Source organism: Capra hircus, chromosome 19 (assembly GCF_001704415.2).
Source record: "Capra hircus breed San Clemente chromosome 19, ASM170441v1, whole genome shotgun sequence".
In the NCBI taxonomy this organism is placed as follows: domain Eukaryota; kingdom Metazoa; phylum Chordata; class Mammalia; order Artiodactyla; family Bovidae; genus Capra; species Capra hircus.
In genome coordinates this window covers 9,133,763-9,277,941 of record NC_030826.1, presented here as the reverse complement: position 1 = coordinate 9,277,941, position 144,179 = coordinate 9,133,763, and the positions used below count along the sequence as shown (strand labels likewise).

Below are 144,179 nucleotides of genomic sequence, written 5' to 3'. Positions count from 1 at the left end.
CTCTTTGTGACCCTGTCAGGCTCTTTTGTCCATGGGATTTTCCAGCTGAGAATACAGGAATGCGTTGCTATTTTTCCCCCAGGGGATCTTGCCCACCCAGGAATCAAACAAGGGTCTCCTGCATTGCAGGTGGATTCTTTACCAGCTGAGCTAAGTGGCTTGATGTATGTGGCATCAAGTAGCAGTGAAGTGAACGTTAATCTTGCTTCTTTTCTGATTTTTACCTCTGGTAGAAAAAGAGGATTAATGTTTATTTCTGACTGCTCTGTTGTTCTCTTAGGTCAGTTTGAAATCTGGATTTTTGAGGCTGTTGAAATCCTCATAAGTAGCCATTTTTCTCTCCAGCACAGTCAAAATTTGGGACTTCTATACTGTTTTAGGGGGCTTTTCTGTTAATCCTTTGTACTTCAGAAAGTTAAATTGAACAGATTGGTTTCTTCTTTATTACCTAAGGAATGCTACATCTGGATTGAATGTGGGTATTTCTAAAGGTCCCCAACCAGTGCCTTTGAGAACCTGTTCTGTTGCTGAAAACTACAGTGTGTCTGCAGGCAACCAACTCCTGTATATGCTGCTGATTCACTGAATTTCATTTTCAGGATATGGTATATTCTGGTTCTGCCTAGTTTCCCAATGTAGCTATTTAGATTTCTAGTGACCTTCACACTCGTGCTTACCTGTCTTGCAGAAGCAGTTCCTGCTGCTTCTCTCCTAGAACAGATCTTGTCCATCTGTATTTAGTCCCTTCCTGACCCTTAGCAATGGGACAGGGTAATTTACAGTGTCTCCAGGGGCCTGATACATAAAAATATGATTTCTCACTTGGCTTCTAAGTTTAAGTACTCACCTGGTAATTAACAATAGTCACTTGAGTTCTGGAGCCTTTGTTTGAAAGGGAACATGAGAGACACAAAGTACATATATTTTGCAGCATGTTTTAAAAATTTGTATCAAAATAACACATATATTTCAAATAGTTCTTTTAGGTTTTTTATTTTTAAATTTATTTTTATTATTTAAAATTTTTATTTATTTGTTTTTGGTTGTGGTGGGTCTTCATTGCTGCACTGGGGCTTTCTCTAGTTGCTGCCAGACGGGCTACTCTTCACTGCAGTGCGAGGGCTTCCCATTGGTGGATTCTTAGCCTCTGTACCACCAGGAAATCCAGTCCTTTTAGGTTTCTAAACTGAGTTCTGCTTCTTCGCGTTCTCCAGGTCCCCTTCAAAGGGAGACACTTTCCACTCTAAAAACAACTAAAATTTTATTCTTGTGACATTTATGAACCTCTTTGTTTCTAAACTAGTGTGCAGGATATTATTCTGTAATGCAGGGGTCTCTCCTTCCCTGGACCTACAGAAGGAGGTGAGCAAGCAAAGCTTCATTTGCCCGCTCCCTATTGCTCTCATTACCGCCTGAACCATCCCCACACAACCCAGCAATCTCCCCAACCCCGGTCTGTGTAAAAATTTTCTTCCATGAAACCAGTCCCTGGTATCAAAAAGGTTGTGGGCCTCTGCTTTAATGCATCCATTCTTTTTTTATTTTCCAACTAGTACCGAGTGGCCAAAATGTGTTCTGATGTTATTATTACTTAATGTAATACATTGTAACTGTGCAGTTGGGAAAACGATTTCTTTTTTTTTTTTTAATTAAACTTTTTATTTTGTATTATAGTATGGCCAGGTAACAATTTTTTTTTAATTTATTTTAATTGGAGGCTAATTACTTTACAGTATAGTAGTGAGTTTTGCCATACATTGACATGAATCAGCCATGGGTGTACACGGTGTGTCCCCCATCCTGAACCTCCCTCCCACCTCCCTCCCCATCCCATCCCTCAGGGTCATCCCAGTGCACCAGCCCTGAGCACCCTGTCTCATGCATCAAACATGGACTGGCGATCTGTTTCACATGTAATATACATGCTTCAATGCTATTTTTGACATTGTCTATGTTTGATAATGGTAAATAAAGATTTAGATCTCTTGCACCACCATTTCTTCTCTATTTTTCCTAATATAGTTTAAAAACCATTTGGTTAAATCAGTATTCAGTTTATATTATTCTTAGGCAAACATTATTCTTCAGCAAGCATTGTCATTGAATATCATTGTTTCCTTTAATTTTATTGTTCTTCTGGTTAGTTTTTTTTTTTTTTTTTTCTTTTCCTTCTTTTTCTTTTCTGTTTCAAGGCATGCAGGATCTTAGTTCTGCCACCTGGGATTGAACCCATGTCCCCTGCCGTGGAAGCACAGAGTCCTAACCACTGGACGGCAGTGGTGGTGGTGGATTAGTTACTATGTCGTGTCCACCTTTTGCGACCTTGTGGACTATAGCTTGCCAGGCTTCTCTGTCCATGGGATTTTCCAGACGAGAATATTGGAGTGGGTTGCCATTATAGCCTCTTGTTTTCCACAAGGCCAATCATATCAAATAATCTTATTAGTTTAAATGTTGTTTTGTTTTGTTTTTCCTGGAGGTCTATCTACTTCTGTTTTTCCTCTACCTAAACCCATTGTTCTTTCAGACTGCTGCATAGGTGAAATAGTTTAAATGGGTATCAAATTCTACTGGTTGGAGTTAAAATTTTCTTCATGATTTCAAAGGCATCACTTTTTGACTTAAAACCTCTGGAAGCTATTGAGAAGAATTTCTGATTCTTTACACTATTTATGTGATATGTGTGACTGATCTTTTCATTCTTAGAAAAAATGAATTATCTCTTTATTTTCATTTTTCTGTAATTTCCTAATTTTGTGCCTTAGTGTATCTTACAGCCATTCATTGTATGGGGCACTTAATGAAAGCCGTTTCGACCTTTAGAAAGCCTTTCTGTGTTGGGAAATTGTCTTGAATTTTTTCTTTGGTGATTTCCTCCCCTTGGTTTTTAATTTTTCAAAAACTTTCCATATTGGATATTAGAGCTCCTACAGTGGTCCTCTGATTAGGAAAAAAAATGTATCTGTTTTATATACATATATGTATATAAAATATATATATTCATCTTTTTTGCTGAACCTGTGTATTCAGTTTTTTATTTCTTCAATCATATCTTTAGGACCTCTTTTTTCTTTTGTTCTAAGTTTCTGCTTTGTATAGCTTCTTTTTCCTATGTTTTTTTCCTCTGGCTGTGCTGGGTCTTTGTTGCTTTGCACGGGCTTTCTCTAGTTGTGGTGAGCCGGGGCTGCTCCGCCTCGTGGCGCTCTGGTTTCTCATTGCAGCAGCTTCTCTCGTGGAGCACGGGCTCTAGGGCACTCAGGCTCAGTGGTTGCGGCCCATGGACTGTAGTTGCTCCAAGGCGTGTGAGATCTTGCCAGGCCAGGGGCTGAACCTGTGTCCCCTGCGCTGGCAGGTGGATTGGTATCCACTGGGCCCCTAGGGAAGTCCAGCATGGCTTCTGATACTTGTTTTTCTGATGCAAAATCTTCTTTTATATCTCTGAAGATTTTAATGATTATTTTTTATTTTCTTTTTAAGTTTTCTTCTTTTTGCATAGCCTGTCTCCGCCATATTGTCTTCCTTTGGTTGGTTGACTGAGCTGCTGTTACAATTGTCTCCTCATGTTAACAAATAGGGGGCTGGCTGGAAGCTCTGAGTGCCAAGGTGAGGCTGTATGGTCTCTCTGCTTCCCTGCAGAGTGATCTCCCTACACCTTTTTAGGGGACGCCCATGTCAACATCTTTGGGACTTTCTTCTAGGGTGTTTACATTTCTCAGAGGAACCTTTCAGTATCCTGGAAGGTAAAGGCTTAGTTACCAGTGTTCTGGAAACCAAATGAAGGATGAGAGGGAGGAGGTGTCAGCATTCTGCCTTTGGAATGCATATGTACATCCTCTTTTCAGCAACTGTTTGAACTTTTACCTGAGTTTCAAGACTTCTCCAGAGAGCCTCAGATGTACCTTCTTCCATTATCACCACTCTGAATAGTGCCAATGTGGGCTGGTTATCCAGCAGCATGTGAGAGAGAAGTCTGGCCATCTCTTCTGAAACAGCTTTCCATCAGCTTGGTTTATCTCCATTTCACCTAGCTCTAGAGGCTCTGATACTGTTAAATCTGGAGTGTTTTGAGTATTGAGTATTTTGCAGTCTCAACTGGGTATTCTGCAGTATCAATTGGGTTAGTTTTCAGCTTTATCTAGAACTGGCTTAAGAGTTGGGGGTTCCTGGTCTAGTTCAGTTATTTCTCATTTGTAACTGTCAAAAATATGCTGCATTGCAGATGGATTCTTTACCATCTGAGCCACGAGGGGAGCCCCTTAACTTCGCTAGAGTATGAAAACAATCTGTGTGCTTTTATATTTCCCCTTTAAAAAAAAAAAAAGAAAACATATCAGAACCTAAGCTGATCCATTGGGTTGCAAAGAACGACTGAGTGACTAACTGAACTGAAGGCTGATCCATTCAAAATTGTCATTTCAGACCTGAAACCAAAAAGCTCCTAGAAAAAAAACATAGGCAGAACACCCTTTGGCATAAATCATAGCGATGTTTTTAAGATCTGACTCCTAAGGCAAAAGAAACAAAAGCAAGAATAAATAAATGGGACCTAACTAAGCTTACAGACTTCTGCACAGCAAAGGAAACCATCAGCTATTAAAACAAAAAGACAACCTAATGAATAGGAGAAAGTATTTACAAATAATGTGACTGATAAGAGGTTAGTATCCAAAATATATATTAGCAGCTCATATAACTCATATCAAAAAACAAACCCAATTTAAAAATGAGCAGACGACCTGAATAGATTTTTCCGAGGAAGATGACACAGATCAGCTCAATGTTGCTAATCATCAGAGAAATGCAGATCAAAATCACAGTGATTTTCACAGCTGTCAGAATGGTTATCATCAAAAAGACTACAAATAACAAATGTTGGGGAGAATGTGGAGAAAAGGGAACCCTTGGACACCTTTAATGAGAATGTAAATTGGTGCATCCACTGTGGAAGATAGAGGGTCCTCAAAACATTAAAAATAGAACTACTATATGATAGAGCAATTCCATTCCTCAGTGTATATCCAAAGAAAATGAAAACACTAATTCAAAAAGATAGCATGCACCCCAATGTTCATAACAGCATTATTTACAGTAGCTAATATATAGAAGCAGCTTAAGTGTCTATCAACAGATGATGGATAAAGATTTATATATTTGTATCTATATAGATATAGGTATATACACACACAATGGAATATTAATGAAACATAAAAAAGAATGACAGTCTGCAATTTGCAACAACGTAGATAGACCTAGAGTATACAATGCTAGAGAAGTAAATCCAATGGAGAAGGACAAATACTCTGTTATCACTTATATGTGGAATCTGAAAAAATAAACTAGTGTATATAACAAAAAGGAAGCAGACTCACAGACACAGAGAAAAAAACTAGTGGTTACCAGTGGGAGAGGGAAGGAGGGAGGGGCAAGATAGGTATAGATGCGAGTACAAATTCATACGTATAAAATAAATAAGGATAAATTGTACGGCACAGGGGCAATATAGCCACTGTTTTGTAATAATCTTTATTGTTGGGCTTCCCTGATAGCTCAGCTGGTGAAGAATCCACCTGCAATGCAGGAGACCCCAGTTCTATTCCTGGGTCGGGAAGATCCCCTGGAGAAGGCTTGGGCTACCCTCTCCGGTATTCTTGGGCTTCCTTCGTGGCTCAGCTGATAAAGAATCTGCCTCCAATGCGGGAGACCTGGGTTCAATGCCTGGTTGGGAAGATCCCATGGAGAAGGGAAAGGCTACCCACTCCAGTATTCTGGCCTAGAGAATTCCATGGACTGTATAGTCCACGGGTCACAAAAAAGTCAGACACAACTGAATGACTTCCACTTTCCTTTTTGTTGTTCAGTCACTCAGTCGTGTCTGACTCTTTACGACCCCATGGATTGCAGAACCACAGGCTTCCCTGTCCATCACCAACTCCTGGAGCCTGTTCAGACTCATGTCCGTTGAGTCAGTGGTGCCATCCAGCCACCTCATCCTGTGTCATCTCCTTGTCCTCCTCTCCTCAATCTTTCCCAGCATCAGGGTCTTTTCTAATGAGTCAGTTCTTTGCATCAGGTGGCCAAAGTAGTGGAGTTTCAGCTTCAGCATCCGTCCTTCTAATGAATATTCAGGACTGATTTCCTTTAGGATTCACTGGTTGGATCTCCTTGCTTTCCAAGGGACTCTCAAGAGTCTTCTCCAGCACCACAGTTCAAAGGCATCAATTCTTCGGCACTCAGCCTTTTTTATTGTCCTGCTCCCACATCCGTACATGACTATTGGAAAAACCATAGCTTTGACTACATGGACCTTTGTAGGCAAAGTAATGTCTCTCTTTTCAATATGCTGTTTAGGTTTGTCATAACTTTTCTTCCAAGGAGCAAGCATCTTTTCATTTCATAGCTGCAGTCACCGCCCACAGTGATTTTGGAGTCCAAGAAACTGGAATATAATCTATAAAAATATTGAATCACTGTGTTGTACACCTGAAATTAATATAATACTATAAAGCACCTATTTGTTGTTGTTCAGTCACTAAGTTCTGGCCAACTCTTTGCAACCCCATGGACAGCAGCATGCCAGGCCTCCCTGATCCTCACTATCTCCTGGAGCTTGCCCAAGTTCATGTCCATTGACTCCATGATGTTATCCAACCCTCTCATCCTCTACTGGCCTCTTCTCCTTTTGTCTTCAGTCTTTCCCAGCATCAGGGTCTTTTCCAGTGAGTTAGTTGCATGCATCAGGTGGCTAAAGTACTGGAGCTTCAGATTTACTGTCAGTCCTTCCAATGAATCTTCAGGGTTGATCTCCTTCTTGCAGTCCAAGGGACCCTCAAGAGTCTTCTCCAACACCACAGTTTAAAAGCATCAATTCGTCAGCGCTCAGCCTTTATAGTCCAACTCTCACAGCCGTACATGAGCACTGGAAAAACCATAGCTCTGACTAGACAGACCTTTGACGGCAACGTGATGTCTCTGCTTTTTAATACATTGTCTAGGTTGGTCATAGCTTTTCTTCCAAGGAGCAGGCGTCTTTTAATTTGGTGACTGCAGTCACCATCTGTGTGATTTTGGAGCCCAAAAAAACAAACTCTGTTACTCTTTCCATTTTTTACCCCCATCTATTTGCCATGAAGTGGTGGGACTGGATGCCATGATCTTAGTTTTTTGAATGTTGAGTTTTAAGCCAGCTTTTTAATTTTATCACCTTCATCACCTTAAATTCCTCTTTGCTTCCTGACGTTAGGGTGGTGTCATCTGCATATCTGAGGTTGTTGATATTTCTCCTGGCAATCTTGATTCCAGATTGAGCTTCATTCAGCCTGGCATTTCGAATGATGTACTCTGCGTACACGTACAGATGGTAAAGAATCTGCCTTCAATGTGGGAGACCCAGGTTCGATTCCTGGGTTGGGAAGATCTCCCGGAAAAGGGAATGGCAACCCACTCCAGTATTCTTGCCTGGAGAATCCTTCTGGACAGAGAAGCCTAGCGAGTTACAGTCCATGGGATCACTAAGAGTCAGACATGACTGAGTGACTAATACCACCACTCTGCACAGAAATTAAATAGGCACGGTGACAATATACAGTCTTGACATATTCCTCTCCCAGTTTACAACCAGTCTGTTGTTCCATGTCTGGTTCTAACTGTTGCTTCTTGACCTGAATACAGGTTTCTCAGGAGGCAGGTAGGTGGTCTGGTATTCCCATCTCTTTAAGAATTTTCCACAGCTTGTGATCCACACAAAGGCTTTAGCGTAGTCTATGAAAAAGAAATTGATGGTTTTCTGGAATTCCCTTGCTTTTCCTATGATCCACCGGATGTTGCTAGTTTGATCTCTGGTTCCCCTGCCTTTTCCAAATTCAGCTTGTGCCTCTGGAAGTTCTTGGTTCATGTACTGTTAAGGCCTAGCTTGAAGGATTTTGAGCATTATCTTGCTAGCATGTAAAATGACTGCAGTTGTGCAGTAGTTTGAATATTCTTTGGCCTTGCCCTTCTTTGGGACTGGAATGAAAGCTGGACTTTTCTTTCTTTGGGATTAGAATGAAAAACTGACCTTGTTTATCATTGTTGTCCAGTTGCTAAGTCCCATCTGACTCTCTGCAGCATGCCAGGCTTCCCTGTCCCTATCTCCTGCAGTTTGCTGAGACTCATGACCCTTGAATCGATGATGCATCATGTGGTGTCTTCTCCAGCACCACAGTTCAAAAGCATCAATTTTTCAGCCCTCAGCCTTCTTTCTGGGTCTTACTTATGCTGCTGCTGCTGCTAAGTCGCTTCAGTCGTGTCCGACTCTATGCAGCCCCATAGACGGCAGCCCAGCAGGTTCCCCCGTCCCTGGGATTCTCCAGGCAGGAACACTGGAGTGGGTTGCCATTTCCTTCTCCAATGCAGGAAAATGAAAAGTGAAAGTGAAGTCGCTCAGTTGTGTCTGACTCTTAGGGACTCCATGGACTGCAGCCCTCCAGGCTCCTCCGTCCATGGGATTTTCCAGGCAAGAGTACTGGACTTACTTAGGTCTCCTTTTATTACGATTTTTTCCGTTATGTTAGTCCTTCTCCTCCTGTGCTTTTCACTGGCTGGTCACCAGAATAAAGAGGGCCAGGATTTTCTTTTTTATTTTTTTTCCACTTTGGATTTTCTAGCTCCAAAGAAAATGCCTTGAAAACAGTAAAAGAAGGCTCAATAAGAGGATGTTGGATGAGTGAATACTGTGATTATAGTGTAGGATGGATAGCCTAGTCTTATTTTTTTCTTTAAAGTTAAAAATATATCATAGTTTGTGTCTAGACATTTATGACTTAATTTTTAAAGCCTTCAAGATTTAACACCACATTGCAAATAAGCTTTACTTCAGTAAAATTTTTTAAAGGGCGGGGAGGGGGGATGAAATGGTAATAAATGAATAAACCACAGGGGTGGGGGAGAGGAAATTTTTTTATCAGCATAAAATACATATTTACAATGATTTTTTTCCTTTGGACTCTTCAGTTTTCCCAAAGGCTGAATGGTAACTTTTAAAATCAAAACTTCTTTCCCAAAACATGTTTTTCTGTTTTGACTCTTGTTTTCCTATCTTTTAAATTCAAGGTCACATGGGAGCTTGTAATTTCATTATGTAAATGAAAGATTGTATGAGTTTAAAACTTACTTTTAGGATGACATCCCTACTTTAAAGGGCTTCCTGGGTGGTGCTAGTGGTAAAGAACCTGCCTGCCAATGCAGGAGACATAAGAGACCCAGGTTCGATCCCTGGGTCGGGAAGATCCCCTGGAGAGGGCAGAGGAGCCTGAGGGTCCACAGGGTCGCAAAGACTTGCACACGACTGACGCGACTGAACATGCACGTACGCATCCTCCTTTAAAAATCAAATGTGCTACTGTTTAAAGGAGTGGTGCTACTTTACTTGGAGAAGTAAATGCAAGAACAGGTATTTTGGGAAGTGAGAAATAAACGCGGATGGGTAGGCCAGGTATGGTGATTACCGAGTTCATGCAGTGAAAAGCCCAGGTCACGCAGCTGTGTCTGTGAAGAGATCGCGAGTGGCTTTCGAAGTCTGCAGCTCGTCGCCCGGCTCTCCCGAGTGGCGGTCTGTTGCAGCAGAGCCCTCCCTTTGGCCGCGGTCAGTGGGGAGTCTAGTCCGGAAGGCGCTCTGCCGTTCCCGCTCCCTGCAGTGTGTGGTTACCACTCACTCTCGCTTGTCTGGAGTCTGCTCTCGGCTGTTATGCTGGAGAGATGGCGGGCCATTCAGGTACCCAGCAGCCCAGGCCGTGGGTGTGGCTGCCCTGCCTCTGCTGGGGCTGAGACGTAAAGGTATGAAATGATGATGTGGAAGCAACCTATAGAACGGGCCCCGCTGAATAGTTGTTATTTGCTGTTTTGTTGCTAAGTCATGTCTGACTGTTTTTGCGACCCCAGGGACTATAGCCCGCCAGGCTCCCCTGTCCATGAGATTTGTCAGGCAAGAATACTGGCATGGGTTGCCTTTTCCTTCTCCAGGGGACCTTCCCAACCCAGGGATCGAACCCATTTCTCCTGCACTGGCAGGTGGATTCTTTACCACCGAGGCACCGGGGAGACATCTGGGAGGTGGGATCAGGTTTTGAAGAAAGAGCATGCACGCTGAGAAATACAACAGTCAAGGACTGGGCTTTGCAGAATTGCCCCAATTAGGGAATAAGAGAGGAGAACAAACCTTCCTGAAGAAAAGCTGGAGAAAGAGCAGAGGTGAGCACTTTCAAAATCAGTAGGCAGTAGTGACCTTGAAAAAAAGGCAGTCATTTTCTGCTTTTGATGGAGGAGGGGGAAATGGCAAGAAAAGAAGTATAATATGTGTTGGCCCCATTAATTCCTCATGGATGGAGTGAAGGCCAAGGTGATCAGTTTGAAGACTGCTTCAAATTAAGCGATCAGTATATCTTGGAAACTCCCCTTGGTCCCACGGCTTGAGAATACCTTCCTTTGTCTCACAGACCACATCACATTGCTGCTGCTGCTGCTAAGTCGCTTCAGTCGTGTCCGACTCTGTGCGACCCCATAGACGGCAGCCCACCAGGCTCCCCCGTCCCTGGGATTCTCCAGGCAAGAACACTGGAGTGGGTTGCCATTTGCTTCTCCAGTGCAGGAAAGTGCAAAGTGAAAGTGAAGTTGCTCAGTCGTGTCTGACTCTTAGTGACCCCATGGACTGCTCCTGTGTGACCCCACCAGGCTCCTGTGTCCATGGGATTTTCCAGGCAAGAGTCTGGAGTGGGGTGCCATTGCCTTCTCCACCACATCACATTGAGAGGATCCTAATCTTTTGTTCTCCTAGGTTCTCTGATGCCAAAGAGACTGTAACTTTTGGAGGATTTTCCAGTTTTGCTCTGGGGAGATGAATACTCCCAGTTTTTCTAACCTGGTGTTCTCTACAGGTTATTAGCCCCTAACTGTAATGAGGGTTTGACCCTTGAAAATGTGAGGGGCAGGGGCACCAACCCTCCATGCAGTCAAAAATCTGTGTATAACTTATAGTTGGCTCTCTGTATCTGCAGTTCTTCTGTGTCCACACCCTCAGGTCCTGTAGTACTGTGGTACTTATTTATGGAAAAAAATCCACCTATAAGTGAACCCCATGTTGATCAAGGGTCAACTGTGTATCAGTCTATAAACCACTGAGTGTAGAGGTTAAGCGCATGAACTCACTAGTTCTGCTACTGTTCAACTGGGTGGTTTTAGGTAAATTAGTTAACTGTCTTCTGCCTCATTTTCATCTCTAAAGTGGACAATAATAGTGCCAACTGCCTATAGAAAGAAAAGTGCACAGTGTAAGCACTGTGAGTTAAATTTGCACCAGGGTCTTACTGAGGGCTATAGCCAAGGAAGCAGCTTCTCAGTAGCTCTGAGAAACTGCTCTGAAGAGTCAAGAGAGAGGCTAGTTTATGTTTTTTGGTGGGGAATGCAGTCAAGTAGGCATCTTGGTAAAGGATTACTGCTGGTTTACAAAGAACAGATATCACAAATTAATGACTTCAGGGCTTTTCTCTGTATGGGAAGACAGCAAGAAGCTGGGTTTATTAAAATTCTTCCTGAGATACACCTATCTCAGGGCCTGTTTGCCCAAAGCACAGAGTATCCTCTTGCTGTCTTAATTTCCTAGGTCCTGAGCACAGAGTGCTTCATCCTTTTATCGCCTCAATCTCTTCTGATACACAGAGTGCACTGTTGGTCAGTGACTGCAGCAGGTTAATACATCCTTGTAGAATTCACTGATGAGCAAAAGACTCTCTGCTCTCTTTTGTTTGTACAGCCTACACAGTAATTGTTGAGCATTAAATGAGATAATATCTGTAAAGCCACAGAATAGTGTCTTAACAGGTAGGAGCTCCTCCATAAATGTGATGTTAAACCAATGAATTATTTTTTTGTTTGTTTGTTTTATTTTTTAATTTATTTATTTTAATTGGAGGTTAATTACTGAGTAAACCAATGAATTCTTAACTCTTAAGATCCAGGGAAGAAAAATAAGAGAATACTGCAGGGGGACTGTGGAATTGAAAAAAGTTTATTTTCTCGATAAGGGACACTTGTATATGTTTGAAAGGAGAGGTGCTAGAGCCAGGTCAGCGGAAAGGGCTAAGATCCTAGAGGAGGGAATTGGGAGCGAACGTGGAATGAGGGGCTTCCAAGGTGGTGCTAGTGGTAAAGAACCCGCCTGCCAATGCAGGAGACGTAAGAGATGCAGGTTTGATCCCTGGGTGGGGAAGACCCCTCTCGATCCCCTGGAGGATGGCACGGCAACACTCAGATCTCATAGCCAAACACTGGTTCAGTAGATGATGTTGATGCTTTCACTTTGAGAAACACTGGTGGGAAAAGCATTCATTTGTGCTTTTGAAATAAAGGAGAAGCTAAATTGGTCTCACTCCTATAAAAAGAATGGGTGTGATTGGATTAGGATTGTGGTTCTCAATTCTGTAAAACCTTAGGGTCCCTTTTTATAACAAATAGTAATATTTCCTTTACTGTTCATAGTATATTCATGGAAAATATGAATATTCAAGATGTTCCTAGAAATGTAATTTATGTAAGTTCTCCCACAATTGATATAAATGTTCTAACTGTAATATAAAGGAGACAAAATATTATAATAAAGTGTTTTAATATGCAAATACTTGGCCTGGCTACCAAGGAAACCGAAATGTCCCCACATACTTTCAAAATCACCCCTTGAGAGCAGTGGCATAGTCACTGAGAAGCACTGATTTAGGTGGAGGTTTAAATCATGAGGGTAGAGGGGACTGAAAAGATGTGTATAAGAAGAATGCCAAATAGCAGTGAAGATGTGACTGCAGTTCGCATGAATTTGGGCTAGGAGGATCACAACTTCCTCCAGCAGTGCTGGGGAGACCAAGAGTAGGATCTGGGACCACATGCAGGAAGTGTGCTCTGCTGAAGCAGGAGGAAGATGAGATGGTTGAGAGGCTAGTGGGTCACATGGTATCTAGAGTCTGAAGAATCTAGAGACCTGAAAGGTCAGACTCGCCTCTGTCAATAAGTAGTCAGGAGGCAAGAGAAACTTACCTTGGTTCAAAACATAAAATGCTGGGAGAATAGAATAGCAACAAAACAGGATATATATATATATACACACATATGTATATATATAAAACAGAGATGAGGAGAAAGGAAAAATCCAGAGGGCAACGGTAGGGATGGACTCCGTCTACTCCCTGAGGATTCTGCCCATTCTGAGAGGCGGATGGGGGATGTGAACAGAGCAGGGGCAGGAGATAAAGCCTGGGTGAGGCCTGCGCTCAGTGAGGGATCTCACTAGCTGTTTCCTCTTCATTCTGCACAAACCGATTCTGAGAGGAGAAGCTTATCTCGAATCGTGCAGCTTGAACACCGGAGTCCAACCTCAAGCCCGTAGCCAAGATATTCTCGAGTCGGATGCCCGGCTCCTCTCCCTGATCTGGTCTGAAGCGTTGGGAGCCAGGCAAGGATGAAGTCGACTGACGACTGAACAACTCTTCCGCGTGGGTGTGCCCCATGGGACTCCACACTGGGAGATCGGAGACCTTCAGTTAGCCTGCCTTGGGACGCGGTGGGTTTCTGTCGGGAAAGGATCCGGGCGCGGCGAGTTGTTGGAGGAAGCGGCCGGCAGGGGGCGCGGTGGTGTAGGCACAGGGATGGCTCAGGGCGTTTGGAACGGCGTTCCCCGGAAATACGGGATCTATTAACAATACTAAAATATAGTTCGAAACTATGTTTATTTGGATGGCTAAGATAAAGGTCAATTGGAATCGTTTCAGGAGTGACCCAGACCTTAATATAGTGGTGTGCGCAGCAGCGGGTAGTGCCAAGGTCAGCCTCGGGGAAGATAACCAGGGTCGGGTGGTTTTCCCGGGGCGAGGCTCATCCATTGCACCCTAGATGAGCTGACCCCAGCGATTTCCCCAGATGTGGATAACTCGGTTGCGTAATTTGTGGTAGTGGGGGACTGCGTTGGTGCTTTCCCCTGTCCTCTTTGTATCTTAAAGACAAATCGCTCAAGATGTTTTCTAGAAGGGGTCTAGTGGCTCATCTCTAATGCTGAAGGGGTTATCACATAAGGTAGGTGGGTGGTGGTGAGTACAATACACAGACGTAGTGAAATAGAGATCTTAAATACTAAACCACTATGGAACGTACTTCTGCCAGGTACAGGCTTTTTGGGTTTTGTCAGGATTATTTATTTAACTTCAGCTGTCTGAGCTTTAGGACCTGAGTTTACCTGAATGGTTTTGAACGTTTTTAGTTTTGGAGTGTTACAATATCTCAATTTTTTTTAGGCTGGTTATATTTTGCAGTTATATACCATTTTGGGTGTATGGGGATAAGAAAAGCATGTTATTAAAACTATTTTCAGTTCTTTTAGCCTTTTATATGTGGTTACCAAAACCTGTAAAATTACATGTTGTTCACATTATATTCTGTTGGCCATCATTTCTCCCTTATTTTGAAAAAGTCTCCAGGAGGCCTTGCTGTATTACTTCTATAACATGCTTCCCCTTCCTGGAATGCCCAGCCTTCCCTCATCAATCTTTGACACTCAGCTCTCACTTGTTGTAGCTGCCTGGGATCCACCCAAACTGCCACAGAATCTAAGATGGACTGAAACATTACTCTCAGTACTGAAGGCACAGTGCTGCATAAGGTGCTTCTTTTAAAATCAGAAGAAAAAAAGATGAATTTTTAGGTGGAAGAAAATGTATATAACAATGTAATCTTTTTATATTAATACATTTTTCATGGAGGAAGGGTCCACAAAGACAAAGGTGTATAGGATCCTTCGGTCATAATGTGGTCCTTAACCCTTTGATTGGTGCTCATTACTTTTTTCCTCTAATTCTTGCAGGTCTATTTCCTCTACAGTTTGTGATCTTATTTATTACAGGGAGACTCTATCTCCACATGATTACCCTTAGTATCTCCAATGCCTTAGGCTAGTTGCTGGCACCTTAAGTTTAGGTGGCTGTAAGTGACTAGTTTCATATGAGTAACAGCTTGAGACTGAGAAGGCGATGGCACCCCACTCCAGTACTCTTGCCTGGAAAATCCCACGGACAGAGGAGCCTGGTAGGCTGCTGTCCATGGGGTCGCACAGAGTCGGACACGACTGAAGCGACTTAGCAGCAGCAGCAGTAGCAACCTGAGAACAGGTTTTTGTTTTTTTTTCATTATGAGTAGCACTCATAGAAACTCATGGATACTTTGTGAATGTTGAAAATACTGGAACAGGCAATGTGGTCATCAGGAATGAAGTTCCCATGAGGATTTATTGTATAACACAGGGAGCTCTCCTCAATACTCTGTAATGGCCTATGTGGGAAAATAATCTTAAGAAGAGTGGATCTATGTATATGTATTACGGATTCACTTTGCTGTACAGTAGAAGCTAATACAACATTATACGTCAACTATACGCCAATAAAAAATTTTTTTAAAAGAAAAAGACTTCCTCAGCATAGCAAGAACAGCCTTAGAATGTCTGTGAAAGCATACCTTGGGGGGACACAGTCATAGAGGACTCAGCGCTGTGGCCAGCCTGGCATTCATGGAAACAGCAATACCATGGACAGCAAACCATCTGGAATGAAATTAGAATGGTAGATCAGTAATGAAATTATATAACTGAGGTGGGCTGGGTCACACTTTGTGGATGACAGTATCTAGCAGGTGGCTAAGTAGAGTGACTGTGGTTTATACTGCAGAGCCCTGTGGATGGGAAATGTAAAACCAGGGCCAGTGTTACATCCGAAGTGCCTCAGAATGGGTTTGGCTCCCCGAAACATAGGGTGTGTGTGTACAGAGTGTCTATAGAGTTGCTCAGGCTGGTAATAGACATTTAGATTCCGTTGTCAGCACCATGGACTTCTTAACCGTCAGACCTGCTCAGTGAGCTTATATAACAAAAGGCAGCTTTCAGAAATTACTGCCACACATTATATTTCTGAACACACTCTCTCCTTGACTCCCATGAGGCAAAGATATGAGTGGAAATTCAGAGATGGGGTGAGACCCACAGACTGAGCGCCATGTCTGTTGGGACAGAACGTCTTAGTTGGCAGAGGCAACCATGGTCTGAGAGAGGTGGGTGTGTGCTGGTGCTGCCCCTCTCCAGGAGTGCAGGAGCTCCAAACACCGGCTCTGCGGAGGGGCGGGCTGCGCCTCTCCACCCTGGCTTATCTGGGGCCTTGACGTAGTTGGTCACGAGCTGTTTTATTCTGTGTATCAATATATTAATATGTGTATATATATACACACACATATGGACATATATTCACTATAATTACTATTATTGTTGTTCAGTTGCCCAGTCATGTCCAACTCTTTGCGACCCCGTGGACTGCAGCACCAGGCTTCCCTGTCCTTCACCAGCTCCCGGAGCTTGCTCAAACTCATGTCCGTTGAGTCTGCGATGCCATCTAACCATTTCATCCTCTGTTGTCCCCTTCTTCTAGCCTCAGTCTTTCTCAGCATCAGAGTCTTTTCCAGTGAGTCAGCTCTTTGAATCAGGTGGCCAGAGTACTGGCTTCAGCATCTCACTTCAATGAATACTCAGGGTTGATTTCCTTTAGGATTGATTGGTTTGATCTTGCAGTCCAAGGGACTCTCAAGAGTCTTCTCCAACACCACAGTTGAAAAGCATTAATTCTTTGGTGCTCAGGCTTCTTTATGGTCCAACTTTCACATCCATACATGACTACTGGAGAAACCATAGCTTTGACTATACAGACCTTTGTAGGCAAAGTAATGTCTCTGCTTTTAAATACACGGTCTATGTTTGTCATAGCTTTGCTTCCAAGGAGCAAGCATCTTTTAATTTCACGGCTGCAGTTAGCATCTGCAGTGATTTTGGAGCACAAGAAAATAAAGTCTATCATTGTTTCCATTGTTTCCCCATCTGTTTGCCATTAAAGATGGGACCAGATACCATAATCTTAGTTTTTTGAATGTTGAGTTTTAAGCCAGTTTTTTTCACTTTACCTCTATCACCTTCATCAAGAGGCTCTTTCGTTCCTCTTTGATTCCTGACATTAGGGTGGTGTCATCTGCATATCTGAGGTTGTTGATACTTCTCCTGGCAATCTTGATTCCAGCTTGGGCTTCATTCAGCCTGGCATTTCGAATGATGTACTCTGCATAGAAGTTAAATAGGCAGAGTGACAATACACAATCTTGACATACTCTTCTAATTTTGAACCAGTCTGTTGTTCTATGTCTGGTTCTAACTGCTGCTTCTTGAGCTGCATATGAGTTTCTCAGGAGGCAGGTAAGTTGGTCTGATATTCCATCTTTTAAAGAATTTTCCACAGTTTATTTTGATCCACACAGTCAAAGGCTTTAACATAGTCAGTGAAGAAGAAGTAGATGTTTCTCTGGAATTCCCTTGCTTTTTCTATAGTCTCGTGGATGTTGGCAATTTGATCTCTGGTTCCTCTGCCTTTTCTAAATCCAGCTTGAACATGGAAGTTCTGGTTCATGTATTGTTGAAGCCTAGCTTAGAGAATTTTGAGCATTACTTTGCTAGCGTGTGAAATGAGTACAATCGTGCGGTAGTTTGAACATTCTTTAGCATTACCTTTCTTTGGGATTGGAATGAAAACTGACCTTTTCCAGTCCTGTGCCACTGCTGAGTTTTCCAAATTTGCTGGCATGTTGAATGCACTAATAATTATCATTGTTTTGAGAGGGTAAAATCAAGCACAGATACCTAAAATATGGTAAAATCACAATTTGAACCTAAGAGTATCTGATACTAAAGCCTGTGTTTAGAACTAAATATGGTGCCACATATTTCTTATAGTGGTTCCACCAGGACTTGGTCTTCTCATTATGAAGAAAAAAGAGTCTAACAATATTATTGAAAGTCTGCCCCCTGTATTTCACAACCTGTTACACCGATATCATTTCAGTGCACTTCTTTACAGTACTTTTCCTTAAGGATATACATTTTTACAAAATTGCAGTCATGGTATACATACCATTTCCTATCTTTTTTTCCTCTTAACCTTTTGTCTTTCATGTTGTTCACTATAATATAATGTGCCTTTCATGTTCTTACTATTGTATATTTAATACTCCACTTCCCTGCTGCTTTGATTCTAGAATTTGGGGGTGATTTTGATTTTTTGTAATTATATAATAAATACCATGTGCACAGGACACTGTCTTTCTCTTACTTTCTACAGTTAAATGACATTTCCTGATCAAAATGTACGAACATACTTTGGGCAATAGATGTATATAATTAGGGTTAAAGTTTCCCTGAGCCACCAGGGAAACCCAATATTATAGTCATGTTTCAGAATATGTAGGAAAAACACATTAATCCATTCTTGTGTGTTATACTAACATATGTTGCTTTGCATTTTGATGCATTTGCTTTAAGCATCTTAAATGCTTTTCTGTATTTTCCTGATTACCTACAGGGGAAATTTTATCACTATTGTAATAAATAAAAATACCCTCCCAAAATACAAAACAAAGCACTTTTAAAATCATACAGACTAAGAGGAAAATAACTGCCAAGAGGTTGCAAAATATGCCACTCCCAACTGTGTCACTGTGGCATAAGGATTATTTTTAAGCCCAAAGCACTAAAAAACAGCAAATATGTAAGAAGAGTGGTCTGGCCTCCCTTTCTAACACAGGGGAAAGAAATATTCCAGAGAAGAGGGATAACGCCCAGAGATTTCTGCACAAACAAGTCTTGTTAAAATCATTATCTTTTTTAACCTCTGCATGTATGCTACGTGCTTCTCCACAATTGTCTCTCTCTTGTTCAACTTAATATAAAAACATTTAGGTTTCCACTTCTTTAGGTCTTCATTTCCTTATGAGGGCTCTTGTGTCAGATAAACTTCAGTTAAATAAAAGTATGGTTGTGTCCTGTTAAACTGTGTATTCCAATGTAATTTTCAGGCTGGGCCAGAGACTCTAATAGAATAGAGGAAAAGGTTTGCCTCCCGCGCACTACTAAACCCTTAACACTATTTTCAGTTGCTGCAGAGTTGTTTTGCCCAGAGCGCCTAGCCAGCGAGGGTAGAAAGAAAAACACAGTGCCTTGTCAATTTTCGCTGTCTAAAAAGAACAGGGGAGCTCTCGCTTTGTTACTCAATCCAGGCCAGATGCTGCTTGCCTTTGCGCTGAGAACTGCAAGACTTGAATCTTGTAGACGTCGTATTTGTGACCCCAACGACACGGACGCCTGTCCAGGAGAGCAGTTGGGTGGGGTGGCAAGGCTGGAGGTCGCATTTGACGCGCATTCTCTTCAGCTCTCACAGAAACCCTGTAAGGCAGGCATGCAGTATTATTCCCACTTTACACTTTGGGGAAACGGTGATTGAGAGAGACTTGCGGGTATCACCTAGTTACAGAGTGGAGCGGCGATTCAGACTCAGCAACCGATCCTGCGACCCTCTTCCTGTGAGGCCCGCGCCCCCGCCGTGCCCTGCTCTGCCTTCCGCACGCTGCTCGGACTCCACACCCGTAACGAAGCTCCACCGAATTTTTCGTCTGTCTGTGAAGACGAAGAATTGAAAAATCTCAGCTACACTTGGTCTTTGGGGTCGGCGCCAGGCAGAGCTAGAACGAACTAGACGCTTGTCCAAAAGCCGTGACGTCAAATGACAAGGGACAAGAGGTGGGGATATGTAGATGAGGGGAGCGTTGGCTGCTGGCTGGATTTCGTTTTTCCCCGGGTAGAATTTCCCCTGAACATCCAAAGGATGTATCTTGGTCACTGTCAAATAAATAATCCTTCAGGTTCCCATCGAAGGCCGAAATAGCTTGGAATATAATTGACCATAACTCTGTTGTGTGCTGAGTCCGAGGGTGACGTCCCAGACTAAGCTTACAACTCATACTTACCTGGCAGGGGAGATACCATGATCACGAAGGTGGTTTTCCCAGGGCGAGGCTCATCCATTGCACTCCGGATGTGCTGACCCCTGCGATTTCCCCAAATGTGGGAAACTCGACTGCATAATTTGTGGTAGTGGGGGACTGCGTTCGCGCTTTCCCCTGGCGTGGTTTGTGCAAGGAAAGACATAGATGCTAGTTTTGGAGCTCTGGTAACTTTCATGTTTTTGTGGTCGTTCTCGGGTTTATGAGGCAGAAGCAATAAGCAATTTTCTTGCAATGTGGAGAGTCTGGTTTGGACTTCTTTTGTGTGTTAGCTGGTGAAGGGTTTCTTTGTAATGCAGGAGACCTGCATTTGATCCCTGGTTTGGGAAATTCTCTTGAAAAGGGATAGGTTACTCCATTCTAACTCTGGCCTGGAGAATTTGGGTCGAAAGAGTTGGACACGACTGAGTGACTTTCACTTCATTTGGAAGCAAGGCAGCAGCCGATTTCTAGTATCAACTGAGGAATATGTGTATAGACAAGTCTGCTGGGCTAATCCATGCACTTTCAAAGAGTTCAAGTCAGCTTCTGGTGTAAAGAATTTGCCAGCAATGCGGAAGGACCTTGGTTCAGTTCCTGGACTGGGAAGATCCTCTGGAGAAGGAAAAAGACTGCTGCTAAGTCACTTCAGTCGTATCTGACTCTGCTCGACCCCATAGACGGCAGTCCACCAGGCTCCCCCGTCCCTGGGATTCTCCAGGCAAGAATTACCTTCTCCAATGCATGAAAGTGAAAAGTGAAAGTAAAGTTGCTCAGTTGCGTCCGACTCTTAGCGACCCCATGGACTGCAGCCCACCAGGCTTCTCCGTCCATGGGATTTTCCAGGCAAGAGTACTGGAGTGGGGTGCCATTGCCTTCTCCAGGAAAAAGGCTACCCACTCCTGTATTCTGGCCTGGAGTATTCCATCAACTGTATAGCTCATGGGGTCACAGAGTCAAACACAACTGAATGAATTTTTTAAAAATGGTTTAAAAGTAAACTTTCACTATTCTAAGAATGAAATGAGCTGTTTTCTTTATTCTGTGGGAAAGACTGTAGGAGGCTATTTCTATACATTCTGGCCTTATGGTCCTCTTTCTGTGTTTTCAAAACCAGTAATTTTTCATCTGCTGACATCAACCTTCCATCCACCACCTTTTTAAATTTTTTCCAGATGAGAAAGCTCCTTTTATTAGGGTGGAAATGGTGCACCAAACTAGTCCCTGACAAAAATACTTAGATCTTCAAGATATGGAGATGATACTTAACTATAATGATCAAAATGATCACATGGATCACAGCCTTGTGTAAATCAGTGAAGCTATGAGACATGCTCTGGCCACACAAGATGGCCAGGTCATGGTGGAGAGTTATGCCAAAACGTGGTCCACTGAGGAAAGGAATGGCAAACTCCTTCAGCCTTCTTGCCTTGAGAACCCCATGAACAGTATGAAAAGGCAAAAAGATAGGACACTGAAAGATGAACTCCCCAGGTTGGTAGGTGCCCAATATGCTACTGGGGAAGAGTGGAGAAATAGCTCCAGAAGGAATGAAAAGGCTAAGCCACAAAATTAAAAGACACACTCCTTGGAAGAAAAGTTGTGACAAACCTATACAGCGTATTTAAGAGCAGAGACATCACTTTGCTGACAAAGTTCAGTATAGTCAAAGCTATGGGTTTTCCAGTAGTTATATGTGGATATGAGAGTTGGACCATAAAGAAAGCTGAGCGCCGAAAAATTGATGCTTTCAGACTGTGGTGCTGGAGAAGACTCTTGAGAGTCCCTTGGACAGCAAAGAAATCAAACCAGTGGATACTAAAGGAAATCAACTCTGAGAATTCATTGGAAGGACTGATGGTGAAGCTGAAGCCCCAGTCCTTTGGCCACCTGATGCAAAGAACTGACTCATTAGAAAAGACCCTGATGCTGGGAAAGATTGAAGGCGGGAGGAGAAGGGGACGACAGAGGATGAGATGGTTGGATGGCATCACCAACTCAATGGATGTGAGTTTGAGCAATTTCTGGGAGATAGTGAAGGACAGGGAAGCCTGGCATGCTGCAGTCCATGGAGTCGGTGCCTTAGCGACTGAACAAGAGCTGACTTCTCCCACTTAGTCAAGTTCAGAGCAAGGTCTGGGCAGAGTAAGTCCCTGAGGAACTTGTGACAAGGCGAGACCCGGACCAGTAGATGGAAACCAAGAAAAGAGCCCCCACCCATGAGAACCAGCTGCAGCAGGGCCCCGAATCTAGACCCCTGGAAGAGAGGCTCCAGTTTTCCAGAGGAGGACTAGGGAACAAGAGGAGGGGGAACTGAAGGAGGTGGCAGCGAATAACAATTTGTTTGTTTAAAAAAAAAAACACCTACCAACATCACACTAGTGGGTCTGACATCCCCTTTAATCATAAGTTGCTAAATTTACAACATCAATAAAAACACAAGGAAAATAAATACATTGGCTTTATCATATTGGAAGTGGTGTGAACGGTAGGGCGTGGGCAGGCCGGCGGGCAGGCGAGCAGCAGCCAGCACAGGAGGCGTCTGAGTGGGGCCGTGAGTTTCAAGGGTCCTCGTCCCAGTCGTCCCAGTCCTGGCTGTAGATCCGTGGGATCTTGCACGGGGACGCCCAGCTCTCGGCCTCGAGGTTCGCTTGCTGCTGGTCTTTCTTCTCGGCGGCATTTTTTTTGTCCCGTTGCTGTTGTAGGTAGCGCAAGAGAATGTTTGTTTTTTCTGTCAAAATTATCTGTTCAGACGGGTACTCCTGAGTGGGCAGGTAGACTGGTGGACGTCGGTTCGAGGCTTTGCAGAGACAGTTGGCATGGAAGCTACTAAAATTGCTTTTGTTGTAGACAGGCAGCCCTTTCAAGAAATTAGCCATCTTCTGTTTCCTTCGTCTCTGTCACCGTCGTCGCTGTTGTTGCCGCCGCCACCACAGCTGCCTTCTTAACTGCCTCCTGCCTCCTGCTTCCTCTTTATAAGGGCCCTTGATTACATTAGGCGCACCTGGATAATTCGGACTGTTCCCGCCCCACCCAGTCTCAAAGCTCATCGCCTCCCTACAATCTCTTCTGTCACAAAGGTGGGTCACATTCCCGGCCCCGGGGATTAGGCCCCGAGCGCCTCCGTGGCCGTCAGTCAGCCTATCGCGAGGCCCTGGTACAGTCGGCGCTACGGAGTGACGTCACTAAGGTGCGCGGAGTATGTAAATGAGCTCGGCGTCGGCTGGCCCTGTTCAGCATGTACTATGAAGCGTTTGTATTATTTTGCAAATATTGCGGTACTGGCAACGTGCTTTTCAGGCCTTTATAGTTGGGAGAAGCCGTTATTTCGTAAGTGAGGGTGTAGAGTTGCGGTGAAGAGAGTGACCGTAAGTGCGAAGAGTTTGGAACATGAGGCTGAGTCGGCAGGCAGGGCGAGCTAACTCATACTTACCTGGCAGGGGAGATACCATGATCACGAAGGTAGTTTTCCCAGGGCGAGGCTTATCCATTGCACTCCGGATGTGCTGACCCCTGTGATTTCCCCAAATGTGGGAAACTCGACTGCATAATTTGTGGTAGTGGGGGACTGCGTTCGCGCTTTCCCCTGACATATGTGGGTTTAATAGGAGAAGTCATGTGGTTTATAGGAAGTGTTAGAGACATAGTATAGGGAAGGTTAATGGTATTCCATCCTAATGCTCCTTGCGTGGAGAAGCTTCAAAGGGTGTAGTCGACTCTAAGTCAGACACGACTAAGTGACTTCACTTTAACGCACTGGAGGAAAGAAGTGGCAACCCGGTCTAGTGTTCTTATCTGGAACAGTCTCAGGCACGGGAGAGCTTGGAGGGTTGCTGTATTTGGGGCCGTACAGAGTCAGAGGCGACGGAAGTGATTTAGCAGTAGAGGTCTAGTAAGCCTGTGCATCTATGTGATTAAGATTACGTATGGGGTCGGAGAAGGCAGTGGTACTCTAGTACTCTTGCCTGGGAAAATACCAGAGACGGTAGAATCTGGTGGGCTGCTGTTTGTGAGGTCTCACAGAGGTCGGTTACAATTGAAGTGACTTAGCAGCAGCAGATATGGAGTAGTGACTCCATGTACTATAATCAGTGGGGTTTTTCAGGCGAGTTTACTGGATGGGTAGCATTTATCATTTTCCAGGGGATTTTCCAAATCCAGATATCCTGTATTGCAGGTGGATTCTTTACCAATTGAGCTACTAAAGAAAGCCCAAGAATACTGAAGTGGGTAGTCTATTTTTTCTCCAGCAGATCTTCCGAGCCCAGGAGTCCAACCAGGGTCTCTCCTCATTGGGGGCAGATTCTTTCCGTCTGAGCCACCAGGGCAACTCGAAATGCGTTTAATTGTTGGGTTCAGTTCAGTCGCTCAGTCGTGTCCGACTCTTTGCGACCCCATGAATCGCAGCACGCCAGGCCTCCCTGTCCATCACCAACTCTCAGAGTTCACTCAAACTCACGTCCATCGAGTCCGTGATGCCATCCAGCCATCTCATCCTCTGTCGTCCCCTTCTCCTCCTGCCCCCAATCCCTCCCAGCATCAGAGTCTTTTCCAATGAGTCAACTCTTCGCATGAGGTGGCCGAAGTATTGGAATTTCAGCTTTAGCATCAGTCTTGGTGGCTCAGAGGTTAAAGCGTCTGCCTCCAATTCAGGAGACCAGGGTTCGATCCCTGGTTCGGGAAGATTCCCTGGAGAAGGAAATGGCAACTCACTGTAGTATTCTTGCCTGGAGAATCTCATGGACAGAGGAGCCTGGTAGGCTACAGTCCGTGGGGTCGCAAAGAATCGGACAGGACTGAGCTGAGCGACTTCACTTTCACTTTCCGAAAGAACACCCAGGACTGATCTCCTTTAGGATGGACTGGTTGGATCTCCTTGCAGTCCAAGGGACTCTCAAGAGTCTTCTCTTGAGTCTTACTGGGTTAGTCGGCCAAATTTACAGTACTGAAATGTTCGTTTAGCTGCAGTTTTCAGGGGGAATTACCGATTAAGTAGTTGCAGGAGCTGGTTGGTTAAAAATATGCTTTAGTAATGTTCAGAACCGTTTTAAACGCTATTACTCTACAATGGTATTCTTTTAAAAAAAGAGAATCTCTGAGGGTGACTGGAAAAGAATTCTAAAAGGAGGTAAACTGAAAAGTACATAGGAAGTGGAAGTTAGCATAAACATGATTAACAGTCGATGCTTAATTTTGGCAGCTTTAGGAAACGTATGAAACAAGCAGGTCTGAAGATTTGAGTATTTTAAGTCAAAATGTCATATATTGGTGTAAATGCAAATAAATAAAATTTTTTAAAGGTCAACGTTAAAATCACTTTTAAAATAGTTATTTTTGCCAGCACTGGGTCTTAGTTACTGCTGGAGGTTTTTCTCTAGTTGGGGAAATGGGGGCCACTTTGTTGCAGTGGGAGGGTTTCTTGTAGAGTGTGGGCTCAGTAGTTGTTGCCCAGGGACCTAGTTGCCCCAAGGCATGTGAAATCGTCCCAGACCAGGGATCCAACCCAGGTTCTGTGCATTGATAGGTGGATTCTTGACCACTGGACCATCAGGGACATTCTAAAATGACTATTATTTAAAGAACAAAACAAGAATTAAGTATTGATGAAGATCTGGAAAAATTGGGACCCTTTTTCACTGCTGGTGGTGATGTGAAATGGTGCAGTTACCATTCTAGTGTGCATAGGTTCTAGTGTGCATAACAGCAGCTAACAACTATAGACAGTTCCTTGGTTCCAGGCAGAGTTCTAAGCACTTTACAGAGTACTCCCATTTATAGATGAGGAAATTGAGGCCCATGAAAGGTTAAATAATTTCTTCAAGGTCACACAGGGAAGTGACACAGCCAGGTTGAGAACTTCAGAGTCTGAACTCTGAACCCAATCCACAGACTGTCTACCCTCTACATAAATGTCTGCATTTGTATACTGTTTGTTCTTTTTTGGACAAGAGTTATTGTGGTGCAGAATTTTTAAAATATTTATTTGTATTTATTTTGGCTGCACTGGGTCTTATTTGCAACATGCGGGATCTTCTGGTCTTGGCATGTGAGATCTAGTTCTCCTACCAGGGATTAAACCTGGGCACCCTGCATTGGGAGTGCCAAGTCTTAGCCACTTGACCCCCAAAGAAGTCCCCTAACTTTTCAAAGTGAATGCCCTCCTGGGAATTCCCTGGTAGTTCAGCAGTTAGGACTTCGCACTTTCACTGCCAAGAGTTCGAGTTCAATCCGTGGTCCAGGAAATAGGATCCCATAAGCCTCAAGGCCAAAACAAAACACAAACTCACAAGTTAATACTCTCCTAATGGTCTTGATGATGCAATAAATGTGTATTTCTAATTCTACTTCTTGGTATCATCACTTTTTCACTCCCTGCTGCTGCTGCTAAGTCGCTTCACGCGTGTCTGACTCTGTGTGACCCCATAGACTGCAGCCCACCAGGCTCCCCCATCCCTGGGATTCTCAAGGCAAGAACACTGCAGTAGGTTGCCATTGCCTTCTCCATTTTCACTCCCAGGAATTGACAAAAATATTGAGTTCTTCAATGTCAACAGTAACATTGAGAATAAAATTTAATCTTTTAGAATTTATTTTAATTTATTTAATTTTGGCCATGCCTCATGGCACCCCACTCCAGTACTCTTGCCTGGAAAATCTCATGGACAGAGGAGCCTGTAGGCTGCAGTCCATGGGGTCACTGAGAGTCAGACATGACTGAGCAACTTCACTTTGACTTTTCACTTTCATGCATCGGAGAAGGAAATGGCAATCCACTCCAGTGTTCTTGCCTAGAGAATCCCAGAGATGGGGGAGCCTGGTGGGCTGCCGTCTTTGGGGTCACACAGAGTCGGACACGACTGAAGTGACTTAGCAGCAGCAGCAGCAAGGTATGCAGGATTTTAGTTCCCCGACCAGAGATCAAACCCAGATCCCCCGCTTCAGGAGCTCGGGGTCTTTGTCCCCCAATCCTATTCATTATAAATGAAAATGGACAAGAAGTGAAAGAAATGTGAAAGAATTGAACGTTTTTCCTTGCATTTCTGGTTCAGTTAGAAATAAGTATGTTGCTTTCTTTTGAAACAGGATGTCTCGGGCTGTTCACCTTCCAGTCCCCTGTCCTGTTCAGCTTGGTTCCTTAAGAAATGACTCCTTGGAAGCACAGCTTCATGAGTATGTCAAACAGGGGAACTATGTGAAAGTGAAGAAGATTCTTAAGAAAGGTAGGCATCATATTAAAATAGCACATGCAACTTGATTCACATTACTGAATAGCATTGGAAGGAAAACCAGGTACATCATAAGACTATGAATTCTTGGGGGAATTGGAAGTTAAATTTAGAGATGAGCTGTTCTCTACCAGTGCAGTTGGCTTGCTCAACAGAGGTCGTAAATCGCTGGAGGCTGTTATGTTATGTTTTGTTTTGTGCTAAGAAACCATGAAGTCTTCCGTTCTTTAGGCCCCTAAAGGTTTCACCTCAGGCCCCAGCCACCCACTTTAGATTCTGCCGGTTTCTCTTTTCTCCTTCAAATCTACCCCATCTACTGAGTCTTCTGAGGTTTGTGGTGGAGTGAGAAGGCCAGTTTTCATGGCTCTCTTCTTCCTTGCTCCTTACACAGGCACTTGATATTTTGTTTTCAAGGTGTTTCTGTTTATTTTGTTTTATAATCGGTGTATAATGGCTTTACAGTGTTGTGTTAGTTTCTGCTGTGTACAACAATGTGAATCAGCTATGAGTAAACATATATTCCTTCCCTCTTGAGCCTCCTTCCCACCCCAACCCCCTCCTACGTCTCTAGGTCATCACAGCGCGAGGAGCTGAGCTCCCTGTGTTGCAGAGCTGTTCTCCCACTAGGTATTTTATGCATGGTAGTGTATATATGTGGAGAAGGCAGTGGCACCCCACTCCAGTACGCTCGCCTGGAAAATCTCATGGACGGAGGAGCCTGGAAGGCTGTAGTCCTTGGGGTCACTGAGGGTCGGACACGACTGAGCGACTTCCCTTTCACTTTTCACTTTCATGCATTGGAGAAGGAAATGGCAACCCACTCCAGTGTTCTTGCCTGGAGAATCCCAGGGACGGGGGAGCCTGGTGGGCTGCTGTCTATGGGGTCGCACAGAGTCGGACACGACTGAAGCGACTTAGCAGCAGCAGCAGCAGCAGCAGCAGTGTATATATGTGTCCATGCTGCTCAATTCATTTCACCCTCTCTTTCCCCTGGTTTGTCCAAAAGTTTGTTCTCTGCTTCTTCATCTGAGTTCCTGCCAGCAAATAGGCTCATCTGTGCCATTTTTCCAGATTCCATATGGATATATATATATGCGCTTGATTTTTTCTTTCTGATTTGCATCACTCTGTATGACAGACTCTAGGTCCATCCATGCCACTACAAATGACCCAGTTATTTTCAAGGTGTTTTGTTTTTGTTTTGCTGTTGGGCAGACAGAAACAACAAACATAGCTCAGGCAATCTTCGAAAGAACAAACACACAGAAAATCATACTCAGACGAAAACTCTGTTGGTATTTGCTCCTGATCTAGAGATCCAGACCTGCTTTTTCAAGAGTAACCAGAAGTAACCAGTATTAAAAAGAAGGCTTAGAAAGTTTCTCTCAGCTGGTTTATGGAGCAGTCAAGGTGACCTAATTTTTCTACAGTGTTTCTCCTTTTGCCTCAACAGTATTCCTGACAACTTCCAGAAGGGTAGCACCCATTTTTTAAGGACTCAACTATCTCCAAAATACTTCTCTCAAAAAATTCTCAAGTGTTTCCATGTACCATCCCTAGAATCTGTAGATAAAGTGGCTGGTGGTAAACTAAATTTATTTAAAAGCTTCTGTTTTTTACCCCCTCCAAAATTGTTCATTTTACTTCATGACAGATCTGTGTGTGTTTTAATATGAAAATTGATGTTCAAGATGGGCATGCTATGACTTCTAGTGTCTGTCTATCCATATCCTCCAACATGAGAAGCAGAGTTCTGTGACATTTTTTAATCTGTCTCCTAGACATCTCCTGAGTGTTCTGTATCTTCATATTCTTTTTTTTTTAAACTTTTTTTTTTTTGGAGGTATAGTTAATGTGGGTTTCCCAGGTAGCACTAATGGTAGAGAACCTGCCTAACAATGCAGGACATGTAAGAGATCCACATCTCTTTGGTCCCTGGGTCGGGAAGATGCCCTGGAGGAGGGCACGGCAACCCACTCCAGTGTTCTTGCCTGGAGAATCCCCATGGACAGAGGAACCTGGTGGGCTACAGTCCATAGGGTCACAGAGTCGGACACAATCAAAGTGACTTAGCACGCATAGTTAATGTACAGTCTGTAAGTTTCAAGTGTACAACATAGTGATTTACAATTTTTAAATGTTATACTCTACTCCAGTTATAGTTACCATAAGCTATTGGCTATATTCCCTGTGTTGTATAACATATCCTTGTAGCTTATTTATTTTATCCATGTAGTTTGTACCTCTTAATTCCCTCCCCCATTCTACCCCTCCCCCTTCCCTCTCCTCACCAGTAACCACTAGTTTGTTCTCTGTGAGTCTCTGTGAGTCTCTGTCAGATTTACTTGTTTGTTTTTTAGCTTCCACATATAAGTGATATCATACTTGTCTTTCTCTGTCTGACTTCTTAATGCATCTTCAAATTCTTCATATTAAACTAGAGCAGGCAGTGAGGTTGAGAGGTATAACTGGATACAAAGCAGGACCTCATCTGTGCCTGGCAATTTTGTCTAAAGCCTCAGAGTGAAAAACAGGGAGTGATAAATATCCCCACGATCTAAAGCAACACTTCTTAGGAGATGGCCAAAATGATCTTGGACCTTCAACTCCATTACCCACCTCAGGCTATCTAAGAGAAGGTGATGGGGCAGTGGTGTGAGTGTCAGAGGAAAAGACTGTTCCAAAGGCATTCACAGGAAACCAAGTAAGAGGCCCTTCAGGTGAACCTCCTGGAGAGAATTCTGGTACCGGGAGCTGGGAGCCTATGGCTCAGCCTGGTGAACAGTAGAAACATGCCAGCCGACCCCAGCTGCCACTAAGGTGGCATGAATTGAGCCTGACATGTTACCTGGAATTTAGAGATCAAGAGGACTGCCATCTGCCTCCTACCTGGAGCAGCGCTTGATGGCCGAATGAGCACGAGAGACCAGCAGTTGGAGTAGCCGTACTTTCATCAGCTGTGGGATAGTTAGACTCTGGAGGGTAGCTGAGCATCTGAAGGGACCTCAGCTATGAAGGAAGGGAGAATTCCAATGGAGAGGCTGGAGCTATAGCAAGAAATCAGCAGAAATGTAAATCAGAACTACAATGAGGTATAACTTCACACTGGTCAGAATAGCCATCATCAAAAAGTCTACAAACAATAAACGCAGAAGAGGGTATGGTGAAAAGGGAGCCCTCCTGTATTGTTGGTGGGAATGTAAATTGGTACAACCATACGGAGAATAATAGGGTGGTTTAGAAAACTAAAAATACAACTGCCATTGTTGTTGTTTAGTCGCTATGTCATATTCAACTCTTTTGTGACCCCATAGACTGTAGCCTGCCAGGCTCCTCTGTCCATGGGATTTCCCAGGCAAGAATACTGGAGTGGGTTCCCGTTTCCTTCTCCAGGGGACCTTTCTGACCCAGGGATTGAACCCGCATCTCCCACTTGGCAGGCAGATTCTTTACCACTGAGCTACCTGGGCAGAACTACCATATGACCCACCAATCCCAGTCCTGGGTATATATCCAGAGAAAACTCACTTAAAAAAGATACATGTACCCTGGTGATCATAACAGCACTATTTACAATAGCCAACACATGGAAGCAACCTAAATGTCCATTGAGAGGTGAATGGATAAAGATGATATAGTACTTACATATAATGGAATATTACTCAGCCATAAAAAGAATGAAATAGTGCCGCTTGCAGCAGCATGGATGGACCTAGAGATTATCACACTAAGTGAAGCAAGTCAGACAGAGAAAGACAGATACCATATGATATCACTTACATGTAGAATCTAAAAAAAAATGATACAAATGAACTTAACTTACAAAACAGAGTCACTGATACAGAACTTACGGTTACCAGTGGGGAAAGGGATTGGAGGGATAAATTGGGAGACTGGGATTGACATGCACACTGCTATATATATATATATATATATATATATATATATATATATATATATATAATAAGAAGAACAGGGAACTCTACTCAATACCTGTAATGTCCTTTATGGGAAAACAATCTAAAAAAAAAAGGGTGATATATGTGAAATTAAAAAGATGCTTGCTCCTTGGAAGGCAAGCTATGACAAACCTAGACAGCATATAAAAAGCAGAGACCTCATTTTGCCAACAAAAGTCTGTATAGTCAAAGCTATGGTTTTTCCAATAGTCATATATGGATGTGAGATTTGGACCATATAGAAGACTGATTGCTGAAGAACTGATACTTCTGAATTATGGTGCTGGAGAAGACTCTTGAGAGTCTCTTCAACTGCAAAGAAACCAAACCAGTCAATCCTAAAGGAAATCAGTCCTGAATATTCAGTGGAAGGACTGATGCTGAAGCTGAAGCTGCAATACTTCGGCTACCTGATGCAAAGAGCCGACTCATTGGAAAGACCCTGATGCTGGAAAAGATTGAGGGCAGGAGGAGAAGTGGGTGATGGAGAATGAGATGATTGGATGGCATCACCGACTCAATGGACATGAGTTTCAGCAAACTCCAGGAGATAGTGAAGGACAGGGAAGCCCATTATGCTTTGATCCATGAGGTCACATGGACTTAGTGACTGAACAACATGTATGTGGATAACTGATTCACTTTGCTGTACAGCAGAAGCTAACACAACATTGTACATCAACTATACTCCAATAAAAATAAAAAACAAAAAGTCAGGAGAAGAGCGCAGTGGCCTGCATTAGGGCAGTATGTAGTAAGGTGGAGATCCCTGAAGGACCCACTAACCTCTCCCACAAAAGAGCAGGCATTAGGACAAAGCCAGAGGCCAGAAAGAGCATCAGCTAAGTACAAAGGCCTTCGCCCCTTGTCATCTCATTGGTCCTCTCCCTACTTCAGCTCTGGAGTTGTCAGAAACAGCTTTGAGTTAAGAAGAGTGGAAGAACAAGGAAGAAGTTTTGATTTCAAAGGATAGAACAACTTATTGCCTGAAATGAATCTGTGCTTAGAGTGCCTCAAAGGGACTAAAAGAGTGTGGTATCTACCTGAGGTGCCTCTCAGGAGAGGGGAAGAGAGCACTAACTGACAGGGTGTCCTGGAGGGCAGCAAAGGAGAAAAACTGTTTCCTGACGGTATCCTACTTAGTTCGTCCCATTCAGAAGACCAGATACTACAGAGTATGAGTTCTAAAACCCAATGGATGAGTTCCAGAACCTCAGCCCAGACCTTATTCATTTTTTTTAAGAATTTTTGTGTGTGTGGACCACTTTGAAAATCTTTATAGAATTTGTTATATATTGCTTCTGTTTTGTGTTTTGGTTTTTTGCCCACAAGGCAGGCATATGGGATCGTAGGTCCCCGACCAGGGTTCAAACCCACACCCCCTGCATCGGAAGACAGAGTCTCAACCACTCACCACCAAGGAAGTCCCTCATTCCTCATGTTTTTAATTATATGTATAGTAATTGAGACTTGGGATTAGAGCAGCCAAGAAAAAATGTACAGTCCTGGCTTCCACGAATATAATCCAGCAGGAGACAGAGACATGAGATAGTAATTCAAGTCCTGAGACGGGCAGCGGGTGAAGGAAGCACAAGTGTATTTCAGCCTCCTGTCTGGGAGGCAGTCAAAGGAAAATTCTTAGAGAAAGTGATATTTAGACTCAGACCCTAAAGAAGAAAAGTTGAAGTGAGAGAAGTAAAAGGTGAAAGTTGGAAGCAAGGGAGGATTAAAGTGATGCAGAGCTCAGAGGATGGGAAAGTGTGTGCATGATTTGAGCTAGAGAAGAAGGCAGAGTGGCGGGAGAGAGTGGCACGGGGTGAAGTTGTCAAGGTAAGCTGCAGCTCGAGGAGGCTTCATGGGCTGTTGGAAGGATTTTGGTAATAGGTGCATCCGTATTTAGGATTGTTACATCTTCCTGGTGAATTGACCGTATTATCATTATGAGATGTCTCTCCTTATCTCTGGTAATATTTGTTGTCTTGAGGTCTAATTTTTCTGATATTAATACAGCCACTTTAAGCTCCTTATGCTTACAGCTGATAAAATATCTTTATAGAGTTAAAATATGTCTTCTGTAGAGTGCATTGAGTTGAGACTTGTATTTTAAAATGCATTCTGATACTCTATGCCTTTTAATTGGAGTGTTTAGTCCATTAACATTTAATGTAATTATCGATATGGTTTATTACAAAGAACACAATTCAGGAACAGCCAGGTGGAAGAGGTGCATAGGGCAAGGCATGGGGTGTGTGTGTGTGTGTGTGTGTGAGTGTGTGAGTGCTTGGAGCTTCCATGTCTTCTTTGAGTATACCACCCTTCCAGCACTTCAATCTGTTTACCAACCTGGAAGTTCTCCAAACATAATCAGTTAGGGTTTTATGAAGGTTTCATTATTCAGGCATGATTGATTCAACCACTGGTGATAGATCTCAGTCTTCAGCCCCTCTCTCCTGCTGGAGGTGGGACAAGATTTGAAGTGGAGGGCTGTGGCAGAGCTGAAAATCGTGGTCTTTCTCATGACCAGCCCCATACTGAAGCTGTCTCAGAACCCCTCAGCCAAGAGTCATTTCAGCAGCATACCAAGGACACTTGTCATTCCTAATGCTAAGGACATTCCGAGGATTTTAGGAGCTCTTGTGCCAAGTATCTGAGAGTAGGTTGCTATGTTCTAAACGATTGCTCTAGCTGCAGAAGGCTATGACGTATTTAAGTGGAGGGAAAAAAAAGAGTAGGATGTGGCTTCCCCAGTGACTCAGTGGTAAAGAATCCGCCTGCCAAAGCAGGAGACCCAGGTTCAATCCTTGATCCAGGAAGATTCCACATGCTGCAGGGCAGCTAAGACTGTGCGCCACAACTGTTGAGCCTGTGCTCTGGAGCCCAGGAGCCACAGTTACGGAGCCTGTGTGCCCTAGAGCCTGTGCTCCACAAGAGAAGCCACTGCAACGAGGAGCTTGCACACCGCGACGAAGAGTAGCTCCTGTTTGCCACAACTGGAAGAAAGCCTGCGCAGCACAGAAGGCCCAGCACAGCCAAAAATAACAATAAATACATAAATGAATAAATAAGATTAAAAAAAGAGAAAGGAGTAGGATGACTTGTTTTTTGGTTTGAGCAACTGGGTTGAATGTGGTATCCCTGCCTGTAAGAGGAGTAGGTGTGGGAAGAAAGCTTTTGGGAGTCAGTCTAGGCCACCTGAGTTAGACACCTGAGATTTAGGCAAGTGGTGTGTCAAATCGAAGCGGAGTATATGAGCCCGCAGCCCAGAATAGACCTGTCTGCAAATCCATGCGGAAACCAAGGATGATCTAGAGAAGATGGCCAAGAACCGTGCTGGTAGGAACCTCACTCTCTTATAGACAGGTTGCCCTTATTGGAGCAGGAGTAGAGAAAAAGGGAGGGGAAAACCAGGCGGTTTGCAATAGTTATGTCAGTAACCAGGTTGAGGGAAAGAATGATACATACATTGATTCATCATTCATTCAGTAGTATGCATTTGCTGGGCAGCTACAGTGGCTGGCAACCAGCTGGAGATGCAGAGAGCAATATGACCTGCTTCCTGCTTTTAAAGACCTCACAGTTGAGTAGGGGAAGTAAATGCATTTATAACCCAGAGAGCTATGTACACAAAGCACAGTGTGGTCACTCTTAGCTGGGAAGCTGAAAGGAGGCATCCAGGAGAGATGAGAAGAACTGAGAATCTGCTCATAGGAGGCCAAGATTGGCATGCATAGCAAGAAGTCCCCAGAAAGGTTGGAGGAGCAGAGAACAGATACGGAAGGGCTGAGACGAGAGACAAGGGGCTCCTGTGTGAAAGTGACTGGAAGGGACCTTAAAACTCTTTAAGACTTAAGGAACTGCTCAACTAGAGGTGATAGGATGAGATGAAATGATAGTCACCTTATTCATGTCACTGTGATGCAATGGAAAAATGTGGTTGATTCAGGAAACCACGGACTGCCTGTTCACAGAGCACTGTGCTTTCTGGCATGCTGGAAAACCTGGGGCAGAAACGTCTATACAGCAGGAAGTTAACTGACAGTTCCACAGCATCTTGGGTAAGGTGTGTTCTTTGAGGAGATGCTGGGACTAACTTTTGCCACAAGTAAATGGTTGGCTTCCTCTGAGATGTGGAAGCCAGGAAGATCAGTCATTGACGACCAAAGTTTGAGATGGTGTATGTAATGCTTTCTTAGAGAAATGAACTTGACTGGAGCTCAGACCGCCTGATGAAGACACCGTGGTTTTTCAGAAAGAACGGGGCTTGATCAAGTGCCACATGTACCTAGTAGCACCTGTGGTTCCCTTGAGGAGCTTTGTGACAGGTGCTCCAGCCAGCCTGTGTGAGAATGGGGACATAACCACACCCTTTCCCTTTAGAGGAGGAAGTGAGACCATGGGTTAAAATGCCTGTCGTGGAGAAGACGTTCATAAACCACATGGGTGCCTTTGTTATTATGCAGGAGTAGACTAGTTCTCTGTGTCTTTTTTCCTCCCTCCTCGCCCCCACCTCTCTCCTTTGTCCTCTCAGACAAAGGAAATCTGGCCTCTTCAAGCAGGCGGACTTCAGCAGGCAGAGGTGGTCCACGCGGACCCGTGGCAGGAAGCGTGTGCTCGACCTGCAGAGGGCTGCGGGGCTCGGGATGCGGTGGCTGGGGCGACGGCGGGCTGGAGTAGGAGTCGGAAGCGGCCGCCTGTGATTGGGTGCCAGGAAGCCGTATGCTAATGAGGCGTCCTGCGGCTTCGACGTGTTTCTGGGCTATTTCCGAGCGAATATGATATTTAGAAGTTTGCCGTTTTACCAAGTTACGGGATGGAATATGGAAAAATGTTTGTGAGGCGGCGAGGGGAGCGACACAAATGTGGCCGTCACTAAAAAGTGAGCGGCTCCCGCAGACCCAGCCGTGGCTGGGGGTAGAGGTTAAGACTATACTTTCAGGGATCATTTCTATAGTTCATGACTAGAGAAGTTTCTCTGATCGTGTAGAGCACCCGAAACCACGAGGAGGAGACGCAGCGTTTTCTTCTGAGCGTGAAGTAGGCGTTTGGTGCTGTTTGCGCAGCAGCCATCTGCCGTTGATGATCGTTCTTTTCTCCCGTTATGGGAGAATAAGAGGGAGAAAATGCCGTCTGAGTGGTTTCTTTGTTTCTATTTTATGTTGTGAAAAGTGAGATTTAAGGTTAGCTTTTTAGTTATCTAGAGGAATAAGTTTGGAGAGTTACTGATGTACAGGGAGGTCTAGCTTGATGCGATTTATGGGGTCGCAAAGAGTCAGTCACCATCTGCAATGATTTTGGAGCCCAAAAGTATAAAGTCTGATACTGTTTCTACGTTTCCCCATCTATTTCCCATGAAGTGATGGGACCGGATGCTATGATCTTCGTTTTCTGAATGTTGAGTGTGAAGCCAACCTTTTCACTCTCCTCTTTCACTTTCATCAAGAAGCTTTTTAGCTCCTCTTCATTTTCTGCTATAAGGGTGGTGTCATCTGCATATCTAAGGTTCACCTAATGACTCCCCGGGTCATTAGGTGCCCAATATGCTACTGGAGATCACTGAAGAAATAACTCCAGAAAGAATGAAGGGATGGAGCCAAAGCAAAAACAATACCCAGTTGTGGATGTGACTGGTGATAGAAGAAAGATCTGGTGCTGTAAAGAGCAATATTGCATAGGAACCTGAAATGTCAGGTCCATGAATCAAGGCAAATTGGAAGTGGTCAAACAAGAGATGGCAAGGGTGAACGTTGACATTCTAGGAATCAGCGAACTAAAACGCACTGGAATGGGTGAATTTAACTCAGACGACCATTATATCTAGTACTGTGGGCAGGAATCCCTCAGAAGAAATGGAGTAGCCATCATGGTCAACAAAAGTCCGAACTGCAGTACTTGGATGCAATCTCAAAAACGACAGAACACTCTCTGTTCGTCTCCAAGGCAAACCATTCAGTATCACAGTTATCCAAGTCTGTGCCCCAACCAGTAAAGCTGAAGAAACTGAAGTTGAACGGTTTTATGAAGACCTGCAAGACCTTTTTAGAACTAACACCCAAAAAAGATGTCCTTTTCATTATAGGGGACTGGAATGCAAAAGTAGGAAGTCAAGAAACACCTAGAGTAACAGGCAAATTTGGCCTTGGAATGCGGAATGAAGCAGGGCAAAGACTAATAGAGTTTTGCCAAGAAAATGCACTGGTCATAGCAAACACCCTCTTCCAACAACACAAGAGAAGACTCTACACATGGACATCACCAGATGGTCAACACCGAAATCAGACTGATTATATTCTTTGCAGCCAAAGATGGAGAAGCTCTATACAGTCAACAAAAACAAGACTAGGAGCTGACTGTGGCTCAGATCATGAACTCCTTATTACCAAATTCAGACTCAAATTGGAGAAAGCAGGGAAAACCGCCAGACCATTCAGGTATGACCTAAATCAAATCCCTTATGATTATAGAGTGGAAGTGAAAAATAGATTTAAGGGCATAGATCTGATAGAGAGAGTGCCTGATGAACTATGGAGTGAGGTTTGTGACATTGTACAGGAGACAGGGATCAAGACCATCCCCATGGAAAAGAAATGCAAAAAAGCAACATGGCTGTCTGGGGAGGCCTTAGAAATAGCTCTGAAAAGAAGAGAAGCGAAAAGCAAAGGAGAAAAGGAAAGATATAAGCATCTGAATGCAGAGTTCCAGAGAATAGCAAGAAGAGATAAGAAAGCCTTCTTCAGTGATCAATGCAAAGAATTAGAGGAAAACAACAGAATGGGATAGACTAGAGATCTCTTCAAGAAAATTAGAGATACCAAGGGAACGTTTCATGCAAAGATGGGCTCGATAAAGGACAGAGAGATGGTATGGACCTAACAGAAGCAGAAGATATTAAGAAGAGGTGGCAAGAATACATGGAAGAACTGTACAAAAAAGATCTTCATGACCCAGATAATCATGATGATGTGATCACTAATCTAGACCCAGACATGTTGGAAAGTGAAGTCAAGTGGGCCTCAGAAAGCATCACTACAAACAAAGCTAGTGGAGGTGATGGAATTCCAGTTGAGCTGTTTCAAATCCTGAAAGATGATGCTGTGAAAGGGCTGTACTCAATATGCCAGCAAGTTTGGAAAACTCAGCAGTGGCCACAGGACTGGAAAAGGTCAGTTTTCATTCCAATCCCAAAGAAAGGCAATGCCAAAGAATGCTCAAAGTACCGCACAATTGCACTCATCTCACATGCTAGTAAAGTAATGCTCAAAATTCTCCAAGCCAGGCTTCAGCAATACGTGAACCGTGAACTTCCAGATGTTCAAGCTGGTTTTAGAAAAGGCAGAGGAACCAGAGATCAAATTGCCAACATCCGCTGGATCGTGGAAAAACCAAGAGAGTTCCAGAAAAACATCTATTTCTGCTTTCTTGACTATGCCAAAGCCTTTGACTGTGTAGATCACAAGAAACTGTGGAAAATTCTGAAAGAGATGGGAATACCAGACCACCTAACCTGCCTCTTGAGAAATCTGTATGCAGGTCAGGAAGCAACAGTTAGAACTGGACATGGAACAACAGACTGGTTCCAAATAGGATAAGGATTACGTCAAGGCTGTGTATTGTCACCCTGCTTATTTAACTTCTATGCAGAGTACATCATGAGAAACGCTGGACTGGAAGAAACACAAGCTGGAATCAAGATTGCCGGGAGAAATAGCAATAACCTCAGATATGCAGATGACACCACCCTTATGGCAGAAAGTGAAGAGGAGCTAAAAAGCCTCTTGATGAAAGTGAAAGAGGAGAGCGAAAAAGTTGGCTTAAAGCTCAACATTCAGAAAACGAAGATCATAGCATCCGGTCCCATCACTTCATGGGAAATAGATGGAGAAACAGTAGAAACAGTGTCAGACTTTAATTTTTTGGGCTGCAAAATCACTGCAGATGGTGACTGCAGCCATGAAATTAAAAGACGCTTACTCTTTGGAAGAAAAGTTATGACCAACCTAGATAGTATATTCAAAAGCAGAGACATTACTTTGCCGACTAAGGTCTGTCTAGTCAAGGCTATGGTTTTTCCCATGGTCATGTATGGATGTGAGAGTTGGACTGTGAAGAAGGCAGAGCGCCGAAGAATTGATGCTTTTGAACTGTGGTGTTGGAGAAGACTCTTGAGAGTCCCTTGGACTGCAAGGAGATCGAACCAGTCCATTCTGAAGGAGATCAGCCCTGGGATTTCTTTGGAAGGAATGATGCTGAAGCTGAAACTCCACTACTTTGGCCACCTCATGCGAAGAGTTGACTCATTGGAAAAGACTCTGATGCTGGGAGGGATTGGGGTCAGGAGGAGAAGGGGACGACAGAGGATGAGATGGCTGGATGGCATCACAGACTCGATGGACGTGAGTCTGAGTGAACTCTGGGTGTTGGTGATGGACAGGGAGGCCTGGCGTGCTGCGATTCATGGGGTCGCAACGAGTCGGACACGACTGCGCGACTGAACTGAACTGGAGTCAGACAAGCCTGAGCGACTGAGCTGGAGTATATACCATTGAGGTTTAGGCCTCAATTCTGGTTTGAGGAAGTAACCTTTCTCAGCATCACCATGTTTCCTAAGAGTCAATTTTTTATATAAGCTGACCAAACTATTGGAGTTTCAGTTTCAGCATCATTCCTTCCAATGAATATTCAGGACTGATCTGCTTTAGCATGGATTGGTTGGATCTTCTTGCAGTCCAAGGGACTCTCAACAGTCTCCTCCAACAACACAGTTCAAAAGCCACAATTCTTCGGTGCTTAGCTTTCTTTATAGTCCAACTCTCACATCCAATCATACATGACTACTGGAAAAACCATAGGTTTTATTTAGTCTCGTCCAATTCTTTGCTACCTCATGGGCTGCATGTAGTGTGCTAGTCTCTATCCATAGGGATTCTCCAGGCAAGAGTACCGGAGTAGGTAGCTGTTGCTCTTTTCCAGGGGATCTTTCCAAGCCAAGGATTGAGCCCACGTCTCCCATGTTGCAGGTATATATTTTTATTGTCTGAGGCATGAGGGAAAGCCGCACAGTGCACACCCCTCCCAAAAAAAGAATCTGCCTTTATATGAGAAATGTTACTATCTGTACAAAGTGTGCAGCTGCTGTGACCCCTAAAGGAAATAAGTCCTGAATATTCATTAGCAGGACTGATGTTCAAACTGAAATTCCAGTACTCTGGCCACTTGGTGAGAACTGACTCATTGGAAAAGACCCTGATGCTGGAAAAGATTGAAGGCAGGAGTAGAAGAGGATGACAGAGAATGAGATGGTTGGATGGCATCACCGACTCAATGGATGTGAGTTTGAGTAAACTCGGGGACAGGGAGGCCTGGCGTGCTGCAGTGCCTGGGGTCACCAACAACCAGACACGACTGAGCAACTGAACTGACTGCCATGACCCCAGCAGAGGTTCTGGGATTAAAGCAATTGTGTTTTAAGAGATTTCTCTAGGTTGTTACTGGAAAGTTTCTGTGTGGAGTCGTCAAAGGCCACAAGGAGGCAGGTTTTTTTCCAGAATGTGAAGTCAGCTTTTCATGTTGCATTTGTAACTACCTTTTTGCCTTTGATGACTCTTCTTTTCCCCTGAAGGAGTAAGAGGCAGGGAACACTGTCTGTGATTTTTCCAATGAAATGAGAGGGGAGTTTCTGTGATGCAGTTTTGAGTTTTTGTTTTCTGATTGGATTTACAGGTCATGAGCTCCTTCACACATTAGGGGTGGCCCAAGGGTATTAAGGGCTTCCCTCACAGCTCAGTTGGTAAAGAATCTGCCTGCAATGCAGAAGATATCAGTTCGATTCCCGATTCCTGGGTTGAGAAGATCTGCTGGAGAAGGGATAGGCTACCCACACTAGTGTTTTGGACTGTATAATCCATGGGGTCCCAAAGTGTCAAGACAGGATTGACTTTCACTTTCAAGGGTATTAAAACAAAGTTACTTTCCTTCCTGTACTCTCCTGTCAGTCAAGTCACTCTTCTGAAACATGTAGGCAGACATCGCTTCCTGTCCTCTATAGTGATTTCTTTCTCTGTATCTCAGTCTAAGGGGGGGCTTAGGATTTATAGGACTTTAGTCCAGAGGAGGAATGAAAGAAGGCAGAATTTGGCCAAAGCATGGTGGACAGAAAGCTAAGGGCAGCTATTGAAGGAGAGTGACTGCATCTGCTGTGCATTTTAGGGTCACTCTAAAAGCTCTGTGGCAGTTATACTTTTCGAGAGGGGTGAGTTTGCACAGAGGAACCTGGCAGGCTACAGTCCATGGAGTCAGAGTAAGACATGACTTAGTGCCTAAACAACAGCAGTGAGGGCCAGTTAGGCACCTGCTACACTCATCTGCCTGGGAGAAGGTGAAGTGATGATAAAGAGATCTGTGAGATACGTAAGTGGTAAGGTTGGCGGGAATTGGGGTTGATTTGTTGACAAAATTCAACTAACAAGAAGAAGGGGAAAAGAATGGGAGTTTTATTTGAGGATTAACCTGAGAAGCAGACTCTCAGAAAGCTGTTAGAAGTTGAAGACAGTCATACACATTTTCCAAAGAATTGTACATCAAAATGACATACTGATATTTTACATAAAGTTCACCAAGGAACCAGGTAGTCCCAGTGAAGTTGTACAAAGTATGCAGCAAGTCACCATGCCCTCCTACAGAGGTGAGAAAGAATGATATTCCTTTAAGAAACCCCATTGCTAGTGTCAAAAGAAAGAAAGAAAAAAATTTATGGTTGACCAGCACTCGCGTCTTTGAGGGACTCTGATTAATGTGCAGTGATCCACACTGCATTTGATGGAGGAAGCCCAAACAAACACACAGAATTTTAGGTTTAATTTTTTCATGTTCTGCTTTGACATATAAAACATAAATTTTATTTCATCAGGATCACTGAAGACATGAGTGAGGAGAGCTGTCAAGGATAACTGTCGGGTCTTCTGACTTGATCAAATGTGTGGATAATGATTCCTTGTGTTAATAGGGGGAATGGAGGAGGAACTGAATTAGGTAGAGCAATGGGGTGGGCAGTGATGACAGAGTTCAGTTGGGGCAGGTTTAGGAGAAATTTCTGACCTTCAGCAAATGAATGGCAAAGGAGTTAGAACTCCCACAGCAGACCCTGAAGAAGCAGACTCCACAGGCCTTGGCCTTACCTAGAAAATCCTCAGACGTTGGCCTGCCTGCCCTCCCCTCTTCCTCCTACCCTGTGTTCTCTAGCTGTCTTCCTGTTGCTGGAACACACAACCTTGTTCCTTTCTTTGGGTCATTGTATTCATTGTTTTCTCCACTTAAATGCAGCCTCCAAAAAGAGGCCTTTCCTGAGCACCTAAGTCTGAAGTGGCCGTCAAATCCCTGTCTGTTTGAACTCTTATCCTCTGCACGCCTCATCATCTCATCCTCTCAGGTGATTGTTGTCACCTCTCTCCCCTACCAGAGTGTAAGCTTTCTGTGAGAGTAGGGACCTCTGTTTGCCCAGTACCTAGAGTAATGTTTAGCACATAGAAAACAAAGCTGGGTGAAACCTATCAGCTCTGCTATTAACAGACCTCAACAAGTTACCTAATCTTTCTGTGCCTCAGTCCCCCTGTCTGTAAAAATGGGATGATATTTGTATAATCACTTAAAATGATGACTGGTGGCTGGCAAGCTGGTGCAAATACTAGGTAGCATTTTTATAGTCTCACTCTTTCTAATTGGGATGCTGGAGAAGACTCTTGAGAGTCCCTTAAACTGCAAAGAGACAAAACCAGTCAATCCTAAAGGAAATCATCCCTGAATATTCATTGGAAGGACTGATGCTGAAGCTGAAGCTCGAATACTTTGGCCACCTGATGTGAAGAGCCAACTCATTGGAAAGACCCTGATGCTGGGAAAGATTGAAGGCAGAAGGAGAAGGGGGTGACGGAGGATGAGATGGTTGGATGGTATCACAGACTCAATGGACAAGAGTTTGAGCAAAGTCAGAGAGAAAGTGAAGGACAGGGAAGCCCGAGGTGCTGCAGTCCATGGGGTCGCAAAGTGTCAGACATGACTTAACGACTGAAGGATAACAACAGTTCATAGTTAGCACTCATTATTTGGGGAGGGAAGAAGGATGTCAATGCAACAACTAGCTTTGTTTTAAAAACTGATAAACTGTGAACTGATAGTGCAATCTTATGGCAAAACCCCCAAAGTGGGTTCTGTTTTCCAGCTCTGGCTTGAATGCAGCCGATAAGGTTGAGTAATCAGTGGAATCAGCTAGGTTCTCAGGAGCAAAGGCAGAGACCCGCCCTTTCCTTTACCGCTTTCAGGGGCAGGGCAGCTTTAGTCTATCTGTGCAGCAAATGCCTCCTGGGCTTTAAAGACTGGGGTTGTGATTGGCTGTCACTCTGTATTATGTAAATTAAGTTTGATTTTTAAAAACTGTTAAATTACATTTTCAGTGGAAATGTTCAAATGAATTAATAAGTGACAACATTTGAAAGCTTATTGCAAGAGCTCTTCCTGTTTTTTTCCCGGTAGAAGAAAAAAATGGCAAAATGGTGGGGAAACGGTTGCCCTCAGTGAAAAGTCCACAGCTAGCACAGGCCCGGCAGCGGCAGGGGGTGGAGGTTAAGACTATACTTTCAGGGATCATTTCTATAGTTCGTTACTAGAGAAGTTTCTCTGATCGTGTAGAGCACCCGAAACCACGAGGAGGAGGTGCAGTGTTCTCTCCTGAGCGTGAAGCCGGTCCTTGGCGTTGTTTCTGCAGCTGCCATTGGCCATTGATGACCGTTCTTCTCTTCCTTTGGGAGAGTAAGAGGGAGAGGACACCGTCTGAGTGGTTTCACTTACAATTGATGTTTTCCTAAGGGAAGTATATCATTTGTAGTGTTTGTTGTTCTATTCAGTCATTTTATTCATGTTTTAAATACCATGTCAGTGGCCTTTGTCACAGCACTGGAGGGTTTACCTTTTATAGCTTTGTGTGAGCTGACTCATTCCAGTCATATTTGTCTGTGTGTAACCTGACAGGTTTCTCTATCATGGGTTCCCTAGGGCAAATACACTGAAATGGGTTGCCATCTTCTCCAGGGTATTTTTCTCCAGCCAGGGATTGAGCCCGCGTCTCTTTTTGGTCTTTACCACGATCGCCATTATTAGTCAGCGTTAAACCTCTTTTACTCTCATTGCTATTAAATCTATGTAGTTGTTCCATGAGTTTCTCTTTATGGATCTATAGTGGCCAAGCTTTCATTGTAAGCCAGCCTAAATTAGTTCTCGGTCCTCTTTAAATATTGGGAGCAGTGAGAGGAGCTGTTTATGCTCTGGAATATGCCTTGGTCTGTTATTTACTAGTTGTGGGTTCCTGGGAAGTTCCTTGACCCCAACCTGTCTCTCTATGTAAATGTAATACAAATAGCATCAACACACAGAGCTGTCATTAAGGGTGAAATTAGATAAAGCAAGGTGAACACTCCTTTTCCCCTTTGTGAGAATGCCCCTCCTTTAAATGAGTAATCCCTCTTTCTCCAGTCTTTGCTGTAGCAGCACCACCCACTGAATTGTTCAGGTGCAAACCAACATGTCAATCTCTGAAACCTCTTTCCCTGACACCCCACCCCTCCTCCTGCAGCAAGCCCACCAGTGAGTCCCATCCTACCAACTGAATTTCCAGAGCAGCCCCGGTTTCTCCTTCTTCCTTGCAAGCTACCATGATCTCTCCTTCAGACACCTTGCTTGCAGTGGCCTCGGAACTGGTCTTCACAGCTTCCAGCCTTTCAATGGCATCCCCCACACTCAAAATCCAGACTCCCCGGGAGTTGGGCTTGCCTAGACAATCCTCAGACATCGGCCTGCCCGCGCTTCCTCCTGCCCTGTGTTCTCTAGCTGTCTTCCAGTTGCTGGCACACACAGCCTTGTTCCTTTCTTTGGGTCATTGTATTCATTGTTTTCCCCACTTAAATGCAGCCTCCAAAAAGAGGCCTTCCCTGAGCACCCAAATCTGAAGTGGCCGTCAAATCCCTCTCTGAACTCTTATCATCCTCTGCATGCCTCCTCATCTCATCATCTGGGTAATTGTTGTCACCTCTCTCCCCCAGCAGGGTATAAGCTTTTTGTGAGAGTAGGGACCTCTGTTTGCCCAGTACCTAGAGTAATGTTTAGCACCTAGAAAGCCAAACCGGGATGATGGTTAAGGTGACACCTACCAGCTCTGCTATCGACAGACCTCAGGCCTTTCTGTGCCTTAGTTCCCCCATCCATAAAAATGGGATGATTGTACTTGTATTGGTCTCATAGTTAAAGCAGTTAAAATGATGAATGGAGGCTGGCAAACTCACAATAAATAGTAGCTAGTATTGTCATAGTTGGCACTCAGGCATTTTTTCGGGAGAAGAAATGATGTCAAAGGCAGCAGTCAGCTTTATTTTAAAAATTCAGAAAGTGTGAACAGGTAGTGCAATCCTATGGCAAAACCCCAAAGGTTCTGTTTTCCAGGGCTGGTTGTCAGCCACCCAGTCCCCGTCTCTGCTTTAGTCATGGTCACCTCTTATGAGAGTTTGAAACTCTAACTTCTTCCACAGCCTTGAATGCAGCCGCTAAGATTAAGTAATCAGTGGAATCAGCTAGGTTCTCAGGAGCAAAGGCAGAGACCCGCCCTTTCCTTTCAGGGGCGGGGCAGCTTTAGTGATTTTGTGCAGCAAATGCCTCCTGGGCTTTAAAGACTGGGGTTGTGATTGGCTGTCACTCTGTATTATGTAAATTAAGTTTAATTTTAAAAAACTGTTAAATTACATTTTCAGTGAAAATGTTCAAATGAATTAATAAGTGACAACATTTGAAAGCTTATTGCAAGAGCTCTTCCTGTTTTTTTCCCAGTAGAAGAAAAAATGGCAAAGTGGTGGGGAAACGGTTGCCCTCAGTGAAAAGTTCACAGCTAGCACAGGCCTGGTAGCGGCAGGGGGTGGAGGTTAAGACTATACTTTCAGGGATCATTTCTATAGTTTGTTACTAGAGAAGTTTCTCTGATCGTGTAGAGCACCCGAAACCACGAGGAGGAGATGCAGTGTTCTCTCCTGAGCGTGAAGCCGGCCCTTGGTGTTGCTTCTGCAGCTGCCATTGGCCATTGATGACCGTTCTTCTCTTCTTTTGGAAGAGTAAGAGGGAGAGGACACCGTCTGAGTGGTTTTGTTTATAATTGATTTGCCAAAAGTAGCATACTGTCACTTTTGTACAACAAAACTAGTTTTGTTGATTTCTGTTTTAAATGTTTGTGAAGTGGGTTTTAAAGTTCTTTTCTTTATTATCAGTTTGGTCTTATTCCCTTGTGTTGTTGGATGAGTCCTTTCTCTGTCCACTGTGTTCTCTTGGCAAAATTCTATTAGCCTTTGCCCTCTGTACTCTGGCCAAATTTGCCTGTTAACTATAGAAAAGGACATTTTTTTTTGAGTGTTAATTCTAGGCGGTCCTGTAGGTCTTCATAGAACCTTTTAACTTTAGCTTCTTCAGTATTACTAGTTGGGGGCATAGACTTACTTGGATTACTGTGATATTGAATGATTTGTCTTGGAAATAAACAGATCATTCTGTTGTTTTTGAGATTGCATCCATGCACTGCATTTTGGACTGTTTTGTTGATTATGATGGCTACTCCATTTCTTCTAAGGGATTCTAGCCCACAGTAGTAGATATAATGATCATCTGAGTTAAATTCCCCCATTCCAGTCCATTTTATTTTGCTGATCTTAAAGTGTCAACGTTCACTTTTGCCATCTCCTGTCTGATCACTTCCAATTTGCCTTGATTCATGGACCTGACTACCCAGGTTCCTAGGCAATATTGCTCCTTATAGCATCGGACCTTGATTCCATCACCAGTCACATCCACAACTGTGTGTTGGACACATGGACATCACCAGATGGTCAACACCGACATCAGATTGATTATATTCTTTGCAGTCAGCGATGGAGAAGCTCTCTACAGTTGACAAAAACAAGACTGGGTGCTGACTGTGGCTCAGATCATGATTACTTATTGCCAAATTCAGACTTAAGTTGAAGAAAGTAGGGAAAATCACTAGACCATTCAGATATGACCTAAATCAAGTCCCTAACAATTATACAGTGGCAGTGAGATATAGATTTAAGGGACTAGATCTGATAGAGTGACTGGTGAACTATAGATGGAGGTTTGTGACATTGTACAGGAGACAGGAAACAAGACCATCCCCAAGAAAAAGAAATGCAAAAAAGCAAAATGGCTGTCTGAGGAGGCCTTAAAATAGCTGTGCAAAGAGGAGAAGCCTAAAGCAAAGGAGAAAAGGAAAGATGTACCCATTTGAATGCAGAGTTCTAAAGAAACAATAGAATGGGAAAGACTAGAATAGAATGGGAAAGACTAGAGATCTCCTCAAGAAAATTAGAGATACCAAGGGAACATTTCATGCAAAGATGGGCTTAATAAAGGACAGAAATGGTATGGACCTAACAGAAGCAGAAGATAGTAAGAAGAGGTGGCAAGAATACACAGAAGAACTGTACAAAAAAGATTTTCATGACCCAGATAATCACGATGGTGTGATCACTCACCTAGAGCCAGACATCGTGGAATGTGAAGTCAAGTGGGCTAATGAAGGTGACGGAATTCCAGCTGAGCTATTTCAAATCCTAAAAGATGATGCTGTAAAAGTGCTGCACTCAATATGCCAGCAAATGTGGAAAAGTCAGCAGTGGCCACAGGACTGGCAAAGGTCAGTTTTCATTCCAATTCCCAAGGAAAGACAATGCCAAAGAATGCTCAAACAACCGCACAATTGCACCCATCTCAAATGCTAGCAAAGTAACGCTCAAAATTGTCCACGCCAGGCTTCAGCAGTTATGTGAACCATGAAATTTCAGATGTTCAAGCTGGTTTGGAAAACGCAGAGGAACCAGAGATCAAATTGCCAACATCTGCTGGATCATCAAAAAAAAAGAGAGTTCCAGAAAAACATCTATTTCTGCTTTACTGACTATGCCAAAGCCTTTGACTGTGTGGATCACAATAAACTGTGGAAAATTCCTAAAGTGATGGAAATACCAGACCACTTGGCCTGTGTCCTGAGAAATATGTATGCAGGTCAGGAAGCAACAGTTAGAACGGGACATGGAACAACAGACTGGTTCCAAATAGGAAAAGGAGTACGTCAAGGCTGTATATTGTCACCCTGCTTATTTAAGTTATATGCAGAGTATATCATGAGAAACGCTGGGCTGGATGAAGCACAATTTGGAATCAAGATTGCCGGGAGAAATATCAATAACCTCAGATATGCAGATGACACCACCCTTATGGCAGAAAGTAAAGAAGAACTAAAGAGCCTCTTGATGAAAGTGAAAGAGGAGAGTGAAAAAGTTGGCTTAAAGCTCAACATTCAGAAAACGAAGATCATGGCATCTGGTCCCATCACTTCATGGCAAATAGATGGAGAAACAGTGGAAACAGTGGCAGACTTTATATTTTGAGCTCCTAAATCCCTGCAGATGGTGACTGCAGCCATGGAATAAAGACACTTGTTCATAGGAAGAAAAGTTATGACCAACTTAGCATATTAAAAAGCTGAGACATTACTTTGCCAACAAAGGTCTGTCTAGTCAAGGCTATGGTTTTTCCAGTAGTCATGTATGGATGTGAGAGTTGGACTATAAAGAAAGCTGAGCACCAAAGAATTGATGCTTTTGAACTGTGGTGTTAGAGAAGACTGTTGAGAGTCCCTTGGACTGCAAGGAGATCCAACCAGTCCATCCTAAAGGAAATCAGTCCTTGAATGTTAATTGGAAGGACTGATGTTGAAGCTGAAACTCCAGTACTTTGGCCACCTGATGCGAAGAGCTGACTGTTGGAAAAGAACTTGGTGCTGGGAAATATTGAAGGCTAGAGGAGAAGGGGACAAGAGAGGATGAGATGGTTGGATGGCATCACCGACTAAACTCCGGGAGTTGGTGATGGACAGGGAGGCCTGGCGTGCTGCAGTCCATGGGGTCACAAAGAGTCAGACACTACTGAACAACTGAAATGAACTGAACTGAGTCTTATTCTCTGGGGTTTTTAAGCGTGTTAGTTTTTGTTTCTGAATGTTTTTATGTTTTCTTTGAAGGAGGAGAATGTTTTGTGAGTGGTTTCTGCATATATTTAAGCAGGTGTATTTTTCTTTACTTTTTTTTATTTTGCTAGTCTCCTTTCCTGTTAATAGTTTTTCAGTGCTTTCTTTCATAGTATTTTTAAAGGTGATTTGTTGATTTCTGGCAGGTAAGCCATTCCTCCCCCCTACCCCCGACAAAGATGGTTTGTTCTCTTTCCCTCTCAGTATTATGATTTTTTTCTTTTATAATTATGTTGGCTTCAGTTCAGTTGCTCAGCTGTGTCCCACTCTTTGCGACTGCAGCATACCAGGCTTCCCTGTTCATCACCAACTCCTGGAGCTTGCTCAAACTCATATCCATTGAGTTGGTGATGCCATCCAACCATCTTGTCCTCTGTCATCCTCTTCTCCTCCTGCCTTCAATCTTTCCCAGCATCAGGGTCTTTTCCAATGAGTTGGTTCTTCCCATCAGGTGGTCAAAGTATTGGAATTTCAGCTTCATCATCAGTCCTTCCAATGAACATTCAAGGACTGATTTCCTTTAGGATGGACTGGTTGGATCTCCTTGCAGTCCAAGGGACTCTCAACAGTCTTCTCCAACACCACAGTTCAAAAGCATCAATTCTTTGGTGCTCAGCTTTCTATATAGTCCAACTCTCAAATGCATACATGACTACTGGAAAAAACATAGCTTTGACTAGACAGACCTTTGTTGGCAAAGTAATGTCTCTGCTTTTTAATATGCTGTCTAGGTTGGTCATAGCTTTTCTTCCAAGGAATAAGCATCTTTTAATTTCATGGCTATAGTCACCATCTGCAGTGATTTTAGAGCCCAAGAAAATAAAAGTCTCTTACTGATTCCATCATTTCCCCATCTATTTGCTGTGGAGTAATGGGTGAAAGTGAAAGTGGTGTCTGACTCTTTGAGATCCTTCTCCAGACCAGAATGCTGGAGTGGGTAGTCTTTCCCTTCTCCAGGGGATGTTCCCAACCCAGGGATAGAGCCCAGGTCTCCCAAGTTGCAGGCAGATTCTATCAGGGAAGCCAAAGTGATGAGACCAGATGGCATAATCTTAGTATTTTGAATGTTGAGTTTTAAGCCAACTTTTTCACTCTGCTCTTTCACTTTCATTAAGAGGCTCTTTAGTTCTTTTTCGCTTTCTGCCAAAAGGGTGGTGTCATCTGCATATCTGAGGTTATTGGTATGTTTTCTGGCAGTCTTGATTCCAGCTTGTGCTTCATCCAGCCCGGCATTTCTCATGATGTATTCTGTATATAAGTTAAATAAGCAAGGTGACAATATACAGCTTTGACGTACTCCTTTCCCAATTTGGAACCAGTCTGTTGTTCCATGTCCAGTTCTAACTGTTGCTTCTTGACCTGCATACAGATTTCTCAGGAGGCACGTCAGGTAGTCTGGTATTCCCATCTCTTTCAGAATTTTCCACAGTTTGTGGTGATCCACACAGTCAAAGGCTTTGGCATAGTCAATAAAGCACAAGTAGATATTTTTTCTGGAACCCTCTTGCTTTTTATGATGATCCAACAGATGTTGGCAATTTGATCTCTGGTTCCTCTGCTTTTTCTAAATCCAGCTTGAACATCTGGAAGTTCACAGTTCATGTACTGTTGAAGCCTGGCTTGGAGAATTTTGAGGATTACTTTGCTGGAGTGTGAGAGGAGTGCAATTGTGCAGTAGTTTGAGCATTCTTTGGCATTGCCTTTCTTTGGGATTGGAATGAAAACTGACCTTTTCCAGTCCTGTGGCCACTGCTGAGTTTTCCAAATTTGCTGTCATATTGAATACAGCACCTTTACAGCATCAGGTTAGAATTTTCAATCACTCAGCTGGAATTCCATCACCTCCACTAGCTTTGTGCATACTGATGCTTCCTAAGGCCCACTTGACTTTACACTCCAGGATGTCTGGCTCTAGATGAGTGATCACACCATCGTAATTATCTGAGTCATGAAGATCTTTTTTGTATAGTTCTTCTGTGTATTTTTGCCACCTCTTCTTACTATCTTCTGCTTCTGTTAGGTCCATACCATTTCTGTCTTTCACCGTGTCCATCTTTACATGAATGTTCCCTTAGTGTCTCTAATTTTCTTGAAGAGAGCTCTAATCTTTCCCATTCTATTCTTTTCCTCTATTTCTTTGCACTGATCACTGAGGAAGGCTTTCTTATCTCTCCTTGCTATCCTTTGGAACTCTCCATTCAGATGGATATATCTTTCTTTTTCTCCTTTGCCTTTCGCTTCTCTTCTTTTCTCAGCTATTTGTAAGGTCTCCTCAGACAACCATTTTGCCTTTTTGCATTTCTTTTTCTTGGGGACGGCTTGATCACTGCCTCCTGTACACTGTCGTGAACCTCCATCCACAGTTCTTTAAGCACTCTGTCTATCAGATTTTAATCCCCTGAATCTATTTGTCACTTCCACAGTATAATCACCTGTTGGTTAACTAAATGCAGTTTAAAATATCCTCCACCAAAGTATCCTGTGTTTTCCTTTTAGATTAGGCTAGGAACATGCCTTAGGAATGGCTTCCTGAATGGCTAAGTGGGTAAAGAATCCACCTGCAATGAGGGAGACCTGGGTTCGATCCCTGGGTTGGGAAGATCCCCTGGAGAAGGGAATGGCTACCCATGCCAGTATTCTGGCCTGGAGAATTCCATGGACAGAGAAGCCTTGCAGTCTACAGTCCATGAGGTCCGTGAGGTCGCAAAGAGTCAGACACAACTGAGGGACTTTCATTAGTTGTTTTAAGATGGTTTGTTCTTTCTCCCCCTCAGTGGTATGACTTTTTCTTTTATTATTATGTTGGTTTAACTAAATGCAATTTAAAATCAGCCAAGGAAAAATAAACAGCCAGTCTAAGATAGACTTCCCGGGCTGTTCAGTGGTTAAGGCTTGAAACTTCCACTCCAGGGGGCCTGGGTTCAGTCCCTGGTCAGGAAACTAAGATCCCACATGTCTCCAAGTGCAGCCAAAAAAAATTTTTTTTTCAATCTTAAGAAAGAAATGGACAATTTTATTCGCGCCATCCTGAGGATTATAACCCATGAGACAGTCTCTCAGAAAGTTCTGAGGACTGTTCTGCTATTAGAGGTCAGAGCACAGTTACAGAAGTTTTTGAGACAAAGGATTATACCTCCGATTAACACGCTGACAGTTTATATAGTCCAGCAAGGTGAATTGTGGGTCGTCATGACCCCTTACAGGATTGAGAAAAGGACGCCTAACAAGTTACCTTACTGGTGCCAGGAGGAAATCAATTTTTTTTAGGGGGGAGGTACATAGGAATTCTTGTGTCAAAGGCAATCTATTAACGTATAATACGGATACATAATGCACGCTAAAGGGGAAGGTAGTGGCTCAAATGGCAGGGAATATTTGGTACACTTTTCTTGTTCTGTCTTAAAAGTAATTTTTTTTCATCACCAATATGTATTGCTCATATCTACATTCAGGTGAGTAACCAGCAGAGGTTCTAAAAGTAAGAGTGAAATCAAAATTCAGGATTTTAGAAGGTTAAAAATCACAGTGATAAATAACCTCATCCACAGATGCTTGGTGTCATATTTATAAGGTTAGAAAACTAATTTGATACATCCCAGCACACCTTGGTCTTATAGGAGTCAGGAAGTAGTAGTGTTAGTGTTTTTTAGAGACAGAAGATAAGAGCTTCAGATTAAGTATTGATTTGTAATAGGCTAAGAATGTGAAGTCTTAGTTCCTTGAAGAAAAAATAAAAACTCTTAAAGAGTATTCAGATCTTTAAAAGCTGTATATAAAACAGCATTTTGAAAATGCATTTATATGTTATTTCTGAAAAGAGAAGAATGTGGAAAAAATGCCACCATCAATAAAATGTGGGAGACTGCAGCAAGGTAAGGGGCTGGAGATACAGTGGTAAACAAGGCCTGAATCTGTTACTGAACTCAGGTCTGGCAGCCAGCTGCTTGAAAATCAGTGCTCAAGAGGCAGGTGTTGGTAGAAATGGAAAACATTGCTTTTAATCAGAATGCCAGCAATCTGGGGAGAAGTTGGACTCACACTCCTGAAAACCAGCTCCTAAGGTTCTGCTAAGCCATGAAAGTTTTTAACAGGGAAAAGGGAAATAATCTCAGTTAGTCATTAGAGATGGGGGGTCAGAGTCATCATCATTATCCCCCCTGCTTGCAGGCTTGTTGGCTTCTTGTTGTTTTTGTTTAGATGCTATCTTGTTTACACAGTTTGTTCCATACAGTTTGTTTGAAGATTACTGAAGGGGAAACTGGGGAAAAGATCTGGCCACCTGTTAATTACTTATTCTTCATTTCTACATCTTTGATATACAGAGAGAACCAACAGGTTAGGCAAGGTATTGTGTGATCGAAAGTTACGGAAGGGGGAAAAACAAAAGATTTCAAGGTGTGCTTGGGCCAGGAGATGAGTGGAGTGTGGGGACGTCTAGTTTAAAGTTACTTGCTGTATAGCTCTGCTAATGTGACAAGACAAAGAGGACCTCCTGCAAAGAGCTCCTGCAAAGAGCTGCCAAAAGGTGCTCACTCTTTCTGCTTTAAACACCTCATAGTTGAGAAGGGAGAAGTAAATGCATTTATAATACAGTAGGTAGAGGCACTTACAAAGGTAATTAGGGATACAAAACAGTGTGGTCACTGTTAGCCGGGAGGCTGAGGGGAAGCATCCAGAGGTAAGGAGAGCTGAGAATCTGCTTGAAGGAAGCCAAGGGTTGGCATGGAATGTGAGGAGTCCCCAGAAAGGTTGGCGGGAAGGAGAACAGATACAGAAGGGCTGAGACCAGAGACAAGGGGCTCTTGTGTGAAAGTGACTGGAAGGGACCTTAAAACTCTTTAAGACTTAAGGAACTGCTCAACTAGAGGTGATAGGATGAGATGAAATGATAGTCACCTTGTTCATGTCACTGTGATGCAATGGAGAAATGTGGCTGATTCAGGAAACCACGGACTGCCTGTTCACAGAGCACTGTGCTTTCTGGCATGCTGGAAAACCTGGGGCAGAAACGTCTATACAGCAGGAAGTTAAGTGACAGTTCCACAGCATCTTGGGTAAGGTGTGTTCTTTGAGGAGATGCTGGGACTAACTTTTGCCACAAGTAAATGGTTGGCTTCCTCTGAGATGTGGAAGCCAGGAAGATCAGTCATTGACGACCAAAGTTTGAGATGGTGTATGTAATGCTTTCTTAGAGAAATGAACTTGACTGGAGCTCAGACCGCCTGATGAAGACACCGTGGTTTTTCAGAAAGAACAGGGCTTGATCAAGTGCCACATGTACCTAGTAGCACCTGTGGTTCCCTTGAGGAGCTTTGTGACAGGTGCTCCAGCCAGCCTGTGTGAGAATGGGGACATAACCACACCCTTTCCCTTTAGAGGAGGAAGTGAGACCATGGGTTAAAATGCCTGTCGTGGAGAAGACGTTCATAAACCACATGGGTGCCTTTGTTATTATGCAGGAGTAGACTAGTTCTCTGTCTTTTTTCCTCCCTCCTCGCCCCCACCTCTCTTTCAAGACAAAGGAAATCTGGCCTCTTCAAGCAGGCGGACTTCAGCAGGCAGAGGCGGTCCACGCGGACCCGTGGCAGGAAGCGTGTGCTCGGCCTGCAGAGGGCTGCGGGGCTCGGGATGCGGTGGCTGGGGCGACGGCGGGCTGGAGTAGGAGTCGGAAGCGGCCGCCTGTGATTGGGTGCCAGGAAGCCGTATGCTAATGAGGCGTCCTGCGGCTTCGACGTGTTTCTGGGCTATTTCCGAGCGAATATGATATTTAGAAGTTTGCCGTTTTACCAAGTTACGGGATGGAATATGGAAAAATGTTTGTGAGGCGGCGAGGGGAGCGACACAAATGTGGCCGTCACTAAAAAGTGAGCGGCTCCCGCAGACCCAGCCGTGGCTGGGGGTAGAGGTTAAGACTATACTTTCAGGGATCATTTCTATAGTTCGTGACTAGAGAAGTTTCTCTGATCGTGTAGAGCACCCGAAACCACGAGGAGGAGACGCAGCGTTTTCTTCTGAGCGTGAAGTAGGTGTTTGGTGCTGTTTGCGCAGTTGCCATCTGCCGTTGATGATCGTTCTTTTCTCCCGTTTGGGAGAGTAAGAGGGAGAAAACGCCGTCTGAGTGGTTTCGTTTCTATTTGATGTTCTGAAAAGTGAGATTTCTGTGACTTTGGTAGTCTTAACTATATGAGATTCCTTTTTAATTCTGTTATGGTACTATAGTTGAAATAGGCTTGGCTCCGTCTTTGTTCGGAAAGTGTAGGACATGGCACGCGAATTCCGCCAAGTTTACTAATTGCGCATTTAGTCTTTGCAGTCAATGTTCAGGTCTGTGGCACTCAGCTTTGTTAGTAGTCGAATTCTCACATCCATATGTGACTACTGGAAAAACTCTTTTTCGGACTGGCTATACTTTTGTTGGCAAAGTTGTCTTTGTTTTCAATAATTATGTCTAGGTTTGTTATAGTTTTTGTTTTTTTTTTTCAAAGAGTAAAAGTGTCTTATTTTCATAACTGTACTCACCATTTGCACTGTTCTTGGAGCCCAAGAAAGTAAAGTCTATCGTTTCCACTGTTTTCCCATCTATTTGCCGTGAAGTGATGGGACCGGATGCCATGATCTTAGTTTTCTGAATGTTGAGTTTTAAGCCAGCTTTCACTCTCTCCTTTTTCACTTCGTCAAGAGGCGCTTTAGTTCCTCTTTGCTTTCTGCGATAAGCGTGGTGTTATCTGTGTATCTGAGATTGTTGATCTTGGCAATCTTGATTCTAGCTTGAACTTCATTCAGCCCACCGTTTTTCATGATGTACTCTGCATGTAAGCTAAATAAGCATGGTGACAATATACACCCTTCACATACTCTTTTCACAATTTTGAACCAATCTGTTGTTCCATGTCTGGTTCTAACTTGCTTCTTGACCTGCATACAGATTTCCTGGGAGGCAGGTCAGGTGGTCTGTTATTCCCATCTCTTCAAGAATTTTCCAGTTTGTTGTGATCCTTAGCATAGTCAGTTAAGCAGATGTAAATGTTTTTCTCGAATTCTCTTGCTTTTTCTATGATCCAACGGATGTTAGCAATTTGACCTCTGGTTCTTCTGCTTTTTCTAAATCCAGCTTGAACATCTGGAAGTTCTCAGTTCATGTACTGTTGAAGCGTGGCTTGGAGAATTTTGAGCGTTACTTTGCTAGAGTATGAGAGGAGTGCAATTATGCAGTAGTTTGAACATTCTTTGACATTGCCTTTCTTTGGGATTGGAATGAAAACTGACCTTTTTCAGTTCTGTGGCCATGGCTGAGTTTTCCAAATTTGCTGTTATATTGATTGCAGCAATTTAAGAGCGTCATTTTTTAAGATTTGAAATACCTCAGCTGGAATCCCATCACCTCCACTAGCTTTGTTCGTAGTGATGCTTCCTAGGCCCACTTGACTTTGCACTCCAGGATGTCTGGCTCTAGATTAGTGATCACACCATCGTTATCTGTGTCATGAAGATCTTTTTTGTATAGTTCTTCTGTGTATTCTTGCCACCTCTTCTTACTATCTTCTGCTTCTGTTAGGTCCATACCACTTCTGTCCTTTATTGTGCCCATCTTTGCATGAAATGTTCCCTTGGCATCTCTAGTTTTCTTGAAGAGATCTCTAATCTTCCCCATTCTATCATTTTCCTCTGTTTCTTTGCACTGATCGCTGAGGAAGGCTTTCTTATCTCTCTGTCCTTTGGAACTCTGCATTCAGATGGATCTATCTTTCCTTTCTCCTTTGCCTTTCACTTCTCTTCTTTTCTCAGCTATTTGTAAGCCCTCCTCAGACAACCATTTTGCCCTTTTGCATTTCTTTTTCTTGGGGATGGTCTTGATCACTGCCTCCTGTACACTGTCATGAACCTCCATCCATAGTTCTTCAGGCACTCTATCAGATTCTAATGCCCTGAATCTATTTGTCACTTCCACCCTATTACTGGGAGGGATTTGATTTAGATCATACCTGAATGGTCTAGTAGTTTTCTGTAGTTTCTTCAGTTTAAATCTGAATTTGGCAATAAGGAGTTCATGATCTTAAGCGCTCTCTTAAGATTACTATTTTCAGTTTTACGTGCTAGTGTAGCAGCGGGGTCATTCATCATGAAACTCATTTTTTGTTTTTTTAAACATATATGTGTCATATATATATGCAGTATATTTATATGTGTGTGTGTGTGTGTGTGAGGTCGCTTCAGTGTTTGAATGTGACCCTGTGGGTTGTAACCCTCCAGGTTTCTCTGTCCATGGGGTTTTCCAGGCAAGAGCATTGGAGTGGGTTGCCATGCTCTCTTCCAGGGGATTTTCCCGAGCCAGGGATCAACCACATCTCTTACATCTCCTTCACAGGCAGGCGGATTCGTTACCACTGTCGCTGTTCATTAATGCTGCTGCTGCTGAGTCGCTTCAGTTGTGTCCAACTCTGTGCGACCCCAGAGACGGCAGCCCACCAGGCTCCCCTGTCCCTGGGATTCTCCAGGCAAGCACACTGGAGTAGGCTGCCATTTCCTTCTCCAGTGCCTGAAAGTGAAAAGTGAAAGTGAAATCGCTTAGTCGTGTCCGACTCTTAGCGACCCCATGGACTGCAGCCTACCAAGCTCCTCCATCCATGGAATTTTCCAGGCAAGAGTACTGGAGTGGGGTGCCATTGCCTTCTCCGGTTCATTAATGTTAAACCTCTTTTATTCTCTGTTACTATTCCTCATCCTCTGGGGTCTGGAAGGATTTTCATAGCTGTACTTTTAAAAAAACTTTTATCTGTACCTTTTCAAGAGATTGTTGAACCTTCAAAATTAATCCTTTAATCCTGTTAATCGCATATCCCTTTTCTCACATTTTCATTTATTTCATCAAGGATATTTGGTTGATTGTATTTGCTTCTTCAAAAGTTTTGATTACTTTTATTTTACATAAACTTCCATTTCCTCTACTTTTAGGGTTATTTTGAAGATTAAATGGTGTGATCCATGTACATGGCCTGGAAGTACCGTAGAAGTAGTACTGTAGAAATACTATTAAAGTGCTACAGAAATAGTAGTTTCCTAATGAACAAGGGAAACCACATTTAAGTAATTTCTTTTGTTTTGTTAGGAGGTGAGGTACATAATCTTTCTTACTTACCTGACAGCTTTTCTTTGCTCTTCTTACCCGTGTCCGACTCTTTGGACCTTCGTGGCCAGCGGCCTGCCCAGGCTGCTCTGTGCTCTGCTCTCTCCTGGAGTTTGCTCAGATTCATGTCCATTGAGCCAGTGATGCTCTCTGACCATCTCATCTTCTGCCTCCCTCTTCTCCTTTTGCGTACGGTCTTTACCAGCATCAAGGTCTTTTCCAGTGAGTCGGCTCTTCCCATTACGTGGCCAGAGAATAGAAACTTCAGCTTCATCGTCACTCCTTCTAATCAATAGTTAAAGTTGATTTCCTTTAGGATTGACTGGTTTGGTCTCCTTGCAGTCCCAGGGACTCTCAAGAGTTATCTCCAACACCACAGATTGAAAGCCTTTATTCCTCGGGCCTCAGCCTTCTTTATGGTCTAACTCTCCCATCCGTACATGACTGCTGGAAACACCATAGCTTTGACTTGGACAGTATGAAAAGGAGGCCAGGTAGGCAGTGCTTAAAAGGCCCAAACCCCTTGGTGCTCTGGGATAAACCCTGTGCCTTTCTCCACCACAGCCTGTGTGTCAGTAGATTGGTTTTGCTGCATGTGGACCCAAGTTTGGTTTGGTACTAACAGTTTGAAAATCATTTATATGGTATTTCTGAAATAAGAGGAATGTTGGAAAATGCTGCCATCCATAAAAAGTGTGTGGCTGCCATGGACCCAATGGGGGTTGCCAAGTTAAAGTCAAGACTGGTTTTAGGAGTTTATTATTTCTATAATTTGCTGTTACTAGAGGTGTTTCTGTGTGGAGTCCTCAAAATATGAAATCCACGAGAAGGTCCGTTCTCTTCTGAGTGTCAAGTCAGCTCTTGGTGCTGCTAATTGCCATTTGCCTCTGATGACTATTCATTTCCTCGGGAGGAGTATGAGGAAAGGGACTCTTTCTGAGTGGTTTTGTCCCCTGTTACTGTCCCAGAAGGTAGATGAATATTTGCCATTAGGGGCTGTTTTCTATATTTTTTTTTCTTCACATGTTCAAATTGCACAATACTTTTTAACCTATGTAACAGATGTTGTGGTTTTTCCCCTACCTAACTTTTGTGTAAGCTGTGGTTTTTCTTTTGACCACACTGTGCGGCCTATGGGATCTTAGTTCCCTGACCAGGGATGGAACCCACACTGCCTGCAGTGGCAGTGTGGAGTCCTAACCACTGGACCACCAGGGACGTCCTAAACTGTAATTTTTCTTTGAAATGAAGGAAAGTTTGTCTGATGCAGTTTGGTGTTTTAGTTTCCTGATTGAATTTATAGGTATTATGATTTGAGGGTTTATTTTCATGCTTGGGGTGGGCCGACCAAGGGTAGTGAAACAGTTACTTTCCCCTTCTCTACTCTCCTGTTAGCCAGGTCACTCTTTCCTGACACATGTAGACAGACATCCCTTCCTGATATTTATGGTGATTTATTTCTCCATATCTCAGTTCAAGGTAAGGAAATAGGACATGTGTGTGAATACTAACTCACTTCAGTCCTGTCTGACCCTTTGTGACGCTATGGACCGTAGCCTGCCAGGCTCCTGTGTCCTTGGGATTCTCTAGGCAGGAACACTGGAGGCAGTTGCAGTTTTCTCCTCCAGGGGGATCATCCAACCCAACCCCTCGTTTCTGATGTCTCCTGCATTGGCAGTCAGGTTCTTGGCCACTAGTGCCACCTGGGAAGCCCACAGGACTTTAGCCCAGAAGAGGAATGACAGAAGGCAGAGTTTGGCAAAAGGTGGTGGACAGAAAACTAAAGGTAGTGGGCACTGTTGAAAGAGAGTGACATCAGCTGTACATTTGAAGGTCACTCTAAAAGCTATGTGGCGGGAGTCCCCTGGTGGACCCGTGGTTAAGAACCCACCTGCCAATGTAGGGGACACAGATCCCACCCTTGCTCTGGGAAGACGCCACATGCCGCAGAGCAGTTAAGGTCTGTGTGCTCTGCAGCCTGCGTTCTTCGTGGGGAGAAGGAGAAGCCTGCACACCGCAAGGAAGAATAGCCGCTGCTCATTGCAACTACAGAAAGCCCCCATGCTGTGAAGAAGACCCGCACAGTCCAAAATGAAATGAATAAATAAATTAATAAAAATAAATAAAAGCTGTGTTGTGATTATACTTCTGGGGAGGGGTGGGGTGCCAAGTGTGAGGACCAGTGAAACACATACTGCATTCCTCTCCCTGGAAGATGATGGTAGGGATGCTAGAGAAAGATGAGATCTGAAAGAGATGTTAAGCGGTAAGGTTGACAGGACTTGGGGGTTGGTTTGTTGATGAAACTTCAATTCAATGTCAAGAAGAAACAAAACTTATATTTTAACCAGTCTGAAGGTTATAACTTGAGAAGCAGATTCTCAGAAAGCAATTAGAAGGTAAAGTCACAATTACCTACCTTCTTCAAAGAATCGTACATCAAAATGACATACTGAGGGCTTCTCTGGTGGTACAGTGTACAGCGTTGGCAGGAGACACAGGTTCCATCCCTTGTCCAGGAAGATGCCTCATGCCAAGGGCAACTAAATCCTGTGTGCCACAACCAGTGAATTCCGCACCTCCATCCCCCGCAGAGTCCATGCTCCGAAACAAGAGACGATGAAGAGTAGACCCCACTCACTACATCTCAAGACCCTGAGCACAGCAACTAATAACCAGCCAAAAATAAATAAAATTTTAAATGATTTTTTTAAAGTAAATATTAATATTTTACATAAAGTTCACCGAAGAACAGGTAGTCCAGGTGAACCTGTACAAAGTAAGCAGTAAGTGACCAGCCTCTGCTACAGAGATGAGCAAGAATACGATTCTTTCAAGAAGTCTCGTTGCAGGTGTTAGAAGGAAAAACATTATGGTTTTTTGCAACCTCCACAGAGCAACTAAGCCCAAGTGCTCTAGAGCCCGAGCTCTGCATCAAGAAAGAGAAACCTAAAAACCTAAGCACTGCAGCGAAGAGTAGCCCTGCTTGTTGACGTGGTTTTCTCCACTTAAAAGCAACCTCTGAAGAGAGGCCTTCCCTGAGCACCCAAGTCTGAAGTGGCCGTCAAATCCCTCTCTGAACTCTTATCATCCTCTGCATGCCTCATCATCTCATCCTCTGGGTAATTGTTGTCACCTCTCTCCCCTACCAGGGTGTAAGCTTTTTGTGAGAGTAGGGACCTCTGTTTGCCCAGTACCTAGAGTAATGTTTAGCACCTAGAAAGCCAAACCGGGATGATGGTTAAGGTGACACCTACCAGCTCTGCTATCGACAGACCTCAGGCCTTTCTGTGCCTTAGTTCCCCCATCCATAAAAATGGGATGATTGTACTTGTATTGGTCTCATAGTTAAAGCAGTTAAAATGATGAATGGAGGCTGGCAAACTCACAATAAATAGTAGCTAGTATTGTCATAGTTGGCACTCAGGCATTTTTTCGGGAGAAGAAATGATGTCAAAGGCAGCAGTCAGCTTTATTTTAAAAATTCAGAAAGTGTGAACAGGTAGTGCAATCCTATGGCAAAACCCCAAAGGTTCTGTTTTCCAGGGCTGGTTGTCAGCCATCCAGTCCCCGTCTCTGCCTCAGTCATGGTGACTTATGAGAGTTGGAAAGTCTGAGTTGAACAGGCTTGAATGCAGCCGCTGAGATTGAGTAATCAGTGGAATCAGCTAGGTTCTCAAGAGCAAAGACAGAGACCCGCCCTTTCCTTTACAGCTTTCAGGGGCAGGGCGGCTTTAGTCAATCTGTGCAGCAAATGCCTCCTGGGCTTTAAAGACTGGGGTTGTGATTGGCTGTCACTCTCTATTATGTAAATTAAGTTTGATTTTTAAAAACAGTTAAATTACATTTTCAGTGAAAATGTTCAAATGAGTTGATAAGTGACAACATTTGAAAGCTGTATTATTGCAAGAGCTCTTCCTGGTTTTTTCCCAGTAGAAGAAAAAAATGGTAGTGGTGGGGAAACGGTTGCCCTCAGTGAAAAGTCCACAGCTAGCACAGGCCTGGCAGCGGCAGGGGGCAGAGGTTAAGACTATACTTTCAGGGATCATTTCTATAGTTCGTTACTAGAGAAGTTTCTCTGATCGTGTAGAGCACCCGAAGCCACGAGGAGGAGACGCAGTGTTCTCTCCTGAGCGTGAAGCCGGCCCTTGGTGTTGCTTCTGCAGCTGCCACTGGCCATTGATGACCGTTCTTCTCTTCCTTTGGGAGAGTGAGAGGGAGAGGACACCATCTGAGTGGTTTCACTTACAATTGACTTTTTCCAAAAAAAAGTGAGTCATTTGTAGTGTTTCTTATTCTATTTTAGTTCTCTAACATATATCTATATGTTTCAATGAGATGTACTTTATTTGCCTCCCTTTAGTTCAGTCAGTAAAGAATCTGCCTGCAATGAAGGAGACCTGGGTTTGATTCCTCGGTAGGAAAGATCCTCCGGAGAAAGAAATGGCAACCCACTCCAGTATTCTTGCCTGGGGAATTCTGTGGACAAAGGAGCCTGCCAGGCTACAGTCTACGGGGTCCCAAGAGCTGGACACAACTTAGCGACTAAACCACCACCACCTTATTGCCAGTGGCCTTTGTCACAGCACTGGAGGGTTTACCTTTTATAGCTTTGTGTGAGCTGAGTCATTCCAGTCATATTTGTCTGTGTGTAACCTGACAGGTTTCTCTATCATGGGTTCCCTAGGCAAATACACTGAAATGGGTTGCCATCTTCTTCTCCAGGGTATTTTTCTCCAGCCAGGGATTGAATCCGCGTCTCTGTTTGGTCTTTACCACTATCACCATTATTAGTCAGCGTTAAACCTCTTTTACTCTCATTGCTATTAAATCTATGTAGTTGTTCCATGAGTTTCTCTTTATGGATCTATAGTGGCCAAGCTTTCATTGTAAGCCTAAATTAGTTCTCGGTCCTCTTTAAATATTGGGAGCAGTGAGAGGAGCCGTTTATGCTCTGGAATATGCCTTGGTCTGTTATTTACTAGTTGTGGGTTCCTGGGAAGTTCCTTGACCCCAACCGGTCTCTCTATGTAAATGTAATACAAATAGCATCAACACACAGAGCTGTCATTAAGGGTGAAATTAGATAAAGCAAGGTGAACACTCCTTTTCCCCTTTGTGAGAATGCCCCTCCTTTAAATGAGTAATCCCTCTTTCTCCAGTCTTTGCTGTAGCAGCACCACCCACTGAATTGTTCAGGTGCAAACCAACATGTCAATCTCTGAAACCTCTTTCCCTGACACCCCACCTCTCCTCCTGCAGCAAGCCCACCAGTGAGTCCCATCCTACCAACTGAATTTCCAGAGCAGCCCCGGTTTCTCCTTCTTCCTTGCAAGCTACCATGATCTCTCCTTCAGACACCTTGCTTGCAGTGGCCTCGGAACTGGTCTTCACAGCTTCCAGCCTTTCAATGGCATCCCCCACACTCAAAATCCAGACTCCCCGGGAGTTGGGCTTGCCTAGACAATCCTCAGACATCGGCCTGCCCGCGCTTCCTCCTGCCCTGTGTTCTCTAGCTGTCTTCCAGTTGCTGGCACACACAGCCTTGTTCCTTTCTTTGGGTCATTGTATTCATTGTTTTCCCCACTTAAATGCAGCCTCCAAAAAGAGGCCTTCCCTGAGCACCCAAATCTGAAGTGGCCGTCAAATCCCTCTCTGAACTCTTATCATCCTCTGCATGCCTCCTCATCTCATCCTCTGGGTAATTGTTGTCACCTCTCTCCCCCAGCAGGGTGTAAGCTTTTTGTGAGAGTAGGGACCTCTGTTTGCCCAGTACCTAGAGTAATGTTTAGCACCTAGAAAGCCAAACCGGGATGATGGTTAAGGTGACACCTACCAGCTCTGCTATTGACAGACCTCAGGCCTTTCTGTGCCTTAGTTCCCCCATCCATAAAAATGGGATGATTGTACTTGTATTGGTCTCATAGTTAAAGCAGTTAAAATGATGAATGGAGGCTGGCAAACTCACAATAAATAGTAGCTAGTATTGTCATAGTTGGCACTCAGGCATTTTTTCGGGAGAAGAAATGATGTCAAAGGCAGCAGTCAGCTTTATTTTAAAAATTCAGAAAGTGTGAACAGGTAGTGCAATCCTATGGCAAAACCCCAAAGGTTCTGTTTTCCAGGGCTGGTTGTCAGCCATCCAGTCCCCGTCTCTGCCTCAGTCATGGTGACTTATGAGAGTTGGAAAGTCTGAGTTGAACAGGCTTGAATGCAGCCGCTGAGATTGAGTAATCAGTGGAATCAGCTAGGTTCTCAAGAGCAAAGACAGAGACCCGCCCTTTCCTTTACAGCTTTCAGGGGCAGGGCGGCTTTAGTCAATCTGTGCAGCAAATGCCTCCTGGGCTTTAAAGACGGGGGTTGTGATTGGCTGTCACTCTGTATTATGTAAATTAAGTTTGATTTTTAAAAGCTGTTAAATTGCATTGTCAGTGAAAATGTTCAAATGAGTTGATAAGTGACAACATTTGAAAGCTGTATTATTGCAAGAGCTCTTCCTGTTTTTTTCCCAGTAGAGGAAAAAATGGCAAAGTGGTGGGGAAATGGTTGCCCTCAGTGAAAAGTCCACAGCTAGCACAGGCCTGGTAGCGGCAGGGAATGGAGGTTAAGACTATACTTTCAGGGATCATTTCTATAGTTTGTTACTAGAGAAGTTTCTCTGATCGTGTAGAGCACCCGAAACCATGAGGAGGAGACGCAGTGTTCTCTCCTGAGCGTGAAGCTGGCCCTTGGTGTTGTTTCTGCAGCTGCCACTGGCCATTGATGACCGTTCTTCTCTTCTTTTGGGAGAGTAAGAGAGACAGGACACCATCTGAGTGGTTTTGTTTATAATTGTTTTATTATGTTAGATGTTGTTTATTTTTTGGCTTTATTTGCAGTCATTAGAGCTATAATTTCTGTGTTTGATTGTGTTATATTTTCTCTGAGAGGATACTTGTGAGTGGTTCCCTTCAGTTCAGTCAGTCAGCTGTGTCTGACTCTGGAATTCCATGGATTGTAGCACACTGGGCTTCCCAGTCCATTATCAACTCCCCACAGCTTGTTCAAACTGAAGTCCATTGAGCCATCTCATTCTCTTGTCCCCTTTTTCTCCTGCCTTCAAACTTCCCCAGCATCTGAGTCTTTTCCAATGAGTCAGTTTTCTGCATCAGATTGGAGTTTCAGCATCAGTTCTTCCAATGAATATTCAGGACTGATTTCTTTTAGGATCGACTGGTTGGATCTCCTTGAAGTCTAAGGGACCCTCAAGAGTTTTCTCCAACACCACAGTTCAAAAGCATCAATTCTTTGGCACTCAGCTTTATTTTTAGTTCAACTCTCACATCCATACATGACTACTGGAAAACCTGTACCTTTGACTAGATGGGCCTTTGTTGGCAAAGTAATGTCTCTACATTACTAATATGCTGTCCAGGTTGGACATAGCTCTTCTTCCAAGGAGCAAGTGTCTTATAATTCCATGGCTGCCATCACCATCTGCAGTAATTTAGGAGGCCCCCCAACCAAAAAAAAAATCTCTTACTGTTCCCATTGTTTCCCCATATGTGGACTCTGGAGATCCTTTGGAGAAGGAAATGGCAATCCATTCCACTACTATCGCCTGGAAAATCCCATGGACAGAAGAGCCTGGTAGGCTACAGTCCATGGGGTCACAAAGAGTTGGACATGACTAAGCGACTTCATTTTTAATGGACTTCCCTGGTGGCTCAGATGGTAAAGTGTTGTCTATAATGCGTGAGACCCGAGTTCGATCCCTGGGTTCAAAGGGAAGATCCTTTGGAGAAGGAAATGGCAATCCACTCCAGTACTATTGCCTAGAAAATCCCATGAACAGAGGAGCCTGGTAGGCTACAGTCCATGGGGTCCCAAAGAGTTGGACACGACTGAGTGACTTCATTTTTAATTTTCCCCATATGTGGTTTCCATACATATGTTCTTAATGTGGTTAAGTAGATTTTTCTGCTAGTGTCTTGTTTTTTGGTTTTCATTTCATATATTTCTTGGAGGTGAAGTTTGTCTATCTAGCAACTGAGCCTGTTTTTCTCCCACTTGTTCAATGGGTACTGAAGTATCCTTCATTTGATTTTTTTGAGTGAAGGGCTTTTGTGGTTCTGAGGTAAAGGATAAGCTTGCAATGCAGGCGGGTTCGATCCACAGGTGGGGAAGATCCCCTGGAGGACTTGGCAACCCACTCCAGGATTCTTGCCTGGGAACTGCCATGGACAGAGGAGACTGGTGGGCTACAGTCTGTAGGGTTGCAAAGAGTCAGACACGACTGAAGTCACTGAACATTTCCCACGGGCTGCAGGGAAATACATAGCAGTCTGGGCTTTGATACTCAATTAGCTGACACACCAATATTGTTATGTATAATAGGATAGGAAATTGCTTGGAAAATGGATTCAAAGTAGCTTTAAACTTAATTTTGATATATCCTTAGTTGTTTTAAGATGGTTTCTTTGCCCCCTCAGTGTTGATTTTTTCTTTTATTAGGTTAGTTTAACTAAGTGCAGTTTAAAATCAGCCTTTTTAGTATAGTATGCTGATCTTTTTATTTTCTTCATCTAAATATTTCTCTTTTGAACCTCCCTTTTAAATTATTTCAGGCTAATAGATCGTATATTTTTCCTGACATCTATCTTCGAAAGCTACTCTAGCTTTATGCTGGGGCTGTTAATACTTTACACTTGTCATTGCTCCCTGAGCTAGAGAGATCAGCAAAATCTCTTAATTCTACTGAATATTATATATTGTTCTCTTTAGGTAAAAGCAGGCTTAATTTCCTGTTAGAGGTAGTAATGCCTTTTGAAAACTGCCCTTATTTAAGTACTCATATTCAGGGAATTCCCTGGTAGAGATGGTTGGATGGCATCACTGATTCAATGGACATGAGTTTGAGCAAACTCCCGCAGGAGTGGTGAAGGACAGGGAAGCCTGGGGTTGCAAAGAGTCAGACACGACTGAGTGACTGAACAGCAACAACCACTGGTTAGGACTCCACGTTGCCACTGCCAAGGGTTCAATCCCTAGTTGGGGAACTAAGATCCCACAAGTCAAGTGGTGCAGCCAAGAAAAGAAGAGGAGAGATAAACAGTGAGAAATAAAGTATTTCCTGTCATATAAGTAAACAAGGATGTCACAGTCATCAGCAATCGCAGCCCCCACAGATGTGAGCTGTGAGCCCTGAGGAAACTCAGGAAGAACATCTGCCATCCGTTGAGCACTGTCAGACCGCAGCCACTCCCCATGGTGAGCTTTGAGGAGGCTCAGAACTGCAGCCACTCCCCATGGTGAGCTTTGAGGAGGCTCAGAACTGAGACTGCTGGCCCCCGTTCGCTGAGTATCAAAGGAGTGTTTCCGTGAGCCCAAACTCTTGCCTCATCCATAGACAAGCACTAAATTCCTTCACTTGAGATACCTGGTTTTCTTTAATTAAGAATAATCTTTTGACATTCAGACTACCTGCCCTTTGTTGCAACACTTCTATAGAACCTGGCTCCTCCCCTAGCCTCCTCAGAGCAGTTCTCTCAGGGTCACTTGAGATGCTATCTCCCAGGCTTGGAAGGCCTAAAATTTCCCACCACATAAAACAACTCTCCACTTTGAGGTTGTGAATATTTTTTTAAATCCATAGCAACAGCATATATTCAGCCAATTCAATTTTCATACTAGTAAGTTAAGCCAGTTTCCCCTTGCAGTTTCACTTACCCTGGTCCCTGTGCTTAAATTTTTAATGATTACTTTTGTCCTATTTTCACTTTTCACTTGAGTTCATGGCTTTAAGAAATCACTTGTCAGGAAATATCTGGAACATGCTTTCTTGGGTGATTATTTTTAAAACGTATTTTTCTGTTAAAAAAAAAATTGTTTTTGTTTTTTTTTTTTGGATGCTGCACAGCCTGCAGGATCTTAATTACCTGACCAAAGACTGAACCCGTGCTCCTCGCGGTGGAAGCATGGACTCCTAACCACTGGACCAACAGGGAAGTCCCTGTTAAAAATGTTTTTATTATAAAAATTGGGACTTCCCTGTTGGTCCAGTTGGCGTAGGGACTTCCCTGTTGGTGTAGGGAGCCCAGGTTCTATCCCTGGTCAGGGAACTAGATCCCACATGCCACTACTCAGAGTTCAGATGCCTCAGCTAAAGATTCCATGTGCTGCGACAAAGACCTATTGTGGGTGCATACTCAGTCAGTCGGTCATGACCAACTCTTTTCAGCCCCCTGGACTGTACCCCGCCAGGTTCCTCTGTCCATGGAATTTTCCAGGTGAGAAATACTGGAGTGGGTTGCCGTTTCTTCCTCCAGGGGATCCTCCCTACCCAGGGATCAAACCTAAAGTGTCTTGCACCTCCTACATTGGTAGGCAGATTCTTTACCACTGTCCTACCTGGGAAGCTCCTGGTGCAACCAAATAAATAAATATTAAAGAAAAAATGTTTTTATTGGGAAGCCCTGGTGGTGCAGTGGTAAAGAATCCTCCTGGTAATGTAGGAGACTCAAGAGATGAGGGTTTGATCCCTGGGATGGAAAGATCCCCTGGAGAAGGAAATGGCAACCCACTCCAGTAGTCTTGCCTGGAGAATCGCATGGCCAAAGGAGCCTGGTGAGCTATAGTCCATGGGGTGGCAAAGATTCAGACAGAGCTGAGCACACATTCCTAGTGCTTTGACAAAGCTGGGATGTCCTTCAGTCTTCTATTACAAAAAATAAGTTATTTTAACCAGTGGAATCAAAGATATACAAATATAGTCTAAAATTGCTAATCTGCCTTTATGAAATTGGTATCACACTGTAACGTTCTGTAAGTTGCTTTTCTCATTTTTTTGAAATTCATATATTTATATTTTAAGAAACAGGAAAAGACAACAAAATCATTCAAAATCACTATCAGCAGAAATTCAGAGCCGTCTCTGATGGTGTTTGTTTTGCCTTGTTTTGTTCTTAATGCTTAAGAAAGTAGTAGTGGATAAAAAAGTAGTAAGTTGATACTGTAAGTTTATTCATTTGGTTGTTCATTTAACAAACATGATCAAATGGACTTTATATCGGAGCAAACAATAAAGGAGTGAACAAATAGCAGTTAGTTTAGTGTGTGTGTGTGTGAAGGATAGAGTATGTACAAGATGTTTTAGGAAGTAAGCACTGAAAGGCAAATTGGACCAGACTCTAGAATGCCATAAATTCCAGGCTAAAGAGCTTCTCCTGAAATGCAGTGGGGCCCCATAATCCTTGCCGCTCGTGTCTTCAGCCTGCCTTTTGTCTGTGGAAAACCTGTGTGACCTAGTGTGTGTGTGGGGGTCCAGCTGCTCGCTGCTCAAAAGCCAGTAAATAGGCCAGGTTGGTGGAAAGAAAAAATTGCTTTATTTCAGATGCCAGCAACTTGGAGGGTGGTGGACATCTAAAAGCACCTGTATCACTTGCACAAAATAGATTATCATTTGAAAAACTTTATATATTCATTTTTGGCTGTGCTGAGTTTTTGTTGCTGTGGCTGAGATTCCTCTAGTTGCGGCGAGCAGGGGGCACCTCTCTAGTTGCGGTGTTAAGGTTTCTCATTGTGTTGACTTTTCTTATGGCGGAGCACCAGTGCAGTAGTTGTGGTGCAGGGACTTAGTTGCCCTGCAGCATGTGGGATCTTCCCAAACCAGGGACCCAACTTGTGTCCCCTGCATTGGCAGGCAGATTCTTAACCATTGGACCACCAAAGAAGTCCAAAACGGATTACTTTTTAAGCTTAAATCCCATTACTGGTTTAAAAAGTGTTGGAATTTTAATTTTTAATATTTATAGTTCAGTTCAGTTCAGTCGCTCAGTCATGTCTAGCTCTTTTTGACCCCATGAATCGCAGCACACCAGGCCTCCGTGTCCATCACCAACTCCTGGAGTTCACTCAGACTCACGTCCATCGAGTCAGTGATGCCATCCAGCCATCTCATCCTCTGTCATCCCCTTCTCCTCCTGCCCCCAATCCCTCCCAGCATCAAAGTCTTTTCCAATGAGTCAACTCTTTGCATGAGGTGGCCAAAGTACTGGAGTTGAAGTAGGTGTTATTTGCTAAACTCTGTTAGATACTTCAAATCCATCATTTTAGCTCATATCCACTCATTGATTGAACCCCCTAATGTTGCCTGCTTGCTTAGATTTTTGCTTTTCCCATTTAATAGTACATTTTGTCTATCTGTATTCTAACTGATAGAGATCTAATTCATTTTAGTCAACTGCTTTATATTTTATTATGTTTTATCATAATTTATTCAACTGTGCCTGTACTGGTAGATATTAAGATTTCTTTATTGGCTGTTTGTTTTACTAGAAACAATGCTTTGATAGAGTACTTTGTAATAAAATTTTATATAATGGGTTTTTAATACTCAAAGTGGGATTTCTGGGTCAAATTTTTAATATATTTTGCTACATTGCTTTCCAAAGGCATTGTAACTGTTCACACTTCCAGTTGCATTTAGGAAAGTGTCCTGTGTTCCCACCTCTTCTGCAGCACTGAATATTTTCTCATTTTTCAATTTTTTTTCAAGCTTTAGAGGAAGTTTATTCTTCTTCCCACTGTTTCAACTCAGACTTCATGTTGTATTGGTTTATTGAATATTCCAGAGTAGGGTGAAATGTCCATCGTTTCCAACATTCCTGGCAGAACAGCTTGTGCAAAGGAACGTGATAAGTACGAGGGGCTGGGAGACTACAGTCCACAGGGTTGCACAGAGCTGGACACGACTGAAGTGACTTAGCACACATGCACACACATGGTTCATTATGGCTGAAGTGAGGGGGGATTTGGTGCAAAATAAGGCTGGATAGACTCGTGTGGGCCAGACCCTATGGGACTTGGTAAACTGTTTAGAGAAAGGCTATCTTTAGCCCAAGAGTTGGGAAGTAACGCTGGACTAAAAAAAATGCACAACGTGAGAGTTAGGAGTCAAGTTTTATTTGGAGTAATATGAGGACTGCAGCCTGGGAGACAGGATTTCAGATAGCTGAGAAACTGTTCCATAGAGGTAGGGGGAAAGGTCAGTATATACGTGATTTTGGTAAAGGGAGGGTACATTCAATCAAGCACATTTTTTTCCTTAGAAAGTTTCTGCTGCTCTCGTGAAGCTTCTGCAAGTCACGAGAAAGTGGTGTCACCATGAAGGATTTTAGTGCTTTCCTAACTATGAGGAGATACAAGAATTGGGCTCATAAAGTGAGCTCCTAGAATATCTAACTGTCTGAGGACCTGTCCTGCCAGTTTTCTCCAAGCACAGAGTGCCTCATTTCTGCTCTCCGCCTCGAACTCCTTCAGGGTGTGCTGAAGATCAGCAGCATATAATTTAAACCTTGTAGAGGTAGGTAGCAAGCACCCATGGCAAGCGCCAGATTGTAGCTGACACTACCAAAGCTCTAAGCAGGGGAATGACGTACTGTTCTGCTTATTTAAACGCAATTTTTATCTACATAAAAATGCCTTGGTTTGGAAAAAAAAAATCCCGAACAATATTTTTATTTTGGCCTTTTGATCATAGCATAAAGCGGTTTGCAAATTTAATAGGTTTTGGCTTCAATGTGTTCCTTCCACCATCCACTTGGTCCTCTAGTGAAAGGCCTCCTTGCTTCGGCCGCCAATCTCAAAAGAGGCGGAAGGCTGTCTGCCGCGCAGTCTGTAGTCGTCAGCTTTTTACGTAATCCTGATGCTGCAGGCCTGCCGGGACAAACGGGGAGGGGTTGGAAATAACTGGCGTGTGATTGGCTGCTTAAAAACCGTATGTTAATTAAGTAGCAACTAGAAATGTCCTCTGAACCGGTGAGAGTGTTCCAAAAGCTTTGTTAGTCTTTGGTAATGCAACGATTCTTTAGACAACACATGCCACATGCCAGTGTATATTTTGAAAGAAAAATGCGTTTAAAAAAAAAAACAAACTCACCATCAGTACAATATGTGTGCCTTTTGTACACTTCCTGAACACCAGCAGTGTGTTACTAAGACTATACTTTCAGGGATCATTTCTATAGTTCGTTACTAGAGAAGTTTCTCTGAACGTGTAGAGCACCCGAAACCACGAGGACGAGATAAAGCGTTCTCTCCTGAGCGTGAAGTCGGCTTTTGGTGTTGCTTTTGCAACTGCCGCTAGCCATTGATGATCGTTCTTCTCTTCCTTTCGGAGGTGAAGAGGGAGAGAACGTAATCTGAGTGGTTTCAGGTATTCTTTTAAATGGTGTTATACAAGTAGCTTTTAAGTGTTCTACTTGGAACACTTGATTTTTTTCATTATTAGTTACTATTGGTATTACTCGTGGAGTAGTGTGGTCTTTGTAGTTGTGGTTCTGAACCACGACTACCGCGGTCAGAAAGGTCTTTTTTTCTTTGGAGTAGGAGTGATTCAGTTCAGTTGTTTAGTTGTGTCCTACACGCCTAGCTTTCCTATCCATTGCTAATTAATACACCCAAACATCTTTCCATCGAGTTGATGATATCATCCAACCGTTTCATTCTTTGTCGTCTGCTTTTCTCCTGCCTTTAATCTAAAGCGTCGGGGTCTTTTTCTAAGTCAGTTCTTTGCATCAAGTGGCCAAAGTATTGGAGTTTTAGCTTCAGCGTCAGTCCTTCCAAAGAATATTCAGGACGGGTTTTCTTTAGGATGGACTGGTTGGATCTCCTTGCAGTCCAAGGGGCTCTCGAGAGTTTTCTCCAACACCACAATTCAAAAACATCAATTCTTCGGTGCTCAGCTTTCATTATAGCCCACTTCTCACATCCATACATGATTACAGGGAAAACCATAGCTTTGACTAGATGGACCTTTCTTTGTTGGCAAAGTAATGCCTCTGCTTTTCAGCAAGCTGTCTAGGTTGGTCATAACTTTCCCAAGGAACAAGCGTCTTAATTTTATGGCTGCAGTCACCATCTACAGTGATTTTGAGGATACTGACAAGTTTCAGTCCTTTGGGTCACAAACAGACACGACTGGGTGACTTTTAAACATTTTTCACTTACGTTACTATCAGTAATGAGGGCTTTCATTTTTCACTTTAATTTAAAAATACTGTATAAAGGAATTTTAATTTTTCTCTTGTATTTGCATTAATCCTGATACTTGTTTTGCAGGAATTTATGTTGATGCAGTTAACTCCTTGGGCCAGACAGCCCTTTTCATTGCAGCATTATTAGGCCTTACAAAATTAGTTGATGTCCTGGTGGATTATGGAGCAGATCCAAATCAGTAAGTATAATAAGAGCACTATCTAGAAAATACGCACTAAAGATGAAGTGTTTGGAAACTAACAAGATAGTAAAAGAAGCTTTACTAATTTATGTTGATGAACTACATTTGTACACTTATATTGAAACATGCTTTATTTTATTGTATTGGTTGCACAGCTTGCAGTATCTTAGTCCCCTGACCAGGAATTAAACCCAGGCCCCCAGTGGAAAGTTAGAGTCCTAACCACTAGAGTGCTGTGGCTAGGATGGTAAAGCAGCTGCCTGCAATTTGGGGAACCTGGGTTTGATCTCTGGGTTGGGAAGATCCCCTGGAGAAGGAAATGGCAACCCACTCCAGTACTCTTGCCTGGAAAATCCCATGGCTTGGAAAACCCCATGGATGGAGGAGCCTGATAAACTACAGTCTTTGGGGTCGCAAAGAGACACTACTGATCGATTTCTCTAAAAGTCTCTTTAAAAACCCACTAGACCACCAGGGAATTTTAAACTGTTAATAGTTTTCTGAGCAGTTTTACTAGACCCTATGAAATAAGTGAACCTCACTATTCATTAATTAATTTAGTCATTAACAAGTACTGCTTGTATAGTTCCATCCATATTATTGTTTGTATTTAAAAGCACTTTAACGTACCCCACAGCTAAGTTCTTAATCAGTGATACTTGGCATTGCTTTGTCAGGATGACATTTGTAGTTGTGATTTAGAAGAATTTGAGTAATGGTCCAAATTTTAATATGAAAGAGCAAACACACTGTAATGAGGTAGCTAAAAGTGAACATTTCTTCTGTCCCTGTAGGACTTTTTGCTTTACCCAGGGCCTTCCAAGGTAACAGGCAAAAGCAGATATTTTTACAGTTTCCATTAAAAAGAACTGGAAACAAATTTTGAGTATTTACATGATTCCAGCTAATTTTCACAGAAATGCCAGAATATGTACAATCATGTCATAAAATAGCTTTCGTATCTAATAGAGAGAGGCCCTGCTGCTGCTAAGTCGCTTCAGTCATGTCCGACTCTGTGCGACCCCATAGACGGCAGCCCACCAGGCTCCCCTGTCCCTGGGATTCTCCAGGCAAGAACACTGGAGTGGGATGCCATTTCCTTCTCCAATGCATGAAAGTGAAAAGTGAAAGTCAAGTCGCTCAGTCGTGTCTGACTCTTAGCGACCCCGTGGACTGCAGCCCACCAGGCTCCTCCGTCCATGGGATTTTCCAGGCAAGAGTACTGGAGTGGGTTGCCATTGCCTTCTCCAAGGAGGCCCTACTTAATGTATTTTTTTTTTTTAAGTACTGATTTTGGAAGTTTGTTGTTGTTGTTATAAGATTGTTTACTTAGAGGGGGAAAAAATGGAAGCCTGGAGAAGTATAAGGGGAAAACTAGTCAGTATGAGAATTCTGTAACCCAAAGATAACATAATGAACATTTTGCTTTGTTTGCTTCCAGAATTTTTCTGGACTCATATACACTCTGTCTCTACTGTATCAAAACTCACAAATAGCCCTGCCTGCAGTTCTTCAGTAAAAATAAGTAAATAAAAAAATAAAATTATAATAATAAAAAAGCAAAAGAAAAATAATCTTTAATACTCCTGATTAGGGGACTGACCCCCCAGAAAGTTTAAATGGCTGGTCCATAATGGTGCATTGTGTTAATGACAAGTATGAGACCAGTAGCACCTGAAGAATTCAGAAATTCCCTTTTTAGAAATCTCCATCATAAGAGGAGGAGGTGGGAAAGGACAATATCAGGAGGAGGAAGGTAGGCCCCTTAGCTTTTAATTTTGTGATAGAAACACTTTCATGTACTTTAAAAATATCTTCCATCAAGGTGAAAGGAAATTTCTGGGGGGAGAATGTATTCCTAAGAGCTCCGTGGAAATGCTGTGATGGCTTGGGCTTATTGAGGTCACAGAGTCAGATGCCTGCAGGATTAAGTGGGTTCAGTGGGTACAGGCTCTGTCTAAGTAGCATCTGATGCAACTGGGCAGAAAAGGGAAGCCATGAAGGCCAGATTTTCCAAGAGACTAAAAATCCCAACTTTTATTGTGAAATCCCCAAAGTGTTAAATATTGTCTATTACTTTAAAGTCTTGTTTAAAAAGACTATATGGACCAAATAAAATATGCCTCTGGGTTGCCAAATCAGTCTGTGGGCCTCCAATTTTCAGCCTCTAGGATAAATTAACAAAGCAACACATTTTGATACCACTTGAACCTGGATTCTCTTGTATGGTTCATTGGGCATAAGAAATACTATTCCTTTCTTCCTTAGCATTCATGAGAAATAAAAAATAATATCTTCTCTCTTCCTACCCAGCTCTCTTACTCTTTATGGGAAGAATGATTAGAAAGCTGTAAAACATTATATACAAATTTATTTTTAAAGCAAGGAGAATGTTACAGTTCACATAGTACAGTGTGCTGGACTGCTCATCAGAGCTAAGAATAGGAGAGAACTCACAATGAGACAGTCCACTGCCTCACTGGCATCCCCTGGGGAACTTGTAAAAAGTACACATTCCTGAGCACCATGCTTGCAGATTCTGATTCAGTATGCTGTGTAGTCTGATATCTGTATTTTTGACAAATATCCCAATGACTTATTAAATAAATTATGGTATGTCTGTATATTGGAATACTGTGCAACTATTAAAAAGGAATTGAGGTGGCTTGTATGTTTTCATATTGATATATTGTTAAAAGAAAAAATTTAAATGCATAACAGTTAATATAGCATTCTTGGTTTGTTTTTTTTGGCCATGTTATATGGTTTGTGGGATCTTAATTACCTGGCTGGAGATTGAACCCAGGCTCTCAGCAGTGGTGAAAGTGCCAAGTCCTAACCACTGGACCACCAGGGAATTCCCAGTATAGCATATTCTTATTCCTACTTGTACGTGCATAAAAGATTTCTGGAAGGATACAAAAACTGGTAACAGTAGTTGCCTCTAGGCAAGAGAATTGTGGGTCTGGAATTGGGAGACTTTCTTCTTATCTTCTTCTTTTCCTCTTCCTTTTTTTATTATTATTTTTAAAATTTCTTCTCCTTTCTTTTCCCCTTCCTTCTCCCATTTTTGTTTCTTTTTAAATTAAAGAGAGCAAGCTCTGGAACTTCCCTAGTGGTTCAGACTCCATGCAGGGAGCTCAAGTTTGATCCCTTGGTTGGGAAACTTACAATCTTGCATGCTGCTTGGCATGGCCAAAAAAAAAAAAAAGCAAGCTCTGTAGGTGATCCTGATGTGCAACCATGTTTGGAAACCACAGCTGCATATCATATCTTCACATCTCATGAAGGATGTCCCTTCATGTCTCAGATAGTTTATTGGCTTTGGTTAAATTTTTCTGAGTTGTAGGTGCTGGACCACATTGCTGATGCCAAGGTTTGTGGGCCTCTACCGTAGCACTTGGGAGATAGAGACATTCTCACATGAGATGATCTCTGGTTAGGCTGTGCTTCACCAGCCTGACCACGTGGCACTAAAGACATGAAGGCTTCAGGGCAGCCAGCGTCAGGGGACAGCGGAGACAGAACACTGGGTTTTGAACCAGATCCATGCCTGGGTGTGAATCTTGGCTTTGCCCTTTTTGTTTCCTCATCTGTAAATTGAGGAATAATACTCCTTGAACGGTGGTGGTGAAGATGGGAGTGTTAACGGTGTTACTGGTATGTCACTAATGGTGTTAATACAGTTCTCCTATTACCAAAGGTTGCCTTTGCAGTAAGGGAGTCCTGTGTTATCCATGGAAGGGGAGGGGTGTTTCCATGGACACTCATTGTACCCCTCCCCTCCTCCAGCCGCTGCTTTGATGGGAGCACTCCTGTCCATGCAGCAGCATTTTCAGGCAACCAGTGGATCCTCAGCAAACTGCTGGATGCAGGGGGGGATCTTCGACTCCACGACGAGAAGGGTCGAAACCCACAGACCTGGGCTCTGGCATCAGGGAAGGAGCGCAGCACCGTGGTAAGGGTGGGCCTGCTCTGCAGACGTGCCTGTGACACAGCGCAGGGCCAGAGGCTGGTCTGGGGACAGCACAGGGCTTGCAGTGGCCTTGCCATCAGCACTGGGCACACACAGCTGGGATGAAGCAAGTTAACCAACTGTAAAACCTAGGTCAGTTTTTCTGGTCATCCAGTCAGTGGGGAGAGAGGACAAATGTGATTTTGTCTGACCCTTAACTAGCACTTACCCTGCATCAGATGTTCTGAATTAAACTAGTTAAATATTAACTCATTTAATCTTTACAACAACTCTCGGGTAGGTCCTATTATTGTCTCCATTTTACAGATGGGGAAACGGAAGTGCATTGACATTAAGTAACTTGTCTGTAGCCACATGCTGGCAGGCATGATATATTTTAATGAGGGCTAAATAATCTAACAAATGGAAAGAATAAAAGACTTGCAGTGCTGGGCACATGGAGGGAAGGGGGAGATGGGCAGAGTCCCCTCCCTCTGGTTCTCCTGCTCATTAGCAACTGGGCCTTGGAAACAAGTTAAAATAATACTCCTTCCTCAGTTTCGTCATCTGTTGAATGAAGGATTTGGAGGAAATTATCGTCAAATAAACTCCCTGAAAATGGAATAATCTCATTCCATATCTTTAGTCAATCTCTTGGCCCCTTCCCTTGCCAGAGATTTCCCTGTGGGGGGCTCCTGTCTCCTCAGACCATTCTGGGCCCACTGAAAGCCAGGCTCGCTGTTAGCCGTGTGGGGTTGACCGTCCCTGCCGTCTGTTGCAGATGGTGGAGTTCATGCAGCGCTGTGCTGCGCACATGCAGGCTGTCATCCAGGGCTTCTCTGACCTCCTGAAGAAGATTGACTCCCCTCAGCGGCTCATTAGTGGCGTGCCCCGGTTTGGGGGCCTCATGCCGGGGTGAGTGCTGCCTCAAGCAGACTTGGATGTTCTGCATCACCCAGCCTTCCCTGTGGGAGCCCTGCAACCTGGGCCACCTTGGTCCCCCCACACTAGTTCTTCCAGCACCTGCCCACCCAAAGGGGTGAGCGTCGAGGGAGAGGATGTGGCCTCAAATCCATCAGTGTGCCAACCACTCCTGCTCCCTGCTTCCAGGAATGTCTGGGGAAATGAGTTCTGGGCTCCAGTGGGAAGCACCATATGGTTAGGAGGGAAGGAAGGAACTTTTCTGGTCTAGGCTGCCCAGCAGAAAACCCTTTCTCAGCAGAACAGCTGGCTAGCTTTTTTTTTGGTCACCTCAGAACCGTGGAAAGCATGTTCCTTTATTTCTAAGGTTGCAGATGACTGCAAATGCTTAATATAAGTTTCCTCAGGCTGTTTGAAGCTGGCCTGAGACTTGCTGCCACCTGGGTGGGCAACCTCCCCAGCCTCCAATCACAGCTGCTGGAGGTGGGCTCCATCCAGGCTTCTCCTCATGCTCAGGAGAGTTATTTTAAGTTTTCTGGGCCTTATTGACTTAGGATTTATATGTGGAAAATTGTGTCCCTTGTGATTTTCTCTGATGGCATCTTTTCCTGTTATCGGGGTGGCTGGACTTGTCACACTCTTCACAGGCTCCTCCATCTCATTCTATGCACATCAAGTCCTGGTTTTCTTCTCATGACCTGGATGCTTCTCATGAGAGAGAAGTTCATGATTCCCTTAAGGACCAGTTACTCCTAACTGCTCCTCTTGCTGGTACTCTTGCCCATCTTGGTTCTTTACTCAGCGTGGAGAATGACCTCTTAAAAATGAAAACTGAATTGTGCCACTCACTACTAAAAACCCTTTTAGGGTCTTCCCAGGGCTATCAGCGACTTCACTTTCACTTCTCACTTTCATGCATTGGAGAAGGAAATGGCAACCCACTCCAGTGTTCTTGCCTGGAGAATCCCAGGGACGGAGGAGCCTGGTGGGCTGCCGTCTGTGGGGTCGCACAGAGCCGGACACGACTGAAGCGACTTAGCAGCAGCAGTAGCAGGGCTATCAGGTTTAAGCGCCTGAATCCCTCATCCGGCCTTGGAGCCCCTACTTGGTTCAGGTCTTCCACCTCCTCTCCTGCCAGAGTTAGGATCTTGGCAGACCAAATTTCTTCTATCAGAGCCGAAGCCTAGTCCCTGCTGCTGTTCTGTGACATCAGGCCAGCAGGTTTCCCCTTCCTGGCTCCATTTTTTCCCGTCTGTAAAAAGAAAAAGTTGGACAAGATACTCTTTATGGTTCGTTCCAACTTTGACCATCTGTATTCGTTATCTGTGGCACTAAGCCCAAACTTTGTGACTTCAAACAACAGTAAATATCTCACACGGTTTCTGTAGGTCAGGAATCAGGGAGTGGCTTAGCTGGGTGGTTCTGGCTCAGGACATCTCACGACGATGTGGTCAGGAGGCAGCGTGGGCTGCAGCGTTCTGGGACTGGAGGGTCCAGTTCCAAGATAGTGGCTCGCATGGCTGGCAGACTAGTGCTGGGTGTTGTCGCCCCCATGAGGCTGCTGGAGCATCCTCCCAACACGGCAGCTGGCCTTCTCCAGAGCAAGGGCTGCAGGAGAAATCAGGGCAGAAATCCTGGGGGCCTAGCTTTGGAACTCACACCACTTGGTCATTTCCGCAGTATCCTGCTGGATTAACAGGTCAGCCCTCTCTGACCTGCGAATCGCTACACAAGGGCATGGACACCAGGAAATGGGTATCACGGGGGTCCTTTCAGATGGCTGGCTGTAAGTAGTAACAACGAAACCAGCTGCACATGCTGATAGCTTGGTTCAGCACTGTCCTCTGGGTATGGTTCCTCCTTACTTTCCCCTCCTCTTTTCAATATTTAGAAACCCTAACGGCTCTCCTAACCGACTACTTAAGGCTGGAGTCATTTCTGCCCAAAATATCTACAGCTTTGGCTTTGGAAAGGTAAGAGGTTGCCACCAGCAGCCACTGTTTGCGGGACTCACTCGGGAATTCCCTGGCCCGGCTCTGGCCTCGGGCCCCATGATTTCGTCCAACACAGCCTCCCACGTCCTCCCCAGAGTGTTTTCTTCTTTACTGCTTTTGCAGGACAAGTACCCCTCCGTGTTTCTGTCCTTACTGGAAAATGATGAAAGCCCCAGAGAGTTCTTTTCAATGACTCTGGGCTAGATTTGGGGAGTTTTAGGAACTGAGCCTTTAATTCCCAGTGAAGGCCCCAGACAAGTTCTGTGGGGGCCTCAAGGGTCCCTTGAGGCCTGGTGCTTCCTGTAGGCGTCTGACCTTTCTCTCTGAGCCTCAGTTTCCTCACCGGCAAGAGGGAAAGAGTATCACAACCTTGCAGCGTTTCTTGGAAGATTAAAGATAATAAAAAGAATTACACCCAGTCCATAGGGGTATCCAGGAAATTGGTAAATAGCACCTACCTTTATTTTTAGCTAGCTGACAAGATTCTGGAGGTAGTTGTTTCTCCCTTTTCTCCCACTATTTGAAACTGTGCTTTGCTTTCAGTTTTATCTCACAGGAGGCACACAGCTGGCCTATCTAGGATCTCTTCCAGTAATTGGAGAAAAGGAAGTGATTCAAGCTGACGATGAGCCCACCTTCTCTTTCTTCAGCGGCCCCTACATGGTCATGACCAAGTAAGCGGGAGCTGGCCAGTGGAAGTCGGATTTAGTCCCACAGGAAGAATGGACTTTGTGTGACTTCCCTGTGTGGGGAGGGTTTCTGCCTGAACACAGGGACATACTGAAATACAAATGTCTCCATCAGGGTTTCTCAATCTGGATGCCAGTGACATTCTTGTTCCCCTGGGCTGTTGGGGGTGGTCCTGTGCACCGTAGGCTGTTTGGGAGTGTCCCTGGTTTCTCCTCACTGGATTCCAGTAGCAGCTCTGCCGGCACCCCCAACCCCCTGCATTTATGACTGCGACAACCAGAATGCGTACAGACGAGCCGGACGGCCCCTTGTTGAGAACAGCTGCTCTGAAAGATTACTTACATCAGTGTTTCAGCCTCTCTGCTCTCTAGAGTGAGAGGCAGCATAGTGGTGACTAGCCTCTGATACAGGTCAAAGGGCACTGAAGCCCCGCAGGCATTGGCTAATGGCTCTCACCAGCTGATGCAGCAGAGGTGGCAGTAATAGGATCAGACTCTGATGAAGTCCCTGGGGTGGGCTCAGTCTCCAGCGACCAGCGTCCTACAGGATCACCTGAGTTGTCCTGTCCAAGGTCTCTTGTCCCCCGTGGACCTGGCTGCTGCTGCCCTGCTTGGCAGTCACCCCCGTCTGAGAAGGCCTCTGCAGATCCGCACAGCTCTGCATCTCGTGCAAACGTGCTTCTTGTTTTCCTGCCCGAGCCCCCGATTTGTCACGTCCTCTCTTCTTCCGTCCACCTTGTGTCCCTCCCCAGACCAGCCTCCCAACTGGCCTCTCATTCTCCAGACACCCCGGCCCACCACTCCCCACACAGCTGGTGCCCTGGTCTTTCTAACATGCAAACCTGATCAAGTCACTCCCTCCCTTAAATCCCTCAGTGATTCTCTGCCACCTGTACTAAGTCCCCGAAGTGCTTTAGGCCCTGGGGGTAGGAGCGGGGAGGACACAACATTGCAGGGGCAGGGCGTGGGGTGGGGAGGGAGCTGTACAGAACCTGTGTAAACACTGTTCCCTGATCACGTGTCTGCAGAGTGGCTGTTCACCCCCTCCTGCTCACACCCCTCCTGCTCACTCCCTCTCCTGCCCCGGCAGCCTGGTGTGGAACGGGAGCAGGGTCACGGTGAAGGAGCTGCACCTCTCCACCCACCCGCACTGCAGCAGGCTGCGCCTGGCCGACTTGTTAATCGCCGAGCAAGAGCACAGCAGGCAAGAAAAACCCAAGAGCGTCTCAGACCCAGGTTCAGGGCTATGCAGGGCTGTACCTGAGGGTGGAGACCAGCCTCTTTAGTCTTAGCATTTCCTCCTGGTGGGTTGATTTGACTTCCCAGGGCTGCCAAGAAGGAGAAAGAAGCATTCTTGAAAAGCCTGGGTGCTGGGGATGGTGGTAGTGAGAGGCTCAATTCTGTCTGCTAATAGACTCCCTGCATGTCTCTGAGGTCCGGCCTCAGGCCTGGCTGGCTCATCTGCAGCCCTCAAGGCCCACCGTCAGGACCGCGTGTGCTGTCTCTCCTTGGAAGACATGCCCACACGTCTCAGTACCCTAGGTTCCCTGTGGCTCAGGGTCAGTCCTGCGGGTCCTTCATGTCTTGCTGGGGCAGGAGCTTCATCCTCGGCTGCATACCAGTGTGCTGAGGCCTTGGAATAGTCCTGGCTCATCAATTTCACTCAGCTCCTATAAAGCCAAGCGCTTCGTTTTGGGGAAGTCAGCCTGAAGGGACTCAAGGAGGCTGGACAGGCTCGTGACGTGGATTCTGATGTGAGGCTGGGTGGGACGTGTGACCTTGGGCCTGACCTCTCCCTGGCCTTTGCTTCTTGATCTCTATGAGTGTAACTGTAATGGCACCTTTCCTATAGCTAGTTGTTAGGATCAAGGTGATGTATGTCGAGTCCCTTTCTCAGTAGCTGTTAGTGACATTGTCATCGATGACCCTAAGCCTTCAGGTTCTGATCAGTGAAAAGCCGAGAATTCCATCAACAGAGAACTCAACCCCTACCCCATCCCACTTTCTTAGCAAAACATTGTGTGTAAATAGAATTTGTGTGGAATGTGTTCAGGGAGCCCAGAAGAAAGGAAAGCACCCATCGTTTCATCCTGTCCTCTTTGCCTCTGCAGCAAGTTGCGGCACCCCCACCTGCTGCAGCTGATGGCTGTGTGCCTGTCCCCGGACCTGGAGAAGACCCGCCTCGTGTACGAGCGCGTCACGGTGGGCACGCTGTTCAGTGTCCTCCACGAACGGGTGAATGCCTGTTTCCCCGCATTTTCCCCTTGCTGCCTTTCCCCGCCACTCCAGCTCTCCTTTCCCTTTCTCTCTCTTCTTTTACCCCAGGAGCAGAGTTCCCATTTGTGCACGCATAGAAGAGAAATCTCCTAATTCTTTACTCTGAGGGGGGCTGTGTAATGCACCGTTTAAAGCTAATCAGCACATTGGAACTAGTGTGATTTTATTATTGTTAGTCTGGCTTTTTTAATCACACATCTGAGAGCTCAGTAGACCCAGAAAACACACAGCCACACTTGTAGCTCACAGTAACCAAACAGTCTCTGGCCTTGTTTCCTGGCATTTTCCCTTGTGCCCTAACGCAGGGGCCCTCAGCCTCCTAGAGCCTGATGGTCTAAGATGGCGCTGATGTAATAATAATAGAGATAAAGGGCGCAATAAATGTGACGTGCTTGAAGCATCTGGATACTTTACCTCCCCCGCCCCCATTTTGTGGAAAAATTGTCTTCCACAAAACTGGTCCCTGGTGCCAGAAAGGTTGGGGACCGCTGCCCTCTGGGACCTTTATATGCAAGGCCTTGTCTGTCTCTTCCTACTTTTCAGCTTTCCTGGTGGAGGGTATGGGACACACAGACTCCGTGGGAGCTTGCTTTGGCCTGAAATGTGACTTCCAAAAGGTCCTGATAGATTGGTTTTTCTTTCTCCATGGCTTTGTTTTGAAGACCCTAGGCTGGAGTGAGAAAAGAGCCTGCAGGAAGGGCCCTTCCCTGAAACGGCTCACCCCTCCTCCTGCCTGGGTTTCGGGTTTCACCTCTCAGTGTTAGAGTTCCCTTTCCTCTCCTCGGGGGAGGGCGTTGACTTACAATGCCACTTCTGGGGAGAGAAGAGAGCTCCTGTGACTGGGTGTCTTAGTATGAGGGGATTTCTGTCCTCCTGGAGTAAACTTTCTAGGTCCTCTGGCCACAGCAGGGGCTGGATTGTCCTTTGTGTGTCAAGTTCTCCCGCAGCACAGGCTTGGCATTGCCAGTGGCGGTGGGGCCCACACTGGAGGTGCAGACCAGGTTTGAGGACTTTTCTCCTCATTTTTTTGGTAATATCAAGCAGCTTGGCTAAGGGAGAGGAACCCAGGTTTGGAGTCAGGGGCCCTGAGTCAGTGGGACCTCAGGCTGGTCACTTAACCTCATTGAATCTTAGGTTCCCCACCATGACAGCAGGTGGCTGTCATGACACCTGGTGGCTGTCATGAAGGTCAATACAAAAGACTGGAAACTGTGAAGCCCTTTGCAGCATCCTTTGTTCTTGCTTGCAGCGGGCCCAGTTCCCCGTGTTGCACATGGAGGTGATCGTGCACCTGCTGCTCCAGATCTCCGACGCCCTGAGATACCTGCATTCCCGGGGCTTTATCCACCGCTCCCTCAGCTCCTACGCCATCCACATTGTCTCCACAGGGGAAGCGAGGCTGGCCAACCTGGAGTACATGATGGAAAGGTGGGCTCACCTCGATCATGACTTCCAAACAGGGTCTCCCCAGGGTGGGTGCTTTGCTGTAGAGAGAGAATCTGACCTGGGCAGGATCCCTCATTGGTGGGCTGAACTGCCTAATCAATGGAGGAAGAGGTTTCCCAGTGTCTTCCCCTGTCAGCCCAGGTTAGAGGGGCTTTGGGGAAGTTACTTCTGTTCATTATAATGAATATTTGACAGGCATGAGCACATGTTAGCCAGACTGTAAGTTTTCAGAATTTTCTGTGGCTTCACACAGCCCAAGTATTTCTCACTCACCTTGCCATGCAGCGTGTGTGTGTTGGGAAGGGATGGCATTCACCGTGCTCTGCATTCCTCCCTTCCAGGGCTCCACTGGCCCCCAGGCCTCAGCCTCCCACTGTGTCCTCCGCATCGCTGCTCATTGAGAAAGAGCAAGCCTGGAGGGACGCGTGGAGGGGTTTAGGGACTACCGGAAGTAGGTGTATCATTACTTCCCACTTTACAAGGCCCAGCACCCAGTCACCTCTTCCCTGCAGGCAGGCTGGGAAATGCACCACAGCTGTGCATCCTGGAAGATGTGAGAAGGCGGTGGGTGCTGGTGAGCCTTACGATCCTGACCTGAGTAGGTGGGGCTCAGTGCAGGGAGGGAAGTAGTGATGAAAACATCATCTTTACTCGAGGTTTCGGGCATGGGCTTCATTTCGCATTTGGCAGAAGTCAGAGTCCTCCTGAGAGTGGAGGGCTGGCCCCCATCTCCTGCCCCTCAGTTCTGGGGGGCAGAGGATCTACCCTGCGCTTCCTTACCGTCCTCCGCAGCTCTGAGGCCCGGGCCCAGGGCTGCTCGGGTGCAGCCTGAGCCGCGGGCAGACCCCTGGCTGAGACCTGCTCACCTCCGCTGAGCCTGGTCCTCACCCACCACCATCACTGAGGTTTTATTTCTGAGTCTCTGGCAGGTCTTGCGTGCATACCTGCTAAGTCACTTCAGTCATGGCTGACTCTTTGCAATCCCATGGACTGTTGCCTGCCAGGCTCCTCTGTCTATGGGATTTTCCAGGCAAGAATGCTGGAGTGGGTTGCCATGCCCTCCTCCAGGGGATCTTCCCGATCCAGGGATCAAACCCTTATCCCTCATGTCTCCTGCATTGGCAGGCGAGTTCTTTACCACTAGTGCCACCTGGGAAGCCCCTGGCAGGTCTTGCATCTCATAATTTACTTCTTAGAAAAGCTCTATGAGGACAGGGATTTCTGTTTTATCTGCTGCCATATCTCAGATACCTAGAGGCTAGAGCAGGCCTCCACACAGCGGGAGCTCTGCATGCTCTTAATTTTTTTAATTAAAAATTTTTTTAAAAATTTATTTTAAAACAATGTATTTATTTATTTGGCTGTGCCAGGTCTCAGTTGCAGCACACAGGATCTTTAGTCGTGACACGTGGGATCTTTAGCTGCGGCGTGTGGGATCTAGTTCTCTGAGCAGGGATAGAGCCCAGGCTCCCTGCATTAGGAGTGTGGAGTCTTAGCCAGTGGACCACCAGGGAAATTCCTTTTTATTTTAAAAATTCTATTTTATTTATTTACAGATAATTTTGTTTATTTATGTATTTATGGCCATTCCATGCTGTTTGTGGCATCATAGTTCCCTGACCAGGGATTGAAGCCACACCCCCTGCATTGGCAGCGTGGAGTCTTAACCACTGGACCATCAGGGAAGTTCCTCAACATGTTTTTTAAATTGAATGAAGTGGAAAGACTATCAGTTCCCTGGGCCTCGTGTGTCCCTTGTCTCTGTCTGGAGAGGAGAGCATGGGTCAGATTGGGCTTCCCTTTGTGGGCCTTGGCAAAGGGTTTGAATTTAATCCTTGAAACACTGGTTTACTGTGAAGGATTTTTTTTTTTTTTGAGAAGAATGATGTTCTGGCTGATTCACAGGTTAAGAAGATCCTCCTCACTCTTGCATGGCGACGGGGCAGTGATGGGACGAGAGAGAAACAGGGGAGCAGTTAGCTGTGACTGGAGCCGTTTTCCATTGGAAACCAGTGGAGGCCAGAGCTCTCGCCAGTTGAGCTGCTCAGTCTCAGATCTGGTCCATTCTCAACCCCAGTGTCTCCCTCTGCCTACAAGATTAAGTCCCCGCACTTTGTAGAGTGGGAAGCCTTCCGTGGTGGGGGCTTCACCCGCAGCGTCACCCGCATCACTTACGACTCTGCCTGGCCATCTGAAGACACTTGGCAGGCCATGCCATTTCTCAGGGCAGCTCCTCACGCCTGGAGTACCTGGCACTCCTGTTTATCCTTTTAAACTTATTTCTGACACCATCTTCCACCACACCCCCCCCCCCCCCCCCATGAAGCCTATAGTAAAGCCCTTTCCCCGAATCACCAAGCATGCTTCATTGCCCAGTAGTCAAGTGTCGGCCCCTCCGAATGGTGAGCAGGACCCATACTATGGCTTGTTCATTTTTACCACCCAGCTCAGGGCCTGCCACATAGTAAGTGCTCAGGAAGCATTTGAAGTGAATCCTTGAAGTGATGCAGAACAAGGTTCACCACTTTGGCTATGTGTTCAAGAGCTGAAGGGTTTGGGCATTTTTACCGTTGACTTTTTTCAATAAGGTTTTAGAACCCAAGCTATTTGCCAGTGATGCAGCGCCACCTGTGGTTCGCATGGAGGTATAACAGTTTATTTGATCCGCTCTCCAATAGAAATATGAATCCTAGAGTGAAATGGGGATTTGGAGATGGCCAGCCTCAACCCTGGGCTTCCCTGGTGGCTCAGACAGGAAAGAATCTGCCTGCAGTGCAGGAGACCCGGGTTCTGTCCCTGGGTCAGGAAGATCCCCTGGAGAAGGGAATGGCAATCCACTCCAGTATTCTTGCCTGGAAAATTCCATGAACAAAGGAGCCTGGGGGACTTCAGTCCATAGGATCAGAAAGAGTTGGTCATGACTGAGCAACTAACACACACACAGAGCCTCAATCCTGGGGCTTCCAGGTGGCTCTAGTGGTAAAGAACCAACCTGCCAGTGCAGGAGACACAAGCGATGTTGGTTTGATCCCTGGGCGACGAAGATCCCCTGGAGGATGGCATGGCAACCCATTCCAGTATTCTTGCTTGGAGAATCCCATGGACGGAGGAACTCGGAGGGCTGTTTATTGTCAAGAGTAGCATTCCATCTCTTGATGTAAAAATGATACGGCAGTTTCTCCTATTCTTCAACTCCTTAATGGAGTCTTTAGAGCTGGAGTTGACCTTGCAAGTGGTATCATATAGCCATAGCCAAATGTAATTTTGATGATGTCAAAGCCGAAGCTGAAAAGAATTCCCTGGGACTTTCCTAGTGGTCCACTGGCTAAGGCTATGTGCTTTCAATGCAGCAGCCCAGGTTTGATCCCTGGTCAGAAAGTAGATCCCACATGCTGTCACTAAGAGTTCACATACCTCAACTAAAGATCCTACATGCCGCAACTAATACCCGACGCAGCCAAATAAATAAATAAATATTAATAAAAAACTCCTACATTCCACTAGCATTAACAGAGAAGGAAGAGGGGTTGTAAGAGAGGAAAATGAGTGGAAGTAAAAGAGAAAGGACATAAATTCTGATTGTAAGTGATTGTCCCTTGCCTTAGGTAGCCTAAAAGGCCTGAGAAGGTCAGTGAGCATCTCCCTTGGACAATCACCCTACAATATGAAGAGCCAAGTGTGCTAGGTCCTTGGACTATATCTCTGACAATAAAACACTCCATTGCTTTTCCTGCGATACTAATGTAATATTTTGCATGTATATCCATGCTGTTCACACAACACCAGGCCACACTTGCCTATTCAGCAATACAACTACAGAGTCTAAAAATAGGATAGCTTCATGGCTTCCTAAACTTACTGCCTGCAATCGAAAGTTCTGCTGAGAGCAGACTTCCCTGGTGGCTCAGTGGTAAAGAATCTGTCTGCCAGTGCAGGAGGCACGTATTTAGTCCCTGGTCCGGAAAGACTCCCCGTGCCACGGAGCAGCTCAGCCTGTGTGCCACAACTACTGAGCCTGTGCTCTGGAGGCTGTGCAAGGGAGACCGCCACGATGAGAAGCTCGCTCACCTCACCTGGAGAGTAGCCCCCACTCGCCACAACTAGAGAAAAGCCCGCACAACGATGAAGTCCCAGCACAGGCGAAAAGAAATAAAATTATTTCTTAAAAAAGTTCTGCTGGGAGAAGTATTACCTAGAGAAGTTTGTTCAAAGTCTGAGAAGCTCATCCCATCCTCTAAAAGCTTTCCTCTGTCAGCAAAAAGAACTTCTAGTTATTTGCTTTTTAAATAAAAACTTAATTCTTTTTCTGGCTGCCTTGCATCACTGGTGGTGAAATCTCTAGTTCCCCAACCAGGGATTGAACCTGGGCCTTGGCAGTGAAAGCACTTGGTCCTAACCACTGGACTGCTAGGAAATTTCTAAACACTTAATTCTTAATTATCAACCAGTAGTCATCAAGGCTTTACCAATGCTTATCATTTAAGTTCACATTGGGCTTTCCAGGTGGCTCGGTGGTAACGAACGCGCCTGCCAGTGAAGGAGACCCAGGTTCAATCCCTGGGTGGGGAAGATCCCCTGAAGAAGGAAGTGGCAACCCACTCCAGTATTCTTGCCTGGGAAACCCCAAGGATAGAAGAGCCTGATGGGCTACAGTCTGTGGGGTCACAAAGAGTCAGACACGACTTAGCAACTAAACAACAACATTCGTAATAATTCCTTACTTGCTTATTGCTTTATGGCTCACAGAGTGTTTCCACACGTGTGATCTCATTTGATGCTCATGACAGCTGTGGGCAGAAATCAGCACTGATTTCATCCTGAGGAGTTTTGTTGGCCCAGAGGACATTTAGGACACTCTGACTTAGTTCTCAAGGAGCCTGGATACAAAGTTGAGTTATTCAAGCAAATCAGTGAAACTTTGAGTATAAACTGAGAGGGCTCATTTCCAAGAGGGCAGAGCTCAGAAAAGGAGCAATCACGAAGAGTTGGAAAAGTCCCAGAAGGCTCTGAGGGAGGCTTGAAGGGGTTCTTGGAGAATTCTTGCTGCTGCTAAGTCGCTTCAGTCGTGTCCGACTCTGTGTGACCCCATAGGTGGCAGCCCACTAGGCTTCTCTGTCCCTGGGATTCTCCAGGCAAGAATACTGGAGTGGGTTGTCATTTCCTTCTCCAGTGCATGAAAGTGAAAAGTGAAAGTAAAGTCGCTCAGTCGTGCCCGACTCTTAGTGACCCCATGGACTGCAGCCTACCAGGTTCCTCCGTCCATGGGATTTTCCAGGCAAGAGTACTGGAGTGGGTTGCCATTGCCTTCTCCGTGAAAAAGTCTTAGGTTCATTTATTCAAAAGTAAGCATTGAGGCCTTGGTGTAAGTTTAGAGTTCTGATGATATAAGAGTTAAGAGGCCTGCCTCATGGAGCAGATAATAGCAGATGATAAATAATAAATCAGTGAACAAGAAATTCAGATAATAAATGCCCTGAAGCCAATAAATTGGGACTACTTTAGGTGGTCTGGTAAGTCCTCTCCGAGGAGGTGATTTTTGAGCTAGTGTTTTAATTATAAGAAGCACGCAGTCATGCTAGGCTCTGTGGGCAGAGCATGCTCTCAGAAGAAACCACCAGTGCAAAAACCTGAAGTGGTGATGTGTTTGGCACATTGGAGAAACTTCGAGAGGGCCCCTGTGACTTGTGGGGAAGGAGTGAGTGGGAGGGAGTGGCCAGCTGAGGTGGGAGGTGGGGCAGGGCCTGCTCAGGTAGCAGCAGCAGGCAGTGTGGGCTGGTTCAGGGTCTAGCTGGGTTTCTAGAAGCTCAAGGAGGCCATCAGCAAGTGTTTCCCTCGTGTGCTGCGTGGGGATCACAGTGGCCCTTTCAGACGCCAGCCCCACCTTGCATTTCCTTCTGTAGCCAGGATGGGGGTGCACACAGGGGCCTGACTCGAGTGCCACTCCCCACCCAGCTGTACAATTGGGCCGCCCCGGAGGTGATCTTACAGAAGGCAGCCACTGTGAAGTCGGACGTCTACAGCTTTTCTGTAATCGTACAGGAGATTTTAACAGGTGGGTCAGAGAGCACACCGGCAGTGACCGAAGTCCCTGTTCCTAGCTTGGGTTTTCTTCCCCCTGAAGAGTCGCTTAGTGTATTGAGAGTGCAGGACACAGGGAAGAAGACTTTAGGGAACCTCTTTGTGTTCATGTAAGATGTGATCTCTCAGAAGTCATTCTCTTTTAACCTGTTCTTCAAGATTCAGCAAAGCCCACCTATTGGCTTGTCAATGGTAGTGCACTGAATCCAAGGGGAGTTTTTAAACTGAATATTGCTGTCAGTGCTTAGGGGTCTCTGTGAGGTGCCCCTTGAGAACCTGTTTTCTTTTTCTTTTTTAATTTTTATTGAAGTATAGCTGATTTACAGTGTTGTGCCAGTCTCTGCAGAGTGGCTCAGTTACACATACGTGTGCATTCTCTTTTTTTATTTTTTATTTTTTTTTAAATTTTAAAATCTTTAATTCTTACATGCGTTCCCAAACATGAACCCCCCTCCCACCTCCCTACCCATAACATCTCTCTGGGTCATCCCCATGCACCAGCTCCAAGCATGCTGTATCCTGCATCAGACATAGACTGGCAATTCAATTCTTACATGATAGTATACATGTTAGAATGTCATTCTCCCAAATCATCCCACCCTCTCCCTCTCCCTCTGAGTCCAAAAGTCCATTATACACATCTGTGTCTCTTTCCCTGTCTTGCATACAGGGTCATCATTGCCATCTTCCTTAATTCCATATATATGTGTTAGTATACTGTATTGGTGTTTTTCTTTCTGGCTTACTTCACTCTGTATAATCGGCTCCAGTTTCATCCATCTCATCAGAACTGATTCAAATGAATTCTTTTTAATGGCTGAGTAATACTCCATTGTGTATATGTACCACAGCTTTCTTTCCCATTGTGGTTTATCACAGGATATTGAGTAATGTAGCTTCTTGTGCTATACAGTAGGACCTTGTTGTTTATCCATTCCATTCTAAATGTGACAGTGTGCATTTACCAAACCCAAACTTCCCAGGCCATCCCTCTCTTTCCCCTCTCTCCATTGGTAACCACAGGTTGTTCTCTATGTTAAGAACTTACAAATGAGGGGAAAGGATTGGCCTCTGAGAAGTAAATGGAAATCAGACACACCCAGGATCCATTGTATGTGTAAGCAGTGTCGCTTATAAGAAATAGAAGCCCTTCCAAACGTACAGGTCTCTGAGGTGAAGGCATACAAACCACATTCACTGCCGGAGTGAGACTCAGCCCCGTGTAGTAGTGTTTACGGTCTCAGAGGCAAAGCCTCACCTTCTGTGACAGGAATGCATTGGGCAGGCCAGCCTGACACCAGGAAACATCCCTTGTGGTCCCCAGGTCTGCCGGCCAGAAGCCCACACCTACAGGGGTCTGGCACTGCTTTATCCTGTCTCTGTGACAGGGATCTCCCTGCTATTTGGGTCAGATGGTTTCTCCTTTGTTACTGAGCTTCCAGTAGTTTTTCTACGGAGAGATTAATTTTAAAGAGGTTGAGCAAGTTGAGGAAAGTTAGCCAGTTTTATCTGATTTCTTAATGTTTCTTCTTCTGGCTTTTTCCTTAACAGACAACATACCCTGGGATGGCTTAGATGGCTCAGTCATTAAAGAAACCATAGTCTTGGGAAATTATTTAGAAGCTGATGTCAGGCTTCCGAAACCTTACTATGATATTGTTAAGTCAGGCATCCAGGTCAAGCAGAAAGATAGAACTATGAACCTTCAAGATATCCGGTATATTATGAAGAATGACTTAAAGGTAAGCTCTAAAGTTGTTAGCGGTCTATTTTTGCTTACCTATCTCAGGGTAAATTAGGGAGTTAAGAGACCAAGAAGAAGGTGAGATCAAGTTGTAGGAAGTTTTGGAAATCCTCATTTCATGACACTCTTTCTGTGTTCCCAAGAAAAGCCTAATTGCCTGATTTGGTTGAGGGCAGCAGGAAATTGCAGAGGGAGGCTGGAGAGGGTCAGTTTGTAAAAGGGGCACCCTGTAGGCACGTAGTGTGATTCAGTGGATAGCAGCTTTAGTTACTTTAAAACAAATCACTTTATCTATTTACTTTTGGCCGTGCCGGGTCTTCATTGCTGCACAGGCTCTCCATCCAGCTGTGGCGAGTGGGGCTCCTCTGTAGGTGTGGTGCACCAGCTCTCACTGGGACAACCTCTCTTGTTGCAGAGCATGGGCTCTCGGTGGGCGGGCTTGCGGGCTTTGGTAGTTGCAGCTCCCAGGCTCTAGAGCACAGGCTCAGAAGTTGTGGTGCAGGGGCTTCGTTGCCCCGTGGCATGTGGGATATCCCCAGGTCAGAGACTGCATCCGTGTCTCCTTCACTGGTAGGTGGATTCTCTACCACTGAGCCACCAGCGAGGCCGCTGTTACTACTTTTCAAAGTATTGGTAATTACAGTGAGTTCGTTTATGAGAACTATAGTGAGTCTACCCAACAGGAGTAACAGAGAGTTTATCTGACACCTACATATGTTTCTAAAACACCAGTGACATTCAGATGATTGCAGATGTGTCCTTGACAGTATTTCCCTTGTTACAGGATTTTATTGGAGCCCAGAGAACTCAGCCAACTGAGAGTCCCAGGGTGCAGAGATACGAATTTCATCCTGATGTCAGTGTGTGTCTAGGACTAACTTCAGAACATCCAAAAGAGACCCCTAACTTGGAAATAAAAGAGCTGAAGGAAACAGGTATGGCCTTAACTCAAGGTTTTGACATAACTGTGTTTTGAGAGCTGCAACTAATCAGCTCCTCCAAATTGTACCCGAAACTTATACTGGGAAAGATGACTGCCTTAGGAAACAAACTCAAGATCCTTAAAACTAAGTTAAATTTTTATGGGCTCCATGTACACCTTTTCCAGAACTGGGCAGTAACAATCTATTTCTTTCTAGTATGATTTAGGAATGTATTCAATTATTTCTTAAGTAAATATGGTGATTTTTATTTAAAATTATTATCTGTTCATTGTTGCCCTAAAGTCTGGGAGCGAGCAGCAAGAATGAGAGCAGAACACAAAATCTGGTGCACTGGGTCAGGGGGCCTGCAGCCTCTGTCGGACTGAGGTGCAGAGTCCACTCTGAGTCCAGCTGTTGCTCCTGACTGTAGGCTACAAAACTTTCCTTGATCTGTCTTTCCCAAGGCACTGCACTGACATAGGCCAGATCTTGTTTCTCCCCAGGTCGTTCCCTCGTGGGACGGTCTCGGGAGCAGTCAGCAAGTGTGTAGGCGGTGTTCATACCTGACGCTGACCCGCTGTCAGGGTCCATGCTTTCATGACCCCAGTCATACTCGCTTTTGGGCCTGGCCTTGGGGTCTGTAAGAAGGCTGTTATTCTAAGGAAAACATGAAAAATATTTTTGATCATTGTTGATACATCCTCAGCACAGCTTCTTGATATATGCTGTTTCTCCAGGTGCTATTTCTATGAAATTTCTCAAGGCTGTGAGTGTACATTATTAGAAATTCCCACTACATCTCCCCCCTTTTGTTTTTGCAGGAGTAGATACGCTGTCTGAGCAACTTCTTTCTTTATCATTTCTTGGATGATTTCGCTCGTGTATCTAAGGACTAGACACAAAACAGTTAAAAATATACATCTTGATATTATAGTACCAAGCAGTCCTCCTCCTAAAGTTTTAATCCACATCATGGGTTTAAGTTTATGTAAGCTTTCCTCAGTTTCTTTAAATAAATCAGTTTCTGGGGGTTATTGTAAGTGAACATTCTGCATATTAGACATAGTAGCCTGTAATTGGGAAATATCTAAGGATAGATTATTACGAATATGTTCTCTCAGATGTTTAGATAATCGATCCCAAGTATATGCACTTTCATTATGTTAATGAGGTGTGACACAAAATGAAGAGATATTCCAGTCGCACTTAAGATGAGTTTGTAATTTTAAATTTTGTATTTCGTCCCCTAGTAGGAGAACTGCGTTTTCTAAATCAGTCGATCGTTCATTAATTTCTCGGTCTGTGTGGGTTTGACTTTCGCAGGCAGAACTTGCATTTTGGTCCCACTACTGTACAAATGTAGTTGTTTGTATAGTTTGATGCGGAGCCACCTCGGCTACTGCTGTGGTCGTGGCTATCACAATAATTTCCACAATAGCTGTTATAAGGAGTCCAATAAACTGTTTGGAACGTTGCAGTACTTTATTTACAACCTTTAAAAGAGCATGTATTTCAGGGGAGCCTTCCTATGGTCTGGTTTGATTTACTGGAAGCTATATTCCCAATCTCTGTCTTAATATAACAAATGAGTGATTAGAATTATAAAGTGAAGAATTTAAGCAAGTATATAATTTGTAATCCTGGCAAGAAAGTTCTTGTACGCTTTCATTGATAGAAATTGTCCCTTTCAAGAGCACATAACAATCTCTCACACAAGCCTGAATATAAAATGCCCAGTTTGTACTGGTGTTAAATGTCAGTGAATCATTAGTTTTATCGGAATAATGTCCATCCCGAATTTGCAATTTTCTAAGACTTAAAGCCAATTTCTAAACCTCTCCTTGCCCTCTTCCTTGATCCAGTTGTGGGGAGGAAGGTGACATGCCACTACCATATCATATAATTGGATGGTCTGAATGAGTGGTAATATTAGTTTGGTCAAAGACTTTATGCACCTGCCAACACATCCTTTTGTGAGCATTGCAGGACTGATTTTGATGAAAGCAATTAGAGACTGCATACCCCTTAGGGGACTGCATACCCCATACAGTTCAATAGGAACCACTAATCAAAATTACTCCCTCAGTCCCACGGCAATTATCCCAGTGAATATGATCTTGTGTTTCAGTCCACAGCTTGCGATAGTTGCATAAAGGTCTGTCTGATTTTGTGTCATTATTGGATTCTGAGTCGTTATAAGCAAAACTCAGACCAGAGAGAAGATATAGTTGAATCTTAGTATAGTTATGATTTAAAGAATTAGTCAACAGCCAGGCTTGCATAGATAATTTAAGACATCCTGTAGCTGGTCCGACACAAATTGGCCAGGATTCATACCCATAAGTAACACTGAAGGGAGTCCCTTTCTCTTTTTAAACAAAAGGAAGGCGTGTACCTTCAGGTCCTGGTCTCCAGGAAGAATCATTAACATAAATGGGAATTATAGAATCCCCCCAGTCAATGGGTTTTAGTAATGGGGAATTAGGTATATATGCCCAATAAGTATAATTCTTTGCTTCTGCCAAAACCAGGGGTATACTCACTGCGATAGTTACCAGGGCAAACATAACCATGATGAGGTTGTCTGGAGTCACTGGTTGTTTCTGCCCAGTTTGACTCTACCAGCTGGAATCCACTCAGGTTCTGGACCTTCTCCTGGGGAGATACAAGCAAACCCTCTTTCCCATGTAATTAACTTTCCTGGTGACCAAGCATTTATTAGTAGATCTTGCCACCAAATCACAGGCTTAGTTGTATTTGTGGATGTAGCCTGAACATGTCACTCAGCTGTAGTTCCCATAGTTTGTGTGAAAATATTCAAAAATTGAGAGTAAATAAAGCTTTAATCAATATTGTTTATTGTCCTATGGCGTTTCCCCCTTTTTGTTTTTGTATTATGTGTTTAAGTGATTGATTAGCCCTCTGCATTATGGCCTGTCTTGGTGGGTTATTGGGAATGTCAGTAGAATGTTTTATAGATCAAATTTTAAGAGATTGTTGGAATATTCTACTGGTATAAGCAGGGCCGTTATCAGTTTTTATAGTTTTTGATAGTTTTATAGCAGCAAAAAATGCATATAAATGTCTTTGCATATGTTTTGTAGTCTCACTGGAATGAGCAGGGGCCCATATAAATTGAGAGAATGTATCAACAGTCATGAGTACATAAGAGAGTTTACCAAAGGAAGATATGAGTTACATCCATTATAACTATGGATTTTATATGGAACTGCATGCCATCATTATATCAGTGCCTCAGTCACACATTTGATAACGTAAGGGACAACATTTCTTGAAACAGGCAATATAGAAAACAGTATAGTTAGCTGTAATAGCAGAATCATAAGAATTTAAGTCAAGAACTTTTATTAGGCATAGCCCAGTGACGTCTTTAAGTCATCTGACTTAGTTTGTTAAACGACTATAGCTTGTTGTTAATTTCCTGGTTGTAGATCCTGGAGCATCTGATCTTTATTTAAAGACTAGTTACTGAGATAAGTTTTAGAAACAAACTTAGAGTGTCCTTTTTAATGAAGGACCTGTTTAATTTAACTTGACGAATGTCTTTTTAAATTTGACTTCATGAAGCCTCTTAGCAATGTAACATAACCATAAGGAATTATCTAAGAAGTGAGTCTTAGTAAATACAGATCTTAATTAACAAAACTAGAACTTAAGATTCAGTGAAACATTAGATGTCATAGGTCTGACATCAGTTCAGTTCAGTTCAGTCACTCAGTCGTGTCTGACTCTTTGCGATCCCATGAATCGCAGCACGCCAGGCCTCCCTGTCCATCACCAACTCCAGGAGTTCACTCAGACTCATGTCCATCGAGTCAGTGATGCCATCCAGCCATCTCATCCTCGGTCGTCCCCTTCTCCTCCTGACCCCAATCCCTCCCAGCATCAGCGTCTTTTCCAATGAGTCAACTCTTCTCATGAGATGGCCAAAGTACCAGAGTTTCAGCTTTAGCATCATTCCTTCCAAAGAAATCCCAGGACTGATCTCCTTCAGAATGGACTGGTTGGATCTCCTTGCAATCCAAGGGACTCTCAAGAGTCTTCTCCAACACTACAGTTCAAAAGCATCAATTCTTCGGCGCTCAGCCTTCTTCACAGTCCAACTCTCACATCCATACATGACCACAGGTAAAACCATAGCCTTGACTAGACGGACCTTAGTCAGCAAAGTAATGTCTCTGCTTTTGAATGACATCAGTTGGTGGATATTTCTTTTACAGCTCCCCAGTATACTCTTGTATATGTCTGGAGACAGTCTTTTTTTTTTTTTTACCTTGATGAGGCTGTTCAGAACCCAGATGTTTTTAATTTCTGGAGGGACATGACAGAGAGAAAAGAAAAATGTTTTAATTTTATCTGCAAGTGTAAATCACTAAATTGTTTTAAACCATCAGTGACTGGAGGAGATGAGCTTTTTTATATTTGAAAACAAAAATTAGAAGCCAGTAATATATCAAACAAAAAAGTCATGAAAATTGTACTCATGTTTAGCAGTTTGTTCAATCTCATGTAACCAATCCCTTTGATTTGTGGTCCTTGCCTGATGACTAAGGATGCCAGTAAAAACTATAGTCTCCAAGAGGTTTGTGAAGTTTTTCTCAATGTCTGTATGACCTGTCCAGCAAAATGGGTGTCCCAGTCACTGGAGATCGCAGAAAATGTATTTTAAGCATTTTTTTTTTTATTGTGAGATATTAACCCTACAGCCAGGAAAGGCTTTATCTTATCAAATAAAAGTGAGGTTTGTCAGGGAGTCGGGAAAAGCCAAGTGGCTGTCTTGGACTTCCCATAGCCCTGACTGGTTTATAGCCATTACTTATCCATTTTAAATTTCCTTATGAGGGGTTAATTTTATAGAAGCAGTATGAGCTTTCTCTATGTGTGTCATAGTCTCCATAGATCATTGTGAAATAACATTCATTTTATCAAAGTAACGAAAGATTTAAAAAGCAAGTATGAATCACTTAAATACAAAGAAATTTATATAGTCTGTTATCAAAAAGCCATATTCCAAGAAGACTTTGATTTTTAACAGGAAGAGAAAATCAAATTCCAGATTGGTACCAGCTTATATTCATTGTGAAACAACAGTTATTCACTAGTCAAAGTAACAGTAAAAGATTTCAAAGGCAGTTTAATGCCTTAAAAACCTGTTTCACGCACAAAACTCTCTTCCACTTGAAACAAACCTTTTTTACGCTTCTGTATTCATCACGGTATTTGCCTATTCAGAGAACAACCGCTTGTAAGTTCAGATGTACTTCTTTTTTCCTTAATAGAAAGTAATTCCATTCCTTATACCATTTTATTAAAAACACACATCTTACTTTTTCTTTAGCAACCATGAGCTGTCTTGTATATTAGCATCTTATAGATTGGTGAACATAAATACCAGTTTTAATTTTTTTAAATCATTTGCTTTTTTTTTTAATAGAGAACATCTCAGGATGGCACCAAACATGTTTAGTAATAGTCCAAAATCTCTTTAGTTTTTCTGTAAGAGGAAGTTAGTGTTCAGTAATTAATGTTTTAAAAATCTTATTTTATTTGGAAATGACCTAGCTATTTAATAAACTTTTATCATTTAGTTAAGTACAATTCTAGAAATTTAGGTTACCCTAATCCTCAGATTATTTTAGACATTTCTAAAATATAATTTAATAGAGTTTATCTAAAAGTTTTCATCTCATTTATATATATAAAGAGTTACTTTTTTGTTGATAAATTTAGTTTACCTTAAACCTAGGCACAATAAAAGTATTATAATATTGATGACTTAAGACATGTCTTAATTAGAATAGCAAACAAACATTACTGTTAGATATTTAATATTGAATATTTTTCAGTGTAAGTGAACCTGAATTTAAATAGAACTTATTTATAAATTAACCACATAGTATCCAAAATCAAAGACACACACTGAGACACAGTTGAATTTAGACAGACAGACAGAGATCTCATAGTTTTCCACTTGAAATTTAAAATATCCTTTTGCTCCTTCTTTTATTTTTTCCCTTGGTTTGAGTTCTACCAATTTGTTTATGGCTGGAGTCCCAGACAGAGTGGGCTGTGTATCCCAAGGACATGATAAGAGTTAGCTTAAGGTTTTCTCCCCAGGCCTGTTTTTGTTTCCCAGGCAGAATTGGAGCTCCAAAAAAGTATTTTAACAAGTCAACTTTTTCCTAACTGCACATGCAAGAAGAACTGGTTTTGCAATTTCAAAAAAGATTTTATTTTAGCTAGTTTTCTCCAGAATCTAAAGAATATCATGGCCATTCAGTGTCAAAAATGTCATCTCTCTTTTTTATAGTCATAGTATATCATCCATATAATGAATGATATATGCATGAGGGGATTGCTGTCGCACTGGGTATAAAGCCTTGGCTACAAACTTTTGACAAATAGTGGGACTGTTAAGCATACCTTGAGGTAATAGAGTCCATTGAAATCTTTTATGTGGCTCCTTTAAATTAATGCAAGGAACCGAAAAGGCAAATCTAGGTTGATTATCAGGGTGTAAAGAAATAGTGAAAAAACAATCTTTGAGATCAATAACAAACAAATACCAATTTCTTGGAATCATACTAGGATTAGGTAGACCAGGTTGTAAAGCACCCATTGGAACAATAACAGCATTCAGTTCAGTTCAGTTCAGTCGCTCAGTCAGTCGTGTCCGACTCTTTGCGACCCCATGAATCGCAGCACGCCAGGCCTCCCTGTCCATCACCAACTCCCAGAGTTCACCCAGACTCAAGTCCATAGAATCAGTGATGCCATCTAGCTATCTCATCCTGGGTTGTCCCCTTCTCCTCCTGCCCCCAATCCCTCCCAGCATCAGAGTCTTTTCCAATGAGTCAACTCTTCGCATGAGATGGCCAAAGTACTGGAGTTTCAGCTTTAGCATCATTCCTTCCAAAGAAATCCCAGGGTTGATCTCCTTCAGAATGGACTGGTTGGATCTCCTTGCAGTTCAAGGGACTCTCAAGAGTCTTCTCCAACACCACAGTTCAAAAGCATCAATTCTTCAGCGTTCAGCCTTTTTCACAGTCCAACTCTCACATCCATACATGACCACAGGAAAAACCATAGCCTTGACTAGATGGACCTTAGTCGGCAAAGTAATGTCTCTGCTTTTGAATATGCTATCTAGATTGGTCATAACTTTTCTTCCAGGGAGTAAGTGTCTTTTAATTTCATGGCTGAAATCACCATCTGCAGTGATTTTGGAGCCCCAAAAATTAAAGTCTGCCACTGTTTCCACTGGTTCCCCATCTATTTCCCATGAAGTGATGGGACCGGATGCAATGATCTTCATTTTCTGAATGTTGAGCTTTAAGCCAACTTTTTCATTCTCCACTTTCACTTTCATCAAGAGGCTTTTTAGTTCCTCTTAACAGTTCTCAAATCAGTAAGCATTTTCCATTTACCAGATTTCTTTTGCATAATGAACACTGGAAAATCCGAAGGGCTAAAGGACTCAATGATATGTCCCTTGCTAAGTTGTTCATTAATTAATTTATGTAAAGCCTCCAGTTTTTCCTGTTGTTAGAGGCCACTGCTCTAGCCACGCAGGGTGACCAGTTTTCCAGTTACGAGATACAGGTGTGGGTGGAGGAAGAGTAACACAAGCAGCGGCCCCTGGTGAAAACGGGGCGAGGGGGTTGAAGTCTTGAGCAGTCAAAGAGTAAATTCTTCCTTGTTGATTTTTGCCCAGTTCCAATCTTGGTATATGACCTTGATTGAACATAATTTGGCAACTGGCCTCGCTATACTGATTTTGAGGTTTTTCAAAAGAGTCATCATCACTTTCATCAAAAGAATCAGAAGTCTGCAAAGATTCCAGTACTGACTTATTTAATGTCCATGTACTCCAAATAGAAACAAGGAGTGAAGTTCCTTTTGTCTGTTCTTTCTTTAACTCGGATCCAACCTTTTCCCAGACTTGCAAATCTAAGGTTCCTGTTGACAGGAACCAGCAGCATTATTTATCCACGGCTTGTAACGATTCTAACAATTGCCCTTCACTAACAGAAGCTCTTCCCGCTTTCGAGAGCTGTCTTAATAAACAAATATATAGGCAATAGTGTTCTACACTCTCAACATTTCCCATTTTAACCCTAATTAAATGCCTGAGGACTTACCAGCAGGAATTTTCAGAGGCGTCTCAACCGACCCAGGTCGCTGTGTTTTCATTTTTGCTCCAGCCCCACGTTGGGCCCAGTTGTTGCTGTAAAGGTCCGGGAGCGAGCGAGCAATGAGAATGAGAGCAGAACACGGAATCTGGTGCAGTGGGTCGGGGGCCTGCAGCCTCTGTCGGACTACGGTGCAGAGTCCACTCTGAGTCCAGCTGTTGCTCCTGACTAGACTACAAAACTTTCCTTGATCTATCTTTCCCAAGGCAAGGCACTGACATAGGCCAGATCTCCTTGTTTTTCCCCAGGCCGTTCCCTCGTGGGATGGTCTCGGGAACAGTCAGCAAGTGTGTAGGCGGTGTTCATACCTGACCCCGACCCGCTGTCAAGGTCCATGCTTTCATGACCCCAGTCATACTCCCTTCTGGGTCTGGCCTTGGGGTCTGTAAGAAGGCTATTATTCTAAGAAAAACATGAAAAATGGTTTTCATCACTGTTGGTACATCCTCAACACAGTTTCTTGATATATGCTATTTTTCCAGGTGTTATTTCTATGAAATTTCTCAAGGCTGTGAGTGTACATTATTAGAAATTCCCACTACAGTTCATTATAGAAAATTTAAATAATAGGAAGAAGATTACTTAAGATTTTAATTTCTTAGAAATAATTTGTTAACATTTTGGTATTTCCTTCTAACCTTTTTCTTAAAGCCTTGCTACTTTTTAGTGTACTTGGAAACCTTTGAACTCAGAGCTGCGAAGAACCTTGCAGTCATCTGGTTGATGCCCTCATATTCCAGATGAGAAAACTAAGGTTCAGAGAGGTGTGATTTGCTTATGATTCCAGGCTGATTACACAGTTGAAATTCAGGCATTCAGATTCTAGCCAAGCGACTGTTCTCTTGACTCTCTGTGCAGGCCTGGAGGCCTCCAGAATGGTCTCCAAGGTCTCATAACTTTGACTTCTCCATCCTATTTTCTGCAAGCCATACACCATCAACCAGGGGTGGTGGGTGGTCAGTCCTGGTGTTATTTTTTAAGGTATGATTTTTCTCACAGTGCAGTGGCTCCTTGGGTAGTGTCTTGGCTCATTTTATCAGATGCTCACAAAGAGCATGAGTTGAACTGACGTTAATATTCAAACACTTTTTGTGTAAAGAAAGTGTGAATTTAGTCCTAAGATTCAGGGGCCTGTAATTCACTTGTCCTGGTAGTTAGGCATGTTTTGAACATACTATGACTTAAGCATTTTTTCTTGGGTTTGATCCTTCCCAAATTTTCTTGTTTTTAAAATAATTTTATTTACCTATTATTTTTGGCTGTGCTGAGTCTTCATTGCTGGGTGGGGTTTTTCTTTAGTTGCGATGAGTAGAGGCCACTCTCTGGTTTGCGGTGTGCAGGCTTCTCATTGCGGCGGCTCCTCTTGTTGCAGAGCTCGGGCTTTAGGGCTCATGGGCTTTCGTAGTTGCTGTTCCTGGCCTCTAGAGCACAGGCTCAGTAGTTGTGGCACACTCGCTTGGTTGCTCCTCGGCATGTGGGATCTTCCTGAATCAAAGGTGAAACTTGTGTCTCCTGAATTGGCAGGCAGATTCTTTACCACCGAGCCACGCAGGAAAGCCCTTCCCAAATTTTCTATCTCAACCCTCGTCAAAAGTTAGAAATACCCTCTCATTCTCTGTGAGTGTATCTGGCAGTCTTTGTAACTGAAAAGTGAGTGAGACGATAAGAAACTTCTTTCTGTGTTCTCATGCCACTTGAGCAAGAAGTCGTAGGTGCTGAGCTGCTGTGGTCACTTTAATCAGCTGCATGTTGCTTTTCTTTTCAGCAGGTGGTCAGTTTCATTCCCCAAGGGGTCACTCTTCTCCCACCGGGAAAGCAACACCAGAGCCTCCTGTCCCAGACATAAGTCCAGTGGCCCAGCAGACTCACCGCCAAGACGCTGCTTCTCCTGCCTGCTCCGTGGCGGAAGAGGCCAGGAACCCCAGCCCAGATCAGACAAGCCTCTGCAGTTTCGAAATCAATGAAATCTACTCAGGCTGCCTGGACACAGCAGATGACCCAGAGGAGGAGCACCCAGGAACTGGCTCATCTCTTGAGGGGGCCACACCAAACCAGACAGATGAGCTGAAGTCCATGGAAGAAGAGCTGGAAAAGATGGAGAGAGAGGCGTGCTGTTTTTGCGACGAAGATGAGAGCTCTTCGGACGCTGACACGGAGCTCTCCTGTGAGGACTGGGAGTGGCAGAATGATGCGCTTCGTTCCCCCAGCCAGCCCGAGCCAGCCCGAGGAGCCCAGGGTGCCGTGAACAACCGCTCCATGACCGAGGAGTACATCAGTAAGTGTGTGCTGAGCCTGAAGATTTCGCAGACCTTAATGCACCAGAATGCTGATTTGCTGAGGAATGTTCAGCAGAAGATAGAAAAGCTCGAGAAGATACAGAAGGAGCAGGCGGAGCGCAGGTCTCTGTGGGCTTCTTCGAGAGAGTTTGCAGGCATCCACGACTCACCTTCGGCCCTCGGCCCCCCAGCTTCCAGCTACCTTCCTCCTGTCGTTCAGCGGCCTGGGGACCAGCAGCCGGACCCGGGGGGCAGCGGTCTGACTCTAGCAAGGTCTCCAAGGACAGTGAAAGACTTTCGAGGAGGACATTTTGGCAAGAGGTCCAAGAAAAGAAGCGACTGTGGCTGGACACCTTTAGCTTCTTTCCCCCAAGTCACTGAAGAAAGCACGGGGGATCAGCTGGAGAAGGGCCGCCAGGTGAGGCTGAGACATGGGGGCAGGGCAGCATGCAGGGTTTGGAGCCAGCCTTGGCGTACCCTGACCCACTTGCAAGGGCAGCGTCAGCACCGCCAACTCCTAGCGAGTCCTCTTTGCTTTGGGAAACAAGGCTTCTAGGTTCGAATTCCAAGGTAGATACTCTTCATCTCCTATCCCGAACCCAGCTCACAGGCCCTGTCCTCTGTAAAATTCTATGAACTATGTGAAATCGCTGTTTTGTAGGTCAAAATAATCAAGTATTGACAATTTTATATAGTTCAACTCACCAAATATGGTATCTTGGGCAGGTATTTAATCCCCATTCTGAATTGCTTATTAATTCATTCATTCACTCATTTGATAAGCATAGAGCCAGAGGCTGTTTATTAGACCCTAGGATTTGATGAATGAGCCACAAGCTCTGCTAGGAGCAACTCAGACACCGATGGGGATGGGAAGGACTTGGTAGTCAAAGGAAATGCCTCAGAGAATGTGAGAAACCATGGGTTGAAGAGTGGTTCCTCTGTGAGCTGCTGCTGTTTCTTCCTTTTTTTTTTTTTTTTGACCACACCACATGGCTTGTAGGCTCTGGGCTTCTTAAGGACAGGTCCATCCAGTAAGGCTGAGGAAATGTCCCCACACATAGAAGGGGGCCTAGCAGTAGAAGGTACTCTGTCATTGAGGGAATGAATGAATGGATGAATTTTAACAAGTTCACACATGCAGAGCTGGCTGCCTGTTGAATCAAAACTTTAGAGATGGATCAAGCCCATCCTTTTCCAGAGTGTGAAGCTCAAGCTCGGAGACGTGAACTTTCTGAGATCCATGGATGTGACTAAGCACAGGGTGGAGTGGGAGAGGTCAGCACCACTGGAAGGAGGATCTTATTACTGAAATTATTTAGAGTTGCTGGCTCATGGTATTTAAAAAAAAAAAAAAGCCGGCTTTTAGTGAGTTTTATTATTCTTTTAAAATCCTCCACCTAAAGTGCACCCTCTTGGCCTGCACAGGGCAGCTGACTCCCACTACCCCATCCCTTGCTGTGCCACTGACCGGCCCCAGCTGGGTTTCTGACTCCCAGTCTAGGGCTCTTGCACTGTTCCTTGCTGCATTTCAGTGAGACTTTAGTCCTCACTTAGAACATTTGGAAAAGCCTTGGCATTTGTTCTTATGTAAAGAGAAGGAAGGTGATTTTGGAGAACGAAATGGCAACTCACTCCAGTATTCTTGCCTGGAGAATCCCATGGACAGAGGAGCCTGGTGGGCTACAGTCCATGGGGTCACAAAGAGTCGGACACAACTGAGCTACTAACACACACACACAAAGAGAAGGCACAATGAAAGTTAGAGTTTACTAGAAAACTACTGGAAATAACTTTTATTGTATACTGTGTGTTGATTACCTTTTGCTGCATAACATAAAATAACAATGTTTTATTACTTCTCATAATTCTGTGGGCCCTGAGTATGACAGGGCTAACCTGACTGATTCTTCCATTCTTTGTGGCACTGGCCAGGACCAGCCCCTCAACTGCGTTCAGCTGGAGTCTGCATTGAGCAAGAAGTTGCAGGAAGGCCTCAGTTACTGGGCTCCCCCAGGCGGCCTCTTTCCACACTTGGCTTCTTTTGATTGACCAAGTAGTCTCATCCAAGCTTCTCTGCAGCCTGGCAGCTGGCTTCCCAAGTGAAAACTGAAGCTGCCAGGTCTCTTAAAAACTAGGACAAGGTCACTTTTGCTGCTTTTCTGATGGTCACAGGAAGCCAGCATGGATTCAAGGGAAGGAAAGTAGATTCCAGCTCTCCAGTGGCAATGTGGACAGGGAGGGAAGGAATTGAAGGCAGCCGTTGTTGGAAACCATCTACTAGTACATATGACTATGTGTAAAGCAACTATACCATATTTTAATTGTTCTTTAAAAAGCCTACCCTGGTTTTCTAGCATAATCAAGGAATAAGGCATTTTCACCTCAGTGAAATTTTCAAACATTTGAAATTCATTCTTTTAATTTCTCCATTCTTAAATTTTTAATCATACTGAATGAAAACACTACAGACTTGCCATTATTCTAAATGCCAGTTTAAATATATTCTAAATCTATTCTAGCCTTTCCTTGGTGATCATGAGGATTTTTTGAACATCTGTTACTGTGATACAATGTTGCCTCTACTCAACAGCCTCTGGAACTCATACTCCACAGAAACAATGATCATTTTTATGCATCTCCTCACCTTAGATGTCTTGCTGCCATTCCCAAATCTTTTATTTGCTGTAGGTTAGGAAATGCAATTAAACTTAGTTGAAATTGCAGTAAGCAGATCCCAGGTCTCTTTTTTTGGCTAAAGGGCATTGGCTTTAATTTATTTTACTTCTACTATTTTTGAAGTATTGTAGCCTTTTTTTTTTTGGTTGTGTTTTATTTTCATAGCACCCCTCTCCTCCCCCCACCCCCCAGTAGATTTAGGCAGATATTATTGTCCCTGTTTTATGGATGAGGAAACCAAAACATAAGGCTCACTTAGGTTAGTCTGAGTAAAGATGAGACGAGAACCCAGGGCCTGGGGCTCCTGCCATAAAACCTGCTGCCTTAATAATCATAGAGGGGAAAGTCTGGGGACTTTTGATGTCTATTTTGTCTGCTCATTTTCCACTTGCACCCTGTTCAGACTGAAGTCCTGAGGGCCAGCATGTCTCTGAAGAGGCCTCCAGCTAAGAGATGAGTTAGTAGATGTGAAACGTGCAAACTGAAATTGTCTTGAGAGGTCTGGTTAGTTCTACATGCTGAGCAAGAATGACTTTAAAAACAGAATGTGAGAGTGAAGGGAAGCGGGATTCCTTCATCAAAGCACTGAAACATGTCTCCTGATTTTAAGCTGCCAACGCTTTGTGGCCCTGGAAAACAGAGCAGAGGTGAGCAGTTTCAGCCCACTCACAGAGCCAAGGACAGCTTGGAAAGAGACAGGAACCAGAATACCAGCAGGTGGGTTAACGTTTCATTGTTCTTTGTGTCATCATGTCTTCAGACGCCCGTGTGACCCTTAGGCCACTTAATGGTCTTCATGTTGCTGGTGACAAAGAGATTGTGAGCGTTGAGGGGTAGTAACACAGAAAGGGATGTTGGCAGTTTCTCTCCGTTGAGTGAGTGAGAAGAGCAGTATAATGGAGACTCGCAGGAGACGTCAGAGGTGAAGCTGCTGCAGGTCAGCCAGACAGAACTCCTCAGTGGTCCAGAGCAGAGCACCCTGTCTTCCTGAAACTGTCTAGATCGCTTTCCTGAGAAAAGGAAGTGCCAGGCATCCCACGTGCCAGGGCTCCAGAAACCAAACTACGTGAAAATCAGTGTTGTTCAAAATAAGTGTCACTGACTGGGGGGCAGGAGAAGGAAGTTGAGCAATATCATCATTACCTTTTAGACTCTGATTTTTAGCCAGATCGATAAAATGAATTGATTTCAGCACAAATCAATTTTCCTTCAGTATAAGGAAAGTGTATGCATATGCTGGGTTTTTAAGAACTTAGGAAAAACAAATTTTCTTTTGCATAGGAAGAATTATTAATGGAGCAGTAAATGTTTTTCAGGACAGAGTCGTATATGAACTTAGTTTTCCTTTTCTGTGGTTAAAAGACAGCATTAATCCACAGCTTTGAAGTCCATCTTCCTGGAAAAAAATTTTTTTTATTCCTGCCCTCAGTGGTGACTGAGAATAATGACAAGAATTTGCTGTTCTCTTCACTTCAGTTAAATATGTACCAAAGAGAGAATCGAGGAACATGCCCAGGCATTTTAGATTAGTGTATTTTACCTTTACGAAGGGAATGAACTGAAGAACCACCTAATCAGCCTCAGAGTTTAGCACTCACGTCACTGACAGCGGCAGACAGGGCGACGGTACAGCCGCTGGGGGACGAAGCAGAAGCTGCAGCTGCGGCTGCCCTGCTCAGCGCCAAGGGAGAGGTTGAATACTTTGCTGCCAACCCACCTAGGCTTTTCATGTGCTTTCAAAATAACCTTGATTATATACATGTAGGCATTTTTGTGGGCTTCCCAGGTGACTCAGTGATAAATACTCTGCCTGTCAAGGCAGGAGACCCTGGTTCGATCCCTGGTTGGAGAAGATTCCCTGGAGAAAGAAATGGCAACCCACTCCAGTATTCTTGCCTGGAGAATCCCACGGACAGAGGAGCCTGGTGGGCTATAGTCCATGGGGTCACAACGGGTCGGACATGATTGAGCGACTAAACAAGAAGGCAATTTTGTATCCCGAGTTTTTGCTTTACATTAGAACTTTTTTATCCTTTGTTATTAAAAACATCCTGTAAACTTACTTTGAAATTATAAGTTTGAAATGGGGAAAAATTGAATTCTCCCCATTATTATTTTCCCCCATTGTTGAATTTTAGGTTGTTTCAGTCTTTCTTTTTTCTGTTATGACTAGGGTTATAGTGACTTGTCAGTAAATTTTGTTCTGCATTTTGGGTTACGTCCTTGATAGACTCCCAGAAGCAGAGTTACAGAGGGTTTGAACACTTTGAAGATGCTTGATGCTGCTGCTGCTGCTAAGTCGCTTCAGTCATGTCAGACTCTGTGCGACCCCATAGACTGCAGCCCACCAGGCTCCCCTGTCCCTGAGATTCTCCAGGCAAGAACACTGGAGTGGGTTGCCATTTCCTTCTCCAATGCATGAAAGTGAAAAGTGTAAGCGAAGTCGCTCAGTCGTGCCCGACTCTTAGTGACCCCATGGACTACAGCCTACCAGGCTCCTCCGTCCAGGGGACTTTCCAGGCAAGAGCTCTGGAGTGGGATGCCATTGCCTTCTCTGACAGATGCTTGATAGCTGTTGCCAAATTGTTCTTCAAAGAAGCTGATCAGACATGACGTTTCTAATTCAGCAGCCTCTCTTTGCACTCTGATGCAGCAGGAGACTGGGCTGTTCTAGATAAAAGGGAATTCCTATATATGCATAAATCACACATTTTCCTTTTCTTTATCTTATTTGCCAGGTCTTAAGTTGTGCCACACGGCATCTTCTAGTTGTGGCATGTGGGATCTAGTTCCCTGACCAGGGATCAAGCGTGGGCCCCTGCATTGGGAGCATGAAGACCTGGCCCCTGGATCACCAGGGAGCTCCCCTAGACGATACATTTTCAAGGAATTAGTTTCATAGGTGATAAAGTATATATAGTCATGGGATATTTAGAGGAAAAAGAAGCTGCTTTGTTGTGCAGATGAGGAGACCTTGGCCCAGAGAGACTGACGTTTGCCAGTCAGCTAACTAGTCGCAGGACATGGTCCACAACCCAGTGAAACTAGGGTGAAGATCTCTGAAGGACCTTCAGAATCCCTGGTGCCTTAAGCCCATCTTTGTAAGTGTTAGCTGTTGTGCTATCACTGATGTGCAGGTGGGCCTGTTACCAGAGGATTCTGATCAAAGAAACTACAAGGAAACTACTGAACCATCACCTATGCTCTGCTCTGCTGCAGCCCAAGGACCAGGGTTCTGTTTGTGAAGCTGAATTTCAAGATCATCTAACCCACTCCTTTCATTTCTTAGCCAGGGAAGGCCTAGGGAGTCCAGTCCTCAAAGCAGGCCGACACAGCTCAGTAGTGTACTCCTCACCGAGCCAAGCCACCCACAGGGACCACCCGCCTCATCCAACCCTGGCCAGGACTCTACCAGGTAGTACAGGCTTGTGGGCTGAGTGTTGAGGGGGTCTGCTGCCACCTGGTGGTGCACAGGAGTCAGTGCAACCTCAGAACAGCTCAGAGAATAGGGACAGTCCTCTGGGTGGGCTCATGGACTTGGGGTTGTGTCAGGAACCTGAGTAAACTGATGTGTTTGTGTCCACTTGCCCTCTTCCCCCAAATATATGCAATTCAGGATCAGTATGCAATCTGTGTCTTCTGAAATCTATAACGCAAAGTCAAGAAATAACAAAGATGATGGAGAGAGACACTTAAAATGGAAAAGTGAGTATAAAGCCATGGGTTCTGTTGGACAAAATGAAATTTAAAGTACCTTTCAAGCTTGGTTGTTATCTCAAAGTACACAGCCTGTACTGTCTTCTCATATTTTTTTCTTGTTAGATCATTCCATTTTGAAAGAAAGACCTTTCTGATTACAAACTGTAAAAGAGAAGTGCTTTTTTAAATCTCTGGACCATATAGGAAATCTTTCTGCACTCTGTATATGTGTATATATGTATGTTTTGTAACAAATGTAGTAAAAAAAATACGCAGTATAGATTCTTATAATGTTGTTAAGGTAGAGAGCTCGCAGTGTCACTTTCACCTATCCTGTGGGCGTGATCCTTTCATATCAGTTTAATCTTACGAGCTTAAAAGAATACAGCATCTATGTTTTTTGATAGTAATGCTAAGTGACACTGAAAAAGGATAGAAAATTTTGAGGAAAACACACACACACACACACACACACACACACACACACACACACATATATACATACTTCCAAAATATGAGCTCAGTCTGAAAGGCTGAGTATAGTCTAGAAAGGCTATACAAACTCAAATAGAATGCCTTCCATTAGTTTCTGCAGGCTAGGGGCTTCACATGTCATTTTCTTACAAAATCTTTACAGCAAGAAGGTCTGCCTACAAATTTCTGTTGCCTTTTAGTCTAATTCAGCATAAAGGGCTGTAACTAACTGAAAGTCTGCCTGTCCCTCACTCTGTTATTAGTTCTCTCCTCTTTTCTGTTTCAAGCCAAGCAGGGCAAGCTAAGGATGATGCAGTTCTAAAAAGGGGATAATTGTGATAATATAAGCTATGAAACATTACGTAACTCTTCAAGGAACTAAAGCTTTTATTTCCAGCATTCACAGTGCTGTTTTAAATGCTGCTTTATCTTCATCCAGTGGAGGTGAAAGAAATGGCAGCAAAGGCAGCTACTGGACAGCTGACAGTTCCTCCTTGGCATCCTCGGAGTGGTGTGGCTTTAGACAGTGAGGCTGAAAATGAGCCTGACCCCCTGCCGCAGCTCCCCGTTAAGGTCTCCGAGCATGTGGATTGGCAGCAAGCTGCAGAGTATCTCAAGAAAAGCGATGAGCCAGGAGGAAATGACGAGTGTGGCCAAACAGACAGCAGTGACCAGCATGGCAGACAGTCAGGACCTCAGCGTTTCACCAGTAAGTTCAGATGGAGGAATTGGGGTAGGTGAGCTCTATCAAGTTGTCAGCTCTCAGCAATAAGTAAACCTCCTAGAATATTTCCTTTGGCTTCTCTCCTTTCCTGTCTATCTGGGGATCCTGAATTCCAGACAAAAGTAGCACACCCATCTAATCCCACTGTCCTTCGGACAGGTGAAAAAGCCCAGGGACTCGCAAGTTTCTCTATTACTGGAGCAGATTCCTTTGTCCAGAGGAAGTAAATAGTCTCCGTGCACTGACCCTGCTCCTGGATCTAACCTGGCAAAGAATTGAACCTCTTACCAGAGGGCATTGGTGGCAGGCCAGCCCCTACTGCCCACTTCTTCGCATTGCATTTTAGGCCAGAAAAATTCTACCGTCTAATCAGAGGGTCTATGCCTGAGCAACCTAGAGACAAATGATGTTTACTGGCATCACTTTTATAGATTTGTGGGTGAAAGCTGCATGCTGTGTCTTTCTATCTGGTAATTTGCTTGCAGTCAGGACATGGGATATCATTTCACAGTTGTTTGAAAATCCAGGAACGGTACATCTAAAATTATTCGTCTTAGGTAGAAAAATATACTGTTTTGGATTTTTTTGTTATTTAAAATCTGTTCCTTGTCAAGCATCACTCTTGAACGGGTGGGCAAAAGGGAGAATGATTCACGGCCGCGTGCTAGAGCGAGGCTAACCTAACAGTCTTCACTGTTTGGACAGAAGCTGACATGACACATAGCCGCATTCGGCAGAAAATGCATACATATCTTCTCTCACACTGTCCTTTGCCCCTTCATGTCATTTAAAAATTACTGAATGACAATTATTGTGTTATAATTTTTAGGTATCAGGCACCTGCCCCCCAGAAAAGATGAGCAGCCAGAGCACGGTGAAGTCTTTCAAGCAAATTCGGATGCATCTGTGGCTGTTGAGAAGTCTTACAGCGTAAGTCATACAGCTGGAGAGCCAACTCAAACCCAAAGACCTAGTAGGGTAAAACTGAGTTGTTACGTATTAGGACATTGAAATATCTGTAGTAGTTCTTTTTTTGTTGGAGCATGTGCCCTCATGTGTCTGACATGAATGAAGAAGTCTCTCCTCCCTGTCTAATACTTTCTGAATTAGTTCAGCTCAAAGCACTGTGAATATTGGAGCTTGAGGAAAATACCGTGTTAGATTCAGCTCTGACCCTTGAGCTTTCTGTCTGTGTGCATGCTCCGTAACTCAGTCGTGTCTAATTCTTTGCAACTCCATGGACTGTAGCCCACCAGGCTCTTCTGTCCATGGGATTTCCCGGGCAAGAGTACTGGAATGGGTTGCCACTTCCTTCTCCAGAGGATCTTCCTGACCCAGGGATCTAGCCCACGTCTCTTGTGTCTCCTGCATTGTCAGACGGATTCTTTACTGCTATACCACCTGGGAAGCCCAAGCTTTCTGTCTAACTGTGTAGAAAAGACCACCTCGTAAAGCTCAGTGTGAGGTCAGTTACCAAAGTTCGTGACTGAAGTCAGATTGAAGTAGGAAAAGCAGGGGCAGGGTTGCAATGAGAGTACCTTCGCCTGGGATGTTATCTTAAGACCAAAATTCAGCTCTCAGCTCAGTGGAAGAAATGTGTTCATGCCCGAAATCTAGGCCTCAGCAAGATCTCTAGGATTCGGTCATTTCCCAGCATTTGCACTGGGGTCACAGCCCTGCTTCATGGATTTAATGCATTTTTCAAGTGTGCAATTGGGCCATGGTCCAGCCAGCATAAGGAACCAAAATTTGTAATCACCATTGACATGGAGGAATATAAACAAAAAATGAGAATAAACAATGTAAAAAGCCGATTGTGATAACATTTGAGGCTTTTCAAAGAATATACCTTTGTATTTTAATCAGTACACAGACCACTCACAGGACAGCTTATTCTTTCTCTCCCGTGAGGCCTGGGAGGACGCACCACATTAAACATACTGGCTTGGCTGGAGAAGCAGGTCTGTCAGGGAAGTGGGGAAGGTGTGGGAGGCCAGGCTTGTCTGAGAAATTTCAGTTTGATATGAGAGGTTAAGGAAAGCAGCTGCTAAGTGCACAGAAGAGGAAGTGTGGCAAAGGCAGTGTCCAGGGAAATAAACCACAAAACCTCTTCAAAGAGATGATTGAAGGTAGGGAAAGGAGCCAGCTGTCTGGCCACGTGGTGATGAGGGCCTGGATGTAGAGAAGCAGCAGAAAAGGAAGGAGTAGAGCAGAGATGCTGACGAAATAACTTGCTTTTAATTAATTTATTTATTTGGCTGTGCTGGGTCTTAGTTGCAGCATGTGGGATCTAGTTCCCTGACCAGGGATAGAATCCAGGCCCCCTGCACTGGGAGTGTGTTTAGCCACTGGATCACCAGAGAAATCCCAGTGACTTACTTTAAATTATTTCATTTTTTAAATAGTTCTCCCTTTTTTCTAAATTAAAAACAATTTTCTGGCTGCATGGCTCTGGGATTTTAATTCCCAGCCAGGGATCAAACATACGCTGCCTGCAGTGGAAGCATGGAGTCTTACCTGCTGGGCCACCAGGGAAATCCCTGTTTTATTATTGAGATTGCATTGCTATTTTAAAAACCATGCTCCTTCTCTTGCCTTTAAATGGGAATACCTGAAGGAGTCCCAGGTCTGAGCAGCCTCAACCTAGAGTTGACTCCAGCACATGGACTGTGTCTGTGCCCATGGAGATCAGGGTGTTTAAATTCAGTCCCCAGCTTGAGTTGTCTAGGGCCTTTCTTCTTCCTGTGAATTTCAGAGCAAAAAGGTCGCCCAGCCTCCCCTACTTCCACTGTGCAGGTAAGGAAGTTGAGATTCAGGACTGTGATTTGTCACACTTGCTCTAGGGTTCATGACTGGCTGTGCAGAAGGAGGGCAGAGGTGCACACGTGGCGGGAGGGGCTCTGAGAGCATCAGCCTGACTGCAGGATGATTTTAGATGCCCTGTTACTAACACTGCAGCCACCTCTAAAGGGATTTGTTTACAGTAAACACCAACTGAAAAGTGATTTCCTACGTTATTAATAGGGTCAGTCTACACAATCAACTTGTTCACCAGAGTCTTCTGAAGACACTGAAGACATGACAGATGAATTTTTAACTCCAGACCATGAATATTTTTACGCCTCAATTGCTCAAGAAAATTTGGCTCTAGAGGTAAAAATTTACAAAGTTCAGGATAGTACATCTGCAGCTTCCTCTGTTGCTTTATTCCTTTAAAATTATTTTTATTAAGAAAAATAGCTTATGCATAAAAGTATATCATGTCAATTTATCAGTGTTTTCATATGTTTTGAAAAAATGTGTGAAAAATAAGATTTTTCGTGATGAAGGTCTTACCACAGAACTGTGGTTCCTGCATTTGTGCAGCGCTTTGTACTTCTTTTCCAAAACCCATTCCTTCTTGTTGCTTAATTCACAGTCCTTTCTTGGGGGGAGAGAAGGCAGCCTGCTGTTACTGCTCTGTGTGAAGAAGCACTGGTGAGAGCAGCCTAAGGAGTTAGCCCAGGACTGACAGGCTTTAGTGGTGGGAGAGCCAGGAATAGCGGCACGGGGTCCACAGAGAACGTGAGGCTGTCCGGTACCCGGGCCTTTCTCTGGGACGTGCCTGGCTTTTGCAAGAACCTGTTTGTGCAGAGAGTATTTTCATTTATGAAATGAAAATCTTAGGAGTCTTTTTATTTACTCTTGTAATTTTTACCTCTTCTCTCCCCTGACCTGCCACCTTTGGGGGCCCTTTTTACCAATATGAAAGGTAGAGTGGAGGAAAGAGAGATTGTACATGCCAATCACCACATTTGACTGACGGGAAGAATTTAGTGATGCATCAAAAAGCATAGTTCTCCCCTGTCGGCACTTCTGAAAACTCAGAGCGGTTTTCTATAATCAGTCCTTCAAGCATTCTTGATATTACTGTGGACTGGGACATTAAGAAAATGGTTAATAAAAAATATCAAGTTTATATACGTATATATGTACACACATGTAATATGTACACGTATATAAAAAGGGGAACAGGGAAAAGTACATGCATCTTTAGGGTACAGATCATGAACTTTTATGTGCTGAACACACTCATGCAGCCAGCACCCAAATCAAGAAACAGAACATTCCTGATCCCCTAGAAGGGGATCCTTGTGTTTCCTCCCACAAAGGAACCAGTGTTCTGACTTCTCACCCCATAGAGTAGCTTTAGAGCCTGGGCCATCTTTCCTACCTTTTTTGGCTTTTCTAGTAAAGCTCCCAGGGATTAAAACATCTTTGTTGGATGGTTGGAGTGAGGAGAGGGGATAATTATATAAAGAAGGGAAGAGTAACCCAATCCCACCTCACAGTGGGAGGTGGAGGGGGGCTTGTTGTTGAGGAGGAATATATAGTACAGACAAGTTCTTAATGTCTGGGAAGAAGGTTTGTTCTTTTTCTATAAAAGATGCAGGAACTTGTAGCGATTTTCAAAGTTTAAGAACATCAAGAAATCCTCTCCCCATCTTTTGTTGTTGTTGTTTTTTTTCTCCCCATCTTTTGATGATGTATCTTCCTCTAGTGAACTTCCTTTCTTTGCTCTTTCTTTCTTTTATAGACCTCAAGTCCCATTGATGAAGACTTTGAAGGAATACAACATGCTTGCGCCCGACCCCAAGCCTCTGGTAATACACCCGGAGGGCAGATTCCTTTTAGAATCCCTCCTGTTCACTTTCTCTCTGTCAGGTCACACATGTTTAGAGCTGGAAAGGTCCTTAGAGATAACCTTCCAGGCCTTTCATTTCACAGATAAGAAAACTTAGGCTCAGTGATTTCCCCTCTTTAGAATGAATCCCCAGCTGCTCACTAGCCTCATGGCATCCATACATCATGTTATTTACATACTTCCCCTTGCATTCTTTTCTTTTTAACTTTGCTATTTATTTATTTATAAATATTTGTGTGTGTATTTATTTGGCTGTGCCAGGTCTTAGTTGCGGCACATAGGATCTTTAGTTGCTGATTTGAACTCTTTAGTCGCGAAACATGGGATCCAATTCCTTGACCAGGGATGGAACCCAGGCCCCCTGCCTTAGGATTGTGGAGTCTTAACCTCTGGACCACCAGGGAAGTCCCCCCACCTTTCATTCATATAGCATACGTTACAGCAGTTGCTTCTTTTCTTTTCCCCTGTAGTCTCTTTCCCTAGATTTCAGGCTCTTTTGTGGCACATAGCAGGTGTTGAGTTGTCTGTGCTGAGCTGCCCTGACGGACTGGCCTGGGCCTCACAGCTGGTTATTGACCTGGTGACAACAGTACTAGGTTTCTGTGTCCTTCTCTACTGCAGAAGACTGAGTTTTACCATCATTTTCCTTTGCTTGCATGACATCTTAGCAAAGGGTTAATAATAGCCAATACTACAGTCAATATGACATTGTGCCCTTTCTGGGCGTTGGGCTCTGTATAACTTAGCAATGGCTTCCTGTTACACGGGAAGTTAACCTTGGATCAACAGCTGGGGTATGGCACAAGACGAGACGTAAATGGACCACAGGTACTGATACAGACATTTCACAAATTGTACACTTTCGCTCTTTTAAGGCGTGTAACCATCTGTTTTTAAAACCAGAGTTATCCGTCTGGTGAATCACGCAGCTCGGTCCACGGTCATGTCTCCACTGTCTGAACCCAGGCTGGGCAGGTTTAGGATCTGAACATACTCCCTTCCTCCTGTTGCATCCTCCAGCTTGTGTCTCTAACCTGATTCAGGCCTCCTTCACAGCTGCAAGTGTTTTAAGAAGCTGTAAGCATTTAGATGGACAGTTAAATTCTCAGAAAAATGTTCATGTGAAGTTCCCACACCTGGGTCTCTGGCCTCTCAGTTCTTTCTGTGGAGCCTCTGCCCATGATCACTCACTCTCTGTGTGAGCCTGACCTGTGTGTGGCCACTTCACTTGTGTTTGAAAGAGGGGTGAGTAGGAGAGAGAAATTATGGGGCAGGCAGGTCTGAAAACCATGGTTAGTTGGCTGCAAACATTTGAAGTACATTAGAAGCCTCTCATTTCTACTCCATTTCCTCCTTTTAGCCCTTCTCTTCCAGCTTTCCCACTATGGCTCTGATATACATCCTCTCCATACCAGGCAGTACAACAGGGGTAACAGTTGGATACACACTGAGTTCCACACCCAGTTCTGCTGCTGATTTTTTTTCTGCATGACCTTTGGCATCTTGGGCATGTCATTCCACCCCAGGGCCCCACCTTTCCTTCGTATGAAATAAAGGAGAGAGTTAGACTCTCAAATCTAACTTCCCCCTCCAGCTCTGCATTGTGCTTATTAGGAATTCATTTATGCTTTCTAGGGCATTTGAAGAGAGTAGCAAGAAGGAGAACTGTGATGCTTCTCCACTGGTGGGGTTTCAGTATCTTCAGTTCAGTTCAGTTCAGTCACTCAGTCATGTCTGACTCCTTGCGACTCCACGGACTGCAGCACGCCAGGCTTCCCTGTCCATCACCAACTCCTGGAGCTTGCTCAGACTCATGTCCATCGAGTTGGTGATGCCATCCAACCATCTCATCCTCTGTCATCCCCTTTTCCTCCATCCTTCAATCTTTCCCAGCATCAGGGTCTGTTGTAGTGAGTCAGCTCTTCATAGCAGGTGGCCAAAGTATTAGAGTTTCAGCCTCAGCATCAGTCCTTCCAATGAATATTCAGGAATGATTTCCTTTAGGATTGACTGGTTGGACTTCCTTGCTCACCAAGGGACTCTCAAGAGTCTTCTCCCACATCACAGTTCAAAAGCATCAATTCTTTGGTGCTCAGCTTTCTTTATAGTCCAACTTTCACATCCATACACAACTACTGGACTATTGGAAAAACCATAGCTTTGACTAGATGGACCTTTGTCAGCAAAGTAATGTCTCTGCTTTTTAATATTCTGTCTAGGTTGGTCATAACTTTTCTTCCAGGAAGCAAGCATCTTTTAATTTCATGACTACAGTCACCATCTGCAGTGATTTGGGGGCTCCCCAAAAATAAAGTCTGTCACTGTTTCCACTGTTTCCCCCTCTATTTGCCATGAAGTGACCAGATGCCATAATCTTAGTTTTCTGAATGTTGAGTTTTTTTTTTGTTGTTGTTGTTTTTTTTTTTTGAATGTTGAGTTTTAAGCCAACGTTTTCACTGTCCTCTCTCACTTTCATCAAGAGGATTTTTAGTTCTTTGCTTTCTGCCATAAGGGTGGTGTCATCTGCATATCTGAGGTTATTGATATTTCTCCCAGCAATCCTGATTCCAGCTTGTGCTTCATCCAGTTCAGCATTTCACATGATGTACTCTGCATATAAGTTAAATAAGCAGGGTGACAATATACAGCCTTGACGTACTCCTTTCCCGATTTGGAACCAGTCTGTTGTTCCACGTCTGGTACTAACTGTTGCTTCTTGACCTGCATACAGATTTCTCAGGAGGCAGGTCAGGTGGTCTGGTATTCCCATCTCTTTCATAATTTCCTGCAGTTTATTGTTATCCACACAGTCAAAGGCTTTGGCATAGTCAATAAAGCAGAAATAGATGTTTTTCTGGAACTCTCTTGCTTTTTCAGTGATCCATTGGATGTTGGCAATTTGATCTCTGGTTCCTCTGCCTTTTCTAAAACCAGCTTGAACATCTGAAAGTTCATGGTTCACATAACTGCTGAAGCCTGGCTTGGAGAATTTTGAGCATTACTTTGCTAGTGTGAGGTGCGTGCAGTTGTGCAATAGTTTGAGCATTCTTTGGCATTGTCTTTCTTTGGGATTGGAATGAAAACTGACCTTTTCCAGTCCTGTGGCCACTGTTGAATTTTCCAAATTTGCTGGCATATTGAGTGTAGCATGAAAGCATCATCTTTCAGGATTTGAAATAGCTCAACTGGAATTCCATCACCTCCACTAGCTTTGTGCGTAGTGATGCTTCCTAAGACCCACTTGATTGCACATTCCACGATGTCTGGCTCTAGGTGAGTGATTGCACCATCGTGACTATCTGGGTTGTGAAGATCTTTTTTGTACAGTTTTTGGTGTATTCTTGTCACCTCTTCTTAATATCTTCTGCTTCTGTTAGGTCCATTCCATTTCTGTCCTTCACTGTGTTCATCTTTGCATGAAATGTTCCCTTGGTGTCTCTAAGTTACTTGAAGAGATCTCTAGTCTTTCCTGTTCTGTTGTTTTACTCTGTTTCTTTGCATTGATCGCTGAGGAAGGCTTTCTTATCTCTCCTTGCTATTCTTTGGAACTCTGCATTCAAATGGTTTTATCAGTGTCTTGGCTTTTGCTAAAGGTGGTACTTTTATAGTGGGCCTGCCACTGCCTACCAGGCCACCTTCTGGACCTAAAGAATGGCAGGGGGATCGTGAGCTTTTGCCAATAGGGCAGGCTAGTCTGTGTGTCCACTTCTCCATAAACCAGAGCTGTATAATGTGGGAAGGAAAATTGGATTCTGGTCCTGTGTGCCCAGAGGCCTACAAAGTATCTTCCTGAGAATTGGGGAGGACTTGAGATGCTTGAGGCCAACGAGAACAGAAGACAGTTGAATTAGCTCATTAGTACTCAAGACCCCACCCCCAGTCTTTAAGTGGTGTTTGGTGGCCAAGAGACACAGTTAGCATCCTGGGAATGCCCAGCTAATGGTCTTTTCTGCTTGGAATCGTCAGTGAACAAACAGTTCTTGGTTTCAACGCCCCCTGGTGTCTGTTGACAGGAATCAGGTCAGTTTGCCTTCCTGAAAAGACAAAACACCATTTGTCTCCGGAAGTAACTGTGAGGCTATAACTGAAAGGCCAGTAAATGGCTTGATTGTATTCTGAGTGTCAGAATATAGTTCTCCCCTCTGAGCAAGGAAAATAAACTTTCAGAGCAAAAACCTCTTCTACAGTACTCAATCCAAGCCCAATTAGGAAACTCTTTGTTTATGTAGATTATTTATTATTCTAGACCAGACCAGGAAAACTCCAGAGAATGAAAATCATAATGTGGGTTTGCAAAAATTTATTTAAAATGCTTTTACTTTATTCTTTCAGGTGAAGAAAAGTTCCAAATGAGAAAAAGCCTTGGAAAGAATGCTGAAACTTTGACCAAGTCTCAATTCCAACCTATACGAAGGTATATGCCATTATTTTATTCACAGTTTCAGATTCATAGAAGTAATGTTAATTGATGGTAATGCCCCATATTTATATGTTGTTCTTCTTCAAATATAATAGCCACCATGTTATAACAAAAAGCTTTAGGCAACTTAGATTTGTTAGGACTTGTTCAGCAGAATTGTGAAGGGCCATGAAAAGGAGCTGTCATCTGTATCCAGATCTTGACTCTGCTTTTCTAACTGTATGACTTTGGTCAAATTTCTCTTCTAGTTGTGTGTGTGTGTTAGTCACTCATTCGTGTCCAACTCTTTGTGGCCCCAGGGGCTGTAGCCTTCCAGGCTCCTCTGACCATGGGATTCTCCAGGCAAGAATATTGGAGTAGGTAGCCTTTCCCTTCTCCGGGGATCTTACCAACCAGGGATCAAATCCAGGTCTCCTGGCGGAGACCTGGGATCCTGCTGGGGATGGAGCTTCAGGATCTCCAGGCGGATTCTTTACCCTCTGAGCCACCAGGGAAGCCCAAGAATACTGGAGTGGGTAGCCCATCCCTTCTCCAGTGGATCTTCCCAACCCAGGAATCGAACTGAGGTCTCCTGCATTGCAGGCAGATTCTTTACCAGCTGAGCTACTTAATGTTATGTAGCACGCAGCCCCCAGATTCTAGTAATTTACGACAACAAAAACTGCTTTTGTGTTCATGTTCTGTGTCCATCAGGGATTGGCCAGAAGTGTTCTGTGCTGTATTACTTTCTCTCAGAAATCCACAGTGTGGGAGACTTCATCTTTATGCTTCCTTTATTGCTGAGGCAGAAAAGAGAGAACATAGTGAATTGTGCACTGGACTTTTAAAAGTTTCTGCCCCAAAGTGAATCACATCACTTTCACTTACATTTCACTGGTTAAAGCAAGTCATATGGTCATTTATGTAAATTAGGAGGACCAGAAAGCACTGTTCTATGTTGTGCTCAGAAGAAGAAAAAGTTTTTGAATGAATTAATAGTCACAACCCAATCCAAAATCCATTCTCTTTCCTTTATACCACTGGTCTCATAGGGATTGCTACAAAGATTAGAAATGTGGGAACATTTGGGAGGATTTGGCATGAGATCTGACTTATAGTTTGTGTTTGAGTATTGAAAATGTATCTTAAATATTGGTTAAAATAGAAATAAGTCAAATTTGTCTTCAGAATTATTTTCTAGCCTTTCTTTGACACAAGTCTCTCTTGGCCTCCCCTGATCCTCCATGCCAGGAAGCTGCCTCACAGTTGGTGAGGCCCCGTGGCTGTGCCTCTTGCTCCAAGCTCCATCCCCAGCAGAGTACTCCATTGACTTCCTCAGGAGCTTGCTCAGCCAGTAGCATCATAGGCTGATTTCAGGTGGGCTGACCTTTCAGTTCAGTTCAGTTCAGTTCATTCGCTCAGTCCTGTTCGACTCTGTGAGACCCAATGGACTGCAGCACACCAGGCCTCCCTGTCCATCACCAATTCCCGGAGCTTACTCAGACTCATGTCCATTAAGTCGGTGATGCCATCCAGCCATCTCATCCTCTGTCGTCCCCTTTTCCTCCCGCCTTCAATCTTTCCCAGCATCAGGGTCTTTTCCAATGAGTCAGTTCTTCACATCAGGTGGCCAAAGTATTAGAATTTCAGCTTCAGCATCTGTCCTGCCAATGAATAGTCAGGACTGATTTCCTTTAGGATGGACTGGTTGGATCTCCTTGCAGTCCAAGGGACTCTCAAGAGTCTTCTCCAACACCACAGTTCTAAAGCATCGAGAGTATTTATTTAGTCTCTGAAGAGGAAACAGAGGCCCAGATATGCGTGTGCGCATGTGGCCCATCAGTAGCAGAGTTAGGATTGGAGCCCTCCGTGTCCATTCTGGGCTCAGTGTCCTTCCAACGGCCTCTCACAACGCCCTTGGGCTGCGTTGTTGCACTCTGCTGACAGAAGATTTATGTAATCTTCTCACTTTCTCTCTTAACAGTCCTGAAGGCGAACAAGACAAGACATTAAAGGAGCCACCAAAGGAAGCGAAAGAGAAAGATATGTATGGCCACCAGAAATTGCTTAAGGATTCTGTGCAAAGTCTTGGTTTTAGGGGAATGGTGTTTTCTTGTTTGTAAGAGTTTCTGTGTTCTTCCTATTTTTATGTATACATGTAACGTGAGCGTGTTTCTCCTTTCACCAAAAGCTGCTGTGATAATGTGATCTAAATTGATAGTATCTTACAGTCAAGGGAATACAGTGATAATAAGAATATAATCTTATACTTAAGGTAGATTAAATCTGTTTCCCACATTAATATACTTTCACCTTTGGAATTTATTTTTAGCTGCTGAGATATGTTTGAAGTTAGTAGCTCTTTCTAGGATATTCTGATACTCTCTTTAAGATATCTTAAGTATCTTATAGATATCATATGGATATTCTAAAGTATTCTCTAATTTTGGCCTCTTGCCAAATAAAGATTTTTGTGAAGAGCATCTTTAAAAAGTACCTGTTAGGAATATAGCATTTGATTTTTCTAAGCGTCTCCCAGTTACTCTGTGCTTTTAATACTTTAGATCATTGACAGACATTCAGGACCTGTCGAGTATCTCCTATGAACACGACAATTCTTTCAAGGAAGTCTCATGCAAAACACCCAAAATAAACCATGCACCTACTAGTGTCAGTACTCCGCTCAGCCCAGGTACTCTCTCACAGAGGGGTGTTCTGGGAGGGGAACTAACAGCCCCTGTCCCATTGGCTGTGGGAAGCCAGGTTGTGGGCGCAGACCCGCAAATGGGTGTTTCCTCACAGTGCAGAGGGGTTTCTTTAGGGCCAGAGCGGAAGGGGATAATCCCATGGGAGGCCAGGTGGTGATGGTGATGGTGGTGGTGATTAACTAGCTATTGTTGTTACTGTTCATCACTCAGTCGTATGTCTGACTCTTTGCGACCCCATGGGCTGCAGCACACCAGGCTTCCCTGTCCTTCTCTATCTCTCGGAGTTTGCTCAAACTCATGTCCATTGAGTTGGTGATGCCATCCAACCAGCTATAAGGAGATTAGTTTACTCTAGCAATAGAGACATGTGAATACCAAGTCTACTTTGTACTTGAAGCACTGTTGAATTTTGGGCAAATACGCTGGGTTCTCTACAAGCGCTTCCCTGGTGGCTCAGATGGTGAAGAATCTGGCCACAGTGCAGGAGACCCAGGTTTGATCCCTGAGTTGGAAAGATCCCCTGGAAAAGGAAATACCAACCCACTCTAGTATTCTTGCCTGGAAAATCCCATGGACAGAGGAGCCTGGTGAGCTATATAGTCCATGGGGTCACAAAGAGTTGGACATGACTGAGTGATTAACACTTTCACTTTCACATTGGATTTTTTATAGAGTTAGTAACTTAAAACAGTATCTTGTACTTAAGCATGCATAGTTTGAGTCCTGTAACCTCATACAGCCAGCATCAAATACCCTCTCTTTAGTGTCCTTATTTTCAGTATATTTGTGAATGATCTCCCTTTATTTTGATGGCCAAGTTTAGAGACTATCATTTTGTATACCTTATGGAGCTTTGTCTCAAATCAGTGATTATTTCAGTTAGTGACAATTTGGGAAGTTCCTATTATAGATATAGAGTTTTATGGGGTTTGTGTGTGTGTTATTGTTGTTTTTAAATAATGTAAAGTATTCAGACACTGACTGCCCTCTTTTCTACAACAGGGTCAATTTCTTCAGTTGCTAGTCAGTATAAGGACTGCCTTGGAAGTATCCCATTTCAGGATACTAAAACAGGATCTGCCTCGTGCTGGACCAGTCAAGAATCTACTCAGACTTTGTCTGATAAATTTACAAGTGTCCGAGAGAAAGCAAAGAGCCTAGATTCCCTTCTTACTTCCTCTGAAATTGTCCCTGCTAGACTGACTAATTTAGTAAGTATATAGTCTGTGCGTTGCACCCTCATGGAGTGATTCCAAAGGTGTCAGTGATCAAAAGGTCAAGATTTCTCCGTATCTATTTTACAGAGAAAGGAAGAAATAAGCTGGATCCTCCACAGGCTTCCCTGGGGCGCCTGTCTGATCTGTATTGTAGATTGGATCCTGGGCTTCTGTACCCTTTCCTGTCCCCACCCCACCAGAGATATTGTTTGGCGATTTCTCTAAAGAGCCGGCCTCTGCCATAGCTTATGATGCTACTTTCATCTGCATTGTTCTTTCAGTCTAACCATATTTACATTCCGCCTCTTTACATGAAGCCTCCTCTGGTTAGTTCTCAGAGCGTTCTGACTGATCTGAACCTTGTTCCTGAACCAGTGACCTGCAGTAAAAACACTTCATGGTGCCTTCTCCTTGCTGTTTGCTTGTTTGCTTCTCGCTCTCCTTCATATTTCATATGTAGTCCTTTCCAGAAAACTACAAGTTCCTTACTTGGTACTGCTCATTAAAAATCCGTTGACTAACCATAGTGTCGCTTCCCCGGTGGCTCAAAGATAAAGAATCCACCTGCCGATGCAGGCGATGCGAGTTCGATCCCTGGGTCAGGAAAATCCCTTAGAGAAGGAAATGGCAACCCACTCTAGTATTCTTGCCTGGGCAATCCCTTGGACAGAGAAGCCTGGCGGGCTGCAGTCCATAGGTTTGCCAAAGAGCTGGACACGACTTAGCGATTAAACAACAACAAACAGACCATTCTATAGGCAGATTGATTACTTGTTTGGCCCTCAGTGAGAAAACCACTCTCATCTTCTTTGGGCATTTGACTCACAAAAAGTCTCATTCTGAAGTAGGGAATTTAAGAATTATATGCTCTTGTTCAATGTACTCTCAATAGGGCAAGTTCTAAGGGCCAGGCACTATGCCAGGCCCTCTAATAGGCATCCAAAAGTGAGTAAAAAAAGTCCCTGCCCTGAAGGAGCTCAGAGCCTAGTGAGACGGCCTGGCATGATGTAACACAGAGTTTTCAGTAAAAACAGTGCTGTGGAGGCAAAGAAGGGTGGGAAGCTTCCAAGAGAAGGTGACATTTGAATGAGTTTGACTCAATCAACAAAACAAGTGGCTTCTTTCATGAATGATACACAAGCTTAATTCTGGAAATGACTGAGCTTAACATGCCTCTTTAGCTTAATAATGTGTGTGTAAATTACCATGTTTATGTCTTATTTATAGAAAAGATTGCCTGCCTTTACTGGGGCTGGTTCCTCCAGCATTACTAAGGCGCCTGACACATCATGCCGTGCCACTCAGAGAAGGAGCCTGCCGAAAGGTACCCTGTGTTTAGTATTAAAATATAAGCGCATAATTAGTGAGCCCATTTAAGAGCGCCTTCACTCATCTTTGATGCTATAGTAGGTTTAAACAAAACTGCTATTTTCCCCTGACTATACAAATTAAACATACTTGTTATAAAAAAACTTGGAGATTAAAGCAGAGCTTAAGGGACTTCCCTGGTGGTCCAGTAGCTAAGACGCTCCCAATGTAGGGGGCCCAGGTTCAATCCCTGGTCAGGGAACTAGATGCCACATGTCATAACTGAGTGTCGGCCTGCAGCAACTAAATACCCCGCATGCTGCAACTAAGATTTGGTGCAGCCAAATAGGTAAGTTTTTTCAAAGAACTTAAAAGAGAAAACTACCACCATTCTACCATCATTTTTTAACTTGTACTATTTTGGTACCTATCTTTTTTATGTTTTTAGAACTATACCCCTCCATATATATATATATATATGGCATAGCTAACATAGCATATCAGCTCTGGCTGCTCCTTTTTCTTCAGTGATATATTTTAGAATTTCCCCTTAACAGTAAAAATTATTCATAAGTATGAGATGACTGCATTCTAGTTCATTCCACATATGTTGCCTAACCTTGCTTTCATACTGAAAATTCATGTTGTTTTCTAATTTTTGCTCTTTGTACAGAAATCTTTATCTGAACCTTTGGTCTTTCTTTAGGATAGAGTCTTAGAAGACAATTTTCAGATCAAAGGGTCTGAGAGTTTTAACAGCTCTTGAGGCCTTTGCTCCACTAATCTTGTTGTCTTGTGTCTTTGGTATAAGTCTTAGAATTTCTCTCAAGGGGATAGAGTTATTTCAAACTGTGCTGAGGGGTCTTGGTTACTGTTAGGTGAAGGTCCAAAGTATGGTCTCCCATATCCCCTGGCTGGGTAATTACACAGAAAGACCCCCACTTTGTGTTTTATTCATTTTGACGGGTCTAGAGCTTCTTTATTCCTCCAGCAGCCTTGGTCCAAATTGGACCCCTGGCCTTTTAGTAAGAATTTATACCTCACCTACCCCAAATATCCTTGGAGAGGGCCACAGATCAAGTGGTACTGAGGTGAGCAGGGAGGTAGGAGAGGGTTTAGAGGAAAAGGGAGAGTAAAGCCATTCACATATGAAGTCTTAATAGGACTGCTCATGTAAGAGGATTTCTCCTTGTCTTAGGTTATTTCAGCATTGAGAAATTCTAAGCCAAATCCGTATGGAAGCCTAGCAAGTCTAGTTCAGGTCCAGGAAGGTGTTCAGTCCCTTTCCCTTTATCTTTCTTAAGAACTCGTAGAAGCCATCTCGCAACATCACATCGACGAGCTACCACCACCATCTCAGGAGCTGCTTGACGAAATCGGTAAGGCATGCACGACGCAGAATATCCTTCATGGCCCTGCTTGTTGTGGTCACGGACCAGGTGTGGTTCTTCGTTTCAGGCGTGAGCACTCGTACAGAAGGCCCTGTGAAGGTCTGACTGGATGGACAGAATTCAGAAGGGGGCAGTTTTCCAGTGATAGGCCTCAGACTACTGCTAAAGCCTGGCCAGCATATGTGGCCTGTGTCTGTGGCCATGTTGTTCCTTAAGGGTGTACGGTAATGATTCTAAGAAGGAATAACAAGATCCAAGTGGTTTATCATAATGAACTTCTTTTATTAAAGGAATTCTCACCTCCCTTTTGAACCAAACTAGCTATACTTCAGCGCTACTGAATTCTAGCATCTCGGGCCAAAACATCCTGTGCTTTCCATTCTGCCATTAGCAGAAGATTTTAAAGTATTGGCATTGTGGAAGAATCCCTTTCCTGAGGGCAGGGAAGTCAGTGGCACAAGATCTAATGAGACCAGAATTCTTCATTTGAGGCAGAGACTGAGGGACACCCACTCAATGTTAGTGGCAGCTGATCCGTGGGCCCTGCCCAGCTGCGCTGCTGCTGGAGTAAACGGTGCAGGTGGTAGAAGTGTTTGGGCCAGGTGGTTTGTTTCCCCAGGCAGGGAGGACTGACTGCTCTCTTCTTGACAGCCTAGCTGACCAGCCCCTCACTCTCAGAGGGTACATCTCGTCAGACCTCTGATGGTCCAGTTCTTGGTACAGGACCAGTAGGGGGTCTCCTGAGGGGCATCTCTTGGTTTTCAGGGTCTCTGAAGTCTGGTGTCTCATCAGGAAGAGAGAGGTGAATGAGGCCTTACCTGATCTGACTCAATGGACAGATACGGTCTAAGCTGCGCAACCCCTAACCCCCGGCCGCTGGCCTTGTGAATTTGGGTGAAGGCGGTCAGACCTGCCAGAACCTTCCCTGGCTTCTTTCTCTTTCTGCAGTCACAGGCCCTTGTTGCCCCGCCACAGCCCTCCCCCAGTGCCACAGGGCTGTGGGGTCAGGCTCTTGGGCTCTCACCCCACTCCAGCTTTCGTCCTCTGGAACCCATTACGGCACCCTTGCAAATTCCTCCTCTCCAGTTGCTCTTCTTCATATAATAATGGAACTGCTGCTGGTGAGAGGAGCGGCCACCCCCGTGTGTCCTGCTCTCAGTGCCGTCTGATTTCTGGCCATGGGTGAGGACGGGACTTGGCGCTCCTGGGCAGTGTGACCTCAGTGATGCCCTTCCTGTGGATCCTGCTCTCTCTCTGCTGACTGCATGTGGACCGCCCCCTAATCTCGGCAGCTGTCACAGCCTTCCGCCTGGGCCCTAGCCTCTTGGCACTGCTGTACCCCAATGTGCTCTACAGAAACTCTCCCTCATTTCACCTATAGTAATTTTCTGGGCCAGGTTTTTAGGTGATGTCTTATACTTTGAGATGGGTCAGTAATTTTGCAGAAAGATAAAGGGCAGAAGGCACCTGAGTAGTTTCTCCTAATAATGGGTGTGCCTACCTGATTATTGCTTATCATCATTGTCATCATTTCCTCTCCGGAGAGCTGTGGGGAGTGACCTGCAGCAGACACCTGCTCCTTTGAAGGGCACTTATGCAAAGCTCCAGGCTTCTGTCCAGGGCCTCAAGCAGGGGGTCCTTTAGCATCCTCTAAGATCAGCAAGGATTACTTTAACAAGGATAACAATAAAAAGGATTTCTAAGTTTTAGATTATATTACATGAGCTTTGTGGGGCCCCTTGGTGCCCAGAAGCTGCCAGGTAGGGCTTGCTTCCTGACTTGCTAGGAGAGAGAGACTTGTGCCTGCACACAGCAGGGCCAGTGAGCCTGGGGGCCCATCTGTGCTGCCTCCCAGCTGTCTCTCTGCTGGGCTCTGGGGAGCACTTTGAGAAAAGGGAGGACCTAACACTTGTGAAGCAGTATACTGAGTTTAGGAGATACTTGTCTTGGTCTAGTGGTCAATTCTTTAGGAATTGTAAATTATATTCTTTGCGAGAGTATATAAAATAGAGATTAAGAGCGTAAACCTTAGAACTGGACTGCCTGTACTCAAATCCCAATTCTATCACATTACAATCTAATTTCTTTACCTTTCTTTTTTTCAATTTATTTTTTAATTGAAGGATAATTGCTTTACAGAATTTTGTTTTCTGTCAAACCTCAACATGAATCAGCCATAGGTATAAATATATCCCCTCCCTTTTGTGATTCCTTTTCCTTTCTTTACCTTAATTTGCTCGTCTGTCAAATAGGAATAACAATAATATGATCAATCTCATAGGCTTGTTGTGAAGATTAATTCAAGATATTAATCTTGAATTAAGGAGATTGGCGGTGCTATTGGTAAAGAACCTGCCTGTCAATGTAGGTAGACGTAAGAGACATGAGTTCAGTTCCCGTGTTGGGAAGATCCCTTGGAGTAGGAAATGGCACCACTTTAGTATTCTTGTCTGGAAAATTCCATGGACCGAGGAGCCTGGCGGGCTATCGTCCATGGGGTCACACAGAGTTGGACATGATTGAGCATGCATGCAGGAAGGAATCTTGAATTAATGTATACAAATTGGAAATAGTACCTGCCCTGCAAGTGCTGCCTATCATGATCGTCATTTTCACGTTTATGTTTAGTGTTACGTGGGATTGAATACAGAGGTTCTCAAGCGCCATCAGGCATCAGACTCATCTGGAGGGCTAGGTCAAACATCCACACCCCCAGAGTTTCTGATTCAGTAAGTCTGAGGTGAGGCCTGAGAATCTGCATATATAGCAAGTTCTCAGTTGATACTGAGGCTGTGGGTCTGAGAGCTACTCTTTGAGAACCGCTACCCCAGAGGATGACGTGACATGCAGATCTGTTCTATGTTGTGACAGAGCACCTGAAGGGGCAGCAGGTCTCATCCACAGCCTTGGATGAGAACACAGCAAGTCGTCCGGGCAGCATTGCAAATGGTAAGCCAGATCCTCAGATCTTTTTCGGGCTGCTCAGGTGGCTCAGTGGTAGAGAATCCACCTGCCAGTGCAGGGGACACGGAAGTTGTTGGTTTGATCCCTGAGTCAAGATACGCTGGAGGAGGAAATGGCAACCTACTCTAGCATTCCTGCCTGGAGAGTCCCATGGACAGAGGAGCCTGGCAGGCTGCAGTCCACGGGGTCGCAAAGAAGTGGATATGACTGAGCACACGCCGACTTTTCACCATGTTTTGCTTTAACTGTCCTTGGCAGCATAGTGGTACACCTGGGGGGTGTGGGACTTTGAAGTCAGGCACACTCCACTTCAATTCTGACTCCATGGCTTGTTTTGGTCTGACAAACTGTTTTATACCCCTGAGCCTCAGTTATCCTCATTTGTCAAACGAGAATGTTAACTCCACCTAATGGTGTTCATGCACAGTGCCTGGTACGTTGTAAGATACTTAGCAAGTGTTAGTCTCCTTCTTCTCATAGAGCTTCTGGCAGGATGAAATGGGAAAGCATATGTAAAATGCCTGGCATACACTAAAGGGCTCTACCCTTCCCCACCCAAATTCCTTCCCTGGCTTCAATATGGAAACACCTAACAAGTGGGAAGAGGGTGGTCCCCCGAAATAAATCTCTACAACTTGTCTTCTGGGTCTCTTGTGGCCTCTTTTATGTGCCCTTTCCTCTGCCTCTCTTGAGGCTTGGCACAGGCATGGTTTCCTATAGTTTCACCTGGCAGAGAGCTCCCCAGACCTCCGAAGCAGCTGCTGTGGATACAGGCACCCTGCAGATTGCCACCTGGCCCCCTGCTCTTCTGGGAAGAGGGGAACTTGTGCTTTGCAGACTTCAGGGTCCACTGATTAGCCTTCATTTTTTTGCACTCCATTTTTAAGGTAGGTTTTCTCAAAAAAACTTTTTTTGCTCTAATAAAGTCTTTCAACTGTTTATAGATCAAAGGCATTTAGAAGAACAAGAAACTCACAGTAGTAAAGAAGACAGCAGTATGCTTTGGACCAAAGAAACCCAGGATCTAGAAGAGGACACAGAGAGGTAACAGAAAAAACTGGATTTTTCTTAAGGGTTTAGAAAACTGTAGTGTTAATGTATGTTAGTTTTTCTTCTCATACTGACAAATTAGGAAAAAGGTGTCTTTTTTTCATGTTATCCTTATAGCCCCTATTCCTAAAAGTTTTTTTTTTTTTACCAAGTTTTTAATTGTGGTAAAATACATACAACATCAACATTTTAAGTGTACAATTCAGTAGTGCTAAGTATATTCACATTGTTGTGCAACTGATCTTTTCCATCCTGCAGAACTGAAACTCTGTGCCCATTAAACCGCAACTCCCCATTCCCTCCTCCCCTCATTCCCTAGCAACCGCAGTTCTACTCTCTCTCTCTGAGTTGGGCCACTCTTGATACCTCCTGTAGGTGAAATCATGCCGTTGCTGTTGCCTTGTCACTGGCTCATTTCACTTAGCACAATGTCCTCAAGGTTCATCCATGTAGCATGTCAGAATTTCCTTTCTTCTGAAGACTGAATCCCCTTGAGAGGGTGTACGTGTGCATCACATTTTGTTTCTCCACTCATCTGCTGGTGGGCACTAGATTGCTTCCACCTTTTTCACTGTCGTGAGTAATGCTGCTGTGAATGTGAGTATACAGATATCTTTTTAAGATGCCCTGCTTTCATTTCTTTTGGATGTATATATGCAGGAGTGGTATTGCTGGATCATATGATAAATCTATTTTTATTTTTTTGCGGAAATGCCATCCTGTTTTCTGCAGCAGCTGCACCATTTTACATTCCCACAAACAGTGCAAAAGGGTTCCAGTTTCTCCACATCCTTACCAATACTTATTATCTTTTTTACAATTTGTTTTTAATTGGAGGATAATTGCTTTATTATTTTTTTGTTGTTGTTAGTAGTCACCCTAATGGATGTGAGGTGATATCTTATTGTGGTTTTGATTTGCATTTCTCTAATGATTAGTGGTGTTGAGCATCTTTTTGAATGTGGATGGCCATTTGTGTATCTTCTTTGGAGAAACTGCCCAGTTTTAAAATAGGATTATTTGGTTTTATTTTTGTTTTTTTTCCCTCAAGTTGTTTTTTGTTTTGGTTTTTACTTCATTTTGTGAGGGAAACATAGGTTTCAATTTCTTTCAAAACATTTAAAGAGAATTTTTAGGTCTTCCTAGCCAAATAAGAAAAGATGGGGGCAGTGATCCAGACAATTCAGTCTAAAAACACAAGTTTCCCTCAAGGGACCCAATTCTGTTCTTGACTTGGAGCTCTCCTTGGACCTGCATTGCAAGGTAAACCACCTCAGCTCAACTTCTCTAGCTTTGTCCAAGCTGTCAAACTTTGTCCCAAACTCAGGGCCAGGACTGGGGGGAGGTGAAGGCGACACCCTCCATGGGCACAAAATTGAAGGAGGCACCAAAAAACTCAGAAGTCAAGAAAGTACTATTTTAATGCCATATTTGTAAAAAATCAATACTAATGCAAAAAAATAAAATCCATATTTTGATGAACAGAATATTTACATTTTAAAGGAAGAGAGGCTGTGAATCTGCAGTTAACACCACTTGCCTCAACCTCCTCCTGGCCCAGCAGATACCTCAGGAAGCCACGCAGAATACTTTCAGCTGCAAACATAAGAAAAATACACTTAAAAACGCTGCTCCTGTTTAGATGAGTTTGTCTCACCAGCGGTTGGCAGGGCTTGGCTGATGTAGCATCAGTGATGCCTCTGGAGACTTAGGCTCTTCTGATCTTTCTGCTCTGCCAGACATAGCAGGTTGGCTTTTGTTTTCAGACTTATCAACTTTTGGACAAGGTAGCCTCTGTGCCTATTCCAGGCAGAAATAAGAGGGTAGGGCAGGAGTCTAGCCCACTCTGTGCTTGTTTATCTGGAAAGCAGAAAATTTTCCTAGAAGCCCTTTTCAGCAGATGTCTACTTATATCTTCTTGGCCAGATAGGACACATGGCCACCCTTGGTTGCCAGGGAGACTGGAAATTGAGTTTTTAGCTTTCAGCTGCTATAGAAGAGGAAGGCAAGGGAGGAGAAGGTTATGAACAACTTTTGGGTAGTGAATCCCGTTTCTGTCACACTCTTCAAAGGCCAAACTATTCTTTACAAAGAAGGAAAAGAGAGAGACCTGGGTGGGAAGGTCTTATGAGGAGACTAGAGCCCTGGGATCTGAGAGGAAGGAAGGAGAGGGTGTTTTTGAGTGGGGAGACAAGAAAAAGAGGCAAAAGAGGAGGCAAGCTTTTGTCTGTGATGTATGCTATAACTCCATTCCTTCCATCTCCCTAGTGCATCTTCAGTAAAAGTCTATGCCTTTATTTAAGGCAGAAAGAGAGTATCCCAAGAAGGCTGAGTTACATTCAGTTATACAAATACAAACTGCTTTGCACCTGATCAAAAGTTAGCTACTGTTACCATTGCCTCTTCCTTTTCCCGAAGGGCTGGCTGTGCTGGCTGCAGGTAGACGGCCACAGCTGCTCAGTCATCTCAGTCCTGCACCAAACCAGAGTGGAAGCTATTTTTTTCAAGACAGGTAGGACTTTTCAGGCCTCTGCAAACACATTATCCTCATCCTGTAGCCTCAGAGGCAGTTCTTAATCTGGAAAACTTGCGGGAATGAGTGTGCAGTTCTAGCCCCAGGTGGAAGTTGACGTAATGACCTAGAATTGAGACAGAGTCTAGTATCGCACTTTGGGAGGCAGTGATATTGTGGGTGCTGAGGCTTTTTTTAAAATTAATTTATTTTTGGCTGCACTGGATGTTCGTTGCTGTGCGCACGGGCTTTCTCTAGTTGCGAGAGCGGGGGCTACCCTTCTTTGTGGTGCTCAGGCTTCTTATTGCCGTGGTTTCTCTTGTTGTGGAGCACAGGTTCACGTGTGTGGGCTTCAGTAGTTGAGGTGCATGGGTTTAGTTGCTCTGTGGCATATGGGATCTTCTTGGACCAGGGATCGAACCTGTGTCCCCTGCATTGGCAGGTGGATTCTTTTCTGTGTATGTACTTACGCGTGTGCGTGCATGCTAAGTTACTTCAGTCATGTCCGACTCTGCGACCCTATGGACTGTAGCCCCCCACGCTCCTCTGTCCATGGGATTTTCCAGGCAAGAATACTGGACTGGGTTGCCGTGCCTTCCTCCATGAGATCCTCCTGACCCAGGCATCAAACCCATGTCTCTTACGTCTCTGGCATTGGCAGATAGGTTATTTATCACTAGTTCCACCTGGGAAGCCTGTGTGTGCTTATAAACAACAGAAATTTATTTCTCACTGTTCTGGAGGCTGGAGGTCTAAGATCAGGTTGAGGCAGGTAGGTGGCATAACCACTGTACCGGTAACAGGGAAGTCTCGGGGCTGAGGCTTTTTGTCAAGAGGCTGAAGGAGGGTCCTGGTGCACATCTACATGGGCTCTCAGTGACCTCCACAACTCAGGTGCAGTCTCACCGAGCTCTCATTTTCTCATGTGTGCGGTGTGAAGGTCCTTTTCTGCTTTAGAGAGCGTGCCTCCTTGTCAGGGGAGATGGAGAATGGTCGCGGTCTCATTCTCTTCCTTTGCCTTGGACAGAGCTCACTCTACACTCGACGAGGACCTGGAGAGATGGCTGCAGCCCCCCGGGGACAGCACTCAACTACCGGATCTGCCCAAGGGCCCGGCAAGGTTCTTGTTCTCCACCAGGGCATCCTTTCCTTCTTTCTCAGGAAGGGGCACGAGATTTTAGTTTCTTTTTTTTTTAATAGATTTTATTGTTAGGTCTTTAGAACGTACAGCGACTTCTTGGAGAATGAATGTTTGGCCAGGGTATTATGTCACTGTAGATAAGCCGGCCCCACCTCCTGCCTGCCCCTCTCCCTCCAGCCACCTACCGTGCTCACAATGCTGACTAGCAGACTGATATCAGTACAGAGAGAGGCCTCTAAAATTGCTGTATCTTGGCCCTGTCACCTTCAACATTTTCATCGGTCATTTGAATTAAATCAGAAAAGGCGTGCTTATCAAATTTTTAGATAACACAGTCTAAGGATGAATGCTAATGTGATGGGTGATAGACTGTGTGTTCAAAATGATCTTGACAGGTGGAAATGTTAAATTTCTCCACAAGATGAAGGTGAACATTTGGATCCAAAAGTATTGAATGTGAGAGGGCTGACCTAATAGGGAATTTTTTGACCAGAAGCTCGTTCTCAACGGTAATTTCATTGAAGATGGGAAATACATCTTATTTTTATACGCCCAGCATTTAACATGCATTTTGAGACATGGTAAGAATTCAAGACATTCTCCTTGAAGAAGACATGGACAGGGACCCCCTGAGACCTCAGTTTGATATGGCTGCTAAAAAGGTCTGTGCTGCACTAACACTGAACAGGCAGAAAATGTACTGTCCAGGTCAAGGTGACGTCTCAGACCAGCTAGAGGACTCCTAGAACTCCTCGAACTCTGGTTCACTGTGGGGCTCCTGGTGGGGTGTCATATTTTAAAAGGGACAGTCACAGACAGAAGATGGTGGCCACAGAACAGCTAGATGTCTGGAAACCTTGTCATATGAGAACAGCTAAAGTTGCTGGGGAGGCTCAGTCTGAGAGAAGTATATGGAGTAGAGAATTAGATAGCTGTTCCCGAATACCTGAAATACTGTAAAGTGAAGAGAGTCAGCTTACTCTCCTCTGCCCCGAAGGACAGAGCTACTCACTAGAAACCGCAGAGCAAAAGACTTTTATTCAATAAAGTACAAGTTTTCCAGTAGCCACAGCAATCAGAAAGAGAAAACAGCTGCCTTTACTTTAGCAGCAGCTCCTCCCACCCAGGCATAAGCGGGATGACTCTGGTCCGGGGCATTTGGACGGAGGTAAGAGAACCTCCTCCAACTTTAGAGCCTGCGATTCTATTAGTGATGAGAGGTTAGGAAGAAAAAAAATCCTTTTCATCCTAGCTGGCTTTACTTTCTCTCTCACTTTGCATATTTTGTTTTGAATATCCACCTAGTGAAAGCAAGAAAAGTCCCTACACCATATCAGTTTGATTCTGCCATCATCTGTTCTGAGCATTTGAGGTGCAGAGCCATAGGAGATCTCTGCCCTTAGGGAGCTTAGAGCTGAGTGGGGGAGATGGTTTCTGCTTACTAGTCTGACAGATGTGGTCTTCAATTGTTAGATACTGCAATTAGAGATTTCACTTGAGAGTTTCAGGAAATGAAGATAAGGTAATAAAATATATGTGGTTGTAAAAAGGACATCAGTTACAACATAAGTGAAATGTTTGTTTCCTTTGAGACAATAGAGCTCAGTAGTTGAGAGCAGAGTCCTGAGTCAGACTCTCCGGGTTGACCTCAGCTCTAGGACGTACTGGGCATGTAATTCAACCTCTTTGTACCTCAGTTTTCTCAACGCTCAACTACTTTACATAGTTGTGATGAGAATTAAATGAGTTAATATACATTACAGCACTTGAACACATAGGGAACCCACACAATTAGTGCTAGCTATTGCTATATTTCCTTGGGAGCACAGTCTTCTCCCTCAGGCCATTGTGCACATGATTTAATGACCAAAATCATTGTCATTGAAGGGAGGCAAGCAGCAAAGATCAAGAAGTTGGTGAAAAGAAGCGGAAAGAGGAAGAAAGCACGAAGCCAGAGAGAAGGAAATCGGAGAGCTTTTTAGGGACTTCTGAAGAAGGTATGAATGGATGGTCATTATAATGTAACCCGGAGTCCGTGGGCTTCAACGAGCATCAGAGTTATTTAGAAATATTTCCCAGATGCTGTATACAATCCTACACTTTCCCCCTATAGTTCAGCCCACGTTTTCTATTAATTCCCAATTATGTCTTCATCACAAAACAGTAATGACATCCAATTTTATTTCTAAATCAAGTCTTCAGCTACTCTCATCATCCACATATACTATCTGGAAAGATGTGTTGTTCCTAATGTATCTTCAGAAGAGTTCTAGATTTATCTCACGGGGAGGCTAAATAAGAATCCAGTAAGAAATCATAAATTGTGGAATTTAAGTGGTACCTACAAGTAATGTGAGAAGTATAAATTAACTTTAATTTTTGATAGAGCTTTAAGGGACCATCCACAAATGGTGCCTTCCTACATTTAAGATCCTCCTACTCAGGAAGTTATGGTCATTATTTCTGTCAGATCAGCCAGTACCTCTTTCATCCCTTCCCCAGTCCATTTTCATTCTCCTCCCGACCTGTGTGAACTGAATCTGCTGGGCTTGCTGGTCAGCCGGCTCCCTGTTGGCCAGAGAGAGGCTCTGGCAGATCAGAGGGCTGACGAGTAGCTGGATGTTACTTGCCTGCCTGACTGCCGCCTCTGCGCCTCGTGTCTGTGTGGAAATGGTGTCCCTCCGCACTTCTGTCCCATCCTTCCACTTCTGGCTTGCACTGGGTCCCGGTAACTGTCCTGCCCTACCGCTGCTCTCCCCTAGTCCCTGTAGACTTAGGGGCGACAAGGCTTCCCACTGCTGCTGGTCACTGGGTGCTTTGCCACCCCTTGTTTGCACCCTTAGCCCTAACACCTCTGTAAGCAGGCACTTCATGAAAGAGCCTGGGGGTACATTCTGTTTCCTCCAGGACTCTGTGTGCGCATTTAGCGAGTGCTGAATTCACTGAGAACATGATGCAGGGACCCTGTGAAATTAGCATTATTGGTGTCTGTTGATATGACAGGGAGTTGTAGAATATTAGGAGTGGAAGCCCGGTAATTGTTTTTAGACATATTTCATCTCTGTAGAAGCAAACAGTTGTTAGAGGTAAAACAGTCCACCCTAACCTGGAGAGAGTACTAGTGGGACTTCTCAACGCTGGCATCCTTTGATCCAGAGAATAATCAAGTTGTTTTTTCTTCCTCCTATATTTCATCAAGAGGAACTAAAACCCTGTTTTTGGAAGCGACTGGGTTGGTCTGAACCATCCAGGTAATGAGATACCAGATGTTTGTAAGTCAGAGTCCATTGTTTATAGACAACATGAACAGACTTTAAACATTTACCAGTATCTAAATAAACATTAACGACAAAGACTTGAATTCAGAGTTGCTCAGTTTTGAAATGCTAATGTTTATAATTAATTAAAATAGAAGGGGAAACAAATGCCAACTTCGATTACATAATTGGTAGTCAGCACAAGAAGGTTTTATGTGGAGGGAGTACAGAAGATGCTGCCGTCACTTGCTTTGCAGTCATTTTGCATTTCCATAATACACTAGTTTATCATAAGCTCTTTTGATGATGATCGAAGTTTCTTTCCCTTGAATTCAGTTGAATAGAAAGAGGCTGTTGTTTGTGTCTTTAAAATGCATACACACCAACTTGAAACTCCCTTTTTTTGTTCAGGATAATCGTGTTGGATCAGAGTGACTTGTCAGACTGACCGGAATTGGACTCTAGGTGGACTCCTGGCCTGAGTTTGAGTGTCCTGCTCATGAGCTCCCGTCTTCCCTCGTCTGCTGCGGTCACCATTAGGGCAGTGGGTCTGTAGCTCACACTTTGTTCAGCTTCCACTGTAGACTGAATGGCTTGTTTGTTTGCAGCATATTTAACCATTTGTTTTCAGTCAGATTTCTGAAAAGTAAAAGGTGTTTTGATTGTAAAACTTTCTCATTGTGCCCCGCATGGCATTTGGTTTTTTTGATACAGATTTTCAAAACCTTTAAATTCATGTTATATCTAATAAAACATTTCCTTTTAATACCAGTTAAATTTCACTTGTAAGATTTATTTCTTGTTTAAAAGTCCTATTTATTTATTTGTTTTTGGCCCTGCCAGGTCTTGGTTGCTGCGGGCTTCCCCTAGCTGTGGTGAGCCGGGACTGCTCTCCAGTTGCCGTGCGCAGATTTCTTACGGTGGTGGCTTCTCTTGCAGAGCGTGGGCTCTAGTCGCGTGGGCTCAGGAGTGGCACGTGTCTTAGTTCCGTCCCATGGGATCTTTGTTTCCTCATGTGGGATCTTTTGTTCAGGACACGGGCTCTCTTGTTGCAGAGCAAGGGCTCCAGAGTGTGAGGGCTCAGCAGTTGTGGGCACAGGCTTAGTAGCGCCTCAGCATGTGGGGTCTTAGTTCCCTGACCAGGGATCAAACCTGCATCCCCTGCATTACAAGGTGGATTCTTAACCATTGTACCACCAGGGACCCCATCCGTGTTTTATTATAGAAATGTTGCCCTCCTCTTTGCCAGGATTGCCATATTCCCATTCCAGCTATAATTGACTTACATGATAAGAGTATAGATAGGAATAAAAGCCCAAGATATTTTGAACTCTAAATGAACAAACATCGTCTCTATATTTCAGTGTGTATACCTCACATCCTTAGTGTCTCAGAAAACTGAAACTATGGTAAGAAAGATCACAGTATTTTCTCTAATTTAACCTCTTGTACAGTGCTAGCCAGCTAACATTTTATTTGTAAGTAGTAGATCTTTTGTTTGTGAAAACTGGATAGTTCCTGTTGTGGATGGTCATATTCAATACAGTTCTTAGCTCCCTCAAATTTTACCCTACGTAAATAAAGCAGGAAGGTACAAATTAATATGACCATTTAAAAGCAAGGAAATAGTCGCTTGCCATTGTAATCAGAGGAAGACCAAGATAAATTACTTTACAAATAATACTAGGTATAAGAAACTTTGACTTACCTGGTGGCTCAAATGGTAAAGCTTCTGCCTACAACACAGGAGACCTGGGTTCAATCCATGGGCTGGGAAGATCTCCTGGAGAAGGAAATGGCAACCCACTCCAGTATTCTTGCCTGGAAACTCCCATGGACAGAGGAATCTGGTAGGCTACAGTCCATGGGGTCTCAAAGAGTTGGACACGACTGAGCGACATTTACTTACTATTTACTTACTATAAGAAACTTTGAGGAATACAGAGACTTGGTCATATGCAGTACTTCCTCTCAAAAAATTTTGTATATTGAGACAAAACCAACATATATAAAAATGTGAGAACTAATAGCAGACATATCATGATAAAGGATGAACATTATCTATTAGTATTCATAAAGGCTACAAGTCCTCCACAAACTTGCCTTGATGTGATTTGTAATCTTCTTGTCTACAGAGTAGACTTTCTGTCTGGCCAGTGACTGCATAATATGGGCCATTAACAGTAATAATGTTGGTAAATGTTATTAGTTATGGAGTACCTATTATATGCCAGGTACTTTATATACTTGGTACTTTCCCTACACATGGCACTCTCATTGTATTTCTTTAGTTCGCTGCTTTTCCTACTCTCACCAGCTATAATTGCAAACTTATTCTTCACTTCCTGTCACCAGTTAACAGACGACTTAACCCCAACTTTACAGAGAAATTAGAAGCCATTAGATGGGAACAAACTCAGCTTCCCACCACCAAAAGTACTAACAAGATCACATCTGTTTCTGTGACTAGGAGAGTTGTGAAGCGGTCTGCCCTGAACTCGAGGTGGACCTGTTCTACACATATGCTTTCTACTTCCCTCCATACTACCCTGAAGGAGGCATCTCTCTTCTTACCCAAGGCCAGTCTCATCTTTTGTCTGTTGAGTTATCCTTCTCAGGTTATCATCTCCCTTCTTAATAGCGTCAACGCCTTCTTTGTTAGCTTCTTTTCATCACTTGACACCCTTGGATTTTTCCCGTCCTTAAAAAGTATTCCCTGGACTTCCTTGGGGGTCCAGTGGTTAGAACGCCATGCTTCCACTGCAAGTGGGGCTGGTTCGATCCCTGAGTAGGGAACTAAGATCCCTCATGCTGTGTGGTGTGGCCAAAAAAACAGGAAACCCAGTATTCCCTGGATCCCACATCCCTTTCCAGTCACTGCTCCCTCTTTTTCCTCCCACAGCAGTTAGCATTCTCATTTTTAAATTTTTTTTTCTTAGGCTGCACTGGCTTTTTGTTGTGGTGCTCAGGCTTTTCCCTGGTTGCGGTGGGTGGGGGCTACTCTCTAGTTGTGGTACACGGACTTCTCATTGCTGTGCCTTCGCCTGTTGCAGAGAACAGACTCGAGGCACGTGGGCTTCAGTAGTTGCAGCTTGTGGGCTCTAGAGCACAGGCTCAATAGCTGTGGTGCACAGGCTTAGTTGCTACTCAGCCTGTGGGATCTTCCTGGGATCAGGGATCCAACCGTTGTTTCCTGCATTGACAGGTGGATTCTTCACCACCAAACCACCAGGGAAACCCTGTGCCATATTTTATATCCCACATATAAGTGATATCATATGGTATTTGTCTTTCTCTGTCTGACTTACTTTACCTTGTATGATAATTTCTGGGTCCATCCATGTTGCTGCAAATGGCATTCTTTCTTTTTTATGGCCAAGTAGTAATCCATTGTATACCCATGCACCACGTCTTCTTTATCCATTCATCTGTTGATAGATAAAATTACTTCCATGTCTTGGCTATTCTGAATAGTATTGCTGTGAATGTAGGAATGCATGTGTCTTTTGAATCATAGTTTTGCCCACATATATACCCAGGATTGAGAATGCTGGATCATATGACTACTCTCTTCTCAGTATTTTAAGGATCCTCCATACTGTTCTCCATAGTGGCTTCGCCAATTTACATCCCCTCCAACAGTGAAGGAGGGTCCCCTTTTCTTCACACCAGCAAATGTCTCCAGCATTTGTTATTTGTCAACTTTTTAATGATGGCCATTCTGATCAACTTGAGATGGTACCTCACTGTAGTTTTGATTTACATTTCTGTAATAATTAGCAATGTTGAGCATCTTTTCATGTGTCTGTTGGCCCTCTCTATGTCTTCTCTGGAGAAATGTCTATTTAGTTCTTTTGCCCATTTTCCGATTAGGTTGTTTGTTTTTTGTTATTGAGTTGTATAAACTGTATATTTTGGAAATTAAGGAAATTAAGCCCTTGTCAGTCACATCATTGGCAAATATTTTTTTTTTCTGATCTATAGGTTGGCTTTTCATTGTTTTATGTTTTCCTTTGCTGTACAAAAGCCAGTAAGTTTGATTAGGTACCATTTGTTTATTTCTATTGCCCTGGGAGACTGACCTAAGGAAATATTGGTACAATGTATGTCAGAGCATGCTTTGCCTATGTTCTCATCAAGAAGTTCTATGGTGTCTTGTCTTATATTTATGTCTTTAAGTTATTTTGAGTTTATTTTTGTGTATGGTGTGAGGGTGTGTTCTAGCTTCACTGATTTACATGAGGCTGTCCAGTTTTCCCAACACCACTTGCTGAAGATACCACTTGTTCTCCTTTGTTTCTTCTTCTCTCCTTTGTTGAAGACTGACCATGGGTATGTGGGTTTGTTTCAGGGCACTCTATTCTGTTCCATTGATCCATATGTCTGTTTTTGTGCCAATACCATGCTGTTCTGATTACTGTAGCTTTGTAGTATCATCTTAAGTCTGGGAGGGTTATGCCTCCTACTTTGTTCTTTTTCCTCAGGATTGCTTTGGCAATTCTGGATCTTTTATGTTTCCATGTAAATTTTAGGATTATTTGCTCTAATTCTATGAAATATGTCATGGGTAATTTGATGGGAATCACATTAAATCTGTAGATTGCTTTGGGTGGTACGGCCATTTTAACAATTCTTTCAGTTCAAGATCATGGGTTATCTTTCCATTTCTCTGAATCATCTTTAGTTTCCTTAATTAATGTTTTATAGTTCTGAGCATATAGGTCTTTCATCTCTTTGGTCAGGGTTATCATTAAGTTGTGGGGTTTTTTTATATGATTTTAAAAGGAATTGTGTTTTTTACCTTCCCTTTTACCTCTTCCTTTTCGTACTTGAAGCTTTCTTCCTAAGAGATTTTGCTCACATCCACTGGCTTAGCGTCTGTATATTGACAACTCCCAGATACGTATTGGAAGTCTATGACTAGACTTCTCCTCTCAGCTCATCTACCCAAGTATTCAGTGTCTCCACTTGGGTTTCTTTCAGGTATCTTACTGATAATACCCCAGACCAAACCCATAGTCTGAATCACAAATCTCCTTCATCTCCAGAATTTCCCTTCCAGCTCTTGGTATTTCTGTTCACTCAGGCACTCAAACCAGAAACCCAGGAGTCATTCTTGACTCCTCCCATTCCTTTACTCCTTACATTGAAATATCAATCATTAAGACTTATTTGTTTCAGTGCAGGAGAGGATGTGGAGAAAAGAGAATCCTCTTATACTGTTGGTGGGAAGGTAAGTTGATACTGCCACTATGGAAAACAGTATGTAGGTTCCTTAGAAAACGAAAAATTGAATTACCATATGATCCACAAGTCTCATTCCTGGGAATATACCTGGACAAAACTACAATTCAAAAAGATATATGCACCCCTGTGTTCATAGCAGTACTATTCACAGTAGCCAAAACATGGAAATAACCTAAATATCAACAGATGAAGGTTGAAGAAGATACAGTACATATGTATGGTGGAATAATACTCAGCATAAAAAAGAAAGAAAAAAAGAAAGAATGTCATTTGCAGCAACGTGGATGCAACTAGGGATTATCATACTAAGTGAAGTAAGTCACAAAGAGAAAGACAAATACTAACTGATCTTACTTATATGTGGGATATAAAATATGCACGAATGAACCTATCTACAAAAGAGAAAAAGACTCATAGAGAACAGACCTGTGGTTGCCAAGGGGTAAGTGGGTGGGGGAGAGAAAAATTAGGAGTTTGGGATTAACAGATACAAACTGCTATGTATAGGATTAGCACAGGGAACTGTAGTCAATATCCTGTGATAAACCATAATGGGAGAGAACACTAAAAGAGTGTGTGTGTATATGCATATATAACTGAGTCATTTTGCTGTACAGCAGAGATTGGCACAACACTGTAATTTTAAAAAATGAA

The 144,179-nt window shown here is 43.9% G+C and overlaps 1 protein-coding gene, 1 long non-coding RNA gene and 1 pseudogene across 3 annotated transcripts; 1 reads left to right on the top strand and 2 right to left on the bottom strand.

Annotated features, from left to right (window-relative positions):
- On the bottom strand, window positions 22,285-23,069 carry LOC102186901 (annotated as a pseudogene). The gene has a single exon (XR_001296830.2). The product of XR_001296830.2 is annotated as a DET1- and DDB1-associated protein 1 pseudogene (transcript).
- On the top strand, window positions 26,990-139,052 carry TEX14 (testis expressed 14, intercellular bridge forming factor). Its single transcript, XM_018064130.1, has 32 exons — window positions 26,990-27,125; window positions 73,438-73,552; window positions 77,348-77,513; window positions 78,292-78,425; window positions 80,323-80,405; window positions 80,952-81,099; window positions 82,205-82,318; window positions 83,226-83,349; window positions 84,641-84,819; window positions 90,738-90,889; window positions 92,467-92,657; window positions 93,444-93,594; window positions 103,561-104,489; window positions 107,361-107,467; window positions 110,040-110,165; window positions 110,367-110,455; window positions 111,363-111,632; window positions 112,477-112,577; window positions 114,672-114,800; window positions 116,224-116,290; window positions 120,664-120,745; window positions 122,715-122,777; window positions 123,295-123,422; window positions 124,441-124,649; window positions 125,883-125,979; window positions 127,268-127,342; window positions 130,226-130,303; window positions 131,263-131,362; window positions 134,908-135,000; window positions 136,909-137,018; window positions 138,221-138,272; window positions 138,690-139,052. Exons 1-32 carry the CDS (start codon window positions 26,990-26,992, stop codon window positions 138,724-138,726), a joined length of 4,635 nt encoding a protein of 1,544 aa, XP_017919619.1. The 3' UTR covers window positions 138,727-139,052.
- LOC106503188 lies at window positions 97,861-102,034 on the bottom strand. The gene is made up of 2 exons (XR_001296831.2): window positions 101,745-102,034; window positions 97,861-97,914 (listed from the first exon to the last, which is right to left on the bottom strand). It is a non-coding gene; the product is annotated as an uncharacterized LOC106503188 (long non-coding RNA).

Coding starts and splice junctions, on each gene's coding strand:
- TEX14 (XM_018064130.1), top strand. CDS start 26,990: ATGTCTCGGGCTGTTCACCTTCCAGTCCCCTGTCCTGTTCAGCTTGGT. Junction 93,595..103,560: donor AAAAGAGCTGAAGGAAACAG/GTATGGCCTTAA, acceptor TTTTCTTTTCAG/CAGGTGGTCAGTTTCATTCC. Junction 104,490..107,360: donor AGCTGGAGAAGGGCCGCCAG/GTGAGGCTGAGA, acceptor CCTGATTTTAAG/CTGCCAACGCTTTGTGGCCC.